The sequence below is a fragment of the Panthera leo genome, chromosome D2 (assembly GCF_018350215.1).
Source record: "Panthera leo isolate Ple1 chromosome D2, P.leo_Ple1_pat1.1, whole genome shotgun sequence".
NCBI classification, from domain to species: Eukaryota; Metazoa; Chordata; class Mammalia; order Carnivora; family Felidae; genus Panthera; species Panthera leo.
In genome coordinates this window covers 58834807-58977035 of record NC_056689.1, presented here as the reverse complement: position 1 = coordinate 58977035, position 142229 = coordinate 58834807, and the positions used below count along the sequence as shown (strand labels likewise).

The window sequence follows — 142229 nt, the reverse complement described above, 5'->3', positions numbered from 1 at the left end:
ATGTGGAGAGAGAATGGCCAGGACAAATAAACAATGCTGATACACACACACACACACACACACACACACACACACACGTATATCTATCTCTTTATGTGTTGGTGTTTTCATTCCTAGTATTGATGGGTCAAAGTGAATCCATATTTTCAATTTCAAAAGATGTTGCCAGATTATAAAGGGATGTAGAAATGTATAATTCTACCAGCAATGTAAAAACTGTTTTCCATGAATCCCTGCTAGCAATGGAAATTACCCTCATTTTAATTTTTGTTAGTTTGAAAGGTATAAAACAATATCTCGTTGTACTTTAATTTGCATCTCTTTGAATACTAATAATTTTGAGCTTCTTTTCCTATGCAAGTTGACCATTTGAATATGCTCTTTTGTGAGGTGACTTCTAATAGCTTTTGCACATCTTTTTGTTTTTTGTCTCTTGCCTATTTATAAAACCTTTTTTGTGTGTTTTTAATTGTCCCGTACATTATGAATATCTTCCCTCAAATCTATTGTTTGCCTATTGGCTTTGTTTATCTATTGCTATACAAAAGTTTTTTTTATTGTTACAAGGTAAAATATGTCCATATTTTCATGTATAGATTCTAGACTCTAGTCTTGTTTTACAAAGCCCCCCCCCCCGCCCTGTATTGAACATGTCGCCTCCTAAATTTTCAAGATTGTTATTGTCTCATTTTTTACATTTGTCTTTAATCTACATGGAGTTTATATTTGTATGCGGCATAAACTAGGAGTCCAGTTTTATTTTCTTCCAGATGTAAGTTGTCTTGGCACCATTTATTAAATAATCCATCCTTTTTCACGAAATTGAAATACCAACTATGTCATATAGTAAATTTTCATATATACACTTGGTCTATTTCTGGGTTCTCTATTTTATTCCAACGATACATTTATCTATTCCTATGCCAATACCAAATTGATTTAATTACAGTGGTCTTACAGTACATTCTGATATCTGGTAAGGCAAGTCTCACCCTTTATTTTTCTTTTTCACATTTTATTTGCCATTGTAAGGCACTTATTCTTCTATATAACTTTAAAATTGTTTTACTCAATCCACCCCATCAAAACTTTCTTGTTATCTAATTGGAATTGCACCAAATATGTACATTAATTTCGAAAAAATTGACATTGCTGTCAACATTCTTTCCAAAGATATTTACTGAGTATGTACTTTGTGACAAGCTCTGGGGATACAGCAATGAAGAAGAGAGGCATGAGCTCTGTCCTCTTTGAGTCCAGGTTATTGGGCGTTTTTTTTTTTTTGGAAGATTTTATTTTTAAGTACTCTCTATACCCATTGTCGGGCTCGAACTCACAACCCCGAGATCAAGAGTCGCATGCTCCACCAACTGAGCCAGCCAGTCACCCCCAGGTTATCCTTTTTAATAAGTAAATGGCCCAGCAATTCCACTCTTGTGTATACATCCAACAGAAATGAGTGCACATCCACCAAAAGACACGTACAAGAATACTCATAGCAGCTTTATGCATAATAGGCAAAAACTGGAAGTAACACAAATGTCCCTACAGTAGAATGGATAAGTAGACTGTGGCATATTTATACAATGAAATACCACACTGCAATGAAAAAGAAGGGACTATCGATATTCACAACATCATAGATGAGTCTCACAGGTATCAATTCAAAAAAGCACATACTCTGTGATCCCATTTATACGAAGTTCAAAAATTGGCCACACTCATCTAGACATAGGGTAGAACACTGACCACTGTTGGGGGGTGGATGCATATTGACTATGAGGGAACACACGGTAAAGTCCCAGGGTGGTGGTCATGCCTCCCATTTGAACTGGCTGGTGATTGCATGAATACGTACATACATCCACCAACCTATACATTTATGAATCATCCATTTTGCCGCTTGTAAGTTACATTTCAATTAAAACAAAAAAGAATAAAAGAGAATTCGTCTTCACAGGACGGCCCTCCTCCCCTTCAGGATGAACAGCCATCTGCCCACCTCTGTCTTCTGCCTTCCACATCTCTGAAAAACTGAGCTTGCCAGTGCTTTCTAGGCTGGGCTATTGCAATCTTGAAGTGCCTGCAGCTGCTGTTTACATCACAATTTTCCAGCTCCCTCCCCTCTTTTTAAAAAACATATTTAAAAAAATCTCTTGCTGGAATACAGTACAGTATTGTGGAAAAGCAGCAGGGCTGGTCCAGCCAGCTCAAACTCCCTCTCCCCCACTGGTCAATAAGAAACCCTGGGTTTTTCTGCCTTACCCCCAGAAGAGTTATAAAGTTCAGTAAGTGCCTGGAAAGCAAGCAAGACTCTGCGATGCAATCTGGATCACCCATTACCAATTTGCTTTGCTCACCCACCGTAGTGGCTGGGCCCTTATGCTTCCTAGGGGAAAATGAGCAGTTTGAATGCCTGCCCCCTCCTTCTCCCTTCTCCCATCTCCCCCACTCTCTTCCCTTTGTTCTCCACAAATGGTTCCTAATGTGGGGGTGCCTGTATTTGTGGCTCTTTGGGGAGAAAACTTGGAGCCAAACTTGGGGTGTCGCACGTGACCCCAAGACCGTGAGCCCTGGCTGCAGCCTGTAGCGGTTTACAAAAGGCACATTACCATGCCGTGCTGCTGAGTTGCAGTTATTTCGTGCCATTTTGTGTTTCTACCCTCTAGGGTAGTGACTCACTGCTTTCCAGTTCAATGTGAGGACATGTCCCACGGTGTTGACTGCCTGATGCTCCTGGAGGACATTCCTAACCCACCACTCACCAAGTTATTAGAAATCTAACTCCGAAATCACTAATCCCCAAATAGCCTCTATTCTCTCAACTGCTGGCTTCCTTGCTTTGATTTTATGCACAGTAGTTCTAAACTCAAGGCCAAAAATTCTACCCCATGCCGAGCCACTTTCAAAGGAGAACCAATATGCTAAGACTAGAGGGGGATTTGAATAGCGGCTAATTGTCAGTTTGTCTAGTGAAAAAAGCTTCCTCTCTCCCCTGAGCGGGCTGGTTATTTGTTAAAGTTTGCTGGGGTTTTGGAGCACCTCGCTGTTAGGGGCAGCTCAGACTCAGCAGTTTTAATTATTAATCAGGTCAAAGGCTGATGACAATTTTTCTTCTCTTCAGGGGAGGGTCTTGAAAGTTCACAGGAGGGGATGTCCAAGCGCTTGTCCTGTGATGGGTAGAAGGGAGGGAAGGAGGGAAGCGATTCAAGCGAGATCAGTCCCGAGTTCTTAATGGTTCCTTGCCCTAGACAGACTGGGTTGGAAAGGTGCTAAATCTGCCTCTGGATGGATTTTAAGTGAATATAGGTCTTTATCCTTTCCCTGGGGGTGGGGGAGGGTTGGGGGGGAGAGGAGAGGGGTTGCAGCTTTCTGAGTGGAGCAAATTCCAGACTTGACAGACTGCACATGTGCAAGTATATCCCGTGGCACCCTTGCAAACTGGAGTGAAGGAAACGTGGTACCCTCTTCAAATTTGTCCACCGCGGGGCATCCGCTCAACTCGGGGTGGGGCCGGGGAGGGCTCTCTGCTTCAGCACACTTTGGGAAAGGCAGGAAGCTTTTTCCAGTTTGGGTCTGTAACGTGTCCAAATACGCTGACTCTATTCCTGCCCTGCCTCCCACGCTTCTCTCCTGATCTCTGTGGGTCTGCTTTCCTCTTCTTGGCCTGAAAACCCCAGCTTGACGAGATCCAGAAAGGTCTCCTTTCCCTCTGCCTTTCCGTCAGCCAATTCCACCGGATTCCAGCAGGCCCCGCCTCCCGCCCCTGTTGCTAGGCAGATTCCCCTGTTGCTAGGCCACCACTGCTTCTTCCCTGCCTCAAAAAGAGGCACAAATTCCTGGTGACCCGCTCAACCGTCCACCCACTCGCCCACACACTGACAAAACAAGTGGGTTCTAAATATCTACCGTATGAGAATCCCGGTGCCCAGTAGAACGATTCCAAACAGGAGAAGAGGCAGCGAAGCTAGAGGTGTTAGATATGGAGGTGACCAGTTGTTCCCGTGATGGTGAGCAGGTTGCCTCCTGGGAGGTTTCTCAGGGGACAGCCATTAACTTGGAGACTTTTCTCTGGTCCAAGGTCTGACCTTCGGTCTTCTGGGCTAAGAAAGCTCATTTTATCCGCAACCAGGAACAGATCCGTGTTGGGTAGCAAAAACATATTAATCAGGCTTGAAAGACATGCCTAAAACCAGAATGAGAATTTATTAATTTATAACGAGCAGTCTGGTACATGGATCCAGGAGAGTCCGGCGGGCATGGCCATTGCTCTGAGTTTTCTGGCAACGATGGCATCACTGAAGGGTATTGAAGGTTGATATGGAGCACCAGTTTGCACAGGGAAGGGAGCATATCTACATGCCTATATCTATACTTCTATTTTAACATTATTACTACACGTCAGGCGAAATGCTAGATGTTTACAGATGTGATCTTATTAATTCCTCACATCAGCCATGAGAGGGCGCTGCAAACACTCATCCTCGTTTCACAGTAAGAAAGCAGTTCTGGTGAAACGACTTTACTGAGGTTATCCAGCTAATAGGTGACAGAATCAGGATTGGAACGCAAAGCCTGTGATGGGGCCGATAGATCCCAGCTGCCTGGCAATGGTGAGATGGCAAATTCGGTAGAGGGCGAGTTGGATAATGGATATTGAGGCACAGATGAATCAGCCAGATGGAAATATCCTAGAAGCTATGGGACATGTGGAAGAGGAACACTGCTGAGCCAAGATCTAACTCAAGTTGGAACTTAGAGGCGTCATCTGCAGTTTGCCTTACCTCCTCTGGAGGTGCGTGGAGAGAAAAGCTTCTACATTCTTGTTGATAGTGGATGGATATTTGTGCTTTTTGACTCTACTGTGGTATTGGAATGTAGGAAGGTCATCTGAGTTGGGTAGGCATCTGAATGGGGTAGGACAGGGCACCAGAAAGAACTGCCAGGGTTAGGAGCTCAGAGGAGAAGAGCTCCTGGTGTAGCAACTTGACTGCCATCTTGCCGGGCAACCCAAGAGGCTCAGCACCCAACCAGAAGACCAAGGAACTTTAAGGAAAGGTAGAAGCATTCCCTGAGCTCTCTGGAAGGGACAGCCCGGAACCTGTGTAAGAAGGAAGCGACAGAGGAGTGTTTCCTTGTCCAGGGGCCTGGTAAGAGGCCGCTACCAAAGGGCAAAGCAGGCAGGCAGCATAGCCCAGATCCAGGGGCTGGATCAAGACAGAGGCCTTGGATCAAGGCAGGTTGTGAAACAACTAAGCGCTCCATCAGGCCTGGCAATGGCGTTAACCTCTCTATCTCTGGCCAGAGCATGAGCATCTTTGTTTTGTATCCAAGCCTTATAGAATTGAGGGGGAGTGAGGAGCAAGGAGGTGTGGGTGTGCAGCAAGCCGGAGCTTTCCTCCCCTCCCTTCTCCTTCACCTATTCTTGCAACGAACTTTCAACAAGCTAGTCTTGAGTCATTCTGGGAGGAGGAATCTGTGCTCTCTAAGCTGTCAGTTTCTCTGCTTTTCTAATTTACTTTTTTGGCTTTCCCCCCAGTTTCCTAGTGAAGTGTTCTTTAAACAATCTCAGCCTTGTCTGGACGCCTGAGATTTGCCCACATTTGGGCCAAGAGAGTCAAGGGGTTCCAGGGCCCCTGGAAATTTAGTATGGTGGGCCAGCAGCTGTCTCAGCTGGATTTGCAGGAAACAGCTGGTGGAGCCAGGGCAGGGAGAGGTGAAGCCTCAAGAGAGAGGAAGAGATTGCAAAAGCGGGAGCCATGGGAGCAGCTGCAGTTGCTAAGCTCTTCCCGCCTGGGCTCCTCTATCGCGGGGGGCCTTCCCGGCTCCAAGGCTCCCCGCCCTGGCTTTTCTCAAAAGGAAACTAACAAGTTAGAGCGACGCCCCAGGGACTAGAACCAGCGGACCTGGACAGTAGCCATGACAGGGAATCAGACCCAGGGCTCTCACTTTAGAGCCTAGGTTGTATTCACCTGCAAAGCTTAAACAGCACCCTGGGTGTTGATTCAGCCAGAGGGGGATTATGCCCGAGACACTAGAACGTGACTGTTTGGGACTGAGATCCAATCAGGGTGCTTGACGTTCAATTGAAATAGCAGAGAACTGGAGGGATTTGGGCCTCTTCTGTTAGTTTAGTAAACTGAGAGTCTCTCAGACATTGTGCGTGGCTCTAGCCTGTGTCTGCTTGGAGGCCCTCCCCACCCCCATCTCCCTGACTCGGGTGAGCAATGATTTTTTTTACTTAAAGACTCGGAGTCATGTAATAACCAGGCAAAGACAATAATTTCCTCGACTTTTCTCCGGCTGGCCCTCTGGAAGGAATGGCTGGAGTTGAGAAGATGTCAGAGCCACTGAGAAAGTTTTCTTTGGTGGGGGGTGGGGGGGGGTGCCTTCTCTTAACCCACCACTGTTTTGCAGACTCAGGATTGGTTCCTGGGCAGCACTGGTTAAATTGAAATCTTGATTCTCTTGGTAACTTGATGGCTTAGTTTAGGCCTCGGGTTGCTGTTCCATGAACTGCCTTGAAATTTAATCACCCAAATTTATTTCCTAGAGTGTTGTTCACCGTCTCCTCCTCTAGGCCCATTAGTCACCATCCCGTGACCTGACAGAGTGATTATTAAAGACCCTGTGGTTCCCTTTCACTAGATTTAGGGGTATTGGTAACTCTGGAGGCAAGTTCTAACTTGAGTCACAGTTGGGTGGATTTTCCCTCAACTGGTTGTGAATCTTCCCTATGGGCATCCTCTCCAGGCCTGAGAGAATAACGTTGGGAACCTTCTGTTCTTTCATCAAAACTAGGCAGATGGCTACCCGGTTCTTCCAGGGCTGGTGTTCTTGGGCTGAGGGTTATATTACCCTTTGCCTCAAGGCACATCACTGGCATCTCCCAGCCTCAATTTCCCTGTTGGCAAAGTGGGGAAAATGCACAGAAAGAAAGAAGGGCCGAGCCTGGCACGTAGGGAGGCAACGCTTGTTAGCTCCCTTCTCGTCCGGCTGGGACAAGACCCAGGCCTTCCTTCGGGGACCTCGGAAGAGAAATTGTATCAGTCTGATTTGGAAGCATTCTTACAAAATTTTAGCTCAAGGGTGGTTCTGTAAATGAAATGGTTAGCTGTCTCCCCTTCCAATCTAGTCCTCCTCTAAGGTACGAGTTGCGAACTTACATGATGACAGGTGTCAGGCTCACAAATATAAGTGGGCTGGCTGAGCACTGGGGGTGGACAGGAGGCCGTGAACCCCGTGAAGAGAAGACAGTGTCTCCGTGCTAGAAACAGTTGTTTCAAGGTGAGAGTGAGGCCCAGTCTGATCTTTCCACGATTAAAGAGCAGCCAGATATCAGCATAGTTTGGTGAAAGTCCCAAATTTGAATGATTTCAACAAATTAAAAACATTCTAAATGTGGGGTGAATGAAATACCATACAGTTGCCCTCTGGTTAGAGTCATTGCGGCTGCTCTTTGAGGGTTCTGAAGGGAGACTTGTCCCCTGCCCCCGGGGACTGGGCATTCTTACTCTCTGCTTGGTTGACCTCTCGAGTTATCTATGCGGGCCTGCTCCTGTCCTGCAGACATGTTGGACCAGTTAAAGGTTATTCTGTAGAAACCTCCACCAACAAGTCAAAAGATGAGTTTCCTGCTCTTAATAGATAATTTTTATTGGTTTTGCAATAAACGTATGAAATAGAAACAATAGCAATAAACTAGCTCAACAAGAAATCGAAAGGCACAGGCCCCCAAAGCCCTTCCCGCCTCTCCTTAATGAGTCTCTAATTTATAGACCGACTAGCAGGCCCACTTTTCTTTTTCCAAGCTTTGCAAACTTTTCCATCTTAGAGGCTCTGGGACTCTGGGGGCCGTGAGCTCGTTTCCACATAGTGGCTGAATGGAAGCCAGGACAGAGCCGTGCCAGACAAGGGGGGGGGGGTGGCACAGCTTTGGGGCTTGGGAGCCTGGACCCAGCCCTGTTGCCCCTGACTTTGAGGATCTGCCTCCTTTCAATTTCATATGCATCAGTGGAGGGCAGAACGGGAGAGTGACCAGAGGGAAAGCTCATGCTGAAATGGCCGAAGGCCACAGCTTAATGTTGGGAGAGCAGAGTGACAGGGGTAGGCCCAGAGGCATCCAGAGGCTGGGGGAAGGGGCTTTTCACCTTTTAAACCTCTGCCCTTTATCTTTTGGAGTGTGTAGAACATTTTTAGTTCATGGTGCCTGGCCTTTTCTGAGGACGCCGCTGTCTGCTAAGCAGCACCAAGGGGAGGGGGGTGATTCTGGTGTATTTGTGACACTGACGAGAACTCCTTGCTGTTGTTCTCAGGGGCAACTCGAGCAAGCTGGAGGCCCTGGGTCCCTGCCAGGGGGTATTTACTTGCGGGGTTACTGGCAGTGTCAGATGAGTGATAGCTAGAGTCAGAAGGGCTCTGTGCGCCATCCGAACATTTCCCCTGAGGCCCGCAGCCCAGAGAACAGGTTATCTGTGTTCCTGATCACGCCTCAGAGAAAGCGCAGGCCTCCTCAGGGCTCACGCCTCAACAGTGAGAGGGAAAACACAGGATCAGATGGGTTTTCTGGACGGGCCCCTTCAGCGATTGCATGACCCCAGGGTCTGTGTGAGTGGCAGAGACCCTGGCAGCCTACGGCAGGAAGGCACATAAGGCTTTCACTCGGGATGCTTGTGATGTCACCCCCACGGCCAGCTTGGCACTCCAACCCTGCCCCCCATCCCCCTTCCCCCTTCCCGCCATGCCCCCTGCGAGGAGCTGCGGGGGGGGGGTGGGGGGGGGTGGGGGGGGAGTCTCTCCTGGGAATCCCCAGGGAGGGGAAGGGCTGCAGATTTCTCCAGGGCATCATCTCTCTCTCTCCTCTTGCTCACCCCCTTTCCCCCCTCCTCAGTGGGCTTGGGGGAAAAGACCGCTGACTTTGCAACCCACAGCCCCCGAAAGTCCCCATCGATGGCATGCTGTTATGCTTCGAGGACACAGGACTGTGAACTCGAAATTGTCTCGCCTTTGTCACCTCTTGGCAGGTCTTTAGAGCTCGGGGAAACAGCCGAGCGGTACAAATCGCAGCGGCGTGGTAGAGCACCCCCCCCCCACCTTTACTCCTGATGGGTTGCCTGACTCATATCCGTTTCCCTGGCAAAAAATAAGTTTTTGTTATTGCTGGCTTGGCAGAAGCACGGAAGAGTGCGCGAGGATCTACTGCCCCATGCATCACTGGCCAAATTGCCTGAGAAATCCCAGCTCTAGAACTTTTCATCGTTGGCTGTGATGTACGGAGCAGAACGGCAGCTCCATTTCCCCCGCGTGGGGCTCAGCGACGCTGGCACTTAGCAGACCTGCTCGGCTTGCAACTCCCAGCGAATGTGGCCTCTCCTTTCCCTTCCCCTCTTCTTGGCCCGTCATCTCCCCCAGCCTTTATCTTTCCCACCCTGCACCCCACCCCCCATCTGCTCATCAGCCCCCTCCCTGCCTCTACCCAGCAGGGCCATAGCTGGAGAATCAGGAGGAGGCCCACCGTGTCACTTCCCCACCACTCTGCAGACGATTCCACACTAATGTTCTTTTACTGCTGTGATGCTGCACTAATTAATAAGCATCCTGCACAGAGGCCTTGCCTTGCCTCCCTTCCCCTCTCCTCTTCCCTCCCTGCCCCTCCTCACCAGACCTCAGGAAGGCCTCATGACATCCTGGCATCTGGCAGCAGAGAAAGGATTTTGCTCCTCTACCTGGGCTGCCTGATATTGCTATGAGAGATAACTGTATACGAACCAATAATCTAGCCTGACAATCCAATTTACTGACCAATAGCGCACAATCCACCATGTCATCGGCTGTGGGGAGGCCCATAAATTAGTTCCTAGTAATTTATTCTGATCAATAGAATGGGCAAAGTCACTTGTCTCTTTAATCAAAGGCCCTCTCAGAGATGTCAGTACAGGCGGCTGCGTGGGAGGGAGCAAGGCTCAGTGAGCAACCGGGCGGTGGGTTCTTGGCGCCACACCCAGAACCCTGGCGCCAGAAGAAGGTTCCAGAGGAAGGCACCCTGTGATGGGGTGGCACGGGAGGGTCCCATGGTCTAGGCTGCCTCCACTTCCTTTGGCCACTCCAGCCATAAAACGTTGGCCTTCAGACAAGCTAAGCGTAGAGGTGGCCGGGATAGTGGTTAACAAGAGACAGACTCAAGGAGATACCGCACTGGACCCCAAGGATGTCTTGTCCCTTCTGGATGTTCAGGGTATTCTTTCCCCTCTCGGGTCACAGGAGCCCCACCTGCCCTTGGCTGGGGATTCTGTCAAGAGAAGGTACGTAGCGTGGTGAATAAGAGCCAGGTTGTGAGGCTTTAAATGGTGATGTCGCCACTGCCCAGGGGCGAGGGCTTGGGCAAGCTGCTTGCCTTTCTGTGACTTAGTTTCCTCTTCTGTAAAGTGGGGCTAATAATAGTACCCACCTAACAGGGTTATGAAGAGGATTCAATAAATGATTATATGGTATATATTAAGTTAATACATTCATATGTAAAGCACTCAGAACAGTGCGTGCCACACACTAAGTGCCATATTGAGTATTAAAATAAACAAATACACAGAGATCGAGGAAAATGTTGGTGTGGCTCTCTCTGAAGATGTGCCAAAAGTCCTTGAGATGCTCTGCCTCCTGAAAACTTTTGCTCTTTCCCACCCGCCTTCACATCTTGCTCTCTTGCCCAAAATAAACAAAGGAAGAGTCCATTGATGCTATCTCTTTGAAACGGCACAGAAACTCCAAAGCCCTCTGTGCAAGTTTCTGCCCCCTCCTTCGGGCCCTCAGGCAGAGCCAGTGCGGGGAGGAAAGACACTGACTCTGCTTTAGAGAAAACTTGCTTGTTATTAACGAGTGGGGAGTGGGGGTGGGGATGGCCTATCGCCTGTGTTGGACTGACACACGAGGGAGGCAGAACTCTCTGACATGAGCCGGATAAACAAAGGAAGACACAAGACAACGCTGCAAAGGTCTGTCACTTTGAGTTCCAGTCCCAGGTCTGCCACTCACTAGCCGTGGGACCTTGGCCAATTCACTTCACGTCTCTGACCGTGATTCTGTATCCCAGACATGAAGCAGTTGGACAGGATGAGCTCAGAAGTCCTTCCTGGCTCTGATACTCAAGTTCTATATGGTCAATAAGGAGTCTGTTGGCTTCTTCCCTCAACCCTGCGCCCCCCACAATAATCATCTGAACGTCTCTGGAACCAAGTGCCAGCAGCATAAGGAAATCCATGATGTCTCAGAAACATTATAGTCACTAAATGGAACTGATGTCATTAATGGAATAGAGATGGGCACAAGAGCCAGCTCAGTAAGGAGAGGGGTTCTTGGGTCCCTGAACCCAACTGTGACAGGGTCCTGGATGTGCAAGAGGCCAGGAAACTGTTCTGTCATCAAGGTCAAGGCTAGGACTTCTGATTCTAGGGAACCTTTGGGGCCTCCTCTGCTCCATTCACCAGCCCTCAGGGCTACCTCAGGGTGGAGAACCCCATGCCAGGGGGGTACCTCATTGAGGTACAGAGTGGAAATTGAGCCAAAATTCTACCTGAAATTCCAGGCTCCAGTACTGTCCCTGGGTCCCCATCCTGGCTTCTCATCTCCTCATAACTGAGCCCCGACATGTGCCCAGCTCAGACCTGGTGAGCTGGAGGGCTGAGGTACAGCAGTCATTGAGGTGATGGGGCCAGGTTGGAGGCCTGAGGCCAGCCCGGGGCGGCTGCATGGCAGGTGGACACAGTTTCTGGTGAGCAAGAATCTGGCACCCTCTGCTGACCCCGCGGCAGGAGACAGCTGGTCAACCAGGCTGGGGCTGCAGCCATGGGGAGGGGGAGGGGTGGGACCCAGGACCAAGCGGCAGCTTACTAGTCAAAAGAGCAGCTCCCCTCTCTGAATAGATCATTTTTATTGGTTTTGCAATAAGCTTATGAGACAGGAACAATCGCAATAAACAAACTGAACAAGAAATCGAAAAGATGGGCCCCGAAAGCTGTTACTGAGCCCTTCTTACCTTCTCTTAATGAGTCTCTAATTTATAACAAAGTCATCAGCCTAGCACCTCCAGGGTTCCCTGGCTCCAGACAGAGAACCCATGGCTTCTGTCTTGTGCGTGTGATCTGCTAACTCTAGGTGCCCGAGGCCTATCTCCAGAAGTGACAAGGAGACTGCGGCAAGAGGAAGTGATCCAGAGAAGTCTTGGGGCAGGCTGGGGCCTTCAGTCATGGCTACTTCTGGAAGGATCTGGGAGATGTGGTGCCCGCCCCCTGCCCCACTCCTCACCAGGCCTCTTCGGAATAGATGGGGCTGGCTCTAGAGCCCAAACTTCTCCCTAGACATCTTCCTCAACCCTCTTCCAAGCCCTAGGGTGCTAATGAAGACACAGAAATCACATTCTGTTCAGACTTCCAGACCAGGGATTTGCATGGGAGGCTAGGACAGCTTGAAGGGGGCTTCTAAAACCCCCACATCGCGTGCTCCTCAGATATGATTGGCATCCCTGATGAGGGTTGAGGTTTTTCCTTCCTCAAGATTAGAGACTCCCTTAGGGAAGCCATGTCTCATCCCTCCCCCCCCCCCCCACACCGGCCAGGCTTAGTCTGTCTGTGAGGGGAGCCAAACGCTCCCCATCAGACTGTATGAAGCCAGGGCTGAATCTCTTTCTTCAGGTGGAGGATCCCTGGGGAAAGTTGCCTCTCCTTTCCCAGACTGCAGCCGCCTGGGGCAGGGTCGCATTTCCCTGCCTCATATTGGGGCTTCAGGATGACAGGGTTTTGTCACTACCACAAAAACGGAGCTCCCTTGAGCATTCATTTTTCTGCAGTCCCTTTTGTCATTAGGTGACCCTGAAGCCTTTTCCCAAAGCAGCCTCCTGTTCTTACACCTGCCCCTGCTTGAGGTACATGCCAGCCTCCTGTGACTTTCCTGGCTGCTGAACATAGAGCAGGGCACCCAGGGATAAGAGCCACTGTCCTGCCAAGTATTCGCTGGGTGACTGGGGAGACCAGTATTTCTCTGCAGGAGGCCCAGCACCTCCCTGCGCTACTTGCAATCCTAGACATGGCCACAAGATGTCAGTGTGAGGCCATGGAAACGGCTCCTGTCCTGGGACTGAGCTCGGAAAGAGGAAAATCAGCAGACAGAAAGGGGTGGCTGGGTGGGGGCCGGTCTTGGCAGCCAGCACCGGGTTTTTTCTCTCTGTCCCCTCTATAGGTCCCAATCGTTGCCCTCCCAAGCCTCCTCCCTTAAAGTCCCAGCAATGCTCCAGCTCCCTGCTCTGCCCCCAATTCTTTGCCCACAGAAAAGTGCCTTCTGCAGCTTGCTGCCATCCAGCCCTGGGAAGGATGAGGAGTCGCTGTCCCTGCTATAGGCACCCTTGTTGGGAAGAGCACCCCCTGAGAGTGTGATCCTGCGTGTGTCATCGTGGGTATGGGTTTCAGGCCACCAGGCGCTTAAAAGCCAGGGTCTGCTTGCTTGGGGCTGCCTGTGTGTGCGACTCTTTGCAAGGATTTGTATTTGCCACAGACTGAGTCATCGAGGCCTGGAAGGGGACCTTACGAATGTCCCAGCCCAACCTCCTGTTTTATAGATGAGGAAATAGAGGCCCAGGAAGAGCAAGTGGTTTACCCAAGGCCATGTAAGCAAGTCTGTGGCTGAGCTGTCCCTGGGACGCAAGTCTCCTGCCGTCCAGCCAGTATGGGTCTGGGTTCTCATCGGGATGTGTCTCCAGGACTGTGCGTCTGGTATACTTCTGTCTTAGTGATTTACTTCCAACAGGTCCTGGGAAGCTTCCTGACTGATCACCAGCCAGCAAGGTTCTGAACAGAATCAGAAGGCAACAGGGAGAAGGGATGGGATGGAAAGAGAGAAAGGAAAGGCAGGGATGTGTGTATACGTGTGGGTGCATGTATCTTTACGCTTCACCGTAGCAGCGTGTAGACGCCAGTGAGTGAGTATGTCTCCTCAGTGTGTCACCTCACATTGTGAGCACCTCAACGTGTCAACATGAGTGTCTGTGTCAGAGACCGAGATTCTGGTGCGTAGGGTCGAGTTTGTGCGCATGTTTGTGCGTGTGTGTGCATGTGCGTACTAGGACCCGTGTGAGTGACCACTTGGAGTCAAGGCCTCTTGGGGAGGTGTTGGTGCTGCGAGCTGGAGAGTGTGAATGATGGTGCGTGCCAGCCACTGGCGTGCATGTCAGTGACTCTGGAGTGTGCATCAGTCAGTGGCTGCGTGAGTGACTGTGGGTGTCAGTGAGGACAAGAGCGTGTGTGTGTGTGTGTGTGTGTGTGTGTGTGTGAAAGAGAGGCTGCTCTTTCTTCCCCACCTCCTTGCCCCCCACCAGACTGTCTCCCGTGGCCCCTAGGGTTTCTGTGTCCCCGCCCCAGCAGCAGTGAAATCCTTTATCGGTTGAGGCACCAGCCCCCGTGTAGGGATTTCAAGGTTCCTGTCGGTTCCATCCATCTTCCGGGGCCTCCTGGTATTAGCATTGATCTACAGGGGAAATGGAGAGCGCGGCTGGGTTATTACGCACCCGCCCGCCTTCCCTGGGCCGTGATTGAGTGCACACAGAGAATTTTTGAAACATGGCCACCCTAACTTATTCTGTCTTCCTGCCAATAGCGTGGCGTGGGTCCAAATTACGGGTCGATACCAGCTGATCTTTTTATGTTAAACTGTGATGAAGTCGCTTCTATGTGGAGATGGGATGAAGGCCTGGGCCCTCTTTTCGGGGAGAACTTTTGGGGTGGGAAAGGGGGAACCAAGGAGCGGACAAGGGGAGTGGTCCTCAGGCATGGCGGTGGTGGGGATCGGAGGGCAGGTGGCCCGAGCAAGGCACTTGTGCAGGGCAGTCCGAGCTGGCTGCGCTGGCCTCTGGCCTCCCTGTTCCTGCCTGGTTTCTTCCCTCGTGACCCTTACCACATCCTACACCGGGGACCCCTAGGGCCCCCCAACAGACTTTCCGTGGGCAGCCAGTCTGGCCCTGGTGAGGCCCCTCCCTGCTCCCCTTGGAGGATAGAATTCCATTTCCCTGCAGCCCCCTCCAGCCCTCTGCCCCAACCCCCCTCCACACACCTGCACCATCAAACGGGTTTGTCTTTAACCTCCAAACAGGGAACTTTAATTAAAGAGACAGTGACCCCTTTTATGAGTTTGGTCGCGTTGGGTTTCAGGGCCCTTGTCACTAGCGGCTCACATAACGCTAACAAAAGCTTGCAGGCCCCAAGAGGAGCCGGTCTCCCTCGTAGACATTGCAGCAGGGGCACAAGGTGGGGCTGGGGGCCAGGGGGCAGGGGGAGGCATCCTGGAGCCAGGAACCCGGTGACAGCCTCCGTAAGGTGGTCACTGGGTTGGAGATTGGGGGAGGGGGGCAGGCCTGGGCCTAGGGTGGGGCACTGGCTACAGCACCTTTGGGGCACGATGCCCTCCTCTCCCCAACCATCTGGACCCAGCAGTGCGGTGGCCGCTCCTTGTGTGAAATGATTAGGCCTCCAACAGTCACTTGTGCCGATGTCCAGGGCTCCCATCCCGTTGGCCTGTTGGCGTGTATTATTTTTTTTTTTTTTATTTTTTTTTTTATTATTTTTTTAAATTTTTTTTTTTCAACGTTTTTTATTTATTTTTGGGACAGAGAGAGACAGAGCATGAACGGGGGAGGGGCAGAGAGAGAGGGAGACACAGAATCGGAAACAGGCTCCAGGCTCCGAGCCATCAGCCCAGAGCCTGACGCGGGGCTCGAACTCACGGACCGCGAGATCGTGACCTGGCTGAAGTCGGACGCTCAACCGACTGCGCCACCCAGGCGCCCCTGTTGGCGTGTATTATAAAACGAGAAGTAATTTCCAAGAGGAATAGACTGGATAGAACTTACTCTAAGAACAGCTGATATTTTTTTACTCACATCTTTAAAGGAAAAGTGATTTTATGATAAAACATAATTGCTAATAACTATAATAACACCACTCAACATATGGCATGAAACACAGATTCTACCCTAAATCTGGAGGTGCAAACGTGGCACGACACGGCACGATGCTTGGAAGGGAGAGGTCCCTCCATGGGCAAGAGCTAAACCCAGGCCTTCTCTTGCCTCCTCTTTCCCCTCCCCCCTTCCATCTCCCTTAAAGACCCCAAACGTGGACAACTATTGGGTTAGTGTTGGGAGTTTGAAGGGCTCTTATCTTACGTCTAATCACCTCTTAACTGTTGAATTTTAACTAAGGGCTTCTTTAGGTCCTGTAAGAGATGTTTGCTTGCCCTTTGATCTAGTTCTTTGATAGCCTTTGTGAATCTTTAAGCTGAAGAGGGTTGCCCGATCTGCCACGCTTATTCACTCAACAAACCTCAGGGGCTACTAAAAGGAACCTGTGTGTAATTGATTCTTTCCTGAAGGGTGCGCTTTCCCTAAGTGGGATACACTCCCATTAACCAGAGGCTAAGTTGTCAATGATCTGCACAGGGAATTAGCCACCTCAATGGTAATCCAGGGTCGCCTCTGACCAGAAACTAGGGTTGAGCCCAAACTAGCAAATTTGTGGAGGTGCTACTCGAGGCCTGAACTGAATGAAGGCGGTCCACGGCAATCCCCTCCGCTTCTGCCACCTCCCGTGGGCCGCTGACGTCTCCTGGTGACACCTGTGCTTCTCACGTGGGGACACTTAGGTGGGAGTGGGGACCCCTAAGAGGAGTCATCCGTGAGAGGGACACCTGTGAGAAGTCAAATGACCCCCACCCAAGGGGGAGAGCGCACAGACCAGCCTGCGGAAGCATCGGCATATCCTGGGTCTACTCCCTCCCACGCATGGGCCTTCCCCGGTGCACACGCCTACCCATGTGAGCGGTCTGTGTGTGTGTGTGTGTGCGCCCGGAGTGCATGCACCCACAGAGAGAGGTCACAGCCCCTTCCCTCCTCCCTGGGGGAGGGATCTGGAGGCCAGAGGGGTTGGGGAGTAATTGGTTTTGGCGTTTCCTACCTCTGCTGCCCGGGAAGCTTTCTCTGTTTCATCTTCAGCCTGATCAATCCCCAGTCATGTGCCTTTCCACATGGGCGCCCCCGGCCCCCCAACTCACCACGCTCTTGGAAACTTCGTTAGTGCCATTAATCTGCTGACCCAGGCAAATCACTGACTCTTCTCGCAACTCAGCCTCTCAACTCACCCCCCAAGACCACCCCCTAGGATCTGCTAATAACCACCCCCCTCCCCAGGCTGGCTCAATCTCCACTTCCTCCTCATGTTCCTGCTTACCTCTTCTGTTTGATGGCCTCCCAGACCCCATTACCCTCCCATTTGGGATCCTCCTTCCTCCTCCTTCCTGCCCGCACACTCACCGACTTCGGAGTGTTTCCCTGCGTGTGAGTACCAGCACTTTGTATGTAAGGCAGCGAGCCCATGTCTGCCAGCGGCACCTGCCAAGTGCAAGGGTCAGATGTGCCCGCAGCCAGTGGTGGAGGGTGTGGGGTCAGGCTCTGGCCTTGGGAACCACACAAGGACCGTGTTGAGGGCTTACTGTTGGCCAGGCACTGTGCTAGACATTTTCATACCGTTAAGAATTTAATCCTCACGACCCAAGAGACAGGGATTATTTCCCCCATTTTAAAGATGAGGGGAATTGAGGCTCGAGAGACTAGTTACTTGTTAATGCGTAGTGGAACCAACATTGGGACTGACTCAGATCTGCCTGATTCGAAAACCGCGTTCTTTCAGCTATGTAGAGGGAAGAGGAAGCCCATCCGTGAGCTAGCGAAGCTTCTTTGCGAAAGAGTCCCTGACGTGAGGTTCGTCCCAGCTCTTTCCTCTGTTAGAACTAGGTCTTGAAGCTGGGGTGTGTGCGGGTGTATGCGTGTGTCCCCTTTTCTTCTTAGCCCAGAGAGGCCCCTGGTGCCCGGGCCCCTGTCTGGAGCCCCAGGCTGTGCCCTGAGCCGGGGTGCACCCCTCTCAGCTGGCTCCAGGCTTACAGAAGAAGGCCCTGCTCCTTCCATGGCCTCCGTGGCTGCTGTGCTGGGCCCATTGTCCGGGCGGGAACAAAGACTGCGGATTTAAGCTGAGTGACCAGGCAGCTCTGCCAGGCAGAAAAGACCGCCCCCCTCGAAGCTGGGCCCAGCCGGGGGCAGGAGGGGGCCCTGAGAGAAAGGGGACAGGGAACCTTTGAAAGTAACTAATTAAAGGGCCTTTGCCTGCCTCCTCCCCCTGGGCGCCTAATCTCTCTGGGGCAGCAGCCAGACAATGTGCCCCTCCACCCGGCCCCCCTCACCCGAGTTTTAAAACAAGAGACAACTTGAAGTTAATGAGCGCCACCTGACGGGGGTCCCCTAATGAGAGGGGGCTGCTGGGCGGCTCACACATTCTCTGGTTCTATGAATAGCTCCCCCCACCCCCCTGAGTTTTATTCATCTCAGGCCAGGGGCAGGGGGCAGAAAGGAAGGGGGCCCTGCTCAGCTGGGAGCACGTGGACTGTCGTGCATCGCAGGGGTGGGGGGAGAGGACCCCCACGTGGCTCCCCCCCACGGCCGTGCCCAGGTCTGTGGCTGAGCCCCATAGGCTGTGGCCGAGACCTGGGAGGCCCGAGGCCTGGCTGGGTGGCTCAGACAGCCTACTGTGTAGGCCCTCGGTCCCTGGTGTTGGCTGCTGGCTTTTCTCAGTGGGGCACTGAGGCAGAGGAGGGGTGCTTTGGGGTTACTGTACTTGGTGGCAGGGGCCAGGGTCAGGAGTCATTTGGGACAGGAACGGAAAGGCTCTCTTGCATATATGGGCAGTCCCCACCATCCTGCCTCTTCTGTATAACTCCCCAGACCTGCCCTGATCTCTGATTCCTGTCTGGCTCCCATCCCTGAAGCTCAGTTCTGATGCTCCCATGCCCTGCTTCTCCAGATCGGACCCCCATCTCTCCCCCTCCCTGTTACCAACGGTGGCTGGTCTCTCAGACTCAGCATCTTCTGTTCCCAGAGTGGGTGGGCAACTCGTCAGCCTTGGAAGACAAGCCCAGCCTCTCGAGTGTGCATGTGGGTCTCGCCTCTGTGAATATGTAACAGCAAACAGGTGTGTAACAGCCTGGGGCGTGGGCAAGTGTGGAAAGACTTTTGGGAGATTGGGGGAGATGGTGGATGACCCCAACTCTCTTCCTCATACCAGCACTCTGCCCCAAATAATCCCACAACACACTGCCCACCCTGGAACCCTACTCCAATGTGCACTGGTGTCCACAGTGGGGGCCCTGATATCAGAGGAGGAGTCTGGGAAACAGAGCCTCAGGGCAGCCTGGTCTTTGCTCTCAGATCCAGAGGTGACCGGGATGGGCTCCTCAGAGCCATGCCGTAGAATCCCCCCACTACCCCCCAAAGGTGGGAGCTGAGGGGGTGGCATTTGAAGGGCCCAGGTTGGCCTGACGTGGAGGGGAGGGAGGGGCCAGACAGGATGGGGGTCTCCAGCCAGCAGAGAGCCATGGACAGAGGTGACTAATTTCCCAACTACTCATGGTGAAAATATCACATTTCATGCTTTGTTGCCGATTCATAGAAAAATCCTATTAAAACCGGGTGGATTATTTATACAGTTTAAACAAATGATGATCAAAGATTTTACACGTTTTGAAGACAACCCAGAGTTACGCAGCCTGGCCTGGGGTTTATCCAGGGTGTGGTAGACAAGCGTGAGGTCTGGATATCTAGCAGGAGGTAGGAGAGGGGTGCTGGTGAGTCAGGGGCAGGTTTAGACCGCCTGGCTGGGGGCAGGGTGGGGCGTTACAGCTGTTCTTCCCAGCAGGGGGCGCCCTCCCCATGGTGCTGATACCCTTCCTTCCCCGTCATCAAAGCCTCAGACAGGCAATGATTTCGCCTCCCTTTTTGTCTGTTTACGGACTTGCCTTAAACTCCCCCTGCAAGTGTCGTTGGCAGAATTTCTGTTTGTGGAACTGTCATCGCGTGGGACTGGGCCGTGCCCCTGATGTGAACGATGCCAGCACCGTGTGCGACTGACTGACCGCCAGTCCAGCATCTGCGCGTGGGTACGCGTGGACAGGCGTGCACACCACAGTGTCTGTGGTGTCCCTCTGTTTCCTCTGTCACTTACCTTTCTCTCAATGCCACGCTAAAGGTCTCCCCTACAGTGAGCCTATTCCTCTTGCACACGCATTGTCGTGTGCACACATACACACGGGTCACACTCGCGCAGAGGGCCACTTTCTGAGAGGTAGCTTCCAATGGCTCAGCTCGAGGTGGTGGGAAGCGGTAGGGGGCTAGAAGAGGGGCAGGTCCCCTTCCTGGCAGACTGTGGGGGACCCTAGCCTGGAAGGCATTACCTCAAGCCACGGCTTCCCCACCCGGACTCTAAAGACACACAGGAACTGCCCGAGTCTGACCAATCCCAGCTCCCTTGGCCATGCGGCCCACCCAAGTTCCCCCACCCTGAGGAAGGGTATGCTAAGTGCTTGGGATCCCTGACTGGAGGTCAGCCCGGAGCCCTGTGGTGAGAACTTGGAGCGCAGCACAGCCCCAGGAGTTGGGGGAGGGGGTTGGAGGGAAGGGTGGCTGGTGCCTGCGGCGGGGACAGAGCGGCCCTGCGTCCCGTGCCCTGGCCACCTGTCCCTGCCCACCAGGCCGTCCTGCCTCAGCAGTTTTATTACCCAGGGGGAGATAACGCCCTGGGGGGAGGCAGCCTGTCCTGAAAGGGAATGTACTCCCCCCACCCCCCCATCCCAGCCTCAGGGGCTGGCCAGGGCCTAGTTGAATTTCTGGTCTGATGGATCCTGAGGGGCTAAACTAGGGTTCTCCTGGAGAGGCCGTGGACAGTCCTGGAGCTCCCCGTAGGAAGGGGTCCAAGGAAAGCAAGAAAGGGAGAAAAGGCAGTGTGAAGGGGGAGAGGAGGCTTCCCTTGGTGGGAGGAAGGAGGAAGTTTTGGTAGGGCAAGTTGAGAAAGCCAGAGATGGGGCTATCTGCCTCCCTGGAGATGTCTCAGCTGGAGGAGGGGAGGGTGGGAGTAACTGAGGGTCCCCAGCCCGGAGGGAGTGCTCCGCGCTGCGGATGGGTCTTAGGGACATGAAATCTCTTTGCCACTTGGTTTGCTTATGTATTTCTTTCTTCTTCCTCGAAGCTGGTTCCAGCAGTGACGCGCATACCCAGGGCCTGTGCAGCTAGCTAAGGCACAAGACCTGGCCGTGGGAAATGCGATCGTCTCATCGTGGAGACCCTAGTTGGTTTGTTTTCCTCCCGGACTCTCTCCTTCCCACACCCCCTTCCCTTTCTTGTTTTGAGGAGAGAAAACAGGCCACACTAGGGAACGTGCAACAGCAGTGAGAAGAACAATCACATGTGACTGGAGCATCCATCACGGCCTGGTCCTTCGGCCCGGCCCGGAGAAGCCGCCACCCTGGCTGCTGCCTTCGCCGCGGCCCGTGCTTTATTAGAATTTATACGTTGCCCCGATTGAGGGGGAAAATAATTAACACCCCTACAAATATATCGTAAACAAAATATTTATTAGAAATAAATAACTCATTTATTTTACATATTTCATTTCAACAATAACATTACCCAATTTATCATTTAACATTTTTGCAAGACAACTTAACGACTACTTATTAGCATTTCCATTTTTCACCCGCGCACCATAAAGCACGGGCGCTCCCCACATGGCCTGGCACAGGCCGAGCCTGGAGCTCAGAAGACCCCGGGGAGGGCTGGGGACCCCCCGGATCTCCCTCTCTCTTACACATTTGAACACATGCAGGACAAACATCCCATAACCAGTACATGTAGGCCCCCTCAAACATAGACGCTTTCTTCTCACATAAATGCACTCAGCTGCCCCCCCCCCCCGGGTCAGAGCAGACCCCTCCCCCCCCCCGAAAAGAAACAGACAGGCACACAAACTGATATCCTGCCTGACTCCAAATATTCAGGCTGATATGGACCCCAACATCTGTGTGCACACACGTCCCCACAGACTCCCCATGGCCCACGCCCAACTGCACACAGTCACTGGCCGTGCACTGACACGAACCTCAGATCTCATATTTGTGCATGATGGAGAGGGGTCGCTACTTTCCCTCTTCCTCCACAAGGGGTGGGGTGTGGCGTGGGCTGGAAGCTCCTGTGTGTGATCTGAGCCCCCCACCCCCAGCCCCAGCGGCCACCTGTGGCTCTCTGGCCTCCTCATATGCCCTTCTTGTGTTTCCTCTGCTCAGCAAGCATTTCCAGGAATGAACACCCATTTTCATTTCGAACTTTTGTCTGTAGGGGGGTATCCCCGAAGAGCCCGGCCCGGCCTGGGTCTCTTCATGCCCCAACCCCAATATGTTCTTGGGGAAGGAAGTATGTTCTTCGGGCCTCAGCTCCTTGGCCCTGGGCTGTGAGTTCAGGACTGGGCTCTGGGTGACCAAGCAAGAGATTAGATCTGGGTGAAGTGAGGTTAAACTCTGTGCTGGTGTTCAGCGAATTTGAGTCTCTTCCCCACCCAGGGTTAGGGCCCAGCCTTGCTCCCTCTGCTCCCTTCCTTCCCCCGGCAAACACTCTCTCCTGCCTACCAGAGGAAGGAAGGGGGTGGGGAGCCAATACCCCGGGGTAACAGCTTGAGCTGGGAGACACTTCCCCATTCTCCCAGCCCCTAGCAGTGACCAGATATCTGGCGGCGGTGGAGGGTGTCCCTAACAAACCATAGCCCCCCACCGAATCCCTAAACAGTACCCATTCTAGAGCGCCTGTGTGTCTGTGTGCAGAGATGAGCTGAGGGAACAGATGGGTGCACACCCCTCAAGGCCACACATGGACGCACCTATATGTGCACACGTGTGTGTCACTCGGTGTGGATTCTGCCCAGGCTGACTCGTGGCCCTATCCCCTGGCACCAGTCGCAACATCTGGGAGATTAGGTCTGTTTGGGTGCTGAGGGCCAAGGCCGAAACATTCCTCCTGGAGTGCATTGCCTCTCTGCCCTCTTGCTGGGAGGTGGAGGTGGGAGGTTGGTAGCTGGGGGGCCTGGGGCCCGGGAGATGGGGTAAGGGGGCTCTTCAGAGTCAGCCTAGACAGGGGCTGGGGGCAGAGCCCTGGGGGAGCACACACAATGGCTGGAGGTTGGAGGGTCTGAAACTGGAGACTTTAATAAAAGCCACTGACAGCAAATAAAGCTGCCAGGGGAGTCCCATTACCCACAACAAGGACCCTTTGTGAGTTACGCAGGGCTGAGCTGACCCTTCTCCACTGGCCTGGCCCCATACCCACCCACCCTGGGCCCCATTGCACTGCCTGCAGGCTCCATGGCCCGCCCCCCCCAAGCCCAGCGTGACCCAGCTCAGGGTGTCTCCAATGCTGAGGGAGCCCAGCTTGATGTTCTCACAGACGGAAAGTTCTCTATGCCTACCCCGAATTTCGCTAGTTTCTGATGCTCCTAGCCCTCGGTGGCTTTGTCCCCTTAACAAGCGTTCAGTAACCCCCCTGCAGGACCACCTCCTGTTCAATGAGTGGGGAAATTGACCATGGTGTGGGCTCCACCCACTTTGGTCCAGTGGTGAGGCAGGGGATGGGAATCCATGGCTGTCCTAACCCTGATACAGACCCTAGTACAGTTCTTAACCTCAAGGCGGTCCTGTCCCTTTCTGGAGCCCAGTGCTGACCCCAGCACTGTGATGTATCAGAGAGGCTGCTGCACGGGGGTCGGAAAGGCCTGGGTTGAGTTCTGGAGCTGACACTTAACAGTTGTTGGATCCACTTCTCCTCTCTGAGCCTCAGTTTCCTCATCCTAAAGCAAGGCTGATTTAAAAGGGCTCCTATGAGGATATGGGACCTAATAGGTGTAACACTTACAAACTTTAAATCACCCACAAATGAGGGTCGTTATAACCATTTACCTCGGCCTCAGTTTGAAACCAAATTGTGCCTCGAACATCAATCTTCACACAGATTCTCAGTCCTGCTCTGATTCCTGTGCTGGTGACAATATTATTGAGGGTATAGGAAGCTCAAGGAAGAGCTGTTCAATGGAAAATGGAAAGGATGGAACATATTCTAATCCCCGACCTCAGCTAAGAAGCCAACTGATGGGTGGAGGGGTTTGTGGAGCTATGTAGGAAACAGAGAAAGCTGGGGTCAGAGCCCTGGCCAGGAGTTGGGAGACACCTTGGGAAGATGGGAAAAAAGAGGGGTCAAGGCAGTTGGGGGCCTCTGAAGCAGAGTTGGGGAGTGTAGGGAGAAAGTTTTGAGGTTGGAAAGGGTGCAACGCGTGGGATCTGAGAGTTGCTGCTTTAAGGGCCAGGTGGGGCCCGAATGGGGGATGGAAGACGGTCCGGCAGGAGGGGATTCTGGTGCAGGGCGGGGAGGGAGATTAAGAGGCGCTCTCAATTGCCTTAATGGGCTCTAAGAGGCGGGATCCTATTACAGCTCGGGGTGCCCCGGGGTGCCTTGCTGGGAAGACAAGCTAATCTGCCATGCAAATTAAATCCTGCCTCAAGACGCAAGGCCTGCTTAATGTGATCCATTACACAGTTTACTTGTTTATATCTAATATTGGAACAGGCAGCCCGGGCGGGCGGCAGCGGCAGGCGGAGCGGCCCAAAAGCAGGAGAGTAAATTACCAGCAAAATGAGCTTTTCCATCCCCGGCGCCACCACCACCAACGCGCCTCCCCGGCCCTGCGCGTCCTGGGCGCCCCCTCCCGCCCGCCCGCCCGCAGCGTCCCCTCGCTCTTCCGCGGTCTCCCGCTCGCTCCCTGTTGGTCAAGTCTCCTGCTTCTCTTTGTCTCTGCCTCTCTCTGTTTCCTCATCTCCTTCTTCCTCCTCGTCTCTGCCCTCAGTCTTCCCTTGAGCCTTTCTGGCCGTTTCTTTCTCCCCTGCTTGGGTTTCTGTCGCTAGCATGTCTCCTCCTGCCAGGGGACCAGGGGGACCTGGAGAGATGCCGGCTGGATGCGTGACGCGGCTGCGTGGGCAGTGGAGCGTGAACCCGGGCTTAGGGTGCCCCCTTGTGCACGCATACCTGGGGGAGCCCTGGAAGAGAGGCCGGGCCTTGGAATGGCTGGCCTGCGGGCTCCGTGAGCTACTGTTTTGCTAACAACACTGTCCCTGATTGTGAGGTTATTGGCGTGAGTGACCTTGAGGTGTTTGTTTATAGGGGGAGCATCACTGTGACCCTCGTTGTGTGTCAGTGTGTGGCCATGCGGGTCTGTCTGTGTGCATGGGTGTGGACGTGACCTGTGTGTGTGCACGCGTGGGGTAGTGTTTTAACAAACCCTGGGAGAGGTTCCCCACTCTCTGCCCAGTGCCTCCTCCAACAGGGCTCCCTCCTCCTACCCCTCCGGGTTAGCCTCATAGGCAGCACGAGGCTTCCCTCCCTTTCCTCACACTTCCTGACCCACAGGCCACTCTCCCTTTAGCTCTCGGAACCGCCCTGAGGCTTTCATTGCTCCAGGATCCCCTTACTGTCCCCTGGAGAGACCCTGGGATTTAATGTTTTGTCCTGCTATGTTCCTGTCCAGCCCCTTACCCCCACTTGGCCTGCACGCCTCTGCAGAGCCGCTACCCCCCTATTGGGGCGTCGCTGAGGCCCAAGCCTGCACCTACAGGAGAGTCAGAGGCCAACGGAGCCAGAGGCAGACAGAAAGAGACCCAGAGACGAGAGAGACAAAAACCAGCACCAAGGTGAAAGAGACACACAGAGACTCCATGGCAGAGGGGAGATGAAGGCACAAGTGATGGACAAGGGAGACAGGCAGAGAGACCCCAAACATACGCACAGGTCGGGGGCCGGGCAGTATGGGGCAGGGGTAGGACGGCTGAGCATCTGTGACCGGGGAGCTCACACTTACGCTCACAGGCCTAGGACTGAGGGGCCGTTCCAGACCCTGAAGCTGTTTGAGGAGCTCTGAAGGGCTATGAGGAGGGGGCTCCCCATCCTTGGGGCTTGATGGGGCACTGCCCTGGGACCTCATGCTGAGGAGGATACGTGCGTAACTGCAGCCCCAGCCTCTGGACCTGGGGTCTGTGCCTGGGGTCTCGAGAGGTGCCAGCCCACCCTGCAAGGCTGAGAGCCGCAGGCCCCGGGGCAGACATGGGGCAGGGGGCAAGCAAGCTCCCGGAGTCACCGAGGGGCACAGCTGCCGCTCTCGTGCCTGCCCCCGCGCACACACTCACTCACACGTGCCACGTGCTAGGCTGGAGGCTTGCCAGTGAGGCCCCCCTGGCTCCGGTCCATGCTCCGGCAACCGGGGCCCCAGCCGCATTCTTTATGCTCGGGACTCTTGACTCCCTAACCTCCAGCTCCCCAAGTGCCTTGTCCCTCCCAGGCCAGCCAGTGAGCCTGATCCCTACTCCCCTCTCCCTCGGGCCCCCTGGGACTCCTGGCCTCACAGTTCCTTCTGATTCCCAAGAACCCTGGAGGCCCCAGCTCTCTAACTTCCAGGCACATGTCTTCCCGTCCCTGACCCTTGGCTCTGGTTGGGGTGGGGGTGGGGGATCCTGACGGATGGGGGGTTGGGTAGGAGGGAAGGTGTGAGTCTGTATGTCTGTGTGGAATGGGGGCTGTTTAGATAAACAGATGGCAACAAATGGCATAAAATTATATACCCATAATGTCAGTTCATAACATTTTGTTCGACATACTTGATTTAATCGCTTAGCTGACGATTTGGCTTTTGGGCCCATATGGTGGGGAATGAAGCTGCGTGGCACCCGCTCCAATCTGGCTCTTTTATCACCGAGGCTGGGGGGGCGGGGATGGGGGGGTCGGAGGGGGGGAGGAGAAGGGATGCAGATGGAAAGAGAATGAGCTGACAGGAGGGGAGCCAGGGAGGGGGTGACTGTAGGGACTGAAGGGGACTGGACCCTGGCAGGGTGCAGGAGGACGTCTGGAGACGGTGTGGGTGAGGCCTGAGTCAACTGGGACGGACAAGACTGTCCCCAAGAGACCTGGCCCCCGTGACCGCCCCGAGGCTGACCTCATTGGACTCTCCAGGGTGGTGGCCATCGATTTGTCTCTCGGTAGCCCGAGATTGTCTCTTTCTCTCTTCAAAACCAAGACTCGCACACTCGGCTCTGAATCTCTGGGCTTATCCCCAACGCTTTTGCCGAACTGAATTTGAGTGTGTGCACTTATGTGCACACGTGTATGCCTGCCTGCTTATGTGGGAGGCGAATGGGAGACTGTGAGGTCCCTCGTGTGATGGCTCACGTCCGTGTGGATGGCCTGACCTGCACACCGAGCAACTGGGAGAGGGGTGAAGGAGTGTTGGTGGCCCTTCATGACTGAGCAAGTCTGACTGAGTGAGGTGTCTGGCTGGGCCTTGCGACTTGTGGAAGTGTGAGTGACTGAGCGTGAGTTGTGCGAAGATGAGAGTGTGGGGGTGTGATGAGGTATGACCAGGGGGAGACCACGGTGCATGTGGGGCTGATCTATGAGGAGGTGTGTGGGGTGTGGCCGGGGGTGGGAATGGTTCAGATGGGCTATAGTACACAGTAGGCGCTCAGGCAGTGCCGCTGAGCGTGTCGATCCAGCCACCGCACGGTGCGATGCCGGGCTGGGGAATGGTGTGTGTGCAGGCACATGTGTGCACGCCCCCTGGGCAGTTCCGGGGGGGCGACCCACACACCCCGGCCTGCTGGCCTATAGCCGACTACCCCTTCAGCGGGCCTGCCTTGCACGCTCTGCAAACCGAAGTCAGGCTCCGTGCAGAATGCCCCTCTCAAGCCCCGCCCCCCTCCTTAGTTACCAGAACTCCACTGGGTGCTCAAAAAAGACAGCCGGGTGCTTCTCGAGAGATACCCCCTTCTGACTGCCGGTCCGGTCCCCAAATGCCCAGTCCACCCCTCCTCCTGGTCCCGGAGCTATGCCAGCCCCCCAAGAGCTGATAATCTGGGCCCAAATCAGCACTCATCACTCACGTCACAGCCTCATCTGCCCCCTGCTGGGTGCCGCCCGCCGGCTCTGGAATCCAGTGGGGAGGCGGGGCCCAGGAGCACCTGCCAGGGATATTGGGAACCTGCTCGTCTTTCCCGCCTCCCTGGGTCCCTGTCCCCCAACCTCAGTGAGAGTTTGTGCTCTGGGCTTCCTGGGTTGTGTCTGGGGTCTTGCTGCCCATCTGCTCTTCCTGTGTCTTTGCTGCTCTCTCTGTCTGGTCTGGTCTTCATGAGTATCACCTTCCCTCTGCCACTCTCCCAGTCTCTGCCTTTCTTCCACATTCCTGTTCCTCTCTGCCTACTGTTTTTCTCATTTTGTGCCTCTGGCCACTCCTCTGAAAGTCTGTGATGGTGGAGATCAGGGCTGGGCCAAGGCTGGGACCTAGGCCCGTAGGGTTGTCTTCTCCATTTGGAATTCTATTACAACCCTTCCCCCTCATGGCAAGGAGACAAGCCTCCTGGCTGGTGGCAGCGGTGGGTGTTTGGGTCTGTAATGGGGCCCGAAGGCAGGGGTGGGCATGCTAGCTACTCTTCATATCTCCCAGATCAAGTGTCCCCAATACCCTTACTCTCCAAGGAATGCTTGGATCAAACCCTCAGCTCCTTCTCAGGCCATTCATTCATTCATTCATTCAATAATCATGTCAATCATTTGATCTGCCAAGCACTGTGCTGACCAATATGAGCAAGAACCTGCTCTCAAGGGCCTCCTTTCCTTTAGGGAGACAGGTGTGCAAACAGATAAGGATGCTGGTGTTTCAGATGGTGGGAGAGAGAGGCCCAGTGAGGCCCAAAGAAGGCTGAATTCTATGGGTAGGAGTGTGGAAGACTGGGGAGAAACTACATAGGAGGGGGGAGGGTGTCTCAGCTGCATAAAAAACATTTTCGTTTTCTACTTACAAAAATATTTGCTCAGTCTCGAATGCCAAGAAGGCAGAGAAAAACTCAAAGGAAAACAGAAACCAAAATAGAGTCTGTAAAGAAAATTGTAGGGAGTGTCAAGAAATGAGTAGAAATTTTACCAAGTGAATGATGTGATCGTGAGGAAGCTGTGGAGGAGGGTGCTGGAGAAGGGCGTTCCCAGCAGGTGTGGGGGCATGATTCAAGGCACCCTGATGCAAATTTTGGGATGTTTGATAGCTATGGCTGAAGCCTGGGGGTTCTAGAGGCTGGCTGAGTGTTGTGGCCCTTGTTCTATAGGCAGTTAGGAGCCACCCTGGAGAGTAATGGGCAGGTGAATGGTGGTGATCCTGTTTTCCATTTTAGAACAATTATTCTGGAGGATGGACTAGAAGTGGTCGAGACAGGAAGCAGGGAGACCGGTTAGGAAATCAGTGCAGTAGTCTGAGAGAGGTGATGAGAGGTGATGACTGGGGTGTCACAGTGGGAGAGGAAAGAGGGAAACCATTAGGAAGGCAGAATGAATAGGACTGGGGACTGGCTTGATGTGGGAGTAGGGCTGGAGGAGAGGGAGGAGCCAAGAATGAAGCCCAGGCCTTTGGCTTGGTCACTAGTGTGTCTGGTGGTGTCATTCACTAAGATGGGGAACTCAGAAGAGGAGCAGGATTGGGGTGGCGGTGGAAGAAGGGCTAAGTTTGGGTTTGGATATTGTGAGCGTGAGATGGAATTACCCAGGTGGAAATGTTCAGTTGACAGTGGAATACAAGAGTCTAGAGCTTGGGGTTACAAATTTGGAAGTCATTGTTCATTTCTCTGTATTAGTCGACAAAGATGTATTGAGCATCTGTGGTAGATCAGGCTGGGGATGTGATGGTAAATGAGACAGGCTATGCCCTTCCCTTATGGGGCTCAATGGAGAGGTGGTATCTGAAGCCATGAGAGTGCATGATCTTGCCAGTGGGTGAAGAAAGGAAGGTGTTAGAGTGCCAGCATTGCAAGGCTGGAAGAGGGGCAACCAAAGAGCTAGGGTCTCTTGTCTCTCAACTCATGGAAGGCACTCCACTATCCTTGCTCTATTACCTTCTTAGAAAATTTTTGACTGGGTGTCTCCTGTGGTCCCCATTCTCTAGGCCTACTCCCTGCAAGGTGCCCTTAGACACTCATATACATATGTGAGGCAGCCAGGCTCCCTGTGTCTGCCCTGCTTCCACATGTGGGGTAGTGGAAGACAAGTCCAACAGACTCTGATTTGATCAGCCATGTAGTCCTTCAACTCCTGACATTATTTTAAAGAAACCAAGACCCCTTGCTACGGTCTTCGAAGCCCTTCATGAACTCATCCCTGCCCAGTTACTCAGCCTCACCTCTGCCAAGCCTCCTAGATGCCCCAGTGACTATCTTTCCAATCCCAATCCCTGGCTAGCCCTTGCTCTTTTCTACCTCCAAGCCTTGCACATGCTCTTTTTCTTGATATCACCTCCCTCTCCCATCCAGCCAGCCCAGCTAACTCTTAATGACCTAGCTCAAATGTCTCCCATCTGGGAGCCTTCTCTGTCTGCCAGAGCCCCTTAGGGGACCCTGTCATAGACTCCTCTTTAGGAAGGTCTTATTAGCTCATATGGGGATTGTCTTTTTGCTTGTTTGTCTCTATTTCTAGGTCAGGAGATACTTTAGGGTAGGGCTTGGGTTTTTGTTTGTTTGTTTTTTTTTCGTTTTTTGGTCCATCACTGTAGCCCCAGTGCCTTGTGTAGTTCTGGACACATATTAGGTGCTCAAAATTTTAGGTTGTACATTGGAGGTGGCCTGGTGGTGAGATAGGGCTGGGGTTGGAGGTGGGGCTGGGTGTTGGGTATGCTGGTATTAGAGACAGGCTAGTATTAGAGACTAGGGAAGGGTGATGTAAGGGTGAGGCTGGGTGTTGAGGTAGAGTTCAGTGTTGGGGTAGAGCTGGTGAAGAGGTAAGTTTGGCTGTATGGCTAGAGCTGGGTTTGGGGGAGGGCTGAGTATTGGAAGTGGGGCTGAGTGTTAGGGTAGGGCTGGTATTAGAAACAGAGCTGGCATTGGGGAGGTAAGGCTAAGTGTGGAGGTAAGACTGGGTGTTAGAGGTGGAATGGGTGCGTGCTGGGGATGGGGTGGTTGTTGAGGTGGATCTAGGTGCTGAAGTAGCACTGATTTTGGAGGTGGAGCTAGGTGTTAGAAGTTGGGACGGTGTGGGCATCGTACTGGGTGTTTGGGGTAGGGATGCGTGTTAGAAACGTAATGTTGAGAGGTAGGCAGGCAACTGGGTGTAGGAGAAAGGGGGCTGGGTGTCGAGGGTGGGCAGGTGAGTGGGGAAGGGATGAAGGGTCCTGGATTTGGGAGCATAATGGAGAGCCCCCAAGACCTCTCCAGGGTTCTGACTCTTAATGCTGCTGATCCAGCTTTTCCTCAGTTACTAGCTTCTCCCCAGAAGGAGAGAAGAAGAGGAGAGGAGACCCGGGGAGAAGAGCCTAAAAGGGTGAAGAAGGATTTTCATTATGAAGTTAATTAGCTTCAGAGCCGCTGCACCTTTCAGGACGAGGAATTAGAGGGATTTAATTGCTTTATCAGCCTTCCCTTTGATTTTCAGCAATCAGGCCGATTCCATTTAATTTAACTGCCACAGACGAGGAGAAAATTGATGCGCTCACCTGCCTCCGAGCAGAAAGAGAGAGAGTGGGGAAGAGGGAGAGGGGGAGCCAGAGAGACTGGCAAACACAGAGTCTGCAGATTAATGAAAACCAACAGCATTTGCTCACAATTGGAGATGAAGTGTGCCCTCGAGGTGTTTGGAGCTGTGTGTGTGGCTGTGTATGTGTGGCTCTGTGTGAATTTGTGTATACAATCTTGTGGAGTGTTTGTGACTAGGCATGTTTGTGTGGGTGTGACTATGAGAGACTTGGTTGACATGTGGGTGGGTGTGTGGGTGAATGTTGGTATTTGGCTATAGGTAAGTGACAGCAGAGGTGTGTGATTGACTGTCGAAGACTCCTTGTATGTGGAAACATCAGTGTGAATGAGGATGGCTGTGTCTGCCCGCATGACCATGAATACAGTGACTATGTGTGTGTCATTGTGTAGGTAAGAATTTCTCCGTGTGTGAAACTGCATTGTCTATTAGTTCATTTGTTCAGCAAGCACTGAATGAATTCCTGTTAAAAGCCACTGTGCTGTGGGGCAGAGATAACTAAGAGAGGGTCCATGCCCTCAAGGATTCATAGTCTAACAAAGGCGACAGACTAGTACATGAATGCTATAATACTATGCTGTGTGAATTTCTCCGGGAGCACCACTCTGGAAAGTCTCTCGGAAGACGTGGCTTAAAAGATAGGAAGTTTCCAAGTAGAGAAGGGATTGATGGGGTCATGATACAGGAAGGACATTGCAACCAGAGGAAACAGTATGTAGAGCTCAAGGGGAAGCTGGGGCTGCTCAGGGGGGGCAGACCACAGAGCAGGAAAGGGCTTTGGTCATACTAAGAGATGTGGACCTTTCCTGGAGGGTATTACTGAGTGGGAAGTAACCCAGCCAGATTTGTGGATTAGAAAGTCTTCTCTGACTCTTGTGTAAAGGATGGATCAGAGAAGGTAAGACCAAAGGCAAGGAAGCTGGTTACAACCATTGCAAACTCCAGGGGAGAGAGTGTGAGGGTCTGAGGGATGAGGGAAGAGAGAACAAATGAGGTAAAATGGGCAGAATTTGAGGGAGGTGGATAGAATAGAAAGTATTGAAGATTTATGAACATCTAGGTAATAGGTGATTCTATAAAAGGAGATATTGGAGGAAGAGCAAGTTGGAGGGGAGGGTCTTGAACACGTAGAGTTGAATCTGTGATAGCAGGCAGCTGGGCATGAATCTGGAGCTCAGCAGAGAGGCCCAGCCCAGAGACAAAAAGAGATGAATCATCAGCACGTGTAGGTAGTAAATAACGCCATGGGAATGGATAAGACTACCCAGGGAAAGCATTGAGATCAAGAAAAGAAGAGGGTCGAGAGCAAAAGCCTGGAGCTTACCCATGTAGATCATCCCAGAGGAAGAATAAGAATCTGGGAAAGAGGACAAAGAATCAGACAAAACAGAGGAAAACTGAGAGAAAATTTGGAAAGAGAGGAGTGCACTGATGAGAAGTTGAGTTCAGTCCTAGACATGTTGAGTTTGAGGTTTGCTGGGAGACGCTCACGTGGAGGTGTCCAGGAGGGCAGAATCTAGAATTCCAGTCTTTCAGCATGAGTGAGGGCTGGGGGGAGTGGGAGTGTGTCCGGGAATCCGGAGTGGCTGGTGTGCAGAATGGATAGATGGACGGAGAAGACAATGGGATTGGAGAAGTGAGTTGGAGTACAGAGGGTTTTGAACACCAACCTGCAAGTTGGTACTTTAGTCTGAGGGCAGGAGTTTTTGACCGTCTTTTTTTTTTTTTTTAACATTTTATTTTTAAGTAATCTCTACATCCAACGTGGGGCTCAAACCCACAACCCTGAGATCAAGAGCTGCATGCTCTCCTGACTGAGCCAGCCAGACACCCCATTGACTATCTTTTAATAAGGAAGATGACTGGATCAGATTTTCATTTTAGACATACCACTCTATGTTTTAGTTTGGCATAGAGCTTGAGACAAAGATTCAGGTGAAGGCAGTTCACTTGGGAGGTGACCCCAGGGAGCAGAAGGTGGAGAGAGAGAGGGAGAGGAAACAGAGGGAAACAGAGAAGAAACAGAGGGGAGAGGGAAACAGAGAAGAAAGTTGGTTGTCCCGGTGGGCAAAGGATGCTCAATCTTTGGAGACCCTGTCAAGAATCATGTACAATGTACCTCAGCATTGTCCCTCCAACGGACAGGAAGCTGGGCATTTATCTACTGACTGAGGTCTCCCACTGGTTTCCAGTTGCTCCCTGGCCCATTCATCCCCTTTCTTAGGCTCGCTGCACTGAAATCAGTAGGGGGCGAGGGGAAGAGGTGCTGGGGACAATAAAGGCATCTTGCTACCTTCCGACAGTTACTTGGGAGATGGATTGGGAAGGGCGAGGTTAGAGGTAGAGATACCAGTTGAAGGGGATTTGAACTGTCCAGGAAAACCAAGCCAAAGACTGTAGGAAGGAATAGAAAGATCATCTTGGAGGCACAGAATTAATAGAACTTGAAGATCAACAGGGCATTTGTGTTCATGGTGGGCCAAATAATGTCCCCTCAATGTCTGTATCCTAATCCCAAGAACCTATATATATGTTATGTTACATGGCAAGGGGGGATTAAGGTTGCACATGGAATTAAGTGTTGCTAATCATGTCCAGGAGACTTTCCTGGATTATCTGGGCAGCCCAAGGTAGTCACAAGGGCCTTTATAAGTGAAAGGGGGAGGTGGGAGGGTCAGACTCAGAGAAAGATTTGAAGATGCTATACTATTGGTGTTGAATGGAGAAAGGGGCCACAAGCCAAGGAATGCAGGTGGCCTCCAGCGGCTGAAAAAGGCAAGGAAACAGATTCTCCCTTAGAGCCTCTGTAGCCCTACTGACACCTTGATTTGAACTCAGCGAGACCCATTTTAGACTTCTGACCTCCGTAGTTGAAAGATAATAAATCTGTGTGGTCTCAAGCCACTAAGTTTATGGTAATTTGTTACAGAAATAAAAGAAAACCAATGAGGAGTCCAAGAAAGAGGGCTCTCAAGTGACATGCAAGATTACTAGTTTGAGCCAGACAGAGAGGAATTTGCTGAGAAAGGAAAGAGAAGTAAATTTGAAAGAGAGCTTTCTGAGCTATTTTAACCACATTCTTTATGCTGCTGGAGGGACTTCCACACGGAGCTACCCATATGGAATATGAAGCCAGGGTGGGAAAGATTTTTGGGAAGAGGTTCTTAATCAACATGGTGATATTTGAAGCTGTAAAAGCAGATGAGCTCACCTGGCAGAGGGCGAGGACAGAACCTTGGAGACATGCCAGGGTGTTGGGGCTGATGGAGCTATTGCTGGCCGTGGAGGTCTATTGATCTCTGATTCCTCTTCACGAGCTCTTTGAGTGGCAGTGTTGGCTCTGTGGCCTCTACTCTTGCTCCTCCACTGTCCCTCTACTTCCCTAGACCATTAGCTTCCCCAGAGGTGGACTGCAGAGTAGCTCTGGACTGTTGTGCATGTTGTACATTGCACAACTCTAAAGACATGATTTATGCACACTGCAATATGAATATGGTGCCCTCCTAGAGTTGTCAGTGTATCGCCTTGCCAACAATCCATGATGGCGTGGTTGGCCCGTTTAGAGAGAGAAGGAAAGAGACTCTCCCTTGCCTCTAACAACATATCCAGAGCCTCAGCCCTGGCTTGAATCCAGATGCAAGAGAGGTCTCAGGAGCAAGGTCCAGACACAGCAAGAAGCAGACCCTGGAAGAGATGGGACCCCAGAGGTCAGGCTGTCAGGTGTCCAGGCCTGGGCCTCCCGTCAACCCCCATTCCTTGGGAGGACAGCTCTTCCCACTTCCCCTGGCACCCCACCCCTGTTGACTGCCTTTTGATTAGAATGTGGACTCTAACTTGGAATTAACCTGATTAATGTAATGAAGGCAGGGCCGGCTCAGCACCGCCCGGTGATGAGGGGAGATGGATTGGGAGCGAAGGCGCTCGGATGAAGGCGCGGCCGTAATTGCTGCGTTTACTGCTACCTGCCTCGCTGACCCTGCTGTTTAGCCCATTAATGATGATGCACAAGCCTCACTTTCCAGAGATAATGACAGAGACTCTCGGGGGAGGGTACAGGAGGAGGGAAAGGGAACTGGGGGTCTGGGGTCTGAGGGAGACTTGAGTCTGTGAATGGGGCCATGGCGAGGGTGAGTAGATGAGGGCCAGGGGCGCAGAAGCAGACGGGGAGACGGAGGGTGCAAGGGCACAAGGCAGGGGCTTTCTCTAGGCTCCTGCCCCACTAGGATAGTTTAGGATAACTGCCTTGAGCAGGGACTGCTGCAGGTGGCGGGGGTTTCTGGCTGGGTGGGAGGCCAGCACCACTGCCTCCCTAATTCAGGAAGGCTTCCTGGAGGAGGGGCCTCGGAAAGAGGAAAGAAAACCTAGGGAGTTGGACCAGGGCTGAACAGTGTCCTCCCCATGGCCTCCAGCACTAGCAGGGGGCGGGGAGGAAAGCACGTGGGAGGTGACAGCAGAAGCTTGGGGGCGTGGTGTGGGCACACCTCGTATACTCGGCACACAGAACCTGTGCATAAATCAACGGGAAGACGTCACTATGATTAATTCCTCTTTGATGCCTCAAAGAAGATGAAATGGATGTTACGAATCTCATCCACTGTCCCTTTCGGTCCTTTATCCTCCCCTGTGAACAGCATTCATTCATTCGTTCATTCATTCAAAATAGTCAAGAGTTGTCCTGGCACCGCCGCAAACTTACTGAGCTCGCTGGGCTCACCCCTTCCTCTTCTGAACCTTGGTTGGCTACTCTGTAAATGGGACGGAACAGGTGGCCGGCCCTGATACGTGATCTCACAGAGAGGCTGCATGTGTTTGGTGCTGGCAGCCTGCCCCCCAAGGCCATAGGGGCGGGGGGCCCTCTCAGGGCAGCCCTAGAGGACAGCGGGGGCGCCTGGCTTTCCAGCCTCTGCTGGGCTCCTTCAGGGCTGCCCACACCCACGCCCTAGCTTTTTAGTAGTAGGTCAGCTTTGTGGACCCACAGTAAGCTCGCAAGGAAAAAAAAAAAATCTCCCTGCTTTTTCTCACCACTCGCCACTGACTACTAACCTGGACTTGCCCCAAAGTGCATAGGAGCAGTTGATTTGTAACACAAATTCAGAATTTCACATTATGTTAATTTTGACCCATTATTCTCAGTTGTCTGTGGGGGCGCTACTTTTGTCCTCTATCATTTAAGTTTTGTATCTTCTGATAATCCGATGAGCCTGGAGGTCATTAACCAAAACGGAGAATAGGAAGGGCCGAGGATGAAGTCACAGGACCAAGCTCTAAAAATTTCCCTTTGGGCTTACACGCATCGACTTTTTCCTTTCCTTTATCCATCTGACTATGCGTTCTGGGTGAACCTACACTGGTTATTACTCTGCATGGATGTTCTCTGTTTAGTACCTACACATTGTTAGCAGTGGCTTTTCCAGCCCAAATATTAACTGCACGAGGGCAAGAACCACTTTTGTCCTGTTTATCACTGAATCTCCAGGGCCTGTCCTTCCGGCTGAGACATAGCAGGTGCCGAGTGTGGAGTCAATGAGAGAATAAATGACTTCTCCAACAGAAATGTGGATGGTAGCTGTATTGGGATAGGACTCTTGTGGCGCTATGCACAAAATTTTAGGAACATCAGAGTGTGTTACTGCCCCCAGGCACCCCCCTTCCGGCCCCTGCTGGATATGAAGGGGTGGAGAGGAGAGGGAGATTTTGTGGCATATTTTAAGCAAAAACTCTGGGGTGCTTCTAGGGAGAAAGTGAGTGTGTGTGTGTGTGTGAGAGAGGGAGAGGGAGAGTGCATGTGAGTGAGCGCTTTGGGGTCATGCAGACTTGACTTTGAATTTTGCTTGAGCTGTTTATAGCTGTAAGACTGAGGAAAATTGTTTATCATTTCAGAATCTCGGGTTTTTTCATCTGTAAAACGGGCCTAATAATGTCCACTCTTTTCGGCTGTTGTGAGAGGATTAATGCAGCGATAGAGACAGAGCCTCTGGCCAAGGTTTGGGGCTGTGCCTATAAATGGTGGCTCCTGGGGCGCCTGGGTGGCTCAGTAGGTTAAGCGTCTGACTTCGGCTCAGGTCATGATCTCGCGGTCCGTGAGTTCGAGCCCTGCCTTGGGCTCTGTGCTGACAGCTCAGAGCCTGGAGCCTGCTTCAGATTCTGTGTCTCCCCCTCTCTCTATCCCTTCCCTGCTCATGCTCTGACTCTGTCTTTTAATAATAAATAAATGTTAAAAAAATTTTTTTAAAATAAGAAAAATGGCGGCTGCTGCCTCCCTTCTTCTCTCCCCTCCCTTTTCCTTCGAGTGGAGACTGAAACTTAGGGAGAAAGAGAGGAGTGTGAAGAATGTTACTTGAAGTCCAAAATATCTCTGTTCAATTACCAGGGTCTGCAAGTCAACCTTGACATTTAAAAAAAAAAAAATTTAATGTTTATTTATTTTTGAGAGAGACAGAGACAGAATGCAGGTGGGTCAGGGGCAGAGAGAGAGGGAGACACAGAATCCGAAGCAGGCTGCAGGCTCTGAACTGTCAGCACAGAGACTGACGCGGGGCTCGAACTCAAGAACCATGAGATCATGACCTGGGCCGAAGTCAGACACTTAACCGACTGAGCCACCCAAGTGCCCCAACCTTGACATTTTTGTAAAAAAGACATTTTTCCTCATTATATGGGCTATGAATGTTAATTGAAGAAAACTGGAAAATTCAGATATGCAAAATAAAACATCACATGGACTCCTACCACCCATAATTAATTTTGTGTGCGTGTGTGCGCATGTGCTTATGGGAAACATGTTGCACTATTTAGTTGTAAACACATTGAATTGGGGTTTCCAGGGGAACTTCCAGTTGGAGGTGCCTGTTAGGCAGATGGGAATATGAGCCTAAAGTGTGAGAGAGTTATCTAAGCTGAAGACAACAGGTTAGGAGTTGTCAATGGGTATATGTGGCCATTACTGCTCTAGGAAGGACCGCGGTGCCCGACGAAGGGGGTGAGGGCAGAGGACTGAGGGCAGAACTCTGAAAACACCAGCATTTGAGGGTCAAGAGCGTTAGAGAGCCAGTGATGAAGGTGAGAGTCACCATCAGAAAGGCTGGAAGAAAATCAGGGGAGACTGTTGTCAGGAAGCCAAGGGAGGAAAGAGCTTCAAGAAGGTGGGGATAATCTGAGAGCCAAGGAATTTGCAACGAGAGGACATAAAAATCATGGCTGGAAGAGTTTCCCTGGGGTAGTGGGGACAGAAGCCAGGTGACAGTGGGAACAGGGCTGAGGGTGGGGGAGAAGAGTAGCAATACAGGTGCTCTTCTAGAAAGCGGGGTGATGACAGAAAGGGACACTATGGGATCCTGGCCCGGAGGGAGGCAGGGACAAGGGAAGGAAAGTGTGTAGGCTTGGAGGGGTGGAGTTGGGGGGAGACAGTGGAGAGAGTGAGCAGAATCCTTGGAGCAAAGTCATTACAACTTATGGTTATACTTATATACATTATAACTTCTTGTTTATAAAACAGCTCTGTATCTTCTACAAAGTCTGTTGAGCATATTGTCTATGCTGTAGTTCCGTGTCCCTCTCACACGGAACCATGTGACAGGCCATATGGCATATGGTGAGGAGCACACGCTCTGGGGTTTGCAGACCTGTTTTTGAGCCAAGGCTCAGCAACTTCCTGGGCAAGGGCTTGGGCAACCTCTCTGATCCTTGGTTCCTTCACGTGCAAATTGGGAAAACAATATCTAAGTCCCACGACTGCTATGTAAATCAGATGAGGCAGTGGAGGTTTAGCCTTTCACACAGCGTCAGGCCCGCGAGAATGGGAAGGAGGAGTTATTGTTATTATTTATGCATCACGAGGAGTTCGGTTGCAGGAAACAGGCCCCCTTCCCAAAATTAAGCAAAAAGAGATTTAATACTGGGAAGCTCTAGGCTGCTTCTTAGGAATGACTGCCAACCCCCCCCGCCCCCCCGCCCCCAGGACCATGATGCAGAAGTGGCCACCAGACAAGGGAAATGGGAAGGAAAAGAGCTTGTGTTTACCTGACTGAGGCTGTCATTGGCTCTGGGTGCTGGAAATGTAAACTGGTGTCTCTATCAGAGGAGAAGGTAAAAGCTCTAAAGGGCCGTCTGGCTGCACTCCATCTTCCCGAGACAAGGCAGGAAGGAAAAATCTGGCAATGAAAAGATGCTAAAAGGGAGGCAGGGAGGCAAAGCCAGGGTGAGGTGGCTGACAGAGAGGAAATAGCTTGCCCTACTGGAACTGCACAGGTGCTAGGAGAGGAAGGGCCAGGTGGTCTCACGCAGGGAAGTTAAGGAACCAAGTGGAAAGAATCTTGGAAACTTCTCTGATGTAGATGGTGAAGGGCATCCTGCGAGGTCCCTGAGAGCGATCCCAGAGGACCTTCTGTGGTTTGCATCCGAAGTCTGGCAGAACCAGCCCCCCCCTCCCCAACCTGTTGGAACTCCCCGAGGCCGTCTGCAGAAATTCGCAGTCCTGGGTAGAGACACTGAAGAAATCTGGGTATGCTGGGGTGTGTGGGGAATGACTTTTCATTTCTTCTGGTATTTGGAGTTCAGGCTTCTGTAGGGAAGGATGAAAGAGAGATGTGAGGGTGAGCTTACAAATGGTGTTAAAGATTAAAAGCTAGGATTTGCTTTTGGAGGACTGTGCAAGGGGGGTCAGGGAAGTTTCAGGAAAAAAGCCGCTGCCCCGATGAAAAGAGCTATAAACTATAAGCTGACGATTGGGTGTCAGGAAGAGCCAAGTCCAGATAAATCTGGCAAAATGGATGCTACAGGGACCCATGAAAGGAGGAAGGCTTTGGGGTCAAGCAGACCTGGCTGTGAATTTTGCTTTAGTTAGCTATTAGCTGCATGGTTGAACGCCGTTATTTATCATTTCAGAGTCTCAGTTTTTTCGTCTGTAAACTGAGGCCTAATAATATCTACCCCTTCTCCGTTGTTGTGGGATTAAATGCAAGGATGGAGACAAAGCCACTGGCCAAAGCTTGGTACTGTGCCTACGAATGATGGCCCACCTCCCACCTCCTCCCCTCTCTCCACCTTAGAGTGGAGACTGAAACTCTCGGGGAGAAAGAGAGAAGAGTGTGAGAAATACCATCTGGGAGGGGCGCCTGGGTGGCTCAGTCAGTTAAGCGTCTGACCTTAGCTCAGGTCGTGATCTCATGGCTCGTGGGTTCAAGCCCTGCGTCAGGCTCTGTGCTGACAGCTCAGAGCCTGGAGCCTGCCTCAGATTCTGTGTCTCCTCCTCTCTCTGCCCCTCCCCTGCTCGTACTCTGTCTCTCTCTGTCTCTCAATCATAAACAAACATTTAAAAAATTTTTTTAAAAAGTTCTTTTCCCTCATTACAGGAGTTATGGATGTTAATTGAAGAAAAACTGAGCAATTCAGGTGTGCAAAATAAAACATCACTTATCACCCTGTCTCCCAGGTGCCACTGTTCACATTTCAGTGTAGAGCCTTCCAGACTTTATTTTTATGTACCTAATGAATTTTTTTTAATGAAAATGGTACTGTATCACACATGTTTTTAAATTTTTCTTTTAACTTAACAATTGTGGGCAATTTTTTAAGTCAATAAATATGGCTCTAGGATCTATACCAACATTGTTAAGGCTTGCATAGGAGTCTAGTGTAAAGCTAACGTCATTGAGTAATCAATCTCTTATTGATGGACACGGATGCCTTTTGCTTTGATAAACAATAATGCAAGGAACATCTCTGAGCATGTATCTCTAAACCCAAGACAGGCATGGGAGAATACCAATGTGACTGCCTGGGAAGGTATCTAATGAGGCCAGATCGGCCAAGGGCTTGCATAGACCATGAGAGGAGGGAAGAATGATTAGGGAGAGGGACATCGTCAACACACTGTGAGAAGTACCTGAAAGGTGGAGCTTCCTAAAAACCGCCTGGCGGTGCAATGGGCAGATGGACCCTATGCACATCTACCCTACACAGACATCTCCCCTATGCAGGACTCTGAAAAAAAATCCAGATACTGGATTGGAAAACACAGGGGGCTTTCCAATCAGATTGTTGAATGAGAAAAGCAAATTACATAACAAGACATTTGTCATCTGACTTATTTTTTTCAAGCAAAATAAACAGTTTAATAAGGTAAAAACAAGATTCTCTTGGAAATTTCTCCGTATGTGGGTTAACCTTTGTGGGACTGGATGTAAATAAGAATCTCAGGGCTAAAAAGAGAGGTGTTTTTTTTTTTTTAAATACATGGTACACTTCCTTTTTTACTATGGTAAAATATGTATAACATAAAATTCACCATTTTAACCATTTTAAAGTATATAATTCGGGGGCATTAACTATATTCACAATGTTGTGCAGCCATCACCACTGTCCATGTCTAGAATTTCTTCATTATCCCAAACAGAAGCTCTGTACCCATTAAACCATTACCCCCCATGCCCCATAAGCTCCTGGGAACCTCTAATCTACTTTATGTCTCTGCAAATTTGCTTATATTTCATATAAATGAAATCATTACAGCATTTGTCTTTTTTTTTTAACGTTTACTTATTTTTTGAGACAGAGACAGAGCATGAATGGGGGAGGGTCAGAGAGAGGGAGACACAGAATCTGAAACAGGCTCCAGGCTCTGAGCTGTCAGCACAGAGCCGGATGCAGGGCTCGAACCCACGGACTGCGATATCATGACCTGAGCTAAAGTCGGACGCTCAGCCAACTGAGCCACCCAGGTGCCCCACAACATTTGTCTTTTTGTGTCTAGCTTCTTTCACTGAGCATAATGCTTTCAAGATTCATCCATGTTGTAGCCTGTGTCAGAACTTTATTCTTTATGAGCGATATTTCGTTGTGTGCGCATACCACATTTTTGTTCATCTCGTCATCTGTCTCTGGGCAGGCATTTTCTCTCCTAATGTCAGAGATCCACTCCTTCAGATCAAGTGCTCTTTTTGTAAACACTAACTGGGAGCCTGTTTTCTATTATTTCAAATGGGAAAATGATAACAGGTTATATGCCAACTCAAATCCCTTAACTGATTTCCTAAAATATAACCAAATCCCAGTAAGATGCCTATATGTAAATAACAAATTATTTATTATGTTAGGATGGAAATGGTCAAACATTGCTTCCTGTTACCAATGAATATGGTTGTGACTAATGGCCGCTTTGTAAGCAATAATAAGGGCCCTCAGTTCAGCCACACTCCGGACTCACATCCTCTTTGTTGACACTTTTCAAAACGTCTACACATGACTCTGACACCTACCTCCCAATTCCATTTGAAAAGGAACTCAGGGTTTTCCCTGTACGTCACTATGTTCAGAATGCCATATTGAATTTTGGGGATGCAAATGCTGTATATGTGTTTCCTAGATAAATAATTGAAACACATTATTGGGAGATACATGTGTTCTATAAAGTCTGAGTGCCGAAAACCTAGAGATGTTCTGCCAGGAAAATGTTAATGGGGGAATATGTTCTACAGGACATGCCAACATAGTTAAATAAAAGCCCAAAGCATATGTTTTTTAAATGTACATATATGTGTGTAAATGCATAGAAGAGTATACACCAAGCCAGTAATAAATAATGGACTAGAATTAGGAGGACTGGTCAATGACAGCTCTAGCTTTATTTGTAATATTTGCATTTTAATGAGTGTGTATGATATGTGTGATTAAAAATAAATGAATGAATGAATTTTACTTATTAATTAATTAAGTAAATAAATGAATAAAATGTGCTTAATACCCAGGACAACGTTTGGGGTAGAAGGTCATGGTGTTAACCAAATACGGAGAGAAGGGCTGCTATCTTCCCCTACTCCCTTCTTTCCGGGGTACAGAGGAGAATGACTTCAAATCAGAAATAGTAGGAAAAAAATCATGCACAAAGGGTTCAGGTCCAGATAGGTGTCAAGATCACATGTGATCAAGAATCTGCTCTCAGTGACCTTTGGGGAATCATGGCAGATGGGAGGGGTGCTATGAGTAATGGGCAAGCGTTGCCATTATATTCGTTGTAGACAACGGATTTGGAAATTAAGGACTGTCAAGACTGAGGTTATTCCTGACAAAATTCTTGAAATGACTATTATATATGGTAATATGTAGCATGGTATATATATCATGACATACCATAATGTATATGGTAATGTTTATATGGTCAATGTTTAGCAAGGAAAATGTGTCTCCTTTTTGACAGAAGCCAGCATGAGTTCTCTAAGAACACATTGTCAAAGGGCAGAATATCATGCTGCTTTTGTTGGGAAGTATCCTGGATGAGGAGGTGAGGGGAATGCTGAAGATACCGTTTTTTTTGTTTTTTGTTTTGTTTTGCTTTCAACAGGGCATGAAGCAGTTTGTCATATTATCCCTGTGGATACAATGAAGAAGTGTGGGCTGCGTGATGGCCCCGCTTAGAGGATTCATAACTGGTGACTCACTACCCAAAGAAATGCAAGGATGATAGGGATTATGTCTTGCCAGTGGAAGGCCCTGGCCAGGCAGTGTTTGTAGAAGTGGCTCAGATGACGATCTAGCTGTCCAGCTCATCACACTTCCAGATGTCACATAGAGGAACAGGGTCACTAATAGGTTGGATGACGGAATTGAGATTCAAAATGATCTTGACAGGCTGGAACAATGATCTTCCATGAGCAAGTGACACTTGGAGAAGGGCAAATATGGAATCCTGCAGGCAGGTTAAAAAGATCAGAGGTACAAATATGGGACTGGGAGCCCTCTTTGAAGAATGAGTCACTCAGAGGCGCCTGGCCTGTTCAGTTGGGGGAGCATGTGAAGCCTTGATCTCAGGGTTGTAAGTTCAAGCCCCACGGGGGGTGTAGAGATTACTTAAAATCTTTAAAAAAGAATGAGTCACTCAAAGAAGACTGAGTTTATTTGATACTTAATTCGTTGTGCATCAGTTATGTGGCACGGTCGGGAGGATGACTGCCAGTCTCCCAAGCTGCCTTGGTAGACGCAGAAGGCTTGGAATGAGAAAGGCCAATGGTTCCTAGGTTCCATATTTTGCTAGGGTCAGGGCTGAGGACCCTTCTAAAGAGTGATGACTAGGGAAGGGCAACCCCCATGGCAAAGGATTTAAACACCAAGCACTATGACCATAAAATTTATCACCTAAACCAGCACACATTTGAGAGTAAAGGAAAGTGTTATTAATAACGGTAATGCATAATAATTCTACCTTTGAGGCATCATTGGAAGAGCTAGGACTTTATATACTTGGGGGGAAAAAGAATTCAAATAACCAAATGGTTGTCATATGAAAAGGAGAATAGATTTCTATGGTTCGTTATTTTTAAAAATTATTACTTAAAAAGGAACACCTGCTCATCGAAAAAACTTCAAACGATAGCCAACTCTCTTCTGTCAAGGAGGATGGTCCGACTTGAATTGTTATGAGGATTAAATGAGTGTAAATTGTTTCGAATAGCACATGGCATAAGAATTTGTAAGATAGGGGCACCTGGGTGGCTCAGTGGGTTGAGTGTCCAACTTTGGCTCAGGTCATGATCTCGCGGTTTGTGGGTTCGACCCTCTCGTCCGACACTGTGCTGACAGCTCAGAACCTGGAGCCTGCTTCGGATTCTGTGTCTTCCTCTCTCCCTGCCCCTCCCCTGCTCATGTTCTGTCTCTCTCTCTCTCTCTCTCTCTCAAAATAAAGAAACATTTAAAAAATTTAAAAAAAGAATTTGTAAGATAAATAATCAAAATAAAACTATTTAAAAGAAAAAAAGTTCTCCCTTCTCCACTAACTCCCATCCCTCACTTATCAGTCATGTGCCTCAGAGGTAGCCATGTTATTTACTTGTTGTGTTTTTTCCCTGGAGTTAAAAATCGCCTTCGTTTTTGCTGTTGTTGTTGTTTGCTATGTTTTCTAGTCAGTTAACTAATTCATATCCAAATTGCCAACAGAAAGATGAAACTTTTTATTTTTGTCAAGCATATTTTGCAATCTATTGTTACCATATTTTTATCGGTGACATCCTTTTTGGATCTCCAATTTTTCCATACAGAGCCATCACTAACACAAATGGCCCTTTCGAGTCCATTTCCTTAAAAGGCATCCCCTCTGGATGACGGATTATGAAAAGGAGCTACCTGGGATTACAAGTTACAAAATACTGCTTTCTTAGGGAAGACCAGTTAGTAAGAGTATCTTCTGCCTCTAGGTTTGATGCAATCCTTCATCAGGAATGTGGTTTGGCAAGCACTGTGTGAGATGAATTTTGGCTCTCATCTATGGCCACCACGCCAGACACCTTTGGTCAGGCAGAACGTGTATAACTGTATGTGGTGTGTACCTGTTCCTGTTCCTAACTTGTACTGATTGTTCCATGGATACGTTCCCAACTGTCATTATGAAATTTTCCTTCTCCATCATTTTAGGGATTCCACTCACCTCTTTCCTGTGTTACATCTTTTGCTCACTGTGACCCAAGTATTATTCCTCTTTCTAATTCATTCCTTTTTGATGGAGAACATCCTCCAATAATTGAAGCAAGGATGCAAAGGAATGTGGGGGGGGGGGACGTTGGAACTGGGAGAAAGGTGTTATTTTGGTCTCACACCTCACTGATGTTTAAGCTGGGAATTCTAGACTCAGAAACATTTTTCCTAAGAATTTTGAAGATATTGTTCCATTATCTTAATAGTTTCCATTGTTGCTGTTGAGAAGTTTTCTGCCATTCGTATTTCCACACGGTCGTATTAAACCCTTACCCCCCCTAATTCTCTCATTCTGGAGGTGTCTCTTCATCCCTTGGTGTTTTTATAAGTTTATGATTATGTGCTTTGAGGTGGGAATTTGTAAATCTGTTGTTCTGGGTGTTTGGCAAGTCTTTTCAATCTAGAAATTTATGTCCTTCACTTGTGGAAAATTTATGGAATTATTTTAAAATAATTTTATCACCTCCATTTTCTTCGTCCCCTTTTTCCGACTCCTATTAGTCAGATGTTTATTTGTTCTGTATTTATCCTCTACTTTTCTTTTTTCTTTTTTTTTTCCTGGCTTCATCTCTGCGGCTATTCATTCTACTTTCTGGATATTTTCTCAACTTTACCTTGAAAACCTTCTATTAATATTTTTTGCTTCTGATATATATATGCATATATAATATACATATATGTACATATACATATATGTTAATTCCAAGGAGGTTAAAATTATTATTGTTCTCCAAATGTACCTTAAAAATATCCCCTTCTTTTGTTTCATGGATGTGAGTTTCTTTTCCCTCTCTGAGGCTATTAATTGAAGATGGATTTTTGTCTCTCTGGTTTGATTTTAGTTTTCTTCTTTTCCCTGAATTGTCTTTGGTTGCTTCAAGTTATTTTTCCTGTGGCAATCAATTCTGGTCTTTATCTCTTATGTTAGAAGCTCGTTTAAAACCATTAGTATCCAGGGGTGCCTGGGTGGCTCAGTCGGTTGAGCGCCCGACTTCAGCTCAGGTCATGATCTCACGGTTCGTGAGTTTGTGAGTTCGAGCCCCGTGACGGGCTCTGTGCTGATGGCTCGGAGCCTGGAGCCTGCTTTGGATTCTGTGTTTCCCTCTCTCTCTGCCCCTCCCCCCACTCGCACTCTGTCTCTCTCTGTCTCAAAAATAAAATAAACATTAAAACAATTAGTATCCATTCATGTCCATCAATACACAAAAGTAAGGCAATGAAAGACTGCTTGGAAACTCTATATGCATGTTTGAGATTTGTTGATTAGTAGACTTCACTGAAAAGCAGTAAGGCGGGGACTCAAATGTTTTATGGGAGACCCTAATTACCAGAATCTAGAAGCATTTTCTTTTGGGCTGTTCAGTTTTTTCAAAATCTCTAGCTTGGACAGATAAGTAATTGAAGACAGATGTCAGCTTTCTAAAAATCAAGATGGTGAGATGGCTATCCCCAAATTTAAGTAGTTTGTTTCAATATAACAATGCTTTAACATTGTTTATTACTGAAAATTTAAACATATATAAAAATAGAGAGGATAACATAACAAACAAATCCAGCTCCAACAACGATCAATTTATAGCTGGTCATGTTCCATATAATCTCCAAGTACCCCACCCCCCAAATTATTTTATAGCAAGTCCCAGACATTATATCACTTAATCTGTAAATATTTTGGCTTATATTTCTAAAATAAAAAGGCTTTTAAAAATGATCATAATATCACTAGTACATCTAAAAAACTTCATAGCGTTCTCAATAAGATACCCAATCCAAAATTACATTAAAAGAATTATTTACCATGATCAAGTGGGATTAATTCCTAGGCTGCAAGGGGGGGATGGTTCAATATTTGCAAATCAATCAATGTGATATACCACATCAATAAAAGAAAGGATAAGAACCATTCGATCTTCTCAATAGATGCAAAAAAAAAAAAAAACAAAAAACAAAAAAACATTTGACAAAGTACAGCATCCATTCTTGATAAAAACCCTCAATAAAGTAGGGATAGAGGGAACATACCTCAACATCATAAAGGCCATATATGGAAGACCCACAACTAATATCATCCTCAATGGGGAGCAACTAAGATCTTTTCCTCTATGGTCAGGAACAAGACAGGGATGTGCATTTTCACCATTGTTATTTAACATAGTAGTGGAAGTCCTAGCCTCAGCAATCAGACAACAAAAAGAAATAAAAGGCATCCAAATTGGCAAGGAAGAAGTCAAACTTTCACTGTTTGCAGACAATATGATATTCTGTGTGAAAATCTGAAAGACTCCATCAAAAAATGGCTAGAACTGATACACGAATTCAATAAAGTCTCAGGTTACAAAATCAATGTACAGAAACCTGTTGCATTTCTATACACCGGTAATGAAGCAGCAGAAAGAGAAATCAAGGAATTGATCCCATTTGCAATGGCACCAAAACCCATAAGATACCTAAGAATAAACCTAACCGAAAAGGTAAAAGATCTGTACTCTGAAAACTATAAACCACTGATGAAAAAAATTGAAGATGACATAAAGAAATGGAAAAACATCCTATGCTTATGGATTGGAAGAACAAATATTGTTAAAATGTCCATGCTACCCAAAACAATATACACATTTAATGCAATCCCTATCAAAATACCACTAGCATTTTTCACAGAACTAGAACAAATAATCCTAAAATTGGTACAGCACCACAAAAGACCTCAAATAGCTAAAGCAATCTTGAAAAAGAAAAGCAAAGCTGGAGGCATCACAATTCTGGACTTCAAGCTATATTTCAAAGCTTTAGTCATCAAGACAGTATGGTCCTGGCGCAAAAACAGACACATAGATCAATGGAACAGAACAGAAAACCCAGAAATAGACCCACAACTATATGGCGAACTAACCTTCAACAAAGCAGGAAAGAATATCCAATGGAGAAAAGACAGTCTCTTCAACAAATAGTGTTGGGAAAACTTGACAGCAACACGCAGAAAAATGACACTGGACCACTTTCTTACACCATACACAAAAAAATTCAGAATGGATGAAAGACATAAATGTCATCAAAATCCCAGAGGAGAACACAGGCAGCAACCTCTTTGACCTTGGCCATAGCAACTTCTTACTAGACGCATCTCCTGAGGCAAGAGAAATAAAAGCAAAAATGAATTATTAGGACTTCATCAAGATAAAAGGCTTCAGTCTTTTAAGGTAACCTACGGAATGGGAGAAGGCATTTTCAGATTACGTATTTGATAAAGGGTTAATATCCAAAAATCTGTAAAGAACTTTTCAAACTCAACACCCAAAAAACAAATGGTCCAGTTAAGAAATGGGCAGAAGACATGAATGGAAATTTTTCAAAAGAAGACATCCAGATGGCTAACAGACACATGAAAAGATGCTCAACATCGCTCATCATCAGGGAACTACAAATCAAAACTATAATGAGATACCACCTCACACCTGTCAGAACGGCTAAAACTAACAACACAGGAAACAACAGGTGTTGGTGAGGATGGAGAGGGGAACCCTCTTACGCTGCTAGTGGGAATGCGACCTGGTACAACCACTCTGGATAAGAGTATGGCAGTTCCTCAAAAAGTTAAAAATAGAATTACCCTACAATCCAGGAATTGCACTACTAGGCGATTATCCAAAGGATACAAACTGATTCGTAGGGGCATATGCACCCCAGTGTTTATAGCAGCATTATCAACAATAGCCAAATTATGGAAAGAGCCCAAATGTCCATTGACTGATCAATGGATAAAGAAGATGTGGTGTGTGTGTGTGTGTGTGTGTGTGTGTGTGTGTGTATATATATATATATATATATATATATATATATATATAACAGAATATTACTCAGCCATAAAAAAGAATGAAATCTTGCCATTTGCAATGATGTGGATGGAGCTAGAGAGTACCATGCTAAGCGAAATAAGTCAGCCAGAGAAAGACAAATACCATATGATTTCACTCATATGTGGAATTTAAGAAACAAAACAGATGAACATAGGGGAAAAATAAAGAGAGGCAAGCCATAAGAGACTCTTAACTATAGAGAATAAACTGAGAGTTGCTGAAGGGGTCGTGGGTGGGGAGATGGGCTAAATGGGTGATGGGGACAAGAACCTAAATCAGAATGCATCCTTGTGGTTCCTCTGTTCATAGTATTTTCTATAAAATACGAGTTATATCCAGTGACTTGTTCAGATTCAGGTTTGATATTTTTGGAAATCCAGTTAATAGGTTTTGTTGTTGTTGTTGTATTTTCATCAAGAGGCACATAATGTTCTGTTATTTCTTTTTTTGGGAAATTAACAGCCATCAATGATTGTTGTCTAGATTTATTATTCCGTTAGGGATTACAAAATGAGAATATTCTAGTCCCATCCATGTCTTCTTCATTTATTAGCTGGAAGACTTCTATAAAGAGAAACTTCCCCTCACCTACTATTTGATTCTCCTAAGGTACAGTTCATATAAGAAACACAGTAGAAGTATACTTGATTTTTTTCTCTTTATCAGTTTCCCAAATAATTAGTTGATTTCCTAGAAACCTCCAAAGAAGATCAATAAGGCTTTTCTTTTAGGTATAACTATGGACTCATGAATTTAAATATATTTTATGATTTTTAATTAATTGCAGTTATTCTCATTGATGCTCAGTCATTGGCCAATGAGAGCCTCTAATTGTCAACTAAGTCCTTTTAATATGACCCTAGTATTCTTTAGTAGATTTTTTGCTTTCTGATATGACAAGATTTCCAGAATCATCTTTTACATTTCCTATTTCAGACTTGGAATCTTCCATTTTCCCAGAGTACTTGCTCCTTTTAGTGCAAAGTGGTATTTAAAGACCACAATCTGGGGATTGGGGTGCTTGGTATTGAGTTGGTCATTTTCTTTTTCTTTTTCCATGGATAGATCCAGGAAAGTAATTTTTTAAAAAAGGTAAAATGCATTGAGTTATTACTAATACGTCCAATTAAATCCAGGACCATGGAGCTTTTACTTATCTTTGTTGATTTTCCATCTGGTTTTGTTTGTTTCTCTCACACTGAAAAACTCCACGAATATTGATATCATTATTTATTTTCTCTATTAATGTATGTCCCACTAGGGAATGTATGTACAGTCAATGACTAGGTTTTAAATTACTTGAAATGGTTTCTGTCTATGTGGTTGTGACACCAGCTCCACGAATAGTTAGGTTCATTTGTCTCATTTTGCTTTTGTTTTTTTTTGGGGGGGGGTCAGAGATTCCTTATTAATTTAATTAGTTTTGTTGTATTATTATATAAAATATTTGCATGGTTCTAAAGTCAAGTCTACAAAATAAGATATAGTCAGTTATGTCTATTTTCTACCCTGTTCCTCGTCGTTTATTTCCTCCCCTCTTCAACAGATGAACATTTTAAAAAGCCTTTTGGTTCATATTTCCATTTTGTAAAAGGTGTATAAATAAGTATATGTGTTCATATTCCTCCTTTCTTTATGAGATAGGTGGTTGCTTATTATACATATTTTTATCCACCTTAACACTGGTCTTTTAATAAAATTAGTGTTTAGGGATATGTTACACACTTTCATCGTGGCTCAACCTGCCCCCTGGTTTGCTTCTTACTTAGAGACACATGCTAAAGCAGATACCCAATGGCAAGGGCACGGATGTGCTCTAAAGGGAAATGGGCCTGGGTTTGAATTCCAGCTCTACCCCTTACTTGCTTTGTGACTCTGGGCAAATATATTAACCAATCTCATTATTCTTATCTATAAAATAGAAACAGTAAAACCTTCTTAACAGGGTTGTTGTGGATAATGCAGGGAAAGTACTGATTACCGTGCCTAGTCCATGCTAAAGATTGGATAAAGGTGAGTTGTTTTCAATTGTGTTATTATTATTAGCTCTGGGTTTTCTTTTATATATTTGTCAACTTGATGGTTCTAAGAATCTTACAAGTACAGTACTGAACGTGATTTACCGTCCTTTCTAGCTCCTGAGGGAGCAGACATCTCTTGGGCCAAATGAGCACTCAGAACACTGAACGCTGTTAGGGCTGTTCAGATACTACTCGGCAGTCAGAGACTGCCTCCTTCTGACCCCAGCCCAGGCCCCTCCATTCTGGCCAGCTCCACAGCACTGTGTCCTGTCCTGCAAAGCCAATACTATTTTTGTTTGTTTGTTTTGCCTTGCCAACTTTCCTTCTTGGCTCAACTCTTTCCTGTCCCAGGCTATATCATCCCTCCAGCAGCTGCTTCCAGACCTTTGCTGCATCCTGAGGAAGGTTCTATTCAAACTTAGGACTCTCTCACTCTGTTCTCAGGGCCTTGGGGCTCATGTTAAGAGTTCTGTCCTCTTTCTTTTCACTGATCTCGAGGCTTTATTACTGTGTGACGTCATCACCACTCTGCCATTGAGTCATGGCATCCTTATATCAGTACCTCATTACCAAGTTAACATGATTACACTGTCAGGTTGTCATTTTATTGCTGGGTTGTATGCCTTGTTACAGTCATTTCAACACTAATTCACTGCAATCACTGATTACATGGTTACCTCGTTACCAAAATACAGCCCATACTGTTAACCAATATATTGACTCATAATTTCCTGGTTGATATTCGTAAATTGTCATATGGTTATTTTATTTCTAGATTATGTTATTACATATTATTATTATTATTATTATTATTACACTATCACTTGTATTTGATGACATATCTTTACTGCATTATATGTATTATTGTAGGATTACCTTAAGCGTTATACTATTGTAATTCATCACAAAGTTACACTGGCTTATCCAAACTGAAATGCAAATTTGGAGGATAGGTGGGAAAGCAAAGGTAGGAAGGTATAGCTCCCAATTCTACATCCCAAGGCCAATTCACACCCCTGAGCTACTGCTCTTTAATTCTGTCTTTTGGACATCATGCCCAAGCATGCCAAACTCAGGCATGTAGACAAAGTCATGTTCATTGTTTCTAGTACCGAGTCAGCCTCTTGTCTTACTGCTGATGGCCTCATCAGCCATCCAGGCTCTTGGAACACAAACCTTGGAGCCAATCATCTGTTGTTCTCTCTCTCTCCCTCACCTTCAGATACAATTGGCAGCCAAGTCCCGATATGCTATCTCAGTGAGGCTGCCACCAGGCCTTCTTGAACTTCTTGGAGAGAAGATCCCTCCGCTCACCTCATCCCCCTCTGCTTGTCATGGGAGACTTCTCTATCACAAACCTTCTTTCCATAGGTCAACTTCTCTCTCTCTCTCTGTCTCTCATAACTCTACCAGCTTCCTAATGATATCTTTGCCTCAACTTTTCCCTTTAATCACCCTGTTGGGCAGCCTGAATTAACTCTGCAAATAAAACTCTGCATCTGGCCATCGTCAGAAGCAGTCAATGACAGGAGAAAGGCCAAACTCAGCCTGGCATTCATTGCCCTTCACAAACTGGTCTCCCTCATCCCTCTCATCTAATCAGTATCCAAGTCCTGTCAGTTCAACCTTTGGGAAGTATAGCAAAATCATATTTGGAAAGTTCTCTTTCCAACTTTTTTACCCCTTCCTTCTCTGATCAGCCCCATGCTTCAGCCAACCCATGTCTCTGCATAGAGCATGCTTCTTCCAGACCCTGGGCTTTGCTCTTCTAGGAAGTCCTTCCAGCCATTCTCTTGACCAATCTAACCTCAGCTCTCAGCAGCCTCATCTGAACCCACCTAGTGTAGCTGGTTTGGGTCAGTCTCAGGGGCTCACAAGTATCCTGAGGGTTTCTCATCTCCCCAGTCACGCCAGCATGTCTTGGGCTTCCAGGAAAGATCTGACTCTGAGGAGCTTGGCCCCAGAGTCAGGCTAGGGATAGAGCCAAGACAAGGTTAGGCCTTTATTCATTAATTTATTTATTCAACAAATATTTTCTGATATCCGTTAAGTGCCAGGTTATAAGGATAAGGACATGGACTCCATTCTCATGAAATTAACATTTTGGTGGAAAGACAGACAATGCATAAATAAGGTGACATGTTGATGAATGGAAGTTTGGGAGCTATACAAGCACATCAAGGGGTCAGGGAAGGCTTTCTGGAAGGAGTAACATTTAATCTGAGATCTCAAAGATGAATAGGAGTTAGTAAAGTTAGTTGGGGGGCGGGTAGCATCACAGGGTAGAAAGAGGTTTGTAGGCGGGGAGAAAAACCAGAAAGGGAGGTCAGTGGGACTCAGAAAGGGAGGACGGTAGAGAAAGCAAGGGAAGCATACTGGAGGTGAGGCTGGGACTTTGTGCCTTGAGAGTCAAGTCAAGAGTTTGAACTTGACACCCTGCGGGTCCATGGTGGTCCACCAAAGAGTGTCAAACTGGAAGGTAGTGTGTATGTGTGTGTGTGTTTGTGTGGAGGGGCACAACAGGATACTACTTGTATTTTTAAAGATAATTGTTAGTTGTTAGCAAGAGCCTAAATCAGGAGTTCAAGTGGAGCTGCTGATGGCTCAGCCTTGGGTGGTGGTCAGGAGCTAGAAGCAACTGGCCCAGATTTCATACGTTTATGGGAGGCTGAACCAACCGGACTTGGATTCTGGTTGGATGAGAGGTATAAGGGAGAGGAAAGAGTCAAGGACAACCAGTAGGATTCTGACTTGAGCAGTTGTGTGAAACATGGTGCCATTCCCTCACACCAGGATCAATGGGTGGGACAATCATATCTTGGGCTACCCACAAAGAGTTACCCAAGATGGCTGAGGGTAATGATGGAGGAGTACAGGGAGTTATGGGGCCTAACCCAGTCAAGAGGTCAAAGAGGCTTCCTGGTTGGCCTAAGCTGATGACAAGACCTGACTAAATGCACCTGAGGGTCTACAATATGAGGTTGGACATAGGATTGGGATGTGGAAGGATGTGGAAGCGAGGAAGCAAGAGGCCTGAAGACTTGGAAGTGGACTCAGGGTGGCCCAAGTCCTGGGTGACTCCAGCCTTGGTTGGTGACAGATGGCTGGGCTGGGCTGGGCTGCCCTCTCCTCCTCTGATAATTAATCCCGCGCGGGGGCCGCGGGCGATGACAGGGCTGTCTAGCGTGCACTTAAGCATTAAATGACCAATTTCTGTCAGACTAACTTCCCCAGCCTCCCTGTCCCCTCCTCTGCCGCCCACCCCCCGCCTGCACCCCCTCCCTCTGCTCCCTGCACTCTGAGTTTTTCAGCAACTGATGGCTCCTGGTTCATTTCTGTGGAATTAATTGGTCCCTGAATGAATTCTGTTGACAGGGCAATTTATCATGTGTTTGGGCTGACAGTGCGGGTGTCGGGGGGTAAGGGGGTGGGGAGACGAATGGGAGATGAAGGGGAGGAGAGGGTCTGGATTGGGGTGAATATTGACCATAGATGGGGGCCTGAGAGGTGCCATCCCAAGGGCTTGGGGTGCCATAGGGCACCCCCACTCATGGCTTCATCCTTTGCTATACATTCTTGGTCCCATAAGTTTGAGAGAAAACTCCAATTGGAAAGCACCCCCAAACTTTCCCTGGCTTCTCCCCAACTCTTCAATCATCTCAAGTGGGGGTGTCTTCATTGGGAGAATTTAGTACTACCCTAAATTAACCCTCTGAAGGCGAGAATGAGGCCTGGGGCTCTGGGAGAGAATAAGGGTGTGTGTGTGTGTGTGTGTGTGTGTGTACATGCGCGCGCACGCTCATGCACTCAAGGAGCAAAGGACTGATTAGTCTGGGGGGTAAGGGGGCTGGTCCCCAGGGAGTTGGGCGCTCAGCCGGCCTGACTAACAGGGGCCTAAGGGACTGGCTAATTAGGGTATTGGGATGCTTTGGGCAGGTGGGGGTGTGGGGGGAGGCAGAGAATGTAGTTGGCCCCAAATAGCTGCTTCCTTTGTCTTCCTCCCTTAGTCCCCTACCTTGCACCCTCAATGGGCCCCACCACTCTCCTGTCTCAATGCTTGCAGCCCCTATCCCTAGAGACCTCTGGGCAGACACTGGGAAGAGAGATAGGAAAAGGCAGTACTAACTCCCAGATGGGAGAGATGGCAACAAATAAATCCATGCCTCCTCCTTCTACAGTTCAAAAAACCCTCCTCCATCACCTTCACCATCTGAATATACCTACTCAACCTCCACAGAGGTTTCTTGAATTCTCCTGCTCACAGAGATTGCCTGAGCACCTAGAGTTTATAACTGTAGAAGCCTAGAATGTCAAAGTGGGAAGGAGTCCTAGAGGCCATCTGGTTTTTACACATGAGGAAACTGAGGCACAGAGAGAGGAAGGGCTTTATTGGCCCTTTTAGACCCAACTTTTGCGTCCCTTCTGCTCTTGGCTTAGAGATGCCTCCAGGCACACATGCTTGTTGTTCTGCCTCTAGGTTGCATATGGGGGCTGGGAATTCCTTGTGAGGGAACGCTGGGAGGATGGGTCTTCTACAGACCTCTCCTACAAGGCAGTTGAGGTCATGCTTGGGCACTTGGGGATGGACAGTCACAAAGATCAGATCATGAAAATGGGCCTGAGTGGCTGCTGGGGTTCTTTCAGGTAGGGAGGCCACATGGAGGAGGGGGATGTGGATCAGATCAGAAAGGGAGGAGCAGTGCAATCTTGGGAGGGGGTATCTAGTTGCTATGCCCTGACAGATGGAACCAGCCTGGGCAAGGGGAGCCAGAGATCTACCACCCCTGTGTGTTCTCTCTGCTGCTGGCTGGCAACACGCTCCTGCTGTCAGAAGTCCTTCTGAATCCCCAGGAGATTCTTCTACAACTCTACCCTCCTCAAGGCTGGGCCCAGCCCTGCGCCCCACACTCTGAGCAGACAGAAGTTGTGCCTCCTAAATTCCCTCTGAGTAACCCCGGCAGTTCCCTTCCTCTTACGACCTTCCTCTCCCAGTAGAATTCTCTGGGTCCTCCCCACCCCTCACCCCTATGCCTCTGCCCCATTCTTTCAGACCTCCTTCCATAAGCCTCTCACATCCATCTTCAAACAGCCTCCCTTCACCCCCTACCCCTGCCTTCCACCCTCTGCCTCAGCCAGCAGGCTTATCCACAGCCCTTAGCCTGAAAGAACATACCCTTGAACTCACCAATCACAACGTCTCAAGCCTTTTCCTCTCCAAACCTTTCAAAAGAATTGTTTACACTCTGTCTCCAGCTTCCTCAGGTCTTGGCCACATCCCCTCCCCCGTCCCCACCCCAGTCCTCCCTCCACCTTCAAAAAGCACTAGCTTTCTGGTCACCACGTATCCCCTATTCACCAAATGCAATGTCCTTTTCCTTAGTCATACAGCAAAAAACCAAAATTTGGTTTATTCATTAAACAGTTATGCCTATACATGCCAAGGACCTGATTGTCTCTTTGCATTTTTTAATTTAAATTTCATTTTTTTTTCAATAAAGTTAAAATTACATTAAAAAGGTATATACCCAGAGATACCTTACTCCTTTGGGTCTGCATCTACACTGTTCCCCACACAGGGACAGCTCTTTTCATTAGATTGGTGTTTATCTTTCCAATGTGTATGTAATATAGAAGCAAATGATTTCTATTTTTCCTTTTTCTTATACAGTGTGTCTACTGCTCGACACATTTCTTTTCTTTTTTACTTAAAAATATACCCTCATCATTTTCCATGCCAGTGTCCTTCCTGAGTGAATCCTGAGTGTAGACCGCCATTATCTCTTGCCTGGGCCACTGCAGTACAGGCCTGTCTGTACCCAATGTCTCTTCTCCTATCCTACTCCTCACATTATGGACAGAGAGCTCTTCCAAAAACACAGACCCATTAAGCCATTCTCTCTTGCTCAAAAAATTTCATGGCTCTCATCGCCTATAGAAAAAAAAAAATTCAAAGTTCTTAACAGGGCATGTGTGCACTCTACAACTGTTTAAGTCAGAACCCTTTCAGGTGCAATTGACAGACATCCAACACATTTGCTTAAGTGAAAAAAAAAGGAGAAAGTACCGGGTTACGACCCTGGAAGTCCAAAAGTGGTCTTGTTTCAGGCCTAGCCGGCTCCAGAAGCTTGGGTAAAACCAGCAGAACTCTTTTTCTCTCTCTACTTCTCAGCTCTGTGTCCCTGCCTGACTCTGAGTGGGTCTGCTTTCTCCACATGGTGGGTGGCAGTCCTTAGGGGTCCAAAGCCCTTATCATTTGAGGTTATAGGCCGAGAGAAGAGAACTTCTCTCTTCCAGTTCCCAGTAATGAGCCTTCTGACAAGACTCTGTTCCTAACTTGAGGACTATGTGCTTTGGACAAGGACATGAGGTCCTCATTGGCCAGATGTGGGTCTCAGGCCCACAGCTGTGGTCAGGGGTTGCTAGGACACTCTAATCGACAGCCCCATAAGCACTGTACAGGATGGTGGAGGGGCAGTGTCCCACTGGATGAAGAGATGCATCCTCAACGCCCCCGTGGGGACAACGGTGGGAAAGAGTCACCCTAGGTAACGGAGGAAGTTGTTCAAGGAGTTCTGTGATCACATCAAACCACTGGGCCGTGAGAGAAGTAGGAACAGCCTCTGCCCTTTCTCACTTCTTTCTTAGCTACTCGGCTGCTCTCTGGGGGTCATCCTCCTCTTCTATGTGACTGAGGGTTCCTCTCATCTCTCACTCTTTACTGTTTCTCTCCCCTGCCTCAGCCCCCTGCCTACTCACAATTTCTTGTTCTCATCACCCCATTCATTTATTTGTCCATCACACATTTGCTGAGCATCTGTGTGCCAAACACTGTCCAGGCATTGGCGATACAGCAGCAAACAGATCACACAAAAATCTGCTCTCACGGAGCTCACATTCTAATGGGAGAGGACAAGACAGAAGCCAATAAAACATAATCTTTCAGGTGGTGGTAAAGAGCATGGAGAAGCAGAGGGATATTTAAGTTGGTCAGGGAAGGCCCTGTTGATAAGGTAACATTGGAGCAGAGTCCTTAAGGAAGTGGGGGCGAGTGTCGGGGGTATTAAGCACATCAAGTGCAAGTGTCTTGAGAAGCCTCATGCTTGGAGAAACCAAAGTATTGTGCAGGGGTCAGCAGGCTCAGAGCACAGTGAGCTAGAGGAGGTAATGGGAGGTGACTTATAGCAGCGGAAGGGATGTGGGGGCGGGGAGAGAGCCAGAATGTGCAGGGTGCAGAATGTGCATAGGTGCAGTTTTAGGATTCTGACTTTGACTCCGCAGGAGAAGGGGAGCCACTGGAAGGCTCTGGGCAGAGGAGGGACATGGTCTGCTCTACATTTTGGAGCATGAGTCTGGCTGCCTGGGGGAGAACAGACTGGGGTGGGTGGGGCAAAGACGGAAGCAGAAAGACTGATGAGAATGGTCTTTTGTAAACCCAGGCAAACGATCTTAGTGGCTTGGACTAAGACAGTGCAGTGCGGGTGGTCCGAAGCGGTCCAATTCCATGTCTGTTTTAAAGGTAGAGCTGTCTGATTGCGCCAGTGGATCAGAAGTGGCGTGAGAAAGATGAGGGCGTCAGGGAAGCTGTGAGTCTTTGGCTTGAGTGAGTGGTAGAATGGAGCTGTCCTCTACGGAGACGGAGATGAGGAAGACTGGGGAATCCCCTCAGGGCCTCCGTGGGGCTTTGCTCCCCAAGGGGAATGTCCTCATTGTCTCCCTCGTCCTGTGTGCTGTCCTGATTGGCTCGGCTTGGATTTGTGCTAGAGTCCAATTCGCGTAGCAGAGTCGTTGGTACAAATATGGTGTCTACATGCGCAGGAGGGGCGGGGAGTGGGGCAGCTTCCCTAAAGGGGCCGTGTAGGTGATGGATACCATTTTGACATTTTCCGGCACAGTATCCTGGCTCTCAACTACTTTTATGCTTCGTCTCCCGCCCTCACCCTCCACCCCCTCTGTCTCTCCCCAGGCACCAGATTCTCCAGCCACATTTTATCTGGTATATTTCCATGCCTCTATGTCTTTCCTCCCGCTGTTCCTTCAACCCAGGACACCTTTATTCATCTGTTTCTAATTGTCATACTTGGTGCACCTCAGCTGGGAACTCTGTGGGGTGGGGCAGGGACAGGACCTGCCAAGTCAAAATTAGGTGAGTTCTGGGGGATACTGAAACTAGAGAATGGGCCCTCTTGGTGTTTGGGGTGGGTAAATGGGGCTGCAGTTAGAACAGGAAACTGGCCAAAGAGGGCAGAACTGCTTGGGGGCCCCTCAGATTTCCAAGCGGAAATCAGTACCTCAGGAGGGGCACAACGTGAAAGCTTCTGGGCAAAGATGGTCACTGTAGACAATGGGATCCTTGCTGTCCAACTTGGTCTGAAGGTGACCAGAATAGAACAGAAGGCAAGGGGTTCTGGTGGGACCCAGGTAAGGGCTGGCTTCTAATTTAATGAACCCTGGGAAGGTTTCCCAGTCTAGGGGCACCTGGAGGCAAAGCCAGGTACTGGGGGCCCAGTAGCCTTCTTCATGATGAGAGCAGCATTGGCTGGGCCAACTCAGGAATTTCCAGGAACTCACCCACTGGGCATCAGGCAACAGCTAGGGGTTCTGCTGGATGGATGTCCTGGGTCTTGATGGATTCCGAGCAGGATCTCCCAAGTGGGGTGTAACTTTTCCAGGGAGTACAAAAGAATCTATTTAGGCATGAGATGAGAACACTAGAACTTCTCTTTCTATGTATTCCAATCGCACCCTTTTTCTTTTTTTTACGTGCTATGAAATTCATAACGTTAGTCCAGTAGTACATTTACGGAATTTGTAAATAAGGAAATATACCTATATTGGGGGTACACGTTCAGAATTCTTTTTGCCAATAGATGTGTATGATCAAAGAAGTCCGAAGACCATTCTTCTAGGAGACTCACTGCGCAGGGTGGAAAATCGGGACTGTCATTTGCTGAGATGGGGAATAGGGAGGAGACCTAGGTGGAGAGGGAGAAGAGAGGGGATAGCCTTGATTAGGGGCTTGCTGATTTGTTGGGGATCCTTCATATCCTCCTGAAGTCCCATGATGTGGGTGAAGCTGGGCAAATGGGCTTGGGGAAAGAAAGGCCTCTGGGATCCTGGTGGGAAGGAGGTGTCCGGGAGATACCAGCCAAGGGAGAAGGTCACTCCTTAGTCCATCTCCAGGCCTTGGTTGTCATCCTTGGCAGCTCAGAGTTTCAATAGTCTTTCAAGTGAGAAAAGGCAGAGTTGGGGGCTAACGGCCGAGAAAGGAAGTCTCTGCGAGCAGAGAGACCAGGTGGAGGCTGTGACCTTTGTGGGAGGGCTGGAGTTGGGAGGTTGCTGGAGAGATAGAGGGGGTACCCCTTTCAAGTACCCGGGATGCAGCCTGGACAATCCTGGACAATCCCTCCATCCCTCCCCAAAGTAGGAACAGAGAGACACAGGGACGGCCGCACAGATCCTTCCCCGGACACCCGGGCACAAGAACAGTAAGGGTGTCCGAAAAAACGAACTGTTCTCCTACTTCTCCACTACCAGACCCTCCCAGGGCCGTACAGACCCACGGAAACATAAATAGAAGCCACCGACAGACACACAGACAGAAGCGCCTAAGCGCCCTCTCCAGGACAAAGCCAAGGGCACATGAGGTCCGGTGAGCGGCAAGTTCTCCGAGTCTCCGCGGGTCTGGGCACTGTCCAGGCCTGGAAGTAAATGACCGGCGAGGAAACTCGTGCCAGGAGTCTGCGGCCTCCGCGGTCGCCGTGTGGACTCAGGGGACAAAAATGCGGCCGAGGGATGAGCGGAGGAAGGAGCGGGCACAGCAGGCACCCCCCACCCACGGGTAGAGCGCCTCCGACGACGTTGCGTTCAGAGAGCCTGAACCCTCAATCGGGGTGCGGGGAGAGAGGCAGGGTGACCAAATAGGCCTGGTATAGACGCCTAACTCGAAGTTACCTAAGTTTTGGAAAGCGCAACTCCTTGCCCCCAGAGCGGGCCGGGCGGTGGGGGTAGCTACTGAAGGGAGGACTCATCTGGGCCTTTGCCGGATTTCAGCCATCACGAAAGGGTCTTGGCAAAGGGGGTGACAGGGAGGTCACGGTTGGAGGATCACTGAGTCAGGTATTTGGGGTCGACCAGTGTGAGAGGAGGCCTGTCCCAGAGACAGGGAGAGACAAACCTGGAGCCATGGGGAGTGCCATACAAAATTTTATTATTATTATTATTTATTATTATTATTATTATTTATTATTATTATTTATTTCTCATGTGCACAAAAAAAAAAAAAAAGAAGAAAAGAAAAGAAAGAAAAAGAAAAGAATCAAAACGAACCGACGCGCTGAAAGTGGCTAAGGAGACCAGAGCTGTCGGGGATCTCTCGAGGGTTTGGCTGGGTCCTGGGTCTGGGGCCCCTGCCCGGCCAGGCCAGCTCCACGAGGACTGGGAAGGACCGGGCCTCGGAGTTTGAACCTCAGCGCCCTCGCCGCCCCCACTCGGGCCACTGGAGCCTGGCCGGGCGCCGGCAGTTCCCTTCAACTATTCTCTTTTCTCGTTTTCCTTTTCAAATAACAAGGCTCGAAGGGGAGAGAGATAATCTGGGCGAGGACTCCAAGCCTTTTCGGATTTGTTCAAGGATTTTTATTTATTTATTTATTTATTTTCACTTTTATTGACTTTGTTTCTGTTATTTCGAGTCGTCACGATCCACGGGTGAGGAGACATGCAGGGCGCATCGCCGCTACCGAGAGAGCAACTACGGGGCGGGGCGGCCCGGGGCGCGCGGGGCACGGCCGGAGGGGCGAGCCCGGGGCTGGGGTCGGGGGGCCACCTCGGGGCTAGCCGGCGAGGGCTAGGCGGCCGGGCCGGGGCTGGGGGAGAGGCCGAGGGAGGGGCGGAGACAGAGACGGAGACGGAGACAGAGGGGGAGAGAGGCGGGGACGAGAGAGATGGAGAGAGGGGAGAGATGCGGAGGAGAGAGACGAGGAGAGCGAAAACACGGAATTACAGAGAAATAGCCAACGAAACAGAGGCGAGAGGAGTCCACAGGACCATGTTCGTCGTTTTGCATAGAGATTTCTTTTCTTTCGTAATTTTTTTTTTTTTTTTTTGTAACATAAAAAATGCCCCCCTCCCCCGGGACGTGCTGTGCTTTAGTGGGCGTGTAGCTGTGTCCCCCCCTCCCCCCCAGCGAGCGGCGACTCTCACAGCACAGACAGAGGGGCGTATCTACAGGCAGGGCGGGCGGGCAGCGGGGACTCTACCGGGCGGGGCGGGGCGGAGGGGCGGGCTTATATACATCGGGGTTCGCCTTCACACGACACACACCGTCTTTTTACAAAGCAGCAGCCTGTTGGGTTTCTGTTTTGTTTTGCTTCTCCTTTTTGGAAAGACCATCATATCAAATGTAGACTTTTCGCGGTTCTGTTCAGTTCCTGCCGGAGGAGGAGGCTGGGGGTGGGGGTGGGGATGGGGCGGGCGGCCCTCACCCCCACCCCGCCGCAGCTCAGACGCCGGCTCAGAACCGGCTCCTACCACCGGCAGATCGAGAGTCTGTGTCGGGGGAGGGGACGTCCAGGAACTGCCCGGGAAGACCAGTGCCCGCGGCCTACGGAAACTGGTCCTGCAGCGGGCACTGGAGAGCCTCCGCAGGGGCGAGGAGTTAGGAAGGAGAGGTGCAGAGTCGTGGGGTGGGAAAAGGACAGGCAGGGGGGAAGAATGGGAGGGCCGCAGATGGAAGAGACGCTGAGGTAGGGGCGAGATGGGGCCGAGAGTCTGGTCACTAGTAGGCGTGCCCTGGGGAACCAGGCAGTTCAGGTGGAATAGGGTAGAGCCAAGAGTAGGGCTCGGTGGGTGCGCGCTGCTGGGGCCTGCGTGCCTTGGGTCCCAACTTCGGAAAGACCTGATGACCCCAACCCCCGTCCCAAGAGCCCGCACCCCACGCCCCCATTCCGTTCCGCCTTCTGGGGTAGGGCACACTCGGAAGGTGGGGGCAGTCCGGCTGGCGCGAGCGTAAGGACTTTTCCCCGAGGGTTCGGCAGGGGGCTCTTCCTCCTTCTGCAGAAAAATCGTTTTGTTCTTAATTTCCTTCGCCCAGTCCCTCCAGCGAAGCCTCCAGGCGCCGGAGCGTCCGAGGCGGGCCGCTCCGGGGCTGGGCCGCGCTGCAGTCCGCGCTGATTGTGTGTCACAGAAACGTGTCCCCCGCGCGTGGCGGCGGGCCCGGCCAGGGTCCCGCGGTGTGGCTGGTCCGCTCCGGGGCCGGCTCGGGCCAAGTCGGGGCGAGCTGGGTCGCGCCCTCCTCTCGACGCCGCGCAGTCCAGGCAGGCGGGGAGGGGCGGCGGGCGGGGTTGGGGGCGGTGGGCCCGGGCCTGAGGGTCCCGCCCGCGGCTCCACCCGTCCTGTCCGGCCTTCGACGGGGTGGTGTGAAGGGCTGCAGGGTTCCTGGGGTGGGGGTGGGGCTGGGGCGGTGGCCGGGAGGCATCGCGTCGCGTCGGTCCTCCCTCCCTCCGGGGTGGGCGGTCAGACGGGGACGATGTGGAGGCCGAAGCTGTCGGCCTGAAGCTTGATGTGGTCCCCGCGGTAACTAGTGGCGGTCATAGGCAGCGGCAGCAGCGGCAGGGGCGGAGCCCCGGGGGGCGGCACTATAATAATAAGGGGAACCTGGAAGTTAACACAGGAGAAGAATGGGCTGGGTGAGAGGACAAACAGGAGAACAAAAAAGGAAAGAAAAGCAAAGACCTCCCCGGGGCTGGGGGCTGGCGGGATGGGGGCAAGGGAGACCTCGGCTGGGCTGCTGGGCCGGTTGCCCCCAGGAGAGCTTCATTCACGATGGGAGAGGGGCCCGATCAATGGGTGACCGCCGCCGCCCGACTGGGGACTTTCCAGGGGGGCCGAGGGTGGGGGCGGCGCAGAACCTTCTAACCCCCGGGAAGGGAGAGGAAGGGAGAGAAGGGACGGGAGGCGCGGGCGTCCTCTAGGGATCCCGGGGCCTCAGTGCTGCACTAACAGAGCCTGCCCGCCCGGCACCCGAAGGGCGGGTCGAGGGGAGCAAGACCGGCGTCCGGAAGCAGCCCGGCCAAGCCTGCCCGCGGGCTGACGCGCTGAGCCGCCGGCCAGCCAGGTGGCGTACTCACTTAGTAAGGCGGGGTTGCTGAATCTCCAAGCCTCGTTGTAGGCCGTGTACTGGGGGTGGCTGTACGGGTTGCCGGAGAACTCGCTCCCTGCGGGAGGGTTGGGGAGTGGGGATCAGACCAGCGCAACGCCCGGGCGGACCCGACGTGCCCCGCCAGCGGCCTCCCCCGGGCCCGAGGTGCAGGTGCGGCGGGCAGGACGGAGGCAGAGCAATCCACTGGGTCTGCGTGGGGAGAGCCCGTTGCGGGGGGGCGGGTGCAGAAGCACCGACGGCCCTCGCACATGGGCCTGGGGGCTCGGGGCTCCGCCACGGAGGCGCTCTGGGTCACCCAGGGAGGGTTTGTTCCGGGTCCAGGCGCGCCTACCCCGCTGCGTTGGGGTCTAGGGCCTTTTTAGTGGATACTCTGGTTCTAGGAATCGTAGCCCCCACGGGATGGAAGCCGGGGAGGGTGGCGAAGAAAGGCCCTCGGGACACTTTGTCCCAGAAAGTCCTGAGAATGGCATCTCAGCACGGTGCCAATGCAAGGGGTGGGGGTTTCTGCTGGGAAACACCGCCCCCCCCCTCCCGCCTTTCCCTGGAGAGATTCGATAGGCGGGCCACGCAGCAGAAGGAGGCGGTGGGAAGCAGGGGGACAGCCCGCCGGTCCGCGAGCGGTTAGCGGAGGGCCCCGTGGGCTGGGAGCGGACGGAAGCTGCTTCCCTCCCTCCGCGGGAGAAAGGCCAGGCCTCCGGGTTTCCCCCTCGCCCTTTCTCCTGTGTGATGACCCCAGACTGTTTACAGTGATCCCTAACCGCGGGTTAAGTAGAGGAGAAGGGGCCCCTCTCCGAGAGGGAGCTGGGGTGGGGGTGGGGGATGCAGCCACTGGAAAGCCTGTTTATTGACGAGGAGGGAAAGCATGCGTGCAGCAGGATAATGAGCTTCTGAGCTCAACTGTGACCAAGAGGAACTGAGCTATCTCCTTCCCCATCGCTAATGAAACAAGTGTAATTTCCTCATCAGCACTAGATTCTGTTTAACGACTCCCCCCTTGCCACCATGAGCTCTCTGCGGCTCCCCTCATCCCCACCTCCTTGCAGGCTTCCCCCCTCCCTCACCCCCACCTCTCTAAGACCTTCTCCAGCCTCCACCTGCTCACTGCTGGGACCTTCCCAGAAGAATCTCCTTGTCCCCAACACTCCTACCCACGCCCCTCCAGATCTGGGCAGGAATCCCCTCACCTACACCTCCCAGCTTTCCTTAGCCAGTTCCTCTAACTCCCTTCAGCCCCTATGGGGGTACAGCACCCCGGGGCAGTCTTCCTCTTTGCCACTGCCCTTCCCCCCACGCTCTGCCTCCCCAGGGCTGCCCCTGGATGCACATCCGGGAGTGGGGCCAGTCACCCTCTTCTGTCCTCCCCCACCGTGAGGGTTGTGTGTCAGGGAAGGGACACACAAGAGGGCAACCAGCAGCAGTGGACTGCAGGCCCAGCGAGTCTCACCCTCTTGAAGATAAGAGGGTTTTTTGGTGTGTATACGAACAGAAGCTTCAGCTCCCTCTGGCTTCAAGCCAGGCTCCCAATCTGGGATGGGAGGTTGGAAAGAGCACAGCCTCCAGCTACAGTCCTCAGTCCCTAAATCCGGCCTCTGCCTCTCCGATTCATACAGTCCAGACCCAACTCCTCCCAGGAGCAATGAGGGCCCGGTACCTCTGAGGAGACGTGGTTCTCTAGCTTGTCTCTCTGAAGCCAGAGTCTCTCTGGATCCTGCCATAGCCTGTCTTCTGTTCCTCTTTCCTTAGGGACTAGCTCCCTCCTCTCCCTGGGGTGGGGTCAGTTCACACTGGTTTTCCCTGCGGGTTGGTGTGGACCAGGGTGGCTTTGTCTGAGTGACTGACAATGCCCCTGGAAATGGTTCTGGGCTCCAAGTTTCCATGGAAACCAGGGCAGGCCCTTCCAAGCAGTGTCAGCTGGCTGGGGTGGGCTGGGGCACCGAGAGAGGAGCCGGGGCACAGGCTCCGCTGGGTGGGCACCGGGGAGGGGCCCTGGCATACGGTGGGGTGCACACAAGAGCCCCTTCGGCCAACTCCCTCCCTGGGTTGCTCCTGAGGGAGGACGAGGGACCAACTGCAGCCTCTAGGGAGAGAGAGGGATGGAACAGAAAAGGCTTGGGGGGAGGGGACGTTGGGTCTCCCCCCACCCCCAGCCTCAGACTACAGCCGACTCAGCAGCGCACCCACAGCGTAGTCACCCCCATCTAAACGAGGCAGCTGCACCATTGTCACCTACCAGGCACCATTCCTGCCAGGGTGGAGGTGGGGTAGCTTCCCTGGCCAGTGGGGGGCACGTGAGGGGGGTAACCAGGCAGGGTGGTGCTCGCCATGTCGCGACCTAGAAAGACACAAAGGGGACGGGGTGAGGCCTGGAAGGGAGAGGCCTGCCTCTGCTCCCACCAGGGTACTCCATGGGAAGGACGCTCTTGGCAAGGAAGGAGCAGACACGTGGCAGAAGAGCTGAATGAGCAGGTCCGCGTGCGCCCTTAACACGCGTTGAAGCCCGTTAGCTAAACGTCTGTCCTATGATCGGCCATGCACCTCTGCTGTTTCCAGCACTTTGTGTGTCTCTGTGTGCGTTCGTGTGCCTACGTGTTCGCCTTTGCTTGTGTCCCTTTGTTGCCCAAACCCAGATGGAGAAGGGGCGGGGGGTGACCTGCTTTTATTCCTCCTCCCCAGGAAGATACTCAGCTGTGGTCTCTCCGGTAGCCAAATGGACCTCTATCATCTTGCTCACCCCGCACCTCTCTAACACCCCATCTTTCCTTCAGGCTTGGAGGGTACCCCCACCCCCACCCATTCTGGGGCCAATGGGCATTTCTTGTCCTCTCTCAGTGGAGCTGCAGGTGCTGGGCCTGGCAGGTGTGGAGAGTGGGGGTGGGGGAGGCATCCAAGTGGGTTACTTTGCTCTTAGCGTTTATGGCATTTAAATGATATGGGGCGCCTGGGTGGCTCAGTGGGTTGAGCGTCCGACTTTGGCTCAGGTCATGATCTTGTGGTTCATGAGTTCAAGCCCCGCCTCAGGCTCTGTGCTGACAGCTCAGAGCCTGGATCCCACTTCGGGTTCTGTCTCCCTCTCTCTCTGTTCCTTCCCCGCTCACACTTGGTGTCGCTGTCTCTCTCTCAAAAATGAATAAAGAATTTAAAAAATTTTAAATGATAAAAAAAACCATCCCTGAAGTGAATCAGGGGCTTTGAGCCAACAGTTCAAGTGGATCAGATCAAGTTCCAACGAGCAAACCCCTCTCCCCACACCAACTGCCGGACCTCAGTCTCTGGAAACTTCTACTAGCTAGAGTCTGGAGGGTGGGAAGCAGGGCTTTCCTTCACAGTGTCCTGGAGTGAAGGTAAAGCAAGCCAGTATTAGGGAGCCACCCATGGTTCACAGACATCTCTGGGATGCAGCGACACCTGAGTGGCCTCCCTTTCTTGCCTGTCCCCTCCATCGCCATGAAGGGATCACCACCTCCCTTACGTTTTATGCCTCAATCTTTAATGCCAACAATCTGCCCTCTTCCCTCTCCCGCAGTGCCATGCCCTAGAGACAATGTGATGCTCTCCTGGGTCCCATTTATCCTCTCCAGATTCCCCTTATCCTCCTCTTCAGCCTGTCCACTGTCCCACTCTGGTGCCTCTGTCTGACCCTGAGAAGGCAAGGTGTGGCAAGATGCAGGGAGTCACAGAACTCCGCACATCTGGCCCAGTGCGTTTCCTTTTCCTCAGCTCCCCCCACCCACCCGCAGCTTTCATCCTCCCTATGGCTATTCCAAAGTGCCCCTCGTTCTCCTGGCCACTCTCTCTGTGAATTTCACCTCATCTCCTACTTTTCTGACCCGTGTGAGTTTCCTCACTTCTCCCTCAACACATCTGAGTGATTCAATTCTCCCAAAGTACACCGGGCTACAGCTCAGGCTTTTGCATTTCCAGCTGCCTGCTGAACATTTTCATTAGCTGTCCCACTGTCACCTAAAACTGAGCAGGAATAAACGCAGACTCATCTTCCTCCCAATCAGGTCTCCTGACCCTCTTGAAGACCACCAGACCAAACACTTTAGAATCCTTCTTGATGTGTAGCCTTTGTCCTTCCCCTTTAGATGAAGTCAGTCAGCAAGTGTTATCAATTCCCCTTAGCAATGTCTGTAACATCAGTCCCGTCTCCATTGCCTCTCCCACCTCCAGAGCTCAGCTCCTGAGCACCTGCCCCTGGTCAGCCACAACAGTGTTTTTGCTTGTATTCCCTGCCTCCACGTTCTTGCCTCTCCCATCTATCCCAAGGGTGGCCGCCTGGCTAGTCCTCAGGAAACGTTGCTTTCAACATATCGCTTCCCTTGTGAAGACCACCATGGATTCTCTGCGGTCCACAGTTGGAATCCACACTCTGCCAAGGCTTTCAAAGCCTCCTGGGTACTCTCCCCACCTGACTTTCTCAGCTCTGATTCTCACTCCACCTGGTTTAGTTGGACTGCTTTCATGGGCGGGTGTGCTTTTGCCGTATCGTTTTGTCTTCCGCATAGCTACCCTCTCCTTCCAGCTCGAGCCTTAAAATGCCTACCATTCTACCCATCAGGGAAGTTTCTTTCTTCCAAATTTCTACAGTGTCTGTGCTGCATGGCTGACCACGACATTATATTTCATAAGGCATCAGACCCGTTCTTTCATATTATGGCTTGCTTCCTCAAATAGACCATAATCAAACTGAGGGCAGGGCCCTGTCTTCTGCTCTGCCTTGCATGGTTGGTAACTCAATAAAGGATGCTCAATAAATATTTACTGATTGATTCTCTATCACTCTGTTGCACTTACAGCCAATGCCAGGCGGGTTGTATTGTTTTCTGACTGTTTCATGTGTGCTGGTCTCCTTTGAAGAGGTAAAGGCTGGGGCAGAATGTCAATGCTGAAATCTGCTTTTTCTCTAAAAATAGTTTGAACAGGCCATTACGAATTTTTAGGGGATGATGAGAGATGACAGTGACTTGTATTGTGACTTATAGCCCATCAAGCAATAGAATGGTTCTCTTCTCTACTGTCTAATATAGCTAAGGTCTTATATTTCCTAAAACTCAAGAACAAACAATGGAGCAGAACCATCAGACAAGAGATCACTTCGGACTCCCAGAGAGGAAGAAGGAAGTATCTGTGCCTGCTTTGTTGTGGGTTTTCTTTCATTGACTTCTATTGTCAATAAAAGTTTCACTCCTCCTGACCATCTCTCAGTGGAGTGGGTCTGAAATGGACAAGGACGGCAATATTTATCAACTCCCTGAGAGACGAATAATATGGCATGTGCTGGTCAAAAAGCCCCAAGACAGAGGAGAGTTAGGGAAGATGTAGAGGTTTTGAAATGAGAAAGATATAGAAATCCAATTCCTCCTGGTCCTGCGATCTTAATGCCTGGAAAGCAGCCAGAAAAGTGAAAAACAGGAATTTAAATGCGCCCGAATTCTGATTTTTAGCTGCCTGGTTCCTACAGCCTGCCACACATGAATTCCTTGTAATCTGAGGTTGTGTCATACAATTCCCTACCTAGCTTCGGAGAAAGGAAGAGAGGCTGGATGCCTGGAAAGGTGTCTTCAGCTAGCCTGGAGTTATCCCCACTGCACTGTTTAGTTCCACTGGCTTTTGCTCTTGCAAAAACAGTCAGGCTAACTTCTGGCACACAGAAACTTCTGCATGCTGGAAGTCACCCGCAGAATTGTTCATTGAAAGACACATTCCCAAATTCTAGTTAAAGAACTGAACCCGGGAAGTGCTTTTCAGACATTTTTAAAATGTGAGAGAAGATGCCCAGGACGAGGAAGAAGCATGCAAGCTTCCTGGTGTTCTGCATACAGCTGTGAAGCTGCTGCCACTGCGGATTCTGAAACATCAGCATCACCACAAAGAAGTGCCCATCAGGACCCCTGAGCCAACAGAGGTGCAAGCCGCCGCATACAAAGCACGCTCAATGGCTTCATTAGTACACAGGTGACACCAGAAGAGGAGGAAAAAATTGACCAAACTCTTGCCAGAGCCATATATTCTTCTGGAACCCCGTTGTCAATAATGGAAAACACGTACCGCAGGAAGTTTTCAAATTACTAAGACCATCATACCATTTGCCCAGCAGCATTCTTTGAGCAAGCCTCTTTTAGCGAGAGATATGAATGGGTAATGGAATCTGTGCAAGGAAGAATCGGCAGAGCACTGCAGACGGATGGACACAAGGGAGCAAAGAGAGACTCGAGAACTGGAAGCACAACCAACCCCTAAAAACAAAGGAGCGAAAGCACAGAAAGAGGAGAAAACAGCCACGTGGCGAAATACATAGGTTATTAAGTATGTGTTACCCAACAGAGGATAGGGAGAGGCAAGAGTGTTTTGCTCACCCACAGTGCCAGTCATGGGACAACAGCACCAGGAATCACAAATGGATAAGAACCCACATATGACCAGGGGAAGGGGCATTTCGTGTTGGATCCTTGCTTCCTAAGATGACAAAGTTTTAAAGATGGAAGAGCCTTCGAGAAGATCTAACGCCCTTGTTTCAAAGTTGAGAAAAATGGAGGCGCAGAGAGGCATAAAGATTTCCTAATGGGTCTAGAGCTAGTAAAGGAGAGAGCCAGAGTCCGAAGCTGTGTCTGTCCCACACCGCCTTTTAATGATAACGTGAAGCCAGATAATTCCCAAAAGAGCCAAAGGAAAGGAAAAGAAGTCATCCAACAGGCAAAAGCTCATACTGTCGCCGTTGTCATTAAGATGAGGCAAGAAAAAACAGGACATAAAGAATAAAATACTGACACCGAAAGTCTGTAGTAAAACTCCATGGGGTGGAGTATTAATCTCCTTGGAGAGTTTTCTAAAAAACAAAGAGGCTCTTTAAGAAACAGTAGTAGTCGAGAATCTTAAAGTACCCAGAAGTGTTAGCAGCACTGTACTTGATGAGGATGTCTTCTCAGTTCAACTGCAGAAGTCCCTGAAGAGTCTACAGCCAATTTCTACAGCAATCACTACATCTGAATCAGACGGTGCACTTTTGCCAGACATTCCTTACCAAATGGGCCAGATCGAATCAACTGTTTTGGAGAATCTAAGTGCAGTTCCTCTTCCAAAGCACAGAGAAAAGCAAGGCGAATGACTTTATTAAGAAATTGGAAAATTTCAGTCACCAGAGAATTTATGCTATCTTGTCAGCTCTAAGATTCAAGGGCAGAGTTGTGTTTCTACTTGATCTAGTCTAGCTGGCATTCATCGAACGCCGATGACAGCTGGGCACTGTCCGAAACATTTTCTGTGTCTTCTCTCTTTTAATCCTCATATCCACCAACGATGTCGATCTGCTTGTAATCCCCATTGTATAGATGAAAAACTGAAACTCAGAGGGGCTAAGTATTATGTTCGAGATTTCACAGAGAGTAGAATCGTTGAATCTGGATGACAGAACAAGCAGGACCATAGGAACTGATTCTAGAATGACATTCTTGAATATTATAGACCCAGAAAGTAGGTATTTGGTCCAGGAAGGTAACCTGGGATGATGCTAAATGAATCCTTCCTAAAGCAACATCTTGTGGCTTCTTGTTTCTTGCATGGTTCAGGTTCTTTCATTTTCTACAGCAAGGGTTTTAAACGAGTTCACTGATCCTGCAGGGACTCCATAGATATGCTTCATAGGGTCCATGTAAAGCTATACATCAGACGTTATGAGTACACATATATAACACCTAGATGGCCTTTATCATATTCGCAAAAGTATGCCTGACTCAGAGATTGAGAAACACTACTCATAACACACCAAACGAACCTCCTTTCTTTGGCCTAAGAAAGACACCGATTTGTTCGAAAGCGCTTCAATCGTACCAGTAGACGAGATCCTACAGAGAACAGCAGGAGAGCATGTGAGGGAGCGGAGAGTCTTATCTCAAGTAGGGGAAACGTCAGCATTCCGAAGACCCAGGAAACAATAAAAAGGCAGCTGCCCGAGTGGCGGAGGTGCTCGGGCTCAGGGATGACTCAGACCACCAGACTTATTAGACACAGATTTATACAGCCAAAGTTCCAGCCGGTGAGTGTAGGGGTGCTTTTCCGCAGCATCGTTCTCTGAAAATGAGCACTTCTGCTATCCACTTGACACTGTGGAGGAGCCTAAGGCCAGAAAACATAACTCTTGTTTTACTCTCCTAGTCTCAAGTTTTGTCTGCTTCTCATAAGGTACTGAAGATGAAGACATTAGATTGCTCCGAGGGTGGCGGTCTGTGCCTGCGTTTGACACAAGCATCCGTAATACTCCCAAGAATGCGCGGTTATTAAATTTGTAATTGCCGCCTAAATACACTGCACATTTCCACTGGTGTACCGATTATAATCACTTAATGACCAGTCCAAGTTTAAATAATCTGCTAAAGTAACAAACTTCACATCTGTAAAAGCTGCTTTTTAAGGAGTTTCCCACTTAGTTCGTGCTGTTTCTTATTTCCAAGGTTTCCAAATCCTCCCAAAGGTTCTTCCTCGAGGGCAGAGGTGCCTGCGCGACGGCCCGCCAGCCCCGGGGAACCGTGCTGGCCCCAGAGCTCTTCATCCTGAGCCCTGCCTACTCTGGGTTCCAGCAGAGGGGGCTGTGCCCGCAGCTCAGGTGGCTGCTCTCCTAGCTGATCTTGCTTCCCACTGACAGCTGGACCTTTAGTCCCTGCGGTGTCCTGGGCGGGGACGCCGCCCAGATCTGTGTGGGCTCAGGGGGGTCTGCGCCCAGACAGCCAACCAGCTGGATACACCAGCCATGCCGTCCCCACCCCTTCCCCTTCCAGCACACTCACTGCCCTCATCTGAGCTGGCCTAGGGCCCCCCAAGGGTGGCTTCCCTTTAACTCAGCTGGACCATGGATGGAGCTACAGCCTCAGGATCCTGGGATAAGGCTAGGGAGTGTTGGGGAGAATCACATTTTCAAAGGCCTGAAAGAGAATGTGGCTATCTCCTAGTCCAACCCCCTTACCTTACAGAGAAGGAAACTGAGGCTAAGAGAGAGGGGAAGACATCCCAGCCCTCTCCTCCCTCACTTCCCCAAGCTGCCTTCTCTGGCTCCTTTAGCAAATCTCAAGTGGAGACCAGGAGTTGGGCAGGTGCTGGCGCACCGCCGCCCCCCACCCCCCGGAGGCGGGCCCAGGCTCACTGATGGGCTCAAGAGCACGAGAGACCCTCGTGCTGGGTGGGCAGAGGTTAAGCCTGTTTGCACAGTCTCCCGATACTCCAGGTCTCCCAGTTCCTCTCCGGCTTTATTTTGTTCTCTGAGACCACTGAATTGTCAGCTCTAATCCTTCCGAAAGCGCAGCGTTTTTCAGGCGCTCTGTGTAAGTGAAACCCTAATCCCAAGGAAAACGGCCACTTAAGCTGCTGGAGCATTAGGCTGCTCTTGGAGCGGGCCGCAGACTTCCTCCCTCCCTGCCTAGCAGCCCAGCCGCCACGGGGGAGGAGAGGAGAGGATTCCAGGCTGAAGGGAGCAAAGCCCTCTCAGAAGTAACAATAGTAGCAAGGCTTGCCTCCCAAAGCTCAGGGGTGAAACAGTACTGGCTTGTTTGTCCTGAGGCTAATAGTGGGGGAAGGAAAGATTCTGATCACCCTGGGCCAGGTGTGTGAGTGTGTGTGTGTGTGTGGGGGGGGGGTGTTTCCTGTCACCTTGGGGGGTGGCTGGCTCTCTGGGGGAAACAGGCTTTCAGGTCTTACCTAGGTGGCCCACCAGGACATTTCTGAGCCCTTGGTCCCAAAGCATACCTGGAATACTCATCAGGATACCACCATTTAGAATTTCTGGTTATTCAGAAAAGATTAAGTTGACTGATTTTTACTTTTACTTAGCCAAACTTTTCTTCTTAGAAAGGGCCAAATAATGAACAAGCTCAGTGGCAGGGGAGCCCCCTTTTGGGGAATTGTCCTTTGGGACCCCCCCCCATGCATCTCTAAACATCTATGACAGCTGAAAGGTCCTCTGTAACCCAGCTAATCATGAAGATAGTGCCCAGTGCTTTCTATTAGGCAACTCTTTGTTAGCCTGAGTTGGCTACTATATGCGCTTGGAATAAAGATCATTGATTTCTTAAAAATATTTTGAATTCATATTAAAACTGGCCCCTCCTGGGGTGCCTGGGTGGCTCAGTCAGTTAAGCGTCGGACTTTGGCTCAGGTCATGATCTCAAGGTCTGTGAGTTCGAGCCCCGCGTCAGCCTCTGTGCTGACAGCTCAGAGCCTGGACCCTGCTCTGGATTCTGTGTCTCCCTCTCTCTCTCTCTCTCTGCCCCTCCCCTGCTAGTACTCTGTCTATCAAAAATAAATAAAAACATTAAAAAATAAACCTGGCCCCTCTCCCTGGTCTCTACATGGGTCAGCGAGCCCTTGCTGTGGAGGATGAAGCACAATCCATCTGGGATGCTCAGACTTTGGGTCTCTTGGATGGAAGGAAGAGACGAAGGGAGAAGTCAAGAGGAAGGCCCAAGGTATGACCACAGTACTGCATCTTTGTTAAAATACCCTGGAGCTTTTCATACTGTCTTCATATTCCCCATGACTCTCCTCCCCTCTGCAACTCCATTAGCAGCCCACCCCGCACCCCGCTGTGCTTCTGTCCAAGGCACCCTGCTGGGATGGGCAGCCCATCACCACTGGGATGGCTGGTAGGCACAGACATGGGATGTGGATTGAGGATGGAAATTGGGGAGGTACAGCTATTATTCTGCTCCAATTTGATCTCACTCTCCCAGGCCTAGAGTGGATTGATGCCCCTTCTTTTCAGTATCCTTTCCCTTTAGAGGTGAACTGGATAAAGGAGGAAGGGGCAGAGCCCTGATTCAATGACTCCCTAAGCTGCAGGCCCAGGGCACCCGCATTATCTGTCAATGTCTCATTGCTATGGAAATGCCCCCATAATTAAATCAGAGCTGAGGTCTAAGGCCTGGAGGTCCTTGGGGATGTAGCCGGAGGCCTCAGGGATGTCTGGAGGAGGCTAGCTTCATACTGTTGGGCCTTCTCAGCCTAAATGAAGAGTCCAGGGCCCGTGGGTGCTGTGCAGAAGCCCTCTGGTCTGGTTTGGCCTCCTCAGCAAAGGGCTCTGACTTGCTGTATGTCAGAAGTTGCCCTAGCGCCCTTCTTTCAAGGTTGGAGAGGAACTCTGATGTCTGTGCCCTAAATTCCTCTAGCTAATCAGGGTCTTTGAGCTGACAGACAAGGCTAGGAGACTCCCAGCCTCCTTTAGAAACATTTCTCAGCCTTTATTGCCCTCTCCTCCCCCGGAGGGGCTGGCCAAGAGCTAAGCTGTTTGTTTTATGGAGGGAAGTGCAGTTGCATTGGAAGGGGGTTGTTAACTACAGGAAAGAGGCAGTTTCTGGAGGTCCTCAGGACTCCCCGGTAGGAGGAGGAGGGTTTCTCCCAGGACCCACACTTCTATCGGCTAAAAAGCCGCTTCGCTGACCATCCCAGATGTGGGCAGGGGATCTGAGCTTCTGAGAGCTCACAACCCTTTTTCAGAAGCTGAGCCTGCACTGTCCACACAGGCCTCCAGGACCTGGGGGGGTCAGCCCTGCTTTCCAGCTTTGACCTCTGCCTTATTGACCTCCCCCCACCTCTGCTCAAATTTACCAGCTTCCAGGAGAATCTTCTGCTCCCTCTCTCCCCCGCCTTGAGCAGCATCCACCTCTCCTCCTGGGTCTTAGCTATAGATTCCTTCAGAGCTGTAGTCTTAAGGCATCACGAGAAGTTTCTCCCAAACTCTTGGAATAAGACCCCCTTCTCCTCCCACTGCCAGGGTAGGGAAGCTAACAAGGCTCTTCTTCTCACTGAGGAGGAGTGTATTTTCCTCATCCCTAGCTTTCCAAAGTTCAGATATTTTTTTCCAAAGAAAAGGGAAGATTCTCTGCTGACCCTTTGATCTGGGAGTTTGGAGAAGCAGGGGACAGGCTGTACTCTCAGGGTACAGGCCTGAGGCTCAGCTCTTTCCATGGCGCCTGGACCTCAAAACCATGTGCTATAGGTGCGGTCTTCAGCCTTTGTCCTTTCTGATTTTTATTGCCTGACGATTGGCTGAGCAGTGGCGGGGAGGGGGATGTGATATCTAGATCTGTAACAAACACAAAACTGATACTTAACTTTTATCTTTTTAAGACTAAAACATGTTTATTTTATAGATGCTTTTGGACTGCTCTACTATGTCCCGTTCTTGGGGAGAGTAATCGTCCTTTTGATTGCTTCTGCTAACTCTCCCTCACGATAGCTTATATTCACATGAAGTGTGTAGTTTGTTTTGTTTTGTTTTGTTTTTTTGTAGCAAGCTCATCTTCAGTGGCAGAGTCCCAGGTGCCCGAGGTTGGGGACTGCCCCTACAGAGAAGGTCTGCCCTTGCCCCTGCAGGGGTTTCTGAGTGGGTCACTATTCTAGACACATTTTTATGCCAGCTATTGGCTGGGGAGTTCCTGTCACACTCTCAGGTATAAACTTGAACTCTTGAACCAGGGTCAGGCTTCAGGGCGCCATTTTTCATGGAGACCATTTTTCCCCCTTGCTTGCTTCCCTGGACCCACTGGGATACGTTTATGTGTCTCCCTTTCACGGACAGTGTTGTCCTGCTCTGTCCCTGGCTTTATGCGGGGTAATACTCAGTTCTAGCTTCCTGCTTCTTGTGGACCCAAGGTCATGGCTCCTCTCTGGTGTGTTACAACCCCAACGTCCCCCAGTTAGGGTCCACCTCCAGTGCGATACCCTCAGTCTCTCACAGATCGCCCGGGCTTTGAGTTTCCCTCTACGTCTGGTGCCACAGAATGAGATTTGTCTGTGTATTAACAATTCTTGTTGTTACATTTTACCCAGCGGTGTTTTGGTGAGTGCAACCTGCCTGGTTTCTGGACATTGGCCTCATTCCTCCATTACCTCTCTGGGACTAAAAGGAGGGCGACAAGGATTACGCTCGCGTGCATCTCTCCTGGTGCTTGGTGCTGATGCCCACTAGAGGCCAGTGAAGCCCACTTGTGCATCAAGTCCAGGGGCCGCTGGGTTCCTGGGATGCCAGGGTAAGCATGGAGAGCCGCCAAACCATCCCTGACTCGCTCCGTTTGGCCTCCAGGGTGGGGAACCTGCTCTCCCCTTCAGGGTGGACTTTCGCCAGGTCAAGGGACTCTCTCAATGCTCAGGCGCGTCTCCGAGGGACTCGGGGAATCCCGAAACTAGTACTCATCTTCTCTCAGATCAACATTGTTGCCAGTGTCCCCTCATGCTCCTCTATGGCTAGAGACCTGGACAGACACAGGAAGGGAGAGGCTGGGGTGGGGGTCACGGGGGAAGAAGGGCTGTTTCCTACCGGTGGTGCGAAATTTGAAGACATCGGCAGGCACACAGTTGGAGCCAGAGGCCTCACTGAAGTCCTGACCTAGAGGTCCCTGGGGCTACTGAGGGGTCGATGGCGGCCCCCTATGGAGTCCTTTGGAAGGGTGAGAAGTGATAGAAGGCACCAGCCATCAGCCAGCCAACCTGAGGAAGCCTGGGGCCAGAGTACCCCCAACCCACTCTCTCATCTAGCTGGTCCCTTTTTCCTTATCACTTCGGAGACGCTCGGCTCCGTTCCAGACCAGCAGCCTAGAGCAGTGGGCTGGAGAGAAGAGACGCCGCTGAGCTAGAGCAGCCCAGCGGCGGAAGGGAAAGTGGGTGATAAATTTAAATAACCAGCTTGACTTGGCAGCTTGCTGAGTTGTGATGCAGTGAAATTAAAATCTCGGCAGAACTTGCAAACACTACCCAGAAAAATCGGTCTCTCTCCTTGGTTCCAAGATGGAAGGTGGGGAGGGGAGGCTATCAGGCCAGGCCCCAGTCGCTGGCAGCCACCCTTGCTTGCAATGTGATTAGCTGTGTCCTGGCCCACTGGGCCCCACTCTCCCCTCCACACAATAGCCAAGGCTCCTCTCTCCTCTCAGTCCTGACCTTGTGGAACAGCTGTATCAAGTGGCTGGTGAAGTTTGAAATCAGCCTCCAGTGCCAGGAGGTGGCAGGAATATCAATAAGGTCGGCTCTTCAGGTTGGGCTAGGGCCTTGCTGGGCCGGTTTCCTCAGGGCTCACACCTGAAGGTTTATAGCCTCAGCTGCCTGTCCCCCGGGGAGGAAGGCGAGCTGGGTGCCTGAGGCACGGTGGGGGGGGGGGGGGATGAAGAGGGTTCCTTGAACACCTTAGCACGCCCAAGCCAGGCTGTGGGCACGGATGACCTCCCTGCTCCCTCCCCTTTAGCACACGCCTGGCCAGAACGAGCCTCCCCTTTTCCTTCTCCACCAAAGCCCTTCATATTCTCCAACCAAATAAGCTTTTTAAGACTCTCCGAGGGGAATTTCCACAAATACACCAAAAGCCTCTCCCGTATCCCAGCTGGGCTTGAAGTTGTCACAGATGCCAAGATCCTTCTAGAAGAACACAGCCCAAGTCCACCTCTCTCGTGTCTGTTCTCCTTGCATCGCTGCTCACTGCTACCCACAAAGTCCCGGCCCGAAGGCCACCATGCTGGACCCGCTCCTGAGCCGGCCCATGAAGTCTCTGGGCACTGCCCCGTTTCTCACCTTGATAGTACCTCTAACAATTTCTGTTTGTCCCCATAATAAACACATCGTGAATCATTCATCTTTAATAGATTATGCAAATCAGGAGGACATAAAATCAACAAAGATCAATAACTGCAGCCGTTTAATTGCCAGCAAAAACATTTTAAGAATGAGCATAATCTGAAGCCCTTTCTCGGGCAATGGCACCATTAATCCAAACACTGGATCTTGGCCTAAGTCTGGAAAAATCATTCCCTGCCCCCACCTCCTCCCACCTCCCCTCCCCCACCTCTCCACACACTTCCCTCTTTTTGGTAATTTCCAGTTTCTGAGCGAGTTTCCCGTCATTACCACTGGTGAACAGCTCCGAATGTTAATGGTTCTGCTTTTGTTACTCCTCGCTTGATTGAAATGTCGCATACAGATTGAGATGTTAGTGCTAACTTGCCACCTGGGAATGTCAAGCTGGGTCTGAAATGAACTTTTCTCACACTTGGATCCAGATGGATCAGCCGGAGATGTTCCCAGGCTGAGCTGGGACCGTTCCAGGGCCATGGGGGGGGGCGGGCGGGAAGGCGGGCGGGGGATGCTCAAGGTGGAGGCACTTCTCTGCACCAGCCTGAGTTCTCCTGCAGCAGGAACCCTACCCGAAGGTCCATCTCTCCACCCTGGGGAGCCTCTGCCTTCTGGACTGTGGCCCCGGGCACAGAGAAGCACAGCTGGGATTAGAGACAAGTCTCTTGGACTCTCTTTTGTCAGCTGCCTGGGGTGGACCACCTTTGGGAAGTGGCCACTGAAACTCTCAGCAGACCGGAAAGGTGGCCCGGCCTGCACCATTGCTCTGCCTTGGGTCAGAACCCCCAGCGGCTCAGAGGGCTTCCACGTTGGCTAAGGAGGGCTGGAGTCGAGGCCCAGTTGATAAAAGGCAGTGTCCTGACCCACCCACCTGTCACTCCCGAAAGCCCCATCCAGTTCTCTGACACTTCCAGAACAGTCTCTGATTGCCTAGCCAAAGAGCTCCACCCTGTCCCGGGCCAGAGACAGTTGTAGCAGGACACCTCTGGAGGAGAAGCTGCGAGAGCTCACAGCAGGGCCCTTCCCAGCCCCCAGCTGGAGGCCGTGTGGCCACTCACAGCCCATCTCAGGCCTGAGCCCTGCTCAGATGGGCTCCAAGTCAGAACAGGGCCTGTTCCCTGTCTTTGCTGCTGGCTGTGACGCTGGCTGCCAGGTCCCCGGGCCGCCTCCGCCCGCCTCGCTCGGCAGGTAACGCCTCAGTGTCTCCCAATCCCCACCGAGACCCTTCTCAATCATTCTGTCTCCCAAGGAACAAACGGCACATTGGCTTTAGTGTCTCCAGAATAATTAGGTGAATTTTAATAACACCTCAATGTGTGTTTCTCCCACTTGGGCACTTCCCTGGCCCGGAAAGCCTTCCACAGTGCCAGGCGCCTTCCACAGCCCGCAGCCCGGTGGCCTAGAGCGGCATCGGCTGGCCCTGCGCGGCGCCACACTCCGGCCTTCTTCCCGCGAGCTGCCTCTGCCGCTCCTAACCCATGAGAGCGGCTGGACCAATGCCCTCTCCCCCTGCGTTTGACTGTGCGACAGGCCTGACCCTGCCTTGAAATCAAGCCTCAGTCTCTGTGATTTCTCCGGCAAGCGGACGGAGGGCTGGAAGAATCGTGCTTATCTGTAACCACAGAGCTGGATGCCATATGCCACGAAGCCCAAAGCCACACAGCTAACCCGGCTTCCCGGGGGGTAGAGGAAGGCACGCTTGGAGACATGGGAGTACGGAGGCTGGACCCTGGGCCTCACGCTCCATTCTCCCCAGCCCGGCCTCCGCGTTCTTCTGCACATGTCCTAGCAAGAGGCTAATAACTCTGGGCGCCTTGGTGGAGGCAAGAGAAAAAGGCAAAAGGAGAGGCAGGAGGATGGGCAGAAGGGACCAGCAGTAGCCCCCTCCTCGCTTCGACCTTTCCAGGCAGAGACCCTGACCACAACTCTGTCTCGCCACATCTGCACACATCTGTGCAGGAAGCACCCTGGTTTTCGGAGGCTCGCTCTCTCTGCAGATATCATGGCAGGGGGCCCCTTGTCACACTGGGCCCAGATGGCACCGGCTGAGGTGCCCCCACTGAAAGCAGTGCCCCCACCCTCCCGGAAGCCTCCTTACCGGTCACCACGGGGTATGTCTGCGTGCCTGACACGTTGCTGCCCAGCTCGGGGTTGGTGGATGCAGATAGACTCGACTTGACTTCATCAAGCCCAGGGGTCAGGGCTGGGAGGGAGTACTCGTTCCCCTGGGAGAAGAGAGAAAAGCGACAGCTCTCTATTGATGCACACATGCGGAGAAAGGGCTCAGTGTGCAGATGGGGAGGAGGAACAGGGAGCCTTCCCAGATGGGGTGGAAGGAGATGGCCGGGCAGAGGGAGGGGAGAGAGGGAGGGGCGGGCTCGGCGGATGATGGAGAGTTTTGTGTGGGTGGGGGGGAGACCGGACTCGGTGTAGCTGGAGGTATACGCTGTTGGCGGTTATCCCAGCATCCTTCCAATTGCCACAGCGTCCCCTGCCTAAGAAGCCCCAAGGGCGGAGTGTAGCAGTTGGGTTCCCCCTGCTGCGAGGCAAGGGGTGCTTTCAGGTCCCTCCTGGAGTCCTGGGGAGGAGGGCGAACTGTGCAGTGATGGCAGAAGCAGGGGCTGGGGGAAGGGCCTAGCGGGGCCTCTGGCCTGGCGCCGCGCTGGGCTAGCTGCTCGGGTGCTGGCGCCCCCTTTTTAAAAAACAAACAAAGACAGCCCCACGGGCCCCTCGCTCTCTGCCTGTGCACTGGGGTATGAAATTGGGGAGGGGGAGAGTCCACATGGCTAACAGAAGGGTGGGAGGGGGCCAGTCATTGACTCTGAAAGGGTGTCCTGCCCGAAACACTCGGGTAATTGCCTTTTTATTGCAGCCACCGCTAAGCCAGACCCCAGAGCTGGGCAGCCCAGGAGTCTGCACAAAGCAGGAAAAGTTGCTCTGATTAATATTACGTTAAATTAAAACTGATTTTCTGCTCTTTCGGGTCCGTTTTTTTCCCTTCCGCTTCCTGGCCCCCCCAGAGGGCCCCCTCCCCTCCCTGGCTGGAAGGGATTGCCTCGTCATTTCCAATTCCTTCTCGTATTGATCTTCCTGTAGAAATCAGTTTTGTAATTAGCTGCAAATTAGGCCTTCTACTGGGGGTGAAGCTGCCCCCTGATTTATCACCAGAGTAATTCGCTGTGATCGGAGAGAAATTAAAATGAACTCAATTAGGCTTCGGATTTGCTTTATGGGCCCTGCTCCGAGTTTCAGGGGGAAAAATGACTGTGCTGGTGTTTAATAGTCTAATGAAAGTAAATAAAGGTTATTCATTGTAATACAGCCGGGGACTCGTGGAGGGTGCACCGAGCCGCCCGCCTCGGCCGGCTCCTCCTTTGTTGGTTTATGGCTCAGGGCACCTTAAAAAGACTTTTGATTTTTGTTTTATGAAGACAAACAGCTTATGGGATAAAAGGACGGGCGGAGAGAAAGGCGAGTGGCTGGGAGCTGCCGGAGTCCGAGGGAGGAACTGTGCCGCGCGGGGCGGCGCTGCTGTGCCACCGCGCGGGTGCGCGTGCAAGCCCGGCTGACCGTGTTGGGCGGCGGTTGTGGGCCTGGCCTGGGCCGTAGGTGTGGGAGGAATGGGTGTGTGCTCCTATCTTTGAGTGCGTGCACCGGGGGCCCACAGGGATGTGTGGGTGGAGGCAGGTGCGGGAGGTGTGCTGAGCTGTGGCCTGGGAAAGGCGCCCCTTCCGGCTCTCGGGGCCGTGCTTTGAGTACAGCGAGCAGGGGCCCGTGGTGGTGGGTGAACACGCACACATGGGTACACGGGAGGAATCAGAGACGTATGTCCGCGTTGTGCGTCGTGCCGCTGTGTTGCGGGCTGCAGTCACGCTGGGCTGTTCTGCATCTGGAGGGAGTACTGGGTGTGAGGGCCGTTGGCCTATCTGGGGTCACACCGGACAGCTGCACTGGGGAGTAGGAGGCAGGCACAGAGGGCTCTCCTCGTGACGCTGGGCGAGAAGAGCACCCAGGCTTGCACAAACTTTCTGTAAGACCTTCGGGCCATTTAGGCGAGGGACACGGCAGGGGCATGGGGACATTTTCTGGGTATTCTATGCCAGACTCATGGAAGAGCAGGGCTGGAAGGGACCTATTAGACCTTACCCAAGTCCTTCATTCTACAGATGGGGAAACTGAGGCTCTGAAGGGGGCAAGACTTACCCAAGACCATCCTAGCACCCAGAGCTCATCATTTCTAACTGCCCTATACCAGAACGGTTTTTCTTAACTCCGACCATTACGTCCTCGTGTGTGTTCACACAGCACACACGTGGTGCACACACATGTAGCACGTGCGATGCTGGGGACGCACACTGTCCAGAGGCCTTGTCCTGCCCTGTTCCTTTGCGCTTCTGCAAGCAGAAAACGCCTTCCTCACCTGTTCTGATTTGATGTGCTCTGATGCCTGGAAGACGTCAGGGTAGGAAGGACGCTCAAAGACCCGATCCAAAGCTTCCAGCTGCTGCTGGGTGAAGGTGTCAGCTCGCAAGTGCTTCCGCAAACTGTCCACGCCACTCTGGGAGTCTCCATTGGGGACTGAGCCCTCGGACACATCTGCAGGACACATGGACACTGGGGGCATCAGCACAGGCCAGCAGAGGTACAGTGGGCCCGGGGGGCTGGCACTTGGCTTGGTCCCCAGAGCTTTGTACCCCTGCTGGGACCCCTTACTCCCAGCTTCTAGGCTGGAGTATGACCCAGGGGCTGGCCATGCCTCTGAGATCTGGCTGAGGAAGCCAGAGCCTCTGAAGGACCTGGGAAGAGAAAGGGAAGTTGTCCCAGTGTGTGTGGGTTGGTGGTGGGTGGGGGGGGTGGGAAGTGAGGGAAAAACTGGGCAGAAGTAGAGCCAGGGGGCTGCTAGGAATCGTCTCCTTAGGGGATGTCTCCCCTGAGCCCCTTCTGTCCCCAGGCCTGGGTCAGCCTGAGGGAGGAGCTGGGTGTCTCAGACCAGCATTACCGAGCCTGTGGAGAATTGAACTCGGCTCTGAGATGAATTTCAGTTCCACTGACTCCAGGGGTGGAAAATCATCAAATCTCCGAGGCTGAGTGTAACATGGAGACTGGGTGAAGTAATTAACTTCACCGCCGAGGGAGGAGGGGCTCTGAAAGTCAAGCTGAGGCATTCTGCTTGCATTGGGCCAGGACTCAGACCAGAGCAGGAGGACAGCGGCTGGCACGTGAGCAGTGGCACACTGCCTTGGGCAGAGACTAAACACAGGGTCTTTGTGGATGCTCTTGTGCCCAGGCCGCCTGCCTCAGCCTCTGTCCCTGACCCGGACTCTGAGTAGGCCCACATCAGAGGCCATCCTCTGCCCTCCAGGTCCTCCTGCGGGTCTCACAGAGAGCTGAGACTCACTCAGTGAAGAAAAGGCCATGCTGGTGCCACACTAGTGCCCGTCCTGGGGCTGCAGGCCAATTCTGTCTATGTCCTGCTCTGCCCGGGCTTTCTTCTACGTGTGGGGGCTTTCCACCCCTCCCTACCTCCTTGCATCAGGTCTGTTAGGGTTTTCGGAGCACGCAGTGAGCTAAGTGCCTGCTCTCGGTCTCTCTCTGAACCTCTACCCAGCAACCCCCCAGCCCAAAGCTGGGTCCCCCCCCCCCCAGGCACAGCAGGGACACTTCTCAGCTTCCCTCGGCCCAAGACCTGCTGGGGAGCCTTGGGCCTGGGGCCAGCCCATGCTGTAGGCCTCAGGGTGTTCCTCTGGGACTGTTATATATATCAGTTTATAGGTGATTATATGATATGATATAATCAATATTGCATTATATACAGTAACACCATACAGTATCATTCAGGAGACCATAGAAAATATTACATATTGATTAACCTCCACCTGCAGCCATCCTCTCTTCTGGCCTCCCAGATGGAGCATGGGGGTCTGCTTTCCAAATGGGACCTGCTGCCTTTCCTCCACTCTATTCCTCAGGAGGTGGGAAAGCAAAGAAAGTGTGTGTGTGTGTGTGTGTGTGTGTGTGTAAGAAAGGGAGAGAAATGAAGACCAGGACCAAGTCTGAGGTGGACAGACAGGGACAGCTTTCACGGTATTTCGATGTCTCCACATTCCTATGGACACAAAACTTGGTGGTTGTGTTTTTTACTGTGTAAGCCTCTGGAATGATGTTCTGTCTTGGAGAGTGTGTGTGTCTCTCTTATATGAGGTAGGGTGTGGCATGTTTATTTTTTCCTTTTGTGTGGGCATTCCCTGTGTATATGTATTTGTACATGTATAAACATCCAGATAAATATGTGTCTGTGTCTTTGTAAGTGACAGAGCAAGAACCGTTATCAAAGGGTGTGTGTGTGTGTGTGTGTGATTGCATGGGGAGCATGAGCTCACGTGCCCCATGTTTCTTCTCTGCCTGTTTTTCTTTTGAGGAGGTGCTATCATCCCAATTCCACCCCCTTGTAGTTATTTGCATGTTCCATTGTGTCCAGTTCTCTCTTGCTGGAGTCCTCCTACCTTTCTGGGAAGCCCTGTTGTCAAGGCCGAGAGAGGCAGCGGGTGTCTTTGTGTGTGGTTATTGCGGTGTCACCAAATGGGTCCTGGGAAGGAAAGTGTGCATTTGTCTGCGAGCATGTGCTCACACATGATGTGCATGAGTGTGTGCATATGTGTGGGAAGACTCATATCGTGCCTCTGTGTGGATTTGTGTATATGCCTGTGTGTGGCTTGGCTCAACCTTGTGTGTGTGTGTGTGTGTGTGTGTGTGTGCGCGTGCGTGTGTAGGGGCTGAACTGAGGCTTTGTCCTCAGGTCACTGGCTGGAGGAGTCTCTTTTCCTTCATTTATTCAGGGGCCCTTCAGATCTTGACAAATCTGTCACTCTAAATTTGCGAGAGATTATGGTGCTCTCTCCCCAGCCCGCAGAGAGGTGATATATGATATCTGCTGCCCCTATTGATTGCCTGATCTGGTGGCAGAGGCCGGCGAAATGAACTTGAAATGAACATCATGCCTCAACTCATTGTGCGTATAATACACTACTTAATCCCACATTTTTCAGCCGCTATGGAATTCAATTGATCAATCATGTTCCACTGATAGTACTGTTTTAGGGGTTATTGCTGCTCCCTCCACTCACTGACCTTTTTATTTATTTATTTTTTTGTATACTCAGGCCCTGGTGATAAGACAGGTTACAGAGGCAGCGATGGAAGGGGGAGGGAGGAAGGAGAGGCAGAGGGAAGCCTGCTACTGGAAGAGGTGGCAGTGGGAGGCGGGCAAAGGGAAGAACAAGAGGAGGAAGGGCGTGGGGGAAGAAGAGAAAGAAGGTGCTGGAGGATCAGGGAGGCAAGGTGGTATGATGAAAGCCTGCAGAGAAACAATCCCAAGAGAGGCTGCAGGAAGCTTGAGGAAACGCCCCAGAGGAGAAGGAAGATCCTGAAGAGTCAGGAAAGGTGGCTGTAATCATGAATGGTGCAGGAGCACAGAGAAAGTTCTGGGAGGTGGGGGGTTGGGGCTTGCGGGCGGGGAGAGGGCAGTGGCATCCTTGGTGGGGACAGGGAGCTCTCACAGGCTCTCTCCAGAGGGGGGGTGGCACCCTTGCTTCAGCTGGAGAAGGAAGGGAGGGACGAAGGCAAGGAGAAAGTGTGGGAAGGAAGTGAGGAAAGGTGGTGGGGAGAAGCCTGGGGTCAGAGGTCCAAGAAGGAAGAGCTCAGGAAGGAGGAAACCCAGAGGCGGAGAAAGGGCAGACAGAGGGAGAGGAAAAAGGGCAGAAGTTCCCCATGCCAGAAGCCTAGGGAAATGCTGGCTGGGGGAGGGCACATGAATGGTACACTTGGGTATCCAGCTAAGGGAGGGCCTGGATGGGGGCGGGTTCGGACAGTAGGGTGAGGAAGGGGAAAAGAGAAGAGAGGAGAGGAAGAGGAGCAGGCATGAAAAGAGAACAGGGGAGAATAGAAAAGGAATGGAAAAATGAAGCGTTGACCAGGGTCAGTGTTGACCGCTGGCAGGGACCTCCTCAGGATGATGGAGAAAGCGCTCAGGGTGGGGCTTCCTAAGGGTGGAACTTCCCAAGGGTGGGTTCTCAGAGGTGACAGCGAGGAGAGGCTGGAACCGTGCTATGACACCAGTGCTAGGCCCGGACATTCAGGGCTCTCTGGCAGAGCTGGGCCAAAGTAGAGGAGGAGGCAGAAGCGGGTCTTGATCTAGGTTTCCGAGTGAGTGGGGAGGGAAAATATGTGAGTAATTAGATAGCACTCTTCCCCAAGAAGACTCCTGACCCAACACCGACTGCTCCCTTGTGCCAAGGTGCCAGGCTGTGAGTTCCCTGTGGGCAGAGGACATGCCTGATGCATCTCTGTTGGTCTGGCACCAGGCACAGAGGTGGGCACAGAGTAGGTGTTGATGAGTGACTGAATGAATGACCGAGGCTCCCCTGGGTAACATTCAAAGCCAAAGCCCTGGCCGGAGGTGTCTGGACTGGCCATCGGACTGGCTTGGCGCTTCAGAACACCCGGTCACCTATCAGGGAAGTCCCGTGTATCTCTAGCGATCAGAGGGATGTGGGAAGATCCACAGCAGGCCCCAGGGTAGACTTATGCTCCTCCTTCACTCACCCCCACTCTGGTGAGCACCACCCTCAGCAAACCACCTGCCCACCTAAGTGCCAAGGGACAGAGAACACTGTGTTCCCAGTTAAGAGTCGAACTTAACCTCGGAGCTACAGAACTGCCATCCAAAGAAGGCAGTGGAATTCGCTTGAGAACAGGGCTCAGAGACAGCCTCTAAATTGGACATCCCACACCATGGCCCTGTCACAGAAAGCAAGGTTGGGATAAAATGGGTCTATCGGCCCACGGTGCCTATTGGTTCCAGGGAAGTCCTTCCCTAAATGAAGGGAGGAGGCCCTCAGCCTTTATCTTGAAGACAAAAGCCAACTTGTTATCAGGGCTCCGAGAAGAGGGCTGGAGTATAGTGGCCACATGTCCTGGGCTTTGTGGAGCAATTCTGAGTTTTAGGATTCTTTCCCACTGCCAGTCCATTTTTTTAGATTAAGGTTGGAAAATGTGGTTGCTGTACGTTTAGTAAGACCTCCCCCCGCACCCTGCCAGAGCAAGGGAGGGACCGTGTGCTAGTCAGTCTCCACGTGTGGAGGAGTCAGCCCTGTTCTCCAGCTGTCCCCTACCCAGCCACCATCCATTAGCTGCTCACAACACTCAGAACTTATTACATGCCATTTAATCCTCCCAACAACCCTGTGAGGGGAGTACCGTGATACCTATGTGACAGAGAGGGAAACTGAGGTGGAGAGGTTAAGTAGCTTATCCAAGGCTATACCGCTGGTAAATGACAGTCGGGATTCGAATTCAGGTCTGCTTGGCCCAGAGCCTACCCACTACGTCATTTCACTCCGCAGGCCAGGTTCCAAACCCAGGGGCTCAGCTGGGGACCACTTGACTCCATCTGGGACATGATCTTAGCCACTCCCCCCACCCCCGCCCCAGCCTTCTCTGCCTTGCACCCTCCCTACACCGAAGGAGCGGCCTTCAGTGAGCTGGCGGAGCTGGCTGAGCACAGACTACTTCAGAATGATTAGGGGGACACTTGGTCCAAATTCTCATTTTACAGAAAGGAAAACTAGAAGGGGTGAGAGGTGATGTGGGGCAGGTGACCAGTCCCAGATCACACAACTGGGTAGTAGGACTCTCAGGACTGGAGCCCATTCCGGGCGTTTTGTCCACTACAGCATGAGAGTTGTCAAGGAGAGTAAGCTACTACAAGTCCTTTTGGAAACGAGGCCGGATATAAATTAATTAATTAAATTAAACAAACCGCTGAGCTAAAACTCTGATGTATATTATTCTTTCGGGGGAACAAAGGCTCATATTGTCTTCTCCTCTGACTGCTTCCTATTTGCTGAGCAGTTAACAAAAAGCTTTCATAGACCTTGGGTTATCTGGGCTTCCTAACTACTCTCTAAGGCAGGTAGGGATTATGGTCCCTTTTTTTTTTTTTTTTTTTTTTTCTTTTTTTTTTTCCTTACTGGTGAGGAAACAGGCTCAGAGTAAACAAAGAATAGCTTCTATAAGGGTAAGTGGCTAGCTCAAGGGCATATCCACCAGGGAGCCTGGCACAGGGAAGGGGCTCCGTGCATAGCTGTGGACGGGGCAGCAATGGGCTGCAGCATCCAGAGCATGGGCTCCAGCAGCGGCGTCCCAGTCCCCACGTGGATGAAGACAACTGTAAAACCAGAGGTCATCTTGACTGAAGGGAGAGCCGCTGACATGGTTGACAATGGTTACCGTCTGATCAGGAGCAAGTTATCTTCTTTTCACCTAAGTTTTTCGATATTATCCGGTCTTTGTATAACAAGCGTGCACCACTTCTGGAATCCTTAATAAAAATGCCTTTTACTCTTCAGCAAAAGATCTGATCTCCTCGCTCACTTAGCCTTGTCACTCCCCATCCACTGTGGGCTTCCTGAGGGCAGAGCCCTACCTTCCACCTCTCTGACCCCAGGCTAGGCCAATTATGAATAGTGTTGTCCAGTGAGGTCCCAGCAGCTTGGGCAGGAGGGAGGCTAGTGAACACCATGTCGCAGGGAGCAGGGCTAGGAACAGAAGTGTTCTGAGCTCCTTGTGTGAAGACATACTACCTGAGTTCTGAAAGTAGTCACCGCAAGGGACAGGAGAAGTTCTTGTGCACTGACCAAAAGGTGGGTGGGGTGATGATTAGAGACAGAATGAAATCATGCCATTTCCTTGGTCAGAAAGCCCCAAGGCTCACCAAAGTCTACAGAATTAAGGGGGGGATGAACAAGTGTCACCTCCCAAATCCCAAGAAGTAGGAATCAGGCCTTTGAGAGGAATTCTTTTAAAGTCTAGCAAAGAGCTATACTAACCTCAGTTTTGTGAGCCCAAATACACCTGTCTGTGGGGAAACTGACAATATTAGGGCTTTCACATACACTCATTAAATCCACCCAACTTTACAACGTACTTCTTCTTCTTCTCATTCTTCAGATGAGAAGCAAACTTATTTGTTCAACATTATCCTGGATTTGAACTCGGGGATGTCTAACCCCAAAGTTCTACGCCACCAAAGTTACCTTCTTTGTCAAAGATCAGCATCACCATCATTTACGGACACTAACTATGTACTGGGCAGGCTCCACTGCTTTCCTCACATTATCTCCAATTTCCACAGAACACTTGCCAAAGAGATACCATTAGTTCAGTTTTACAAATGAGGGAGCAAGCTGAGGGAGATGTGCGAGATCGTACAGCTGACAGGAAGCAATCTGGGGGAAAGGAAGTCTTGTTTCATCCCAAGACAGAAAATGAGCGGGGGGAAAAGTGATGCAGGAAGAAAAGAGAAAGGCATGGAAGTGGGAAGGTGGGTGATGGGCCTCGTCCCCTAGGGCCTGGGCGCAAGGGAGGAGCAGGGGCTAGCGGTGGTTGGGGTGGGGGTTCTGGGCTAACGCCCCGAAGGTGGCCTCTGCGCCCCTCCCTGGCTCCTCTAACACTACCTTCCCCCTCTGAGGGGTTCACCCCCAGCTGCCAGTTGTTGCAGTTTCAAACTCAATTGTTCTCCTCGGTACTGAGGCAAATGGAGTCATTAATTACCTTCTATCGGCTGGGCTGAGTTCAGAATGCGATCAATATCCCCGCTTGTCATTCAGGGCAGCCGCCGGTGCGGCCCCGGCCCCACCCCCACGCGGCGCCGGGCCCTCCCACGGATGCAGCGGATGCAGCGGATGCAGCAGGGCGGCCTTTCCCAGCGAGGAGTGGGCCGCTTTCATCCAGGGAAAGAGCCGGGATTCATGCCACGGGGAGGGCAGAGGATAGGGGGAAAGAGAGGGAAAAGTGTGAGGGAGTGAAGAGGGAAGGGGAGGAAAGGGGAGTGGAAGGGGGAAGAGGGGGAGGAGATGGAAGGAAGAGGGGGAGGAGATGGAAGGAAGAGGGGAAGCTTGGAGGAAAGGAGAAATTGGCAGGAACAGGGCTGCCCTGTACTGGGAAGGGCTGCAAAGGCCAGGCTTGGAGAGTGTGCCGGCGGGAACACTGTCCAAGGAGATGTGGGGTGACGTGCCCCGTTGCCTCCCATCCTTAAGCTGGACAATCTGTGGGTCTGCCCTGGCCAAGCCAAGCTCAAGAAGAGAGCACAAAGAAACCTTTGGAAATATGGCTCAAAGCTTAGGCTCGGAGCAAGACTAGCTTCTGCCTAGCCTTCTAGTCCTGGCAAACCACCTGCTATCCTTGACCAAGTTCAGCCTCTAAACGCTCAGTGAGTTCATGGCAGGGGGGAACGTGGGGGTGGCCGGCTGGTCTGCCTAACCTCAGTCTTGCTGTGCCCATTCGCACCTGCGTGCCTCTAGGGACACTAACCTGCATTAGACATCCTAACATAACGCTGGACTAGGGGTAACATCTGGTTTGAAATCCTGGTTTTGTCGCTCACTGTTACATGGCCTTGTCCAAGTCCCATGAGCTTTTCTGAACTGAGCTTCCTTAAAATTACACCAGGGTGGCTAGCTCCTCCCTCCGCAGTATTAATTTCTTCTTCCTCTGTGTTCCAATAGCCATTTATCCAAACCTCTATTGTAGAAATAATAATAATAACTGAAATCTATCCAGTTTCTATTACAGTAGCAGACAGGATGCGTAACATATATACGCTGATTTAATCCTTACACTAACAGCAACTAACATTAAGTGCTTACTCTATATTAGGTGCTCAGCTAATAACTGTACATATATTAACTCATTTAATTTGCACCAGAACTTAAGCAGGAAGCTTCTACTATCATCCCCATTTTGTAGGTGAGGAAATGGACGTGTACAGGTTCCAGAATTTTCCTAAGGCTATGAAGCTAACAAGTGATGGAAGAGGCAGAAGCAAACCCAGGCAATGAGCCTGTGGCAGCTGAGCTCGTAATGTGGAGAAACCAAGGGATAGAAAGGTAATTTGCCCCAAATTACCTACTATGGCCAGTTAGTGGCAGAGCCAAATTCGGAATCTATATTATGGTTATTTTTCTCAATGCTTCTTTGTTTTTGAGAGAGACAGAGCACGAGTGGTGGAGGGGCAGAGAGAGAGGGGGACAGAGGACCTGAAGCGGGCTCTGCATGGACAGCAGTGAGCCCGACGTGGTGCTCGAACTCACGACGTATGAGATCCTGAATGGCCTGAGCGAAAGTTGGATGTTCAACTGACTGAGCCACCCAGGTGCCCCTATCATGGTTATTTGTTTGGTTTGGGTTTTTTCCTCACTAAACTGAGACTGTTTGAAAGGCAGAAACCCATCTTTTTAATCTTTGTAAACCTAGCATAGGGCCTGAGGTGATAAAAAAAAAATGTTGACTGATTCATCTAACCAAATTCCAGAAATAAAGGCTGGTAAATTCTTAGCTTGCCTCGCTCAACAGTTTACCTTTTAGAAGAAAAAAGAAGCAACAAAGGAAATTGCCACTCTGGATTCGGTGTCATTGCATTTTACAGCTGTAAATTATTATGGAGATCATTTAATATGATTCCTTCTTAAAGGCAAAAAAAAAAAAAGGCTCAGAAAGATTGAGTAATTTTCCTATGTCACACAGCTAGTCATTGTTAGGATGGGGACTGAGGTTCTCAGTTTCACTATTCCAAGCCGCTTAATTCTGACCAAGAAACGAAAAACTGATCAAAAGGATGTGACGGGGATCTGGGGAGAAAGCAACCATGTCTAGATGTGACAGTAGCAAAGGAAGGAGGCATTGGACAGAATCCAACTTGAGGAAAGCAAACTGTTACACGTGGAGGGAAAGAATGGTCGTGCGATCCCATGGCAAGAGATTCTACAAGGGAATGTGATTCCATAAAGACAGGGTGCTCTAAAAATGAAATTCTGCCTCTACAAGCTCAAATAATCAACCCAACAAAACAAAGGGGGTTGGAGTGGGGGAGGGCTTGAAAGAGAAGGACATTTAAGGAAAGTCATTGTTGTTGCACACGGATAAGCTTTAAAATATGATGAGCCTAGATTTTAAAAGGACATGTACACCGAACAGTGGAAGATTATGCAGCCATTAAAAAAATCATGTTTTCAAAGAGTATTTAATGACATGTGAAAATGGTCCTATGGAATGTTAAGTGAAAATAGCAAGACACAAGCTGTATATACAGTATCATTCCAATTTTGATAAAAAATTATATATGCACAGAAGAAAAAAAAGACTATAAAGATTATACCAAATTTAAGAGCAGTTATCTCTCAGAGATGAGATTATGGGTGATTTTGTAAAAATTTACTATATCTTCCAAATATTTTACAATGAGCATGTATTGCACTGATCATCAGACAAAAGTTATTTTTTTCCCCTCTTAAAAAGGACACACAACAGATGGGAGGAGGGGACCATAACCAAGGATGGATAGGAGAGTAGCATGAACCTGTCAGGAAGACAAAAGCTCAGAACAAGCTGAGACAACAAAAAAGGGCCTTCAATAGCTATGTTTGAAGAAAGAACAAAAAGGAAGGCAGGTTTAGGGCTCAGTACTTGGGAAGGGGAGGTAATACTGAGGAAAAAAAAGGGCGGGGGGAGACAAGGCAGAACTTCTCGACCCTCAGCTTGCCTTGGCCTTCTCCCTCAAAGAAAGAATCTTCAAAACAGGACCGGTAGGAGTTGCCCAGGTCAGGAGGGGGCCCGGCAGGTCACTCCTAACAATTTCAATGGACTTAACTTTCCCAGACCCAGATAATTCATGCACCAGGACCCTGGGGGGAAAAGTAGGTAGGGTCCTAAATGTTTTGTTGATAATCCTTGAGAAGTCATAATGGAAGGACGTAGCAGTGACAAAACTCAATGCCATCTGCCTTGCAAAAGGGGGAAAGGTACGCGTCTGCAAGTAACGCTTTGGTAAGTTTAATGCCAGGGTGCGGAAATCTTATAGGAGAAATTATTATACAGTTAATCTGTGGGCATGAGGAAGGAACATGGATGCCCTGGAACCTGTATGCGCTCACTGAAAAGTTGTGGCACATTAATTAGATATCAATGATTAGATATCAAATGCAAACCCCACTAGAACCTCCTGAACTGCCCTGGTTGGAAGCAACCGCTCTTTCTTTTTAAAAATTTTTTTAACGTTTATTTATTTTTGAGACAGAGAGAGACAGAGCATGAACGGGGGAGGGTCAGAGAGAGAGGGAGACACAGAATCTGAAACAGGCTCCAGGCTCTGAGCAGTCAGCACAGAGCCCGACGCGGGGCTCGAACTCACATACCGCGAGATCGTGACCTGAGCCGAAGTCGGACGCTTAACTGACTGAGGCACCCAGGCGCCCCAACGCTCTTTCTTTTTTCTTTTTTCTTTTTTTAAAAATTTTTTTTAAACGTTTTTTATTTACTTTTGAGACAGGGAGAGACAGAGCATGAACAGGGGAGGGTCAGAGAGAGGGAGACACAGAATCTGAAACAGGCTCCAGGCTCCCAGCTGTCAGCACAGAGCCCGACGCGGGGCTCGAACTCACGGACCGCGAGATCATGACCTGGGCCAAAGTCGGGTGCTTAACCGACTGAGCCACCCAGGCGCCCCCGCTCTTTCTTTTTTAAAGAAACAATTCATCGTAGTGCTTTATACCTTGATCATAGCCCCTATCACATTCTGCTTGTATTGTGATGTACACACTTAATCTCCCTACTGGATTAGAAGCTTCCTGCAGTCAAGAACCGCATTCTATTTACTTTTGTAAATCGTCCTGCCCTGTTTAAAAAAAATTTTTTTTAAGTCTATTTATTTTTGACAGAGACAGAGTGCGAGCATGAGCTGGGGAGGTGCAGAGAGAGAGAGGGAGACACAGAATCCGAAGCAGGCTCCAGGCTCCAAGCTGTCAGCACAGAGCCTGATGCAGGGCTCGAACTCATGAACTATGAGATCATGACCTGGGCCGAAGTCGGACACTTAACCGACTGAGCCACCCAGGCACCCCAGTCCTGCCCTGTTTTATATATAGATCTGTTCACCAACTTAAATTGCATTCTTTAATCGATTAAGAAAATGCTGTGGATGTTGTGCATGTAAACATTTCACAAAGAATCTCCTTCCTAATTTTATGGACAAGATGAAGAAAAGTGAAATGGTTGATGGCTGCTGGGCTCAATTGTACCTAAAGCATTCGTTTATTGCAACCAGAAGGGAGGTTTTCGCTGGTGGGGCATTGTCTCTCCTTTATTTTATTTTTTGACGTTTATTTATTTATTTTGAGGGAGAGAGAGAAAGAGAAGCAGAGAGACTAGGAGAGAGAGAATCTTAAGCAGGTGCCACACCCAGCGGGGAGCCCGATGCGGGGCTCGATCTCATCAAGTCAGCTGTTTTACCCTCTCCTTTATTTTAAAGGCCAATACTTCTTGTAAAAAAAACCCTACTAGGATGATGCTACAGAAGACATCCTTGTGATCTTAATCAGGTGGAATTAAGAGCCCAAACCAACGAGATGAAATTCAACAGGGATAAATGGAATGCCCTATGTTTAGGTTAAAAAAATCAATTATACAAGTGCAGAATGGGGTAGACCTGGCTTGATAGCAATTGATGTGAAAAAGATCTCGAGGTTTTAGTTGACCACGAACTCAATATGATCTTGAGTGTGACAGAGCTGCTAAAAAAATCGAAGGTAATCTTAGGCTACCGTATGGACGCAGACTCTCCAGATGGAGAGCAGCAATGGTTCTACTGATCTTGGCATTGGCTAGACTGTCTGTAGAGTTCAGTGTTCACGTAGGAGGGACTTTGACTGTCAAGAATGAATTCAGAGATGGGTAACCAGGATGGTGAAAAACCTTCCTCAAGTGCAGGAAACTAAAATCCACCCAGGGCTCAGCCCAGTGTTTTTCCAGGCACTCAGCAAATCAGGTGGAACGAATGGAAGGAAGGGTGGGAGGGAGGGAGAAAAGAGAGAGTGTCAAAGGAAGATCTTTACCACCACTCTAATAAGGAGTTAATATTGTCGTCGCTATTTTAAAGATGAGGAAACTGAGATTCAGAGAGATTATGTAAATAGCCAAAGGTCCCACAGCAAGCAAGGAGTAGAGACAGACCCCACATCCAGACATTCGGATTCCAAGGTGTTTCCCTCAACACTACCGGGACTCAGTATAAAGGCAGTGGTGCTAACAATGACAACCGTCCATCTATGTCCTATGTCCAGGCAGGGGCAGTGGCCTGTCATGCAGAACTGCTGGAAGGGAGAGTCCTATGTGAGTGGCAGATAAGACCAGATGACCTTCAAGAATCTGAGGCTTTGCCTTGTCACCACCCTCAGCACAGCCACAGGGCCCCCCTCCACACGGGAGGGGGTCTCTGGAGACAGTCTGTCTGCATCTTGGCCACTCCCAGGCTCAAGTCCCATCTCCTGCTTGCCCTTCTAGCCACTTCCTCGGATTCCTATTGGATGCTCAGCCACATGGTTTAGCATTTAATTAAGAGCTTATTGTCTGATGTGTGATAGCCTTGCCTCCCCCAGCAGATTGTACGTTCCTGGAGACCCAAGTCCTCATTACGTGTCCCTCTCATACATCCCAACACAGTGGGCACCTGGGCCCGCATTGATACACAGCTCCCCAAAGAAGTAAGTGTAAGTTTTGTCAATATTCCACTATTTACACACCAAAGCAAAACCATAGGCTCTCAGCCCTCTGAAATGGTTTATAGGAAATTTGCCCAAGGACAGAGGGATGGCCTGAATGATCACTTAGGGCCCTCATATTTTGTAACCAAACAGTAGATAAGAGGGAGATAAGGGGGAGACCTAGAACTCCACGGAGAATTTATGCCAGTTCGGTTACTTTCCCCCTTCTGAGTAAGAGGTCCCTTCGCTCCTCCCAGAAGCCCCCGGGGTTACCTGTAGCAAAGAAGGGCGTGGGCACCCACGGCCAACGCACAGCCAGCGTGAGTGTGTGTGACTCATATATGAAGTAGAAGGAGGGTAAGCAGGTAGAGATGAAGCTGGAGGGAAGGGAAGGCCAGAGCCAGTGATGGGAGGGGAGCAAACAGGTAGTGGAGAGAAAACTGAAATGCACAGAGAAAGGGGAGGGGTGAGTACTGGGTGGGACTGGGTGACTTCCCCAGAGTGATCAGCATTCCTGCCCGAGAGCATGTACTGTGTCTTTTTGCTGGCCGGCTGGCCAAGGCTGGGACTCCAGGCTCCCCAGCCGCCAGTGGGGAAGGGGGGTTGGCAGAGGGTCTGTCTGTGTGGGACCTATGTCCTCCTTCAGCCCTACGTGGGCTCTCAGGGAGGGGCTGGGGCCTCCTGCCTGGTGCTGGGTTCCAGCTGGGGCCAGAACCAGTTAGAAACCTCTCTGGAGCCGGGAGGGAAGGGGGCTTTGTTAGCTCAAAGGACACAAGCAAGGCGAAAAATTACATACCAGGCCGCCCTAAGTATGCTTGTTTAGAGAAACTGCTTGCATTTATGAAGTCTTTGGTGCGGAAAGCAGGGTTGCAAATGACTGCATCAGAGCGACAGTAAAGGCCATTAATTTCCTGTTATGTTTTCCTGTGTTGGGGGCTTTATTAATTTAATTTTACACTGTCGAACAACAGCGAGAGCTGACACTGCCACACCGCCACGGCTGGGGTTTTCTTTTTGTGTGCGTAGCAAGGCTTTGCCTGACATGCAAATCAACGCTATTACCGGAACCAATAAAGATGTGTGGCGGGAAGAGGGGAGGGATAAGGGAAGGAGGGAAGGGAAAGGGGAGAGAAGGGGAGAGAAAGGGCGAGAGCCATCCTTGGCCAGTTTCTGCCTCCCTCCATGCCTGGCATCTCCTGGCTTCCAGAGCATCCTCCGCAATCAGCAATTTCTGCCCACTTTCCCTCTGACTCTTCTCTGGACGCCCTGCCTTCGGATGACTCTACCTCTGCTGTCCTCCTCTGTCCCAGCTCCTGGCAGAACTTGAACAGGGACACAGAGTTCCCAGGAAGAGGCGGGAGCCAGACTTCTTCTCCCCACTTCCCATCCCCAGATGAGGCACAGGGGCAAGGGAGCGCCATGCCCCCACCCGGGCCGAGTGACACCCTTTACCGGACACTCCCCTTTCCTCTAAAGTCAAGGCCCACTTACATATTATTAGTGTACGCACACACAAACCTGCGTGCCTGTGCACACGAAGAAAGGTCTAGAAGGGCAGCTATCCCACCTTGCTTGTAAGTCCCTCTGAGAACGCTGGTATCCTAACCTTGTCAACCATTTGTTTCCTGTGAATTCCCAGAAAAAATACGGTTGCTAATCGTTTCTGCTTAAGAGACTCCAGCAGCTGTCTTCAGTAGCTGCAAGGTACCCAGTTGGCCTAGACCAAGGTACCGGAGAAAATGAATCCCAGCCTCAGAAAAAAAAGGCAGCTCCCTGGGAGACCACGTTCTGGTCCTTTCTACTACTTAGGCCTCACGCCTACCACCCCAAGACCATCCTCACTGCGCTGTCCCTCACCCGGGGCAGCTTCCACCAGCCGGCTGCCCCGGGGTCCACACTGCCCACATTACCCTCGGCCCAGCTTGCCACACCACCAGTCCACCCAGGCGTCCACGTCGCCCGTGTGTCTGGGTTGGCCACGCCACCAAAGGAGATGAGGTGGGGGGCTGGGGAAGTGAGAGGGAAAGAAAGTGAAGGTCCTGGAGTCACTCGCACCAAACACACCAACCCCCACCCCCACCCTGCCGTCCCAGACTTTGCAGTGGCCTCGGGAGACCTGGCGGAAGAGGTGGGGGGGACGGGGAGGAGAGAGAGAAAGAGTGTATGTGTCCACGCATCTCTCCCTCTGTCACTGGCTTGCTTGAGCTCCTGCCCGCACTTTCTGCTTCAGGAGCTGTTTGCCAGGCTCTGAGAGGCTGTTGGATAGAATCCAGCTCTCCCTAGGAGGAAAGCATAAACTTCATAAACTGCATTTCCTTTAATGCAGGTTCCTGTGGCTGCTTTCCTCCGGCTTTTCTTCCCTCCTCTGTCCGCTCTGTCTCCATCACATTTTATCCCTGCCCCTGTGTGCACTCAGACCGCGCACGCGCACGCGCACGCACACACACACACACACACACACACACACACACACACGCCATGTTTCTAGAAAAGATGAAGCCTCAGGCAGGAGGAGAACGGGCAAGGCATAAAAGCCCAATTTACGGGCGCCTGGGTGGCTCAGTCAGTTAAGCATTCGGCCCTTGATTTCCGCTCAGCTCATGATCTTGCGTTCCTGGGATCGAGCCCTGAGTTGGGCTCTGCGCTAACAGCTGGGAACCTGCTTGGGATTCTCTCTCTCCCTCTCTCTCTGCTGCTCCCCTGCTTGTGTTCTCTGTGTCTCTCTCTCACTCTCTCTCAAAAATAAATAAACCTTTTTTAAAAAGCCCTATTTAAAGGAGAATTCCTGGACCTGGCCCTGCAGCCCACCCCCCCACCACCACCCCATGAGATGCCCATGTACTGTCTCCAGTGGAGCCAAGCACAGAGGGTGCTTTGAGGCAGGCAGGCGGACGGGCGGGTACTTCAGGGAGGCAGAGATGCTGACATTTGGTGGGGACAGCCAAATTAGGAGCCACCTGGAGGCTGGGCCACAGGGCTCCAAGTACGGGAGGGAGAGAAGGCAACGCCTTCGTGCAGGTTGAGGTTTGTGAGGCCTCCCTTGTCTGGTGTTGTCAAGGTCAGCAGGTTCGGGTTCACCGAAGGGTCAGGATGGTTTGAATTACTGGCGCTGCTGTAACTTGGCTCTGAGGCTCGTGATCTGTCTCCCAGCCCCAGAGCCAGGTCCGGCCCTCCCCCAAGCCTCCTTGCCTTTTCACCCCCCACACAGGGCAGAATGGAGAGGGTCCGGGAGAGTCCTGTGGCCACCATGGCCCTGGCGAAGGCAGGCAGGGAAGGGGTCCCGCCCTGAGCTCAGGGCTCCTCCGCGGGCAGCCAGCCAAGGTCCGGAGGCTGCTCGGATCCACCCCTCCGGCAGCAGCACTCAGGGTCTCCCCAGCCTACCTGCCTTCCGGACCCTTTCTCTGAAGTGTCCCCCATGCCCCTGCGCTTCCCAGCTGCCCCCTCCCCGGCCTGCAGAGGAGGAGGCGCCTGGGAAGGTGAGCCCGGAGAGCAGCAGGGCCCGGCTCCTCCCTCCTGCATCCCTAGCCTGCACTTGGGGGAGAAGGGCAGAGCTGAGGCAGCGGATTTCTCACTTGGTGCCCTTGCCGGTGGAGGAAGGAGAACGATGCCTACCGGCAGGGCTGGAAGGTAGTCACCGAGTGGAAGACTCGGAGGCAAAGACCTAGTCTGACAAGACGGGCGCGTGTGCGCGGTGGGCAGCAGTGCACAGATGCAGGGGTGGGGGCAGGAGGCGGCCCTTGCTGGAAAAGTTGCGATGCTGTGGTTCCCCCAGCACAAGTTCCAGTGGCGGAGGGACACATACAGGCCCCTCGACTGCAAATCTGTACCTTCTCTCCTGGGGGGTGGGGGTGGGGGGAGAGTCTACCTACCTATTCCGACCTTTTGGCACCTTATGAAAAAAATTCTCTTTCGTGCTAAACCTCAACATACTTCCTCAAACAACCAAATGGAACTCTTTATCCACAGCAGCATGAACTGGCCTGGAGACTGCGCTGGTTAATGAGTTGGCTGCCAGTCTCTGGCGTAAACGCAGAGACTTATGTGCAATTCAGGCACCTATGTCCACTGCACACAGCCATGGCTAAGTCCTAGGGCTTCCCCACAGACACACGTAAGTCCACGTAAGCACAGATGACAAGGAAAAAGGTCTTAAGAAAATATCAGCATGACCTACCCCTACCTCTGTATAACGACATGGTCGGTGTTCAACAGGCTCATGGCCAACATTACCCAGAAAGTTTGGCTAAAATATGTGATCCAACTAAGATAGAAAAACTCCCCCCTCAGGTATGAATGGTCTAATTTCCCAGGTTACTAGGAAGATATAATCATAACAATGAACGTGTGTTCATGAGTGGATTTTTTTTTTTTTTTTTGGTGGCTTAGTGAATGCTGACCTTTGAAGCTTAGCTCTTTCTTGGACTGGCGTGGACAGTAGCCAGGTTTTGAATATTTGTTGGAAAACGAACATAGGTTGAGTTGTGTTGATGCAGTTAAACTCGGGCGCTTGTCTAGACAAATGACTACCTTCATGTGCATTTGGTTTCTGGACTCTCATAGGACCTGCCTCATGAGGCGCAGAATCCGTGACCCGGGCTAAGTACTATCGTGCATGTGGAATCATATAATCCCAGCAATAATCCACAGAATACGTCCTCGTCTCCTTTGAGAAACTCAAACTCTGCTCAGCTTCCCTCTGCCAATATAATGTTTTCTTACAGTCCCTGGCCAGGGCCTGGAGGAGAGTAAAAGCCAAAAGAGGTTCTGTGATTCCGTCGCCCGCGATGTAGACTCACGCCAGAGTTCTGAGAGCACACTGCCACCCCGGCCACCCTGCTGGGTGAGTGCTCTCTGAGAAGGGAAGCGGACGGCTCGGTACAGGTGTAAGGGTTAGGTGGCAAACAGACATAACTGTGCCCCAGTCCTGGGTTTAGGTTAAGGAATCTGCAACAAGGTACAGCCTCAGGGAGTCTTCCGGACCCTCCTCGGCACCCCTACCAGCTCCTTCGGGCCGAATCCTGCTGACATGGTGTATACTCAACAAAACTTCCCTAAGCTCTTCCCGTGCAAGGAGTGCGTGGGTCCCTCTCTGCTTCTGCCAGTCCTCTGCATCTGGACCAAAAGGCCACAGAAAACGGCCCTGCGGGCCTGGGCGAGTCAGGCTCTGGCCCCTGCCTCTGCCTCTAAGCGTCCGCCCACGCCAGCCTACCAAGGAATGCTCACCTGCAGGCTTCCCCCATCACCTCCTCTGGGACTGTGGGCGCACCCCAAGTCCCAGGGCCTGGCAGCCGGGCAGTGCAGCCTCTCCTCTTCCCCGGGGTCCTCCTCGTCTGCCTTTTCTGACACCGGCACTCCTCCCGCTGCCCCTCCAGAAAGAGTGAGGAAGAGAGACCGGTGGCCAGGGCATGCCTGGTTTACATTAATGAGATACACCGAGTGTGATCCAGCCATGGAGGCAGCCCACAAAAGGAGGCGATCGCGGGCGGCCAGGAGCAGGGCTGCTCAGGTAATTGGTTTATCTATCTGGAAGCAGGGGGAGCAATCTCGGCACAGACAGACTAGCAGTAAAGTCTCTTCCTTAAGGCTATTTCCTTTGTCTTTTCAATTGCTTGCACATCCATGTGAGAGAGGGAGAGAGTGTTAAAGAGAGAGGGAGAGGGAGAAATGTTAATTTGTGAATTAATGGCTTTTCTCAGCGGAATTGTAAATTCAAATGTCACCTCACACGGTGACACCACGGCTGGTCTGCTGAAGAAGCAATGATAAGATCCCCCACCTCCCTCGGTGCCCCTCCCTCCCCAAAGATAGCTGTGGAGTGGAACATGCTACTTTTAATTTGCAATAACAACACAACAGAGGTATGCAGTAATGACTGCCTTCTTCCACCCTCCTCCTGGCTTCCTTCCCCCCAGTCCAGTTGGCTCCCCATTTCCTCCCTCCCCACCCCTCTGGTCTTCTGCAACACCACCTCACCTCACCCGGGCTGCCCCCCGCCCCACCCCAGCCCGGGCTTGATCACATTGGGGGGGGGGGTGTGCCTTTGGAATTGAAGGTGCTGCAACCCTCTCTTCTCCTTCAATAATCAGGGAATTAATGACCCTGAAGTTAAAGTGGGGCTGATACCGAGGCCCTGCCCAGCGTTGGGAAAAAGCCTTCATTGTTTTCAAGCAGGAGGCGGGCAGCAGTGAGGGAGATTCATGGATGGAGATTGAATATGCAATTTTCTTTCACCTTGCCAAGAGCTGCCCCTGGGCTGTGCCTGGCCTAAATTTTTCCTTTTACCATCTCTGCCTTATCCGGCCCTCCCACCTCCCTTCCATTCTTTCCAGAAAATTACCTTCAAAATTGATTTCCACTTTTACAAACAAATATAATGGGAACACAGGAAAAAACTTGGGCTGTGATGAATTAGGGCTGTCAGGTGCTTCCAGGTCTCCTTTGCTTTTGTTTTACTACCCGATCCGCTCTTTGTTTTTCCAAGGGCTGGGAAAAGTACCCCCCATCCACTGAGCGCCTGACCCTCCAGGCCACCGGGGCCTCCGCCCCCGAACCCAGCGGTCGCCCATGGCGGAAGTGATCCAGGCCCCGAGACTCTGTTAGCCTCTTGGTTTCCCAGTGGAAGCCTGACCCACCTCCTCCTTCTCTGCTCCTTGGCTCTCAGGAGCCCACTCTCTGAATAGTCTCTAACCGCCACCCCCCCCCGGCTCTTTCCCCTGACCCCCACACCAGGTTCCCTCTGGCCCCCATACCTCTTAAAGTCCAGACCAGATGCAAACCTCCACCTCCTCTAATGTGGGCAGGATCAGTGTATACCTCGACTAGAGCAAATAAGAGACAGACAGACACTGAGAGATCCCGAAAGACAGGCAGGTAGAAGACCGAGACCCTGAGACTGGGAGACCAGGCTCCTCTTCAAGGGAGGGGTTGTGAGGTTTCTGAGAGACGACTCCCACACAGCCTGAGGGTGTCAGGGTTCCCAGCCTCAGTCTCCCCAGCCTTCGGCCCCGAGCAAACCTGGAGGCAGGCTCAGGACAGCCCATCCATTTGCCAACAGAACGCAAGGCGATGCCTACGGGGCCCTTTGGGCAAAACTCTATATGCACACCTGTGTCTTAGTACTGTGGACCCTTAACGCACTCAGGCCTAGCTTCGAGCTCTCCCCGCTCACTAGTACTGGTGGAAACGCACCTGCTCGCATCTGGTCATCTCTCCAATCATCTCTCCATCTCTCCATCATCACCCGGAAGATGGCACGCCTGCCCAGTGCATGGCGTTCCACACCCCTTTTCACCCAAAGATCTCAGCATGGTAGAAAACACACCCACATTTGCATAAACCACGTAAGAAATTACACGGGGTCCATAAAACAACAAACACATGTTTCCCTAGATAAAGAAAGTTACGTGTGGAAGCAGAAATGCACAGCAATGGATGGAGGGAGGGGTGCCTCCACGTTAGAAAAGAAGGGGGTCCTAGATTTACTGAGACACATCTAAAATGCCTGCGGACGCTACGAGATGCCATGCGGCCCTCCTGGATAACCACAGAGCAAATGACTGAGCAGAGCTACACAAAGGTCCTCCCAAGTCACACAGGCGAGGCTGACATCTCTCCCCCACTGCCCCGGTCCCATCCAGGTTGGCTCATCCCAGCATTAGCTTTTCCCGCACCAAGATGAGGGAGCCTGTGCCCGAATGTTTCCTTCTGTCATGACTTTATTTCCCCTCAACACATAAACCTGCCATTTAGGTCTTCCCCCAGAGACCCCCGACGGCCCATCTGCCAAGATGGAGTTGACTCGACACTACCTCCGTGATTTTGTGTAGCCCGCTCCACAGCCCCGTGACATAAGTGCTGTTACCATGTCCATTCTACGGAGGAGACCGAGCTGATGAAGGGTAAGTGACATGCGCAAAGCCCTAGGATTCAACCCTGGGTGTGCCTCATTCCAGAGCCCACACCCCTCCCCACCGAGCCACGCTGCCCATCCACGCCACTCCAGGGACTTCCTGCTGGCCTCCCCCTGGCACCCTCCTTCTCGCTGGGGGTCTTACAGCCTCCTCTTGCCCGAGACCGGGGCTCCTGGACAGGGCAGGCGCTGCTCATGTTCGCAGCCTAATCCCCTCATTTGCCCCAAGTCTAACCTGAGCAACGCACTCGGGGACTTCGAGAAGGGAAACCAACTAAGGAAATAAGCCTCTTTTTTCCAGTTATAGCTTCATCCAAAGCAGAAGGGAGCTATTAGAGGCAGTGACAGGACTGAGCCGTTAGTGGCCGTGCAAACCCGTCCTGTCTGCAAACGCACAACGGTACCGGTTTGGCTCCACTCAGCTGCACAATTCATTGTGCACCTAATTAATGGAATGCAAAATCACGGCCCCCTGCAATCCCACACATCAAAGGATGATACCAACACACCTCCCCGCACACAGATCAACAGACTCACGCCATATGACTTCATTTGGATTTTTGGACAAGTTATGTAACTGCTCCGTGCTTCAACAACACGGATAGACAGCAATGTTTTGGGCTACGGCCGAGAGCAACTGGGTAAAGGCAAAGGTCTTTGGTTTCCCAGCCTGAAAACATCGAGAGGCTGTATCTTCCAGCCACATAAACCAGGGAATGCAACAGTCATGGAAACAGGGTCCCTCCCAAGGACCCTAATATACTCCCCCCGAATTGTAGCCAAAAAGAGGCGGAGATTTTAGCAGGGTACTAAATGGGGATCTACCTTCTCAGACTGATGGACAGCCTGTCTTCTGGATACTTCATGACACAGCTTCCTCATCTACCCGGGCCCATCTACCTGTCCCATTCTGGGGGCTCCTGGACTCAGGCAGGTGGGGAGTGTCAAAGCTTCCTGACTAGCACATTTCTCAAAGGAAAGCCCCGGAATGTTTCCGTACTTCCAATGGCCAGGGTGTGAGAAGGCGTCTCAAGCAGGCTGACAGCCACTGTGGGTTTCCTTTCTCCCCAGAGTCACAGCTGATCGGCCCTTTACTAATATCCCCACAGATATGATTGCTGCAGATACTAATAACGCTGTCCATATTCCGAGTGCCAATGCCAATAACGCTCTGGGTATTATCACTGTGAACACCAATAACTACTGCTGAGATTGTCTCCAATAATGCCAGCACACGCCGCAGTGATTGTCCTCGCTAATGCCCACCACCGTGACATTGTTAGAGCTGAAGAATAGGCCGGACCGTACCCAGAGGCGGGAGCGGGAGTGGTTTCCTTGAGGACAGACAGGCTCACGGCTTGCCCTCGGGATATGGCACTTCTAGAAAGATGCCACAGTGTGTGGGGCCCAAGGAGAGCCAGCCTGGCAGGGAGAGTGGGGTCCTCCGGGAGGAAGATATGCCCCTCCACTCCCCCAAGGTCTAGTCCCTCGACATGGATCCCCGTTCTCATCCCAACACCCCTCAGTGCCCCAAGTCGGTTTTCTCTTAGTCCTCGGTGCTGGCCCAGTAGCTGAAGGACATACCTGGGTGTCTGCAGCCCACGCCTGAGGCTGCCTCCTGCTACCGGCCTGCCAGCTGCTGTGCTACCTTGGCCTGACTGCAGACTTGGGCTACATCATCTTGACACATAATTATCTCTCCTATTCTTAATCATCTGAGCTGCTCCCTAATGCAAACTGGGCCTGGCTGCTTGGAGGCACCCAGGGTGGGGGAGGGGGCAGGGCTGCGAAAGGTCTGCCTTTGCTCTCTCCTTTCCTTCTTCTCCCTTCCACCTGGATCTGACAGGTCAAGTGTGCACCGTGGCCTGGGGGGGGGTGGGTGGGGGAAGGTCAGGGAGACCTAGCCTCCCTCAAAGGTGCTGGCCTCCACCAGGGAAAGGGCAGCTCCATCTGGTTTGGGGTTAGTCAAGAGAAGCAGGAGTCAAGGCCAGAGAACCGCCCCCCCACCAAAAAAAAAAAAAAAAAGAAATAGGGCCTCTGATCCTCCTTGTACCCTGGCTAGGCCCAGGAGAGAAGTGTTTAAGCAGGAAGAGGAACCTAAGAGTCCCCATTATCCTTCACCTAGGAGATACTGACTGCTTCCTGAGATGTCTCCCCACTCCCGTCACGGTCACTCTGCTGCAGGATGGTCTTCCCAAACCCGGCCCTGCTCTTCTCTCTTCCTGCTCAGACACTTTCAGTGGCTACTCATGCTTGCAGAAAAAAGTCTAGACTCCTTATAGTTGGTCCGGTCTTGGCCTAGCCCCCTGTGGCCCTAACCCATCTACTGAGCTTCCCTCCCAGCCCTTCCCTAGTGCCCTCGCAACTCTGCCAGAGCACATCTGCACCTTCCCGGCACAGCACCCTCTGGTCCTAAGGCTCCCCCACCAGACAGAATTTCACCCTGCATCGTCCGTGCACATGCCCCTCACCCATCGTTCAGGTTCCTCCTCAAAATGCGGCCCTTTCTGCCAGGTTACTCCCTCCTGACTCTGAGTTCCCATGGCCTGCGGCCCAGGCCTCCCATCACGACACAGATATCTGATGGAGCTTTCTGCTTTCTGGGGTCACGTGTTTTACACGCCCCGCTAGACTGGAAGCTCCTTAAGGACAAGAATCATATCTTGTTCTGCTTTGGGATCCTGTAGCACCAAGCCTTTCTTGCAGCTGATGCACAGGAAAAGGTTCACTGAATTGAATTGACTTGAAACAATGAATGTAATCAATTGCAGGGAGGAGAGCAGTCTGTTCTGGGCCAGTGGGGCCTGACCCTGGGTGGCCACAGCCTCATGCCAGTGCCTCCCTACTCCTGGCCTCCTCTCATGGCCCACGGGAGCCCGGGAAGCAGAGGGTATGCTTGGCCCCAACTGAGAACCAACAGGGGAGAGCACACAGGGGGTCCTGTGGCCTCCCCCGCCCTGCCTGCTGGACATCTCACACTCTAAAAAATGCAGGGGCCAGTGGTTAAAGGAGAAACCCTTGGGGCCTGAGGCAGAATCTTCCCAACCACTCGGGGTGCCAGGGCACCTGGCTAAGGCTGGAGTATGGTCAGCCCCCAGGGAGAATTAGGACTTAGGGCCTTTCGCGAAGCCTCCCCCTGCCCATCAAGGGTGGCCGCCAAAACAACCACAATGAAATTTAGTGAGTGGCAAAGGCCGTGGCAGCCAAATGGGTTTGGATATTTTGGAAGAAGGAGAAATAGAGCCAGACAAGCTGTTTCCCTGTGAAACGAGGCCATTAGGGCTTCTGGAAGGAGGCCAGCACCAGGTCATCACTGTCTTGCCAGACCTAGGCCTGTCCTGTCCCTTCCGCTGGAGGCCAGGGCTTTCACACTCTCTTTCCCCTCAGCCTGGGCCCAGGGAAGCTCAGTTTTGTTCCTTTTCTCTGTTCCTTACTCTCTAAAGCCGCCCCAATCAAGGGCTTGTCTATGCTTGGGATGGCCACATGATTTATCGCCCAAACAGGACATTTTTGAGAGAAAAAGGAGATGCTGACTGGCCAAGATGCAGAGACAAAGGGCATAAATTGGGACTGTCCAGGCTAAAGGGGTATGCAGTCCCCCTGTATGCTCATCTCTAGAGGATTCTATTTCATGGGAGATTCTCTAGACCTCCCTAGACCAGAAGGTTACTGCTTCCCCAGCAGGGACCATGAGACTGGGGCAGGAAGCAGGCTTGAGACACTGGTGTCTCCGTTTGTCTGGGCTGGTCAGCCCTGCGCCCTGGGCTCATGCATGAGAAGAGCACCAGATGGTCACCAAGGGACCCCTCACATCCCAACATTTGTAAAACACCTTCTCCCAGGCCCATGGCCACCACTCCCTCTTCCTGTATCCTTTCCCCTCTCTTCCTCCTCTTCATTTCTCCCTCGCCTGAACTCCCTGCTTAACAGCTGGCTGCACTTGAGGCATTATAGGGAACGGAAGGGAAGGGACAGAGAGGAGACTGAGTGGTGTCTCCTCCCATAAGGAAGAAGAGTACAGAGGGCCCGTGTCCAGCTCAATGGGGGGCAGAATCCATGTGTCACAGAGAAAGGACACTTGGGTCAGCTGCACGTGACATCACGCCCCCATCTTTTGAGGGGTCGGATCAGGTAAGAATAAGGCAGATCGGCCTCTCATCCTTGGGTCAAAGACCAGCTGTCCCCCAACTTCCCGAACCCTCCCAAGGTACCTGGTTTGTGCTTCTCCCCTGGCACCCCACTGGGATATTAGGGGCAGTCCCGGTGGAAGGTGAGGCCACCAAGACTGCTGAGCAGATGGTGAAGCTGATGGCCCCACCAGCAGCCTGCCTCCCTCTCCAGGAGCCAGCAGGGCAGTGGGGGGACCTGGGCTTTGCTACTAAAACTGATCTCCCAGCAGAGCAGCTGCGAGGCCGGGCCGAAACCGGAGCCCTGAGTCCAAGGACAAAGCATGCACAGGGAAGCCAAGCCTCTTCCCTCCTCCCTACCTTCATCACGTTTCCTCTTCTCACCATTGGAGCGAGGGATCCCCAGGATCCCGTTGATAGAGTAGGATCCCACTGGATCGTTGGAGGCGCTGGAAACAGGAGGGGAGGCCGTACTGGGAACTGGACGAGAGTAAGGAGGAAATGCCATCAGGATAACAGTTGTGATCACAGACCAAAGCCCCGAGGCTGGGGGCAGAGAGAAGCAGAGGATTAAGAGGGATGGCGAGCCCATGTTCTCCTCCGCCCTCTAAACAAACCCCAGCTCGCTGCCTCTGGTCTCCTGGGCTGGCCTTTACTTATCTCCTTTCAGACGCCGTGGCTTTCTAAGATCTGTCTCTCTCTAGGAGACACAAGAATGGCCACGATATTCCCCAGGAGGGCACAGCTCCTCTCTCCCAGTTGCTTCTGGTCTTGAAATCACTTGAGAAGTTCCCAATTTCTCCCTCAGGGCACAGACTAGTGAAACCATTCACTCTGCTCAGGTACAGCCCGGCCCGATCCTCCCTCCCGGCGCACGTTGTGACACGGCCTCATGAACAGCGGCTCCTGCCAACTTCAGGAGGCCTGGGACCAGCCATTCTACTTCCTGCTGGTCAAGAGATAAGGGGACAGCTTCCAAGAGGGGCAGCAACAAAAGTATAATCACATTTCAGCCCCTTAAACTCCAGGCTTCATCTATGGCTGCAGGACCACCAAGCACCCTTGGGTCAAAGGGAAGACAATATGGGGGGGGGGGTCTATCTGGTGCTCTGGTAGGCCTGGGTTGTGTCTCTGAGAGGCCATGGCCAAGGATCAGTAAACAAGGAGGCTGGAGCAGCAGAGAGTTACAGAGGGGAGGAAGGAGAGACAGATCAAGAAGAGACAGGCTAAGAGGAGAGAAGCTGTGAAGAGCGAAGCAGAGAGATGTGAACAGATCCAGAGCCACACATACAGAGAGAAGAAAAGAGAAAGGGAGAGGCAGAGAGAGGAAAGGAGAGAGAGAAGGGAGAGGAGGGGAGAAGAGAGAAAGAATTTAAAAAATTTTAAAAAGGCAGTAAGAGGGTAGGCAGGAAAGAAAAAGGGGCAAGGGGAGACAGAATCAGATAAAAACAAAAGATGAGGAAGGGGAAGGCAGGGAGAGAAGAAAAGCCAAAGGAAAAGCTTGATTTAGAAGGAGACAGAGACAGAAAGACAGACAAGGCAGCTACAAGGTGATGTGCGTAAGAAGCAAAAACAGTCCTGGTGAGCTAGTCTCCTGGGGAGATCCCCACCTCTAGGAGCTCAGGGAGAGCGTGGGCTGGGGAAAGGGTCCTGGGGCCTCAGCAGGCATGCCATTTTGAAGGGAATGGGGGTGGCGTCCTGGCTCTCCTGGGTGGGCCCCCGCTTCCTCCCTTCCCTGAGCCCTCTTACCAATGGTGTGGCCAGGGGCAGTCACTCCCGTCCCAGCCCCATCCGGCGTTGGGTGGAAAGGCTGCTGAACTTTGGTCCTGATGATCCTGCAACAGCATCACGACAGCATCACACATCGCGTGCCTTCTCCTGCCTGCACCAGCTCCAGCCCAGCCCAGAGGGGCTCGCCCAAGCTCCCCAGCTCCTTCCTCATGTAGCTGTTCCCTGCACCCCTGCCCTCACTGACTGCTGCAAGGCACGCACTTTCCCTCCCACTGGCTCTGCAGACCCAACCTAGTGCAGCTGGACAGAGGGAGTCTGTATTCTCTCCTGCGGTGTGCATCATCTGAATTGCAGCTTGATTTTTGGTAGCAAGGATTGGGGCAGCAGAGTGAGTGGAGCACAGCATCCTTCCCCTTTCTGGGGGTGGGGGCTGCCCTGATGGCTTGCTGTCCCCCCTTCCCTCCTCAACCACACGCAAACCTCCTCCTGGGAACAAGACTCCCTTGTCTAGAGATCATCTTGGAGCTGGTTTTCCTATTGGGACTGTATCACAGTCTTCTAGAGTTGGGGGGGAAAGTGAGATTTTCCTATTTCTTGGGCTAAAAAGAAATAGCCCGGAAAGGGCTGGGTCACAGATGACCCTTTTTGTCCCAGGGAATCCAGCATAGCACATGGCCCCTTTGCCAGATGTCAGGCCTTGAACAACTTCTTCCTGAGCCCACTTACTGTCCTATCTCTGCCCAGCTTGCTGGCCCAATGGCCTGCTTTTCTGGGGTCTTACTTGGACCACAGCTTCTTTTCCAGCCTAGTTGAACAGCCTCACACCCACCCTGTGCACTTTAGGGGTAGAGGGCTGGATCAAACGTCCCAGGACTGGGGATAGGCCTGCTTGTCAGTGGTCTGAGAAGCCCAGGGCTCAGACGTGCAAAAGACCAATGCTGGGGCCAAGACCAAGGAATGCTCCCCTCCATCCGCTAGTCAAAATAGGTACCCTTGAGGCAATTTCTCCAATGGCATCGCTCCTCCCTGCAGAGTGTCGTGTGAGTCAAGTTCACCCACACTGACCAGGTGAGTCACAAACCATGAGCAGACTCCACTGTAACCAGGTTTAACCGAGCACCCACAGGCAATAGAGGTAAGGCACCTGCCTCACAGTGCTGGAGATGAAGTTGGGGAGGGAGGACATACACCCAAAGAAAGCAAAGGAGCCCCGAGGGGCCAGGCCATAAGCACTAGAGGGAGGCAAGGGAGGAATCCAGCCACCTTGCAGGTGGGGACTGGGAAAGAAGTCACTGAGGAGGCAGAGCTTCATGTAGACCTTCACAGCAGGACAGGGCTGAACAGATGAAGGGGCCCAAGGCATGGAGGAGAGTGATAAGGGCACCGGGATGCCTGGCCGGGACCCTGAGTCCTGATTCTGACTCTGCCATTAATCGGCCACCATAGCTTTGGGCTCATCATTCTACTGCTCTGGGCCTCAGAGGTACATCACTCTACTTTTCTGGACCTTTACTTTTCAGTTGTAAAGTAAAAAAGGTTGGACTACAGGATCTCTAAAGTCTCCTCTGCAATGAAAAAAATACCATGGTTCTAAGGTGAACAGAGAAGCCGTGGCAGAGGGGATGGGTAGGGACCATGAAAAGTAGGTACTGGAGGAAGACAGAAGCAAAGCATGGAGCCAAATGAGCTTTAGGGGTAAAGCCCAGACCAGCCAGCCAGGAGCAGTGGAGGTACAGAAAGAAGCAAGAGGAAATAAGGCTGAAAACTTGGAAGTGACGACGACGATCGTGATTTTTCCATTTGCTGGGCATCTATTATGCGCCAACATTATATGCAATTTATATTACTTATATATGCTACTGTTCATTCTCCCAACAACCTCCAAAGTAGATACTATTATCCTCGTTTTTCAGATGGAAAACCAAAGCTAACAGAGGTTAAGTAGCTTAGTCAAAATCACACTGTCAGGGCAGAGTCAGAACTCAGTCTCTAGAATGTGGGCTTTTTCTGGTACTTTGTCATACTTCTCCCAACATACAGCAACCAGGTTTAGAGAATCTCAAGCCATGAGTGATTTCTAAACCAGAGGGGACACTTGCAAACAGATCCTGGTAAAGCAATATACAGGCGCAAGATCACAGGAAAGAAAAGAAAGAGTCTGTAAGACGTCATGAAGGCAGAATGGCCGACTGGGCACCTAACTGGAGTCCAGCATGGCTCTAAGAACCTAATTCTGTGTACCTGGAAGGCTGGGGGTTTGTACCACTGTCAGGAGGAGAGACACAGGGAGGTGGCGGGTTTTGTCTCAGACACGCAGTGTTTGAGGTGGGAGGGGGGTGTCCAGCTGGCACAGCACATGTGGATTTAAGAAACCATCAAGGAAAAAGAGCGTCGATAGGGACAAGAGGCCGAAGGAGTGGATGTTGGAGGGCACTGACTTTCACAGGCTGGGGGAAAGAACCTGACCTTGCAGAGGGGCCAGAATTGGTTACACTGGAAATGGCAGAGCAAGGATTGGGCGGTTTCACCTAAATCGACGGAGAAAAACGTTTCCGGAAGGAGAAGACAATTCGCGGCATCGGTGACAATGCAAAGGTTGGAGGGAACTGGGAATAAGAAGAGGCACAGGTTTGGGGACTTGGGGGACAGAGGTGTCAACAAAGCAACTGGAGCAGGAGCCAGACAGAAAGGTTAGGGATTGAATAGGAGGAGAGGGAGGCAGTGAAAGTAGATTCCTGCCTTCGGGAGTTCGTAGAAAGGAAGAGAGAAAAATGTGGAAGCCGGTGGATGGAACTGACAGCTGAGTGGAGGGAAGGCTGGTTGGGGGAGGAAAGACTTGGGTACACTTGCAGGCTGAGGAGGGAGAACCAGAGAAGAGGGAGGGCCTGAAGTTGCCTGACAGAATGTGGATGATGGAGAAAGCGAGACAGAACAAGGAGAGGCGCCAGGGGGAGTTGGTGAGAGATGGTGCATTTTGAGGTGGCCAAAAGCTTCGAGAAGGAGCTCTTACAGTTTTTATCTCTCAGCGAAGCAGAAGGGAAGGTCATCTCCCAAGAGTTGGGGGAATGTTTGGAGCATGATCACAATGGGAAAGATGGGACAGTGGCTAAGGGCGATGTAGACGGGTGTACCGGAAAAGTCTAGAAGGAGGCTGTGTACACAGCTCAGAGCAGCCGCTCCTAATTCACTGCAGCAAAAGCTTCTGGGATCTCACTGGTCCTGCTGTGGGTGGCTCTGGCTTGCGGGCTGATGAGCCCTGGACTAAGGGAGCCCCAGGGCTGGGGCTGGTTGAAGACAGGTAACTAGATGGCCTTGTGGGGTCTCTATCTTTGTTACCCAGAGCCTCTGACCCCTGAGGCACCAGTGCAGATTTAGCTGAGGCAGCAAGTGATAGAAAATCACTACTCCCTGACGGGGGCTTGGTGGTGCATGGGACAGGAGCTGGGCGGGATGCCTGCCGTGAGTTACTAATGCTCCTGGCGTCCATCCATGCCCCCCAGGCAGTGGGCACTTGCTAGTCCCCAGAGCTGCTCTCGGGAAATTTAAGAACTGAGATCGCGGCTCCCTGGTAGTCATCCATTGCCCCCCTGCATCCTGTACACAACCCAACAACTCGTGGGAATATCACCACAGCTTAAAAGGATAAAGTAAAGCACTGCTTTGGGTGATTGTCTGGCACTATTTCCCCCTGTTGATCTTCCTTCTCTTCCGATCTTTTTCATTCTTGGCACGGCGAGACAACCAGACACATCCTGGCCTCCATGGCCCCGGGCAGGCTTGGCCTTCAAGTCAAGTCTGCAGGTATGGGTCTTCGGAGGGTGCAGTGGGGGTGCTGGAGGCCGTAGCTCTACTCAGGGGAGCCGAGCAGCGCTGTTTCCTGTTGCCATGGGAACACGTCAGGACGCCTGCTCATCACTTCCCTTTCTAGCATGTTCTCCTTCACAGCGATGCCCTTCCTCCTCCACCTTTCTGGCTTTGCCTGAGCCCCAGCACGGGGACTTTAGGCACTTAGCAAGGGTGCAACTAGGGCAAAGGGAAGAAGGGGATGGGCTCTGGGCTCTGGGTCAGGCTCGGCTCTGTTACTTAACTGCCTGTGAAACCCTTGGCAGTCTCTTACTCCCTCACCTGTAAAATAAGATAATAATACTGCCCACCTCCTAGGATTGTGGTGGGGTAAACAGGATAACGCATGTAAGATGATTTGTATGATGCTGGGCTCAATACATGCTAATGTTGCTAATAACAATAATCACGACTAGTAGTAGCATTACTCCTATGAGTGACCGCCAGGACTGGCTGCTTTCTCTTTAGGGACTGAGCCAGGTACGGGCAGAAGGCCTCTCAGCCCAGCACGGTCCAGCCTGGCCAGTGTAGCTGCTATGGCGGCCCTGGAAAGGGCACTGAGAAGAGAGGAAACACCAGTGGCAGGTGTCACAGCCTGACCCCAAAAGAGGTGAATCAGAGACACTCTCAGGAAGATACATTAGGGTCCTCTGCCTGGGGGCCCCAGGAAGGGTCCACAGACAGTATGAGCAGTAGCTTCTTCGGGACCCGGTAGATGCCAGGGAGCTGTGGTGGCGCTTCGGGGTATAGACGACAAGGGGGGTGGGGGGCGAAGCCACTCTTTCTTTGGTTAAATTCCCAGGAAGCCTCCACCTCCCACCGAGCTGGAGATCAAAACAGTTTCATCAGCTCTGTGAGTTAGAAGGAAGGCATGTAATGAGACTCCCATTAACAGTTTGTTAAACTCATGAAGAAACCGAGGAGCTCTCAACATTCCAAGAAAGCGCCGGGGACACTCTTACCCCTCCGCTGGCTCTCCTCCCTCTCTCACTTCTTTCTCCACCTCGCATCCCTGCCTCTGTGCTTCGTTCTCTGTCTTTCTCTGCCCCTCTGTCGCTCTCCCTTCTCTTTGTCCGTCTGTCTGTCTCTGGGCACCCTGTAGTCCCACTGTGGCTGTGTGAGTTTATTGATTCCCGGGAGCTGGGGGAAAGCGGGAGGCAGGGCTGGGGTGCAGGCTCAGGGATGGAAATAGAAGGCTATAAATTATTTGTGACAGGAAAGCAATAGTGGCAGAGTGCTGAGCACAAGTCCTGTGTCACTATTAGATTCCTTTTAGCCTGATGACACTGTAAAAAAGGTTAAGTGTCTGCTGAAATCGTACACCTGGGGGGCCGGGGCAGCCTGGGAGCAGAACAAGCCACTGAGAGCAGGTATATCAATTCTCCAGGCCAATAATATTCCACTCATTGATCGCCACGCAAAGTTCAAAAATCTCATTACAGCCAGGCAGACCGGGAACTTTTTACAAATCAATAGAATGATATAATGTATGTATACTTAGTACAAATGTATCTATTCATCTATCCATCCATCCACGGTCCGCCTCAGGGTTTCCAAGTTAACCTACCCATCATATTATGTTATGTTATGTATGATATTATATTGCATTGTATTATATGATAATAAATGGTGTGCAAAAACTCCCCCTGAGGTGGAGACGAGAAGAGGTCCTATTAGCATTGGGGTGACCTCAGACAGCTCACCTTGGAGAGACAGGTGGCGGCATTTCCGGGACTGGGCCGGTCAGGATTTCTAGGAGCAGTGCTCCCTTAGCAGGAGCTCCAGTAATGAAAGCCATTGTCTATTGAGTGTTTACTATGTGTTGGGCAGTGTTCTGTGTGCCCCAAACAAATAGTTTACCTAATCCTCACAATAGCCCATTTTGTAGATGTGGCATATTATCATTTACCCAAGGTCACCCGTTTACTTAGTGGCAAGTCTGGGGACTGAACTCAAGTGGACTAAATGCAGGGCCCATACCCATAACCACCAAACTCTCCTGCCTCCAGAAAAGAGAGACCCTAAAGCCCAGAGTCCAAACTCCTGGATTCTATTTCCAGTCTCTGCTGTTGTGTTCTGAGAAACCAAGGGTAAGGGGCTCCCTGAGCTTCAGTATTCCCTGCTCTAAAACGGGAGTAGTAACACCTACTAGAAGCAGCCGCTGACAATGTGATATATACACATGATCTGCAAGCCTGTCCCCATCACGTCCCGTCCAGCTGCCTAGAACAGACTGCTTTCCCTACACTGGAATTACTTCCTAGTAGAATAGCCTTCTGGCCTTCTGCCTGGCCTCAGGCCTGGTCATATTACTGGTTTGCTGAAATGGTTTTTTAGCGCAAGAAGTCCTAGGTACCCCCACACGCGTGCCATATACATGTAAAAATCAGTTGAAATTGCCCGAGGATAGTAGACTGCTCACTTCACAGTTTTTGCAGAAAATACTTCCTTCTTCACAGAGGGAAAGTCTTTCCTGATTTGGTAAACTAAGGGAACTCCAGGGAATGTCTCAGACTAGCTGACCCCACGGCCCACTGAGCCAGGCGAGCGGTGGGAGGGGCCCCTGCCAGAGCTTTGGGCTGCCTGGCTATGGCAGGCCGGGTCACTCCAAAGGACACAATGATTTTTGCTTCAGCAAAGGATATTTTGCCCAGTGATTGCATGTAATCGCTTCAACACAGGCCCTTGAGAAAGCCTCTATCAGGTACGTGTCCCTGGCTCAGCCCTGAGTCAAACTGGACCAGTTTGACCTGGACCAGTCTCCAGCAAACAGCTGGAGACTTTTCACAGAAGAACCTCGAGTTAGGGATCATAGATTCTCCAGGAAGATTTCACCTCTCCTAAAAAATGGTCCCTACCTCCCCCCACTCCGGGGGAGTAAAGAACTAGAATTTCCCCTCTGTACATCCCAGGAACTAAAACCCTAAATTTACCACTTCCTCCTCGCAGAGGACACAGCATCCATCCAATCTGCCCTCCCCACTGGCAGCCCGGAAGCACTTTCTTTGTGTGAACTCTGTCGTCCCAGGTTCCAGCTTGGCAGTTTGTGCAGCTTAGAGTTGCCTGCCCGCGCCCACTCACATGCCCTACAGGTTTGGGTTTGGACAACTAACCATAGGTCAGGCAGGGTCTGTGCATGAGAACGGCCGCTGGTGAGGAGAAGGTATGGGCAGGACCTTCCGTTCTGGCCATAGCATGGCGGAGCTGGAATGCACAGCTTCCGAGGTTAACAGGGGTCCCCCTACATGTGTCAAGAGCTTCTGCCTCTTTGGTTGCTTCTCAGAAGTCACGACTGAGCTCCAATAAATGAAAAGTTTGCAGAAGAGTTTCCTCAAACCAGTGTCCTTGAACGACCTGCATTTAGAATCCCCTGGACTCGTGCTAAAATGCGATCCCTGAGGACCACCCCACGCCTCCTGATTAGAGTTTCTGATGGTGGTAGGGCCCAGGAATCTGGATTTAAGCAAGTTCTCTAGACTACTCTTAAACTCTATAGTATTTGAGAGGACTAGCTTAAGCCAGAGGAGGAAGAACCCATCCTTGTGGTTATAGAAGGGAGCCTTGAGAGGGTTGAGAGAAAGTCTTAGTGGCTGAGAAGGTTCCTTACTCATTTCTATCAATTGACATACCTCTCCATCTGCTGATCCTGACTTCTACTGGCCCAGTAACCAAAATTCAAGAAGCTACCGGTTCCTCTGTGGCAACTGAACTACAGGTTAAAAATAAAAGTAATTTGCAGATAGTTTTTTGTGCATTCCGAGACGATAGATTCCCACTGGGTTCCTTAGATATCACCTTAGCTATTATTTCTTTAGGTATTCTGCATCACCTTAGCCTTCTAAGACTGGCACTAAGGGCGATAATCCTTCCACCACGTGTCCCTGGGAGCCCAGGCCAGATACAATTTACCAGGCTAGATGGGCCATGGGGCTGGCCCAAGGGGGCAATAGTGATGGTTTATATGATGGATGGTAAGCATATGGATTGATTTAACTTCAAGATATGCATAGGTTTAAAAATTAAGGGGCAATGTGTTTAACTAACCATTTGGAAACCAGTCTGCAGTGCATGCCAAGCCCAGAGCGTGACCAGACTAGCTCCTCTCGCCACCGGCCTGCCCTCATCTGTCAGGGCTTCTGGGCTAGAACTGGGGTCCACCAGCTGTCCAGCCCGCGGTCCTGCTCGGGAAGGTCCAGAGGCTAGAAGACTGCCTCGTATCCTGATAGGATAGCGGAAGGGGTGCTGTGTAGACTCACTGCTGGGACCAAGTCCTGCCCGTCCAACCTTTGTGTCCCTCCCTGGCATGCCCACCTCCCTGGGTGAGCGGAAGGAAGCCTGGAGGAAGTGCCCTGAGTGGCAGCAGAGGTGGGACCTGACCTCTGTGCCCCTAGCCCCTCTACCTCTTACCTAGTTACTTCAGTATTCAAAAACAACCCATTAGTCTGCCTGCTGAAAGAATGGGATGTGGCTAAGCCCTGCAACTGCCTTCTGTTACCGATGGAATTCATTCAAAATTCCTTAGCCTGGCCTTCAAAATCTTTCCCAGTTTGGCTCCACCCTGGCTTTCCGATCTATTCTGCCCTGAACCCCTCTTCCCCTCAGGGTCTAGCACAGAGCTGAAAGCTTGTTTTCTTGCTTACTCAGTTCACCCTGAGTCCTCCCCTGGACGCTGAACTCTACAAGGACAGATGTCATGCCCATTTTTCTCACTATTGTATTTTCAGCACCTAGTAACAGGGCCTGGCGTGATGTCAGTATTTACATATATTTTTTTAAGCTTTTTTCAATGTTTATTTATTTTTGAGAGAGAGAGAGAGAGAGAGAGAGAGAGAGCAAGTTGGGGCGGGGCAGAGAGAGGGGGAGACACAGAATCTGAAGCAGGCTCCAGGCTCGGAGCGGTTAGCACAGAGCCCGACTTGGGGCTCGAACTCATGAACCATGAAATCATGACCTGAGCCGAAGTCCGAAGCTTAACTGACTGAGCCACCCAGGGCGCCCCCATGATGTCAGTATTTCAAAACTATTTGCAGAATTTTAAGAATTTTTTGAAGAAAAAAACTATTTGCTGAAAAACAACTGAATGTTATTATTAATACCAAGGATGACACCTTAAGGGATATAGTGAGCTAATATATGCTCACCATGTACCAGGCACTGTGCTAAGCACTTTAGGTGGATTATTTAATTTATTACAACTTCTTACAAAGATTATTATCCCTATTCTACGGACGTGGAAGCTGAGGCTCAGAGAAGTTAAGTCACTTGCCCAAGCGCACACAGCTGGTAAGTAGCAGAGCCAGGATTTAGACCTGGGAGCTTGACTCCAGAACCCACGCTGCCAACCACTGGGTAGAATAACTCATATCAAGAACAGATGATAGAATCTATGAGAGGCTGGCCCTGAATAGAAGAGCTGCATATAATAACGGCAAAAGAAATAACTAAAATTTATTTCATATTCACTAACTGACAGGCATTGTGACAAGTGCATTTTCTCATTCAAATCTGAACTACAACTCTGTCAAATACGCATGTTGTCTCTTACACCAACGCGACAACAAGGAGGCTGAGCAATTCGCCTAAGGTCACGTGCTGAACAGCACTGGAGCCAGACTTTGGGGCCTGGGACTCCAGTGTGGATAGGCTGAACCATCTTACCTCTCCTGGAAATTTCTACATTAATAGCTATCTGTGTTTATTAACTATTTGGGCATGAACAAATTTCCCCTACAGTCTTCTCGCCTCTGCGATCTGGACAACTGAGCAAATGTATGTGGAGACAATAAACAGAAATTGCATACAGCAGTGATTCCAAACATGCTTAACCTCTCCCCTGTATTTGATGAGCAGCACGTCCGTGTAACAAACGAACCACAATTTTAGGTTAAGTGGCTATGGTTTCAGTGTTTTACATGCACTGGTAGGTTTGGGTGTAGAGTTTCCAAATTCTCTGCATCCATCTCTTTATCTGTCTCTCGAGTTTTCAAATCATGTACATGATCGCGTGGTGAAACCGCACACAGAAGTGTTTCTCGGTTTCTATGTTTCTAGAAACTACTTCCATGATTAGTGTATCTTTATATTCATGTCTGCTCTGATGCATTGATCCAAGATTTATAATACTGGATATATTTATCAAAACCTACTTCATGAATTTCTGCCCCAGTTATGCCTATTTCTGCCAAACATGGAAGCCGCAGTCACACTTATCACTGGTCCCTTCCCAGGGCGTCTAGATTCTCACGTCACAACTGTGTTTTTATATTGGTCCGTGAACCAGTATTGATGTGCATAAATGTGCACTTGTACACCTGTGTATCTTTCTGTCTATGGCTAGGATGGGGTGCAGGGGATGTGGAAATGAGAGAATTATTAAATGCCAAGTAGATGTGCAATAAATTCCATTGATTTTATAAACTCCAACTTGTCTTCAGTCTCCTTCCATTCTTTATCCTGGGGGCATTGCAACAAAAACCTATTTTAAATACCTTTACGTCCCCCCCCTCCCCCTCCCCAAAAAAGTGTCAATATTTTATTTGGATTTTTAACTTCGCTCCATAACAGTTGTTTGACCTCCTGACTCGTGCGAGTCACATAAATTCTGGGACTTTATTCAGGAGCCATGTTCCTGCTATTGAATAAGCAATTTGGGAGGGTGAATTAATGACTTGTGCTGTTGCTGGAAAGTCCCTGAAGAAATATTAAAATTGCTTGCAGACTGAATCGATACTCAGTGAACACCCAGCAAGAGGGCTTCGGCTCTGGAATGGCCACGGAAGGCAGGGCTTGGTGGAGGAAGGGGAATCCCGCACCCAGCCTGGTGAGCCCCCTCCCAGTCCTCCCCCACCTTTCCCTCCCTCCCCGGAGCTCTGTCGTTCTCAGTAACAGCAAAGTCTTATTAAACCCCAACCAGGACAGAGCGGGGTTCGTCCTGTCTCAGGAAGCAGGCTCAGGGGACAGTTTATTCTCTTACTAGCAACCAGGGCCCGGAGGCCTTATTGAAGGTGATGGTCTGGACACATCCACCTGCTGGAGAAACCGGATGGTGCTGCTGCTTTCTGGCAGGCTGCGCTGAGCTTGGGGGTCAAGAGCACGCTGAGCTTGGGGAGGCTGCGGCGGGGACCGGTTTCTGCTGGGTGTGCAGAAGGGCCGGGTGCTGTGCTTCCAGGTCCACTGCTGTGTCTGTCTGAGTCGCGTTTACTATTGCTCTGGTGGCCGCATGATTTCAGCCTTTGCGTGTGGGTGCGCCGGTGGGATGCAGAGTTTGAATTGTGTTGGGTGTACGTTGTAACGCATTGTGGCCGGACGCGTTCCTGCAGCCGGCGTGAGGTTTGTTACTTGGTGTTTTGTGATATGACATTGAGGTGACTGCACTTTGTGTCACACTGAGCTGGAGGAATTTGAGTATTGTTTAGCAGCAATGTCTGCGTCTCAGCTTTGAATTATTGTGTTCGTTGATCATATCAGCATCTTTTTTTTTTTTTTTTTTTTTTGTAATGTACGTCTCAGAGATTAGGTTAATGGGTGTCTCCTTGGTGATGTGGGTTGAGTAATGATGTTGGATCTGGGTGGTGCTGTATGATTCGGTAATTGCTTTCTCGGTGTGGTGGCGGGAGGCGGGCGAGAGGGCCCACCCTTTAGCTTTTTTAGCTTACTTCGACCTGGTCATTTGCACTGCTGCTTTCCAGAAGGAAGATTCTAGAGATGAGGGACAGATCTCTTCTCGATGACCAGAAGCACGGCTCTGTTCTGTTGGAAGCACACTGCCCCTGATCCATGGGACACTTCTGACCTGGCCACACTGACACAGGTCCTGGGGCCACCCTCCCTACATCTGCCTCATGTGGAAAGTTAAGCCTCCAAGCCTGTGTAGAGGAGGATAGATGGGAGTAAACTCCCCGATTCCAAGGAACATGAACCCAAGTCCAACAGGAATTCTAGTTCCCCAGTCCCCTCCTCTCTGGGATTCTGGCCATCAGCACCTTCTTCCTTCCCAGCATCCCCAGATGATGTGGCTCAGCAGCGGCCTGCACTCACCAGGCCGCGGACGCGTGAGCACACACACACACACACACACACACACACACACACCATGGAAGAGTACAGCAACACCTACTAGGCATAACTTTCTACTAAGGTTCAGGGTCTTTGTTCTGAGCTTGTCAGGAAATGTGTAACTACATCGCTGGGTGTGAGGCTGCGAGATATACAGAGCCCTGCAAGAGACTGCAGACACCTGCTCTTCCTCTGATGGCGAAGGCGATCTGAAGGGTGGAGTGCTGGATGAAGACATAGGTTTTAGAGCCAGTACCGCCTGGGTTCAAATCCTAGTTCTGCTGCTTAGCCTTGTGACCTGAGTAACTTACTTAACGTCACTAAACTCCAGTTACTTCATCTATAAACAATCCTATAAAGCCCTATGGGGTTGTTTACGAGGCTTAAATCAATTAATACATGCAACATGCTTATAATGATTTCTACTATAGTAAGCACTTGTTAGCTACTGTTATTATGAACAAAAGGGCTTACCAAGTAAAGCAGCCATAGATTGGCCTCTGCATGTGTACAAGCGTGTACACACGTGTGCTAACATACCTAAAACCCCAAGATGAGTAAAGCTGTGTGTGATCTAAGCGGAGAAGTGTAAAAACTTCAGTCAGGTAGTGTGGAGGCAGGGGGTAGCTCCCTCCTCGACCTTCCGGTCCCTTTGGACAGCGGCAGGGGCTGGGCGATGACAGATTTCGCCACTGCCTGTCTCCATACAGAGGGCTGCATCCAGCCCCGCAAGGATGAATAGGCGGAAAGGAAGGTGGTGGCCCTTAGGCATTTTATACTTATGAAAAAAATTCAAGGGTAATTGAGTCCTCAGGGTTCAAATTTAGCTCATTTAAAATATTTGCTTTCTAATTTTAAAAGTCAGAACCTTTGCCAGCCAATAGGTATAAATAAGGGATAGTGAAATCCAGGTGTCAAATTGGGAAATAAGGAAGGGGTAAGAAGGAAATCAGATCAGTGAATATTAAGGCAGTTGCGTGTGGATCTTATGAAAGTCCATTGAGCTGAACTTGGTTACCCACCCAGACCAAAGGGGCCGGGAAAACTACAGGCAAGAATGGGATTGGGCCTTGGCCTCATTCCACGGGCCTTTCCATAGAGGTGGGGAGACAGAACACATCATCGGGGGTTTGGAGAACTTTGGTTTTCACTTTTGTTCTTATTGCGTGTAGGGTAAAAAGAATCTGTAGTTGTCGTTACTTGGAGCCATTGCTCAATGTGTTCATACATCAAGCCCAAAGTGAAATTTTCTCCTAAATTTGCTTCTTAAAATCTTTTAGCCCTTAGCAGTGAAAATAACTGCAGTGATTATCAACCTCCTATGGTTCTCTGGAACATCCAGATATGTGGGACAATAGTAGGCAGATCAGTTCGAACTTGTCAAATATTTGCTTACTTCCCCCTCACCTCTCTCTTTATCCTTTATCTTGTCTCTACTTTCTCTTCTCTCTTTCCTTCCTCTTCCTGTTTACCTCCCTTCTCTTCCCTCTATGACATTTAAGAATCAGAGGAACCCTTCAAACCCATCAAATAAGGATTTTTTTCCCACTACCGTTTCATTTTATCTTAAAAAAAAAAAACCCTATAAAATGCAAAGCACCACAACCCATGAAAATGCCATGAAGCCCAGAAAATGCCAACCTTCAACTCCTCAAGCAATAGTAAGCTCATTCCAGAGAAGGAGTGTGCAGGCATATGAAGTTTACACACACACACACACACACACACACACACACACACACACACACAGGCTGGGCTCTCCAACAACGTGGACAAAGGGGGCAATTATCTGACTAATTCTGTTCAGTGCTCAGGTAAGTGACTCAGAGCGCTTTTTCCCTGCACACACATAGGGGCCTGCACACAGGCCCCTTCCTCAATCCGGCTGGGCCCAGAGAGCACCATAATTCTCACCGGCATTCATGATACACATTTCTGTTCACAGCATATCCTTTCAACTCGAGCTTTTTATTTAAAAGAGTTCACTGTTTGTGCACACACAGGCCAGAACTCACACACATTGACACAGACACATAGCAAGAAATGTACACTTGATGGCTACGACTGCCACAATAATAACTAACATTTATTGAGCACTTGCTTCGTGCCAGGTGCAATGCTAAGCAGGTTTATGTGGATGAACTCACATAACCCTCACAAGCACCTATGACAGAACTGTGTGGTTATCTCCGTGCTAGAGGGGTGGAGAGGCTGAGGTCCAGGGAGGAGATGAGATTGACCTGTAACCACGCAGCCAGTGAGCAGGGAAGCTTGCTTCAAACTCCAGAAATCTCTCCTAGAGCCCATTTTCTTACTTTTTCTGGGTTACAAAGGTTTGCATGAATTGCTTGGTATATGGCAGGTGCTTAGCAAAGGTTTTCCGGATGGACAAATGAAAGTATAAATGAATGAAAGGCCATGTCTACTAAGCACCTGATACTCCCCTTTAAGGTGGCAAAAAGGATCCCCTTATGGAAGCCAGGCCTACCAGACAGTTTACCCTTATTTGGACAAGGCGATTTGCCCTCCCAACCAACCTTCCGGGGCAAGTGTCCATCAGCTGTACTTGTCCAGATGCTAAGCGCTCTAAGTACCAGCTCTCCGGAGACCTGACTTTCGGGTCAAGACCAGCCTCTTTTTAAACCAGAAGCCAGACCCAAATGCATCAAAGATGCTTTCTAACCACAACGCTTTGTCGCCTACAATACTTCCCTCTGGAAACAGGTGTTTTCCAGTGAAATGCAACACCAGTGGAATGAAAACGAGTGTTGATGCTGCGCCTGGATAAAAACTAAGAAATTTGATCAATGATGTCTCTAAATCACCAGATATTTGGCATCCTATTGACAACCCTTATAGACGATTGACTAAAGCTTTGATTTTCGTTCAGATGTTTGGGAGTTGTCACATTTACCTGTTTGTCAGCAAGTGCTCATACGTTTCTAAGAGACATAAGTGAACACTAAAAAGGACAAGAACAACCCAGAATAAAACAGACTAAAGAGAACAGGGGTAGCAAGCTATTTAACGAAACTAGTCAATCAGACTCCATCTTGGAGATCCGTTAGAACGTGGATCCAGTTCACAAGAGCCTCATGTACTCAGAGACCTTTAAAAACGTCCTAAGGCTGTATCCTGGACCGTCTGCAGAACCGGACCAGTCAGATCCCTGCACGGCGGAGCTAATGAATCAGTCCCCTTGTCCGGCAGGGAGAGACCACGTTGCGGCCACATCCAGCCTCTTGGTGCTGACATGGCCCCATCCACTCTCTGGATGCCTGCGTGCCCGGGTGCAGAGTATCTCTGTGTGTTGTCAGTCCAAGCTGTAGATTTTGCAATGCTTGGTGTAAATCTGGTTTGTGACTTTGTGCACGTACCCCTACTTGTGATTTAGTGCTCTGCCTTTTATCATCTCTCTACTTCCATTTTCTTTCCCTCTCTACTTTTTAATGCTGTTTACAACTTCCTTATCCATGGAGCAGCACAGCGATCTTTCAGTGTCGCTACTGATCTACCCACATGATTTTCCTTACCCGTGTTTTCTCTCCACTTGACTTAATTTATGCTTTAGTAAATAGGAACTTTAGATCGCTCCATTCAACAGTATTTAGGGTTACTGCTTTTTATCAAAGGCATCGTGGCACTAAAGGACTCCCTGCAAGGGACATTTGTTTATTCTTATGAGCGACCGGTTCTCCCTACACACGACAAGGCTGCGTGCGGGTGGGCGTGCCTGCACAGCGTCCTCGGTTCTATGCTCCACTGCCCTGTGTCAATGCCGTTTGGCACCGGCAGGAAGAGATCAGTGAAACCGTGATGTGGACAGCAGCCCATCCTCAAGGTGCTGCAGATAAATCCAGGCCCAGGGCCTTCCCTGCTGATGACCACTCAGTTCTTTTAGGAGGAGGCCCACATATGCCTGGCAGGGCTGATTCCTCCAAATTCTCCCTCCCACGTACACCCTTCATCCCAGAGCTGCAGCAGAGGCTTGTGATGACATTATTCCCAAGCAAGATTTTAGGGATCTCTTCTCTTAGAGGTGTGAGTTCGAAGTGGTGGGGGTGGGGGTGGGGGGGACCAGGGCAATGCCTTCCTATATTTCTGGGTCATCTGTTGCCTTTTTCTCCCTCTCTGCAAATCTTTCCACACTTCCTCATTGCTAATTCTATTTGACCTTGAACTCTGTCCTCTCCCTTCACACCAGAATGTGTCCCAAGGGGGACAGCACTTCCAAAGAAGCAGTTACCTGGCCGGACAGGCCTGGAGACCAGTAGCCAGAGGGGCCAGCCCATCACTCCACTCCTGGAAATAAATCCCATTGTATTTGCATTTTAATTTTCCACATAAACAAAGGCCCAGAGTACTCGCTTGGGCAGCATCACTGGACGAATTTAATTAGAAATGAAAAGTTTATAGGGCCCTCTTTAATGCGATTAATGCTCAGTTAACATTTATCACATTCGTATGCTGGAATCGCCTTTTCTAAGCAGCCACTGGCCATGAAATGAATTTCTCTCAACTTTTTTTGTACCCACCCCGGGAGGTCATCTCCTGAGGAATCTCCAGGCTGCCTCCCTGGGTCCAGGAACTACCTAATCCTCAGAGCTAAGTTAAGGGAAGGGTTGGGAGGGGGAAGAGGCGAATGCATATGTGCTGGGGCTGGAGGGCAGGGGGCATAAGAGTGAGGGCTGGACACTATTTCTAGGAAGACCTGGACAAAACCAGGCCTGTACCTCTGAAAAGAGCTGAGTGCTCAGCCCAGCAGACCGGCCGAAAGGCTTCAGAGCCTCTTCTCCAATAAAAAAAAAAATGACCTCCCTTCCCAACACACATACTCAGTCCATTTCTGTGGCCCCCAAACCAGGCTTTAGTTGGAGCTGACGGGTGTCAGTCACCTCTGCTTCTCACTGCTCCTGTCTTAGGCCGTCTCCCTTCTACCCCTTTTTCCTCTTTGGTCAGGGCCTCCCCCCGGCCAGACCCATGGTGACTGGGAAAGGAACCTGAGTCTTGACCCCAAGGGATACTTCATTTTCTCTGGCTCTGCCAGAGGCCAGACAGTCACAGTGTGTGGGAAGGCCGCCTGCCCTGGTGTCAGCTCCCTAGAGAAGCCGAGCGGAGTGGGGGAACATGAAACCTCTATTGGTCCCCAGAGCGTGGATGGCCTTCCTTATCTTATCACCTTCTCTTCCCTCTTCAATTAGAGTCTACTGAGATTGGCCTCCTAACCCAAACCAGCTAACCCGAGGAGAAGGAGACAGAGGAAGGAAAAGGGTAAGGGATAGGGGGAGGGAGGGGAGGTCTCCTCTCTGCAGATGAAAAAAGGAGATAAATCGCTTGACCTGTGTCCTTAACCTAGATGCACACCCGCCTCGAGGATCTCAACAGACGCAAACCACGCACCGCGACTGTGCTCCCGGTAGCGACCTGGCCCTCGCACACCACTCTACACCCTCACGCCTAGCAGAGAACACGCACATGTGCCCGCGTTCAGACTGAGTGTGTCGGGACCCTGCGGACCTGACCGGAAACCCTACTCCTCAGCCTAGCGGGAGCTCTACCGTCCATTCAACTCACGCTTGCCAGGTAACGCTTGCTAACGTCCCAAACAGGCAAGTTGTCCAAGCGACGGCAGAGACTTTCATTCTGAGACCAAACGATCCCTTCAGCCGCAAACCCTCTGAGTAACAAGCCACCAGCTCCCCGTTTGATAAGCCCGACTCCTTCTAAGAGCTCCTTGGAATACCAGCACCAGGTAGACAGCTTCCCAGGGCGTGAATGCTACGCTCAGCTGGACCCACACACTCTTGCCAAAGTTCCCAGACTCTCCCCACGACAGAGCCACACAGAGGCCCTCGACACACCGTCACCAACTTCTCTTGGTATGATGCACACGGCAGGTGCCACCTCGCCCTCGACAATCAGGATGGAAAGTCACAAGATAAGGGGCAGGATGAAGGTCTCCTCCCTGACCATCCCTGGGGCCTGTCGAGCCAGACGCTGCCCACGAGGCTCCCGGTTTCCTGAAGCTTCCTCCACCAGCCCAGCAAAGACCCTGGCGCCAAGAGGGAGCATCGGGGCAGGGAATGCTTGTTCCCGTTTGCTCAAGCTCTGGGGCCGCCACTGCTCTCCCTTCCTGCCCTCCTTTCTCCTCCCGCAGTCCTCTGAGCCCTTCCTCTCTGATTTTGTGACCTTACTGTGCCTACAAGGTGAGGACAGTCCCCCTTCCGGCCTGCTGCCCTGTCCTACAGCCTCTCCGCCACTCCTGCCAGGAGCTGCTCCCGGCGTCCTCTGGCTTCCTCTGTTCCTGAATGGCTGCAGAGGGAGCTCACTGCAGAGAAGTTCTGGCAGGGCTGAAGGCAGGCAGAAGAGGAAGCCCTGAGCAAAGCGGCCAGAGGCTCCCAGGTGGAAGGGGCTCCACTCTGGAACACCTCGGAAGTGAGGACCTCTCTCCCTTCCTCTTGGCTTCCCTCCCACTCTCCCTTCTGCGGGGACCAGGCTGCAGCAGCTACACCTGCAGCAGCTTTGCAGCGGCCGCCAGCCCGCCTGGTGCTGTGTGCTGCCTGGTGCGGGCGGCCCTGAGCCCCGGCTCCCGCCACTTGACCTCCCGTGCCACCTCCTTCACTCTGACACCTCTCCCTCTCCTGGCTGGCCTCCCTTCTCTCCTTTCCCACCTTCTAAGCTTCCTGAGTACCCCCCCCCCCCCGCCCTTAGCCTGGTCTACCAGCTGTCCAGAGCTGACGGTCCCTCCAACTGCCTCCAAGCTCTACTAGAGGCCCTTGGCTGAGATGCACGGGATCCAGCCCAATTTTCAAGCTTCTGGAGCTCCTTGCTTTGTACTCCCGCCATTCACTCCATTCTCCTCAGGCCAAGCCAGCTCAGAGGCCTCTTCCTTTTGCCCCTCAGCCTCCCCGCCTCCTTCCTCACTCTTCAGCCTTCCTTCTGACTTCTGTCCTCCTCTCCCACTCCCGCCTCACCCTCTCCTGCCCTCACGGCAGAGAGTGGATGTCCCCTCCACCTCCCTCCCTCAGGGGCTCCTGGACCAAGGGGCTCAGGAAGTACCACCTGCACCCCTGCACCTGCCCTACTACCCCTCTGGTCTGAAGCAGAGAAGAGAAGCTATGTCTTGTTACACAGCCCTGGGGCTGCAGACCAGGGCCCATGGACTGAATCAGGCCAGAAATGGTGTTTTCTTTGCCCGGCACAGAGTTTTTAAACCCCAAATCTTCCTGCCTCTGGGCTGGGCCTGCATATTCCAGGCCCTTTTTCGTCCAGCTCTCACCAGCTCCATCCCATCTCCTGCAGCCCTACCCTCCTCCATCCACATCCCTACGGTAAACCTGACCTCTCTAGAAGGTCAGAAAGTCTCATTTTCTCTCACTGTTATGTGAAAAACACAAAATACTTCCTTATCATATATATTATCCCTCAGAAACCAAAAGACAGAGTCCAGGGTGTGTGTGTGTGTGTGTGTGTGTGTGTGTGTGTGTGGTTGTTGAGGATGGGCTACAAGAGGAACGTGGCTCTACAGCCTCTCCCCTCTCCGTACCTCCCCTCGACATACCTTCTTCTCCCACCCAGGAGTTCCCACAGGGAACTGCACAAGGCCTTGCCCCTTCTCCTCCAGTGCTCGGTCACTCTCCTCTTATTTCCCACTCCCAACAGCTCCCCGAGGCCCAGCCCTCTCTGGAGCCCCCAGGCATCTGCCTGTGCCTTCATGCCCTTCCTGGCCTCCAAGCCCACTCCAGTTCCCATTTACGTGGTTCTCACACATAGCCTCTCCTTTCTTTTCCTGGCATCTGGGTTACTGGGGAAGGACTTGGAAGCTGGGCCCAGGGCCTGGTCCTTGGGAGAGCTCTGCCAATGACCATCCCCCAGTGCTGCTGCCATGCCTCCTGCTGGAGGGACCCGCACTCCTTGGTGGGTCTCTGTGACACAAGTCTATAGGAAGGAGACCCACTGGGAAGAGCATCTTTTCGGCTGCTTGTGCAGTTGGCCCCTAACTAGTCCTGCCAACTGGGCTGGGAGTCAGGTATCTAAGAGAAGATGGACCGCTGACCATTCAGCTCTCCACTACAAAGGTGACATCACTGTAGCCAGGGCCCTCTTTTGGGGGGCTAACTGGACCATGGAGTGTTACAGTGCCAATAAAGATTGAAGGAAAATTTGACCTGGGTTTGCCCAAATTACAAAACAAAGAATCTTCAGCTGAGTCCTATTATCAGCCAATGGCCCCATGACTGCATCACTGGTTAAACTGTTGGGCCAGAGACAAGGTGTCCAGCCTCTGTCAGTGATTGTAGGTCACGTCCTGTGGGCCTTCCTCCCTTTGCTCTTGGCCTCCTCGCCCTTTTACCAAAGAGCAGACACGGGATGGCACACACATACATATACAAATACACATGCACTGAAGATGTCAACCTCTATGCCTAGAAACCATCGTGAATATGTGCAAGCTGCACCTTGATGGCACCAAAACAACAGGCTCAACAGGAGGAAACCATTCAACCCCGTGGCTTCCTGGTAGATAGATAAACCCAATGTGATTTAATTTCCCATCTGTTTCACTTGTTACTTGGGCATTGTCGTGAGATACTGTTTCCCACGCCTCAGATCTGTCACGGGCCCTTCTCTCTTTTCTAGACTCACCCACATGGCTGGTGAGCTGCACTGACTGAAGCTGTACTTGTAACTGCTTCCTTTGCAAGGGTCTGAACTCTGGACAACTGGCTTGGGGAGTGGGGGGAAACAGCAGGGGTTCAGAGAAGTGGTGGCCTAGGTTAGAACACTTTAGTGCACTCTTTTAAAGGACCAGAAGTGAAAAGGAAATACATATACGTCGTTTCCTCTTGCCGTGAGGACCTCCAGCTCCAGGTAGCAACAAAGGGGGACTAAGGACAAACCTGAAACTAAGAGGGGAAGTTGCAAAGTAGCTACAGCCAGAGATCTCCGAAGCTAGGAGCATATGGTGGAGCCCTTGGCACACAGTATTCCTTTATCAGTCCTGCTCACAAGACGGGGAAGCAGGACCCCTATCCCATTTTGGCTCATACCAAGCCCCTCTTCGTGGTGCAGGCTCTTGGTGGCAGGGGTCGGGGGTGGCGATTCCCCTTCTGCACCAGTTACTACCATTGCCACTCCTTCTCTGGAATCTGTGATGTTCTAGTCTATAAGCACATACCATCACATATACAACCACACTCTCTCCCGTGCGCCAGAATAAGCCCAACTGTTCCCTCCCAAACCGACTTCCAACAGTGCCTCTCCGTCCCTGGATCTACTCTACACAATAATTCACCCATTCTGCCAATATGCACACAAAGCCGCTGCTCTCCCCTGCCACAGCCCACTCCCTCCCCAACCTTCCCTTCTCCAGGCACCCTGTTTCCCTTCTCCAGGGTCTGCTCCTGCCTGGCCCCCATCTCCACTGGCTAATTCCCCCTGTGGCCCCTGTATTGAACTGTTGTGTTGTCCATTTCCCTGTGACAAGGGCTCTGGTTACAGAGTTATTGATTGGTTTTCATGCAGACAGATGGGCCCTTCCCGAGCTCCCATCGAAATCCCTGGCTCTATGGGCTGATTGTTGCCTCTCAGGGTGTAGGATTGCACTGGAGACCACCCTCTATGCAACCTCCTTTGCCCAGGCTGTGGACGGTAATAAATGGAGGCAGCCTGAGCGATAATAAAAGCAATTGAGTAGGTTACCTGTGCAGACACAAGATTTATGCCTCTTCATATTTGATGTGATTGTTTTATTGAGTTCTCAAAATAGTTGGGACACTATTTAGCTAGTTAGTTAGGAGTTTCCCTCTCTTTTCTTCCTTGCATCGCCTTCCAAAACCTACCTAGAGTTCTCACTAGGAACAAGCCCTCCTGTCTTCCTCTTCTCCAGAGCTGCCAGCTGAGGTAAGAGCTCAGGACCACCAGCCACTGCTCTCACCTGAAGCCATCTGGTGGCCTGAGGGCCCACTCTGAGCCAGCCAACGAGAGAAACAGTCAGACCAATACAACCACTGGCCGAGAAGTCTAACATAACTAAGGGAACAAAAATGACCCTTCGGGGGGAGAACTCCAGGTCGTTTTAAGAAATAAGATCAGCAGTCCCGCCTATTACACATGTTTGTCTAATGACAGGGGGACCTCAGCAGCAGGAGAGCCCTCCCCGGGGAACGACAGGTGAGCAAGGCTTCTCAGACAGAAACTGTCATATTCGTTCACTATTTGGGGCTCTTTGTGGCTGGTAGGTCCCAGGCCACAGAAGGCAAGTTCTCTGTCCTTATTTCTCCCATTCTTCTGAGGAGAGAAGTCTTCCTCTTAGCTCACCAACTTGCCTTAGCTCTTTGGCGTGAGACCACCAGCCCTGACCACGAAACAGCTCCACGACTATGGAGATGGGGCAGGTGAAGCTGCCCTTCTGGCCAAGTCAGGTCTAAGAGTCAAAAGTGCAATGTTGTAGAACCCAGGTTTCAGAGAGACAGACACAGGCTCTGGCCCTGAACATGTCTACGTGTCTTCAGCATTCCCTCAGCTAGGATGAGTGGCTCCTGGCTTGTTTGGATAGTCTTTGAATGAACAGCTGGCCCACGACTGTCACCCTACTGCCAGACCTCTGATGAGGCCTGTGAACGACACAGGATGGAATTCTTGAACAGCCCTGGGACTGCAGCCTTGAAGCCACTGTTGCCACTGCTGGGAAAATGAACGTGCTCACTTAGAGCCAAACAGGCTGAGAGAGAGTGTGGGTAGCAGGTGATCAGCGAGAAACTGACTCTGGAAGAGTCCAGTCCAAAGATCTAGGAGCAGGGAAGGCCCTGATCCTAAGAGTGTAGGGCAGGCTGAAAAAGTTAAGAGGGCAACGGCCTTTTTATCGACTTGTTCCAAGGGGGCACCCTCAGGGGATCCTCCGTAACCCTAGACTCTACTTGGAGTTTGCACCTATTCTTTCAAAGGAGCAGTACTCTCTGCCCAGAGCAACAACCAAACCAGGAGACTCTGGCACATAATCAGGAGAATCATTCCTGCCTCGTCAATTGCTCAGCGTTATAATTGGGTGACTTCCTCCTTCGGTAGCATCACTTCCCCCATCTATAGGCCATTTCCCACACCAGGCTTCAACCTCAAGTCACCTGTTCGTAAACACCCACCCTCTACAGTGGCAGCGTGCAAGCTGAAGAACTGGCAACTCCCTGGTCAGCAATCAGTAACCCAACATCAAGAATGAGTCACAAAAGTTCCACATGCTAAGCAATCCAGTCAACCCTCTGGGTGTTTGACAGTGGTCTCCGGGGGCAGGAGTGGCTTTGGGAGGCCTCCCTGACCTACTCCATTGACTCAGAGAGGTATTTCTCTGAGGATTTGCCAGTGGAGTGTACGGATTGAATGTCCAAGCCTTTATCGCGACAGGATCAGAGAAAGCCAAAACCAATTTTAGAGGCACGAAAAGCAATTGAGTTTGTAACCATAACAGCATATTTCAAGTGCGGCGACAGCATCTGTTTTGGGGAGGAGAAAATGAAAAAAAATCTCACAATTTGGCTCAGGTGGGTGAGCATGTGTGGACTTCCTTTCTTGCCAACCACCGGCACATGCACACTCTGACAATGGTTACACGTACCTAAGACGAGTGGGCACCTCACCAACAGTAAGACTCTAAACTCAAGAGCCACCCTTTCCCCAGTGCACTTTCTGCACGGAGGAAAGTCTCCAGGCTCTTCCTATAGAGGATGAGAATTCACAAAGTTCCCGACATCACCAACGCTGGCAGAAACATCCCGCTTTATCCGGTTTCAGGGTGGACCAACAAATCTCAGAATAAACCCTTCCTTCTTTCAAGCAAAGCACCTACAAGGATGAAGCTAAGGGCACGGGGGCCCAGACGCATCCCTCCAGCCCCAACTCAGCAGCACACTGGGAAGCCCTCAGAATCTTCCTCCGAAATTTGAACCATGGTAGGACTCTGTCCCACAGTGAAATCCAGAATACCCTGACTGCTCCTGGTTGACAAAGCAAGCCAGGAGGCCTAACCACAGGCCCAGGGCTGGTTGCCCATGCTGCCCGTGGCTTCCCCGTTCCTCTCCTCCCACTCTCTCTCCATCTCCAGCAACACCTGCCCACAGATGGCTATTTCTACACACCCGAGGAAGCCTCTGTGCCCCTTAGGTGGTGGGGCGCCATGCTGAGCAGACGGGGCCATGGTCAGAGCTGTCAAGCTGAGGCTGTTCTCTTCCCACTCTCAACCCGCTCTCTACTCCTCACTCCTTTACCTCCCCCCAATTCCGGTGGAGTACCCCAAGGCTCCTGAGCTTGATCCTGGGGTCATCCGTTCCCCGTCTTCTGTGGCTTTTCAGGATGAGGGCATTCCCAAACTCTTGCATGAGCCAGCTTCCCAAAACATCTCAGCCTGAGAGGGTATATGTTGGGGGAGAGGCGGGGGTGGGTGCTGGACGGGGTGGTAGACAAGGGAGGCTGCCACCATAACTGCCTTGATCGCTCCGGCCCTCTGCCCATCAAGAAAAGCAAATTGCCTTAACTGTGCGTGTCTTGGGTTCCTCCAAAGGCTTGCAAATCCTATCACTGACAACAAGCATTTCTCTGGAACGTCCCCCAGAACACCAGCGCCCAGTCCCAACAACACTGCTCTTCAGCAGGCTGCTCTCCTCGCAAGATCTCAGTTCCAACTCACTCCCAGGACCAGCAGACAGCCAAGAGGCTGTCTCCAGATGGCTCAGAAAACAATGCTTTGTCCCCTGCCCTTCCCTAACCGCCAATCCTGCCCCGGCCCCAAAGCTTCCCCAGCCTCCTCTGGCTTTTAAATGCAAAAGACACATTCCCCTCCCAAACCACCCACAGTCTTTCTCGGGCTTCTTCCGAAGGTGTCTGAATGTCAAACCGCTATGCTTTCAACACCTAGTGAGCCAGGCCCAGGGAGCTGGAGGGTTTTCGGAGGGTGTATAATTAGCTGATCAGTATTATGTTACCCTGTTCATAACTGAATAACCATTTTAATACAGATGGCACACACTGGGATAATTTCTGGGGTCGCCTCGCAGTACGTTACAGCACGAGTGTGGCAGAGGGAATCTTCTTTAGCCAAGGTACATTCTACCAGCTAATTTTACCTGCTGTTTTCAGGATGATTTGGGATAATTCCATATCATTTGCAAAATATTAAAAAAAAAAAAAACCTTAATACGTGATGCCAGTTTCAGGAAAAGGCACCATCTGAATTATTAGTTGTCCTGATAATGAGCCCGTGAAAAGTGCAAAGAATAACAAGGGTAGGAAACCCTCTTCTAATTTGGGAATCTGCCTTAAAATGGGGGGGGGGGGCAGGGGTTGAAAGGCCGGCCAAGCAGTCTGGAACTTGTACAGGGTCTCTGTTGATGTCAGATTGCACAGCTCCGTGATGTCGGAGCCATCCTGGGCTCTTGCATCCAACTGCTGTTTGCATGTGCTGTACCCAGCACAGGCCCATTTGCACACTGGCGGGGGTGTGTGTACATGGGGTGTGCACGTGCGTTCTGCCAGAGAGCGTGCTAGAGTAGCTTGGGGATTGGGAGACTACCTTGTGCAGCTATATGTGCGGCTGACTCCAGCCTATGTCGTCCCCATGTGCCTGAGCCTGTCATCTGGTGCAGACTGAGTCCTGGCCCTAAGCACCCTAAAGTTGAGCCTCGGGGTCCAGAGCTCTCCCTTCTTGCCTGGTGCCCCACTCCTTGTCCGGCTTCTCTACTCCCTGCCAACTGCTGGCTGGTGGTTAGCGTTTGCTCTGCAGGCCTGGATACTCGGTGCTCGTAGGCCGGAAATTTGTGCGGAGCTGGCTAGCATGGCCTGGGCTCCTGGGAGGCAAGCTTTGTGGGAGTTGGCAGGGAGGGTGGGGAAGCCAGAACAGGAGGCTGCCCCTGGAGAAGGGAGCATGCCTTTAGAAAGGGAAGTCTGTTTGGAAGCGATGAATAGACACTGGTCATTTTAAAGGCTTCGGCTGTGGGCTGTGATTGTCTCTAGATACCGAGGCACGTAATCTTGGAGTCTTAATTACCACAAACACTTGGATTCATTTCCAGGACGCCGGCGGGAGAAGCCTGGCAGGGAATACCCAGCCCTGAGCTGGAGACAGCTCTGTCTGTCTGTCTAGCTCTCTGCCTCCCAGGTCCCCTCTCCCTGCCCAAAGGACGTTGGGGCTGAGATCCTGGAGCAAGGGCAGAGGCTGGAGAAAGAACAGAGACCGCAAGCTGGGAGTCGCGCTGGTAGGCAAGAGCTGGGAGCTGGAGTCCCGCCCCTAGCCCGTAGCCCGGGCGGCGGCTTGCTCACCTGTTGATGGAGGAGACGCTGGGCACCGTGTCATTGTCGCAGATGCCCTCGGCCAGGAGCCGGTCTCGGATCTCCCAGGCGAACATAGTTGGGTTCTGTCGCTTGTATTCAGCAATCTTGTCCACCACTTTGGGGGTCGCCACTTTGGGCTTGGAGCCTCCGATCACTCCGGGCTTGATGCTGCCGGTTTCATAGTACCTGCGCCCGGAAGGCCGGCGGGGTCAGCGAGAAGCAGGCTACGTACGGCGGGGGCAGGGAGGCTGCAGGCTCCAGAGCGGCCGAGCCACTCTCCCACCCGAGGCAACAGCGTGGAGGGAAAAGACTCAGCATGGCTGAGCCAGCTTCCAGAGGGCGCGTGGCTAGGGCGAGGGATAGCCTGGAGGATGAAGGGGAGGACGAGAGGGACACTCCCTCCGGGAAGGCAGTCACGGGGGAGGGGGGCTGTGAGCACACCAGCGGGAATAGGCGCCCCTGGGAGTCTGAAAGCCCAGACTTTCATTGGGAAGGAACTGGAGGAACAGCACGATTCCAGGCCTCCAGGCCCACCATGGCGGAGGCACCACCTCCAGCCCTTTCCTACTGAGCGCAGAGCCCCCTGAGAACCAGGACCCTCCTTTCCCCTACCCAGTGCTGATTTTTTTCTTCTCTTGGGGACCCATTTCCGTTCCCCACCCTGTTCCTCCAACCCCCCTCCCCAGTCTGCGTTAACTCTCCTAGAAGAGGAGTCCTTCCCTTACTGAAGGCTGGAAATTGGCAGCCTCGAGAACCCCGAGGCTGGGCGGAATTTGAGTGACCCTGCTCCGCCCTGGCTCCTGGGGCCGCGGCCACCACCTGAGCGCCCTCACCGAAAGGAGCAGCTCTCTAGATACCTCTGAGTATCTGGATAGCCCCTCTCCCACTGGCGTCCTTGACTTTTAGCCAAGTCCTTGGTCTGGAGACCCAGGGCGGAGGGATAAGGAGGCAAGGTGTCTCCCAGGGGCAGCTCTGAGGCCCTCACCTGCCCAGGATTTTGCTGACACAGCCGTGGCTGACCCGCAGCTGCCGGGATATGTCGCAGGGCCGCACACCCTGGTGGGCCAGCTCCACGATGCGCTGCCTCACCACGTCGGGCAGGGGCCGGCCGTTCACAAACACCCCCCCGAGCTGGTTCACACCCCCGTGCCCTGCTGGGGAGAGACAAGAAAAAAACACAACACCCCACAGACAGCAGGGACCGGCCATTAGTCAGGGTCCGCGGCCCAGGACGTGCAAAGGGAGCAGGCAGGGCGCAGGGGCATGATCCCGGACTCCCGGAAGAACAGTGGTCCGGTCAACACCACGCGGCGGATTGGGGATTGAAACCCACGGGGCATTAGAGATGCGGGAGCGCGACGCTGGGCAGAGGGCTGGGAAGAACGCGTCTCGCGTCTCGAAGGCCAGTACCTCGCAAGGGAGAAAGTGAGGGAAGGAATGGAGAAGCAGGGTGAGAGGAAAGAGGGAAGAGGGGGAATTAATGCAGGCAGGAAAGAATGTAGGAGAGGAAAGGAAGGGCCGAGCAGAGAACAGAAGCAGCGCGAAGCGGGATCCCGCCTGAGCCGCAAGCAAGGGGGAGTCGTTGGTGCGTGCTAGGGCTTGGAGGCAGATGATTTGGGGGGGGGGTGTCTGGGACCGGTGGACTCAGTACAAAAGGGTTCTAAGGACAGAAAGAGGCTAAGTCCCTGCCCCTCTCCTTTTGTTCCCTACCTCTTGTATCTATTTTTAATCAGAGTTGGAGTTTTCCTACCTCTTTCCCTGTGTTTTTGTTTTTATTTTATTTTGGTTTTTGACCGGGATTTTCCCTTTCCTTTATGTTTTCTGTATTTATATATTTGGGGGCCATATTTCCCACTGGTCTCCCTAGTGTCTAAAGTTCAAAGAACGCCAGGTGGAGGAGGGAAGGCTGAAGAGGCAGGGGCCCGGAGCCTGCTGCGCTCAGAGACTGGGAGGCAGCGGAGAGCGGCCGGGCGCTCTGCTCGGTAACAGCCAGAGAACGCAGGCTGCAGGGGCTTGTCTGCCTGCCGCCTTGCGCCAGGCTTGGGACCCATTGCCTTGCCTAGGTAACATGGCTCAGGTGGCCCAGACAGGCTAAGGGCTCACCGGGGCACCCCGTGCTGCCAGCCAGAGCCAGCTCCTGTCCCTCTGACCTCTTAGACCTCGGCAGCCTCCCAGGACACCGCGAAGCAAGGGCGTTTGCTCTCCCGCCCAGGACAAGGGCGCTGGGTCTCCAACCCGACTCCAGCGCGGGCCCTCAACCTCAGAGCCCAAGTGGTCACCGGATGCCAGACCTGAGGACGCTGCGCGGCGCCCCGTTCTCCCTGGCCTACAGCAGTCTAGAAATCCTGCACCCAGAGCCATCAACCCGCAGCCGCAGTTCCTGAGCAATCCAAGCGCAGAGTTCTAGCGGCCAGCCTGACCTGACCGGCAACCTACAGCCCCTGCCCTGCTAGCCTCAGCCGACTTTCGGAGAAAGCGGGGACATCTGTGTTCCGCTCGTTTCTTTCGCGTCCCCTTCTGGGGGTGCTGAGAGCAAGGGCCGGCGAAACCCCTGGGGAGAGGCTTCTGATCTGGAGGCTGAGGGAGGCCACAACCTCTGATTTTTGCCCCTCATCCCTGCTACTCTCCCTACCTCTAGCCCCACTCCTCACCCCTCCCCTCCCTCCAAACCTCGACCATCAATAATTTAGGCCCCGGGAGAACTCGCGTTACCGGTATGAAAAGGCGGCAGCTGCGGGCAGATTAAAGATGAATAATTCAGCCTCCCCGGGCTCCGGGCCCGGCCCCTCGTCCCCAATCTAAGGGAAGGGGATGGGAAGGGGGCACGGCAGGAGTCCAGGCCAGGGGGCCGGGAGCCGCCGATGAGTCGGGCCTGGAATGCGCCACTGCCGCCGGCGCGGACTCGGGCTCCGGCTGATTGCTGGCCCGCCCGCCCGCCCGCCCGCTTGCTCGCTCGCTCGCTCCGCGGTCTCTTCCTTCCTCCGACCGCCTTCAGCTCGCCTTGCTCCCCTTTGGGTTTCCAAGTGACACCCAGTGGGCGGCCGGGACTCGGCAGATTTCCCCGCGGAATCAGCCAGAGAGAAGGGCGAGAGCAGAGGCGGCGGAGCAGGGAGGCCGGCGGGCTGGGCGAAGACGGCGGGTCGACCTGGTTCCACTCACTCCGAAAAGGAGACAGGATTTCTGGCTCAGCTCACAGAGATCCGCCGCGGCCAGAGGGCCCTGACTTGGATTAGCTGTGCTTAGAAATTCTTTAGGAAAATATATTTTATCCCAGGAGTATTTTTTAAAGCTCCCCCTGTAACGCTAATTATATGCTTATAGAAAAACACAACTCTTCCTCCTTGGCTCTCTTGTCCAGAGCACCGATCCAAGCCAGGTCTAAAAAAGTTTCCCTGTGAAAAGTTACAAACCATCCTTAATTATTAATCTACAGAGGAGGAGAAGTTTTCTATTTAGAATTCATTTATCTGGGAGAGAAAAAAAAAAAGCCTGCAAAAAACAATCTCTGAATTCTTCTCCAAGCTAAAGATATAGGACATGAATTAGATAAATTCAGATTTCATTAAAATAATTCCCTCTTTTTCTATTTTTTCATTTTTCTCCCCTTCTCTTTCTTCTGGAACATCCTTTCTGTTTTCTTTCTTTTATTTCCTTCCCCCTGTTTTTTTTTTTTTTCTCTTTCCTTTCTCCCCAGCTTTGGCATTTGCTTGCCTTCCTTTTGTTCTTTCCCCCTCGTTTTCTCCCTCTTTGACTACCCACTGGCCAGGTCACTGGCTGGACCATTTTCACCAGGGAGTGGGAGGCCGGCAAGGAGCCTCCAGAACTGCAAGCGGAGCTTGGCTGTGCCCAGGGGCCGCCTGGCAGGCTCCTCTACTCCCATCTCTTGCTGACTTGGATTTCTCCTTGGAACCCCTCTTTGTTTTTAGAGCATCTCCCAGGCAGAGGCGGAGAAAGATGACCATCACATCCTGCCAATCTCAGACTCCCAACTCAAGGAGAAGAGAAGGGGAAGGAGAAGGGAAGGAGGTGGGAAAGAAAAGGAGAGGAAGGAAGTATTACAAACCAGCTCACAAGAAGCCCTGCCGGGGCCTGGAGGTGCTAGGAGCTGAGGGTCAGATGGGGGCACCCCACCCCCACACTCTTCTGCCTGATTGTCCTGACACTGAAGCTGCCCATGTTAGGAGTCTCCTCCTGGACAATCACACTCTAAGTTTGAGAAAGGTAGAGATGAATGGAGGGAGGAGGAGGTAGAGAGAGAGAGACAGAGAGAGAGAGAACAAACACCACAACACAAACCCCTCAAAACTGCCTGCCAATTAGTCTCCCAGCCCAGGGCAAGAGGGTGACCAGGGAGTAGGATGGCTGGAGCCAGGACCAGGGGCTGTGGATCGATGACCTAAGAAGAAGCAGGTGGAAGGAAGGAAGACAGGTGATGGGCACCAGGGAAGGTAGGAAGGCTGGTAGAGGGAGAAGTACCAGGAACATAAGGCAGAAGAGAGAAACTGGAGGCTTTGAAAACACTGGAAAATGGGGGAAAGAGGAAGAACGAAGGGGGGGGGGAGCTAGAGAAGCCAGCGTGGTCCCCAAGGTGGGACCTGAGCGCAGGGGGCCAGGGCCACGCGGGGCGGGACAGGATAGGGTTAGGACGGGAAGCCCCGAGCCGGGACAGGAGCCGGGCGCGGGTACTCACGGTGCATCGCGGAGAAGGGGTCTGCTTTGCAGTGCATATCCATGGGGAGGCAGAGGAGCGGGAGCAGCGCGGCCGCCGCCGCCGTGTCGCCTCTCAAACTCAACTTCAGGACTTGAGGAGAAAAGGGAGGGACGTTGGGGAGGCGGGGGTGGGGGAGGTGAGCGGGCGCCCGGCAGCGGCGGGGCGGGCGGGGGGCGCCGCGCTGCGCTCCCCGCGGGGACGCTTCCCGGGCGGGTCGGAGCTTGCAACCGCAGCGACCGCAACTTCCCACCGTCGGGGCGCGGGGCCGGGCGGTCAGCAGAGCGGCCCCGGGGCGGCGGGCCGGGCCGGGGGGATCTGGGGGCGCATGGCGCGCGCGGCCGCTGAGGCCAGGGCTG

General features: G+C 51.3%; 1 protein-coding gene across 5 annotated transcripts; it reads right to left on the bottom strand.

Moving 5' to 3' along the window:
• Window positions 1–64340: 64340 nt before the first annotated feature.
• Window positions 64341–141910, bottom strand: PAX2 (paired box 2). 5 transcript variants are annotated; one of them, XM_042908812.1, is made up of 11 exons: window positions 141853–141910; window positions 138148–138316; window positions 137151–137348; window positions 110964–111049; window positions 109575–109694; window positions 103928–103996; window positions 84008–84183; window positions 81686–81812; window positions 67217–67318; window positions 64955–65041; window positions 64341–64462 (listed from the first exon to the last, which is right to left on the bottom strand). In XM_042908812.1, the coding sequence occupies exons 1-11, from the start codon at window positions 141893–141895 to the stop codon at window positions 64341–64343; spliced, it is 1299 nt and encodes a 432-aa protein (XP_042764746.1). In that variant the 5' UTR covers window positions 141896–141910. The 5 variants fall into 5 exon arrangements, with proteins under 5 accessions (XP_042764746.1, XP_042764744.1, XP_042764743.1 ...); XM_042908809.1 differs by having other exon boundaries at window positions 64405–64481; window positions 141853–141895; XM_042908810.1 differs by lacking the exon at window positions 103928–103996 and having other exon boundaries at window positions 141853–141895.
• Window positions 141911–142229: the final 319 nt, after the last annotated feature.

What these genes read in the sequence shown, in the direction of transcription:
- PAX2 (XM_042908812.1), bottom strand. Translation starts at nt 141,895, where the DNA reads ATGGATATGCACTGCAAAGCAGACCCCTTCTCCGCGATGCACC. An exon ending in GTCAGCAAAATCCTGGGCAG is followed by an intron (nt 137,349 to 138,147) that starts GTGAGGGCCTCA and finishes TTCCGGGCGCAG; the next exon opens with GTACTATGAAACCGGCAGCA. An exon ending in TCTGGTCTGGACTTTAAGAG is followed by an intron (nt 84,184 to 103,927) that starts GTATGGGGGCCA and finishes TGTGTCCTGCAG; the next exon opens with ATGTGTCCGAGGGCTCAGTC.